This window comes from Pteronotus mesoamericanus, unplaced genomic scaffold (assembly GCF_021234165.1).
Source record: "Pteronotus mesoamericanus isolate MK-2021 breed Mesoamerican mustached bat unplaced genomic scaffold, CSHL_Meso_final scaffold_476, whole genome shotgun sequence".
NCBI lineage: Eukaryota > Metazoa > Chordata > Mammalia > Chiroptera > Mormoopidae > Pteronotus > Pteronotus mesoamericanus.
The window spans coordinates 2,429,351-2,543,479 of NW_026555318.1; the positions used below are offsets into that span (position 1 = coordinate 2,429,351).

General features: G+C 56.5%; 8 protein-coding genes across 13 annotated transcripts; 3 read left to right on the plus strand and 5 right to left on the minus strand.

The window, feature by feature from the left end:
• Positions 1-3,500: 3,500 nt before the first annotated feature.
• Positions 3,501-4,855, plus strand: MIEN1 (migration and invasion enhancer 1). Its single transcript, XM_054593864.1, has 4 exons — positions 3,501-3,653; positions 3,759-3,856; positions 4,262-4,338; positions 4,421-4,855. The coding sequence occupies exons 1-4, from the start codon at positions 3,565-3,567 to the stop codon at positions 4,502-4,504; spliced, it is 348 nt and encodes a 115-aa protein (XP_054449839.1). The 5' UTR covers positions 3,501-3,564; the 3' UTR covers positions 4,505-4,855.
• Positions 4,856-5,461: 606 nt separating this feature from the next.
• On the minus strand, positions 5,462-28,237 carry ERBB2 (erb-b2 receptor tyrosine kinase 2). Its single transcript, XM_054593819.1, has 27 exons — positions 27,939-28,237; positions 21,590-21,741; positions 20,514-20,727; positions 19,574-19,708; positions 19,246-19,308; positions 18,952-19,067; positions 18,688-18,829; positions 17,950-18,069; positions 17,509-17,635; positions 15,618-15,691; positions 15,442-15,532; positions 15,025-15,224; positions 14,506-14,638; positions 14,332-14,422; positions 13,481-13,641; positions 11,895-11,942; positions 10,440-10,578; positions 10,228-10,350; positions 9,838-9,936; positions 9,379-9,564; positions 9,091-9,246; positions 8,901-8,976; positions 8,462-8,608; positions 8,006-8,103; positions 7,630-7,818; positions 7,094-7,346; positions 5,462-6,956 (listed from the first exon to the last, which is right to left on the minus strand). Exons 1-27 carry the CDS (start codon positions 28,009-28,011, stop codon positions 6,601-6,603), a joined length of 3,762 nt encoding a protein of 1,253 aa, XP_054449794.1. The 5' UTR covers positions 28,012-28,237; the 3' UTR covers positions 5,462-6,600.
• Positions 28,238-37,225: 8,988 nt separating this feature from the next.
• PGAP3 (post-GPI attachment to proteins phospholipase 3) lies at positions 37,226-49,380 on the plus strand. Its single transcript, XM_054593853.1, has 8 exons — positions 37,226-37,451; positions 38,679-38,776; positions 39,569-39,721; positions 46,241-46,303; positions 47,367-47,428; positions 47,718-47,854; positions 48,141-48,345; positions 48,523-49,380. Exons 1-8 carry the CDS (start codon positions 37,271-37,273, stop codon positions 48,584-48,586), a joined length of 963 nt encoding a protein of 320 aa, XP_054449828.1. The 5' UTR covers positions 37,226-37,270; the 3' UTR covers positions 48,587-49,380.
• Positions 49,381-50,786: 1,406 nt separating this feature from the next.
• PNMT (phenylethanolamine N-methyltransferase) lies at positions 50,787-54,149 on the minus strand. 2 transcript variants are annotated; one of them, XM_054593856.1, is made up of 3 exons: positions 53,863-54,149; positions 51,432-51,639; positions 50,787-51,305 (listed from the first exon to the last, which is right to left on the minus strand). In XM_054593856.1, the coding sequence occupies exons 1-3, from the start codon at positions 53,915-53,917 to the stop codon at positions 50,864-50,866; spliced, it is 705 nt and encodes a 234-aa protein (XP_054449831.1). In that variant the 5' UTR covers positions 53,918-54,149; the 3' UTR covers positions 50,787-50,863. The 2 variants fall into 2 exon arrangements, with proteins under 2 accessions (XP_054449831.1, XP_054449832.1); XM_054593857.1 differs by lacking the exon at positions 53,863-54,149 and adding an exon at positions 52,203-52,544.
• A 475-nt stretch (positions 54,150-54,624) lies between these two features.
• Positions 54,625-55,820, minus strand: TCAP (titin-cap). The gene is made up of 2 exons (XM_054593862.1): positions 55,667-55,820; positions 54,625-55,467 (listed from the first exon to the last, which is right to left on the minus strand). Exons 1-2 carry the CDS (start codon positions 55,774-55,776, stop codon positions 55,074-55,076), a joined length of 504 nt encoding a protein of 167 aa, XP_054449837.1. The 5' UTR covers positions 55,777-55,820; the 3' UTR covers positions 54,625-55,073.
• A 1,759-nt stretch (positions 55,821-57,579) lies between these two features.
• Positions 57,580-79,265, minus strand: STARD3 (StAR related lipid transfer domain containing 3). Of its 5 annotated transcripts, XM_054593844.1 has the most exons (16): positions 79,189-79,265; positions 75,752-75,853; positions 66,641-66,909; positions 63,749-63,826; positions 63,313-63,390; positions 63,137-63,190; positions 62,635-62,752; positions 62,348-62,446; positions 62,054-62,109; positions 61,626-61,718; positions 60,881-60,943; positions 60,637-60,732; positions 60,262-60,341; positions 60,064-60,168; positions 58,846-58,939; positions 57,581-58,405 (listed from the first exon to the last, which is right to left on the minus strand). In XM_054593844.1, exons 3-16 carry the CDS (start codon positions 66,857-66,859, stop codon positions 58,301-58,303), a joined length of 1,338 nt encoding a protein of 445 aa, XP_054449819.1. In that variant the 5' UTR covers positions 66,860-66,909; positions 75,752-75,853; positions 79,189-79,265; the 3' UTR covers positions 57,581-58,300. The 5 variants fall into 5 exon arrangements, with proteins under 5 accessions (XP_054449821.1, XP_054449819.1, XP_054449820.1 ...); XM_054593845.1 differs by lacking the exon at positions 75,752-75,853 and having other exon boundaries at positions 66,641-66,772; XM_054593842.1 differs by lacking the exon at positions 75,752-75,853.
• A 626-nt stretch (positions 79,266-79,891) lies between these two features.
• PPP1R1B (protein phosphatase 1 regulatory inhibitor subunit 1B) lies at positions 79,892-88,591 on the minus strand. Its single transcript, XM_054593860.1, has 7 exons — positions 88,052-88,591; positions 86,326-86,386; positions 85,993-86,015; positions 85,493-85,568; positions 82,166-82,366; positions 80,730-80,849; positions 79,892-80,652 (listed from the first exon to the last, which is right to left on the minus strand). Exons 1-7 carry the CDS (start codon positions 88,130-88,132, stop codon positions 80,603-80,605), a joined length of 612 nt encoding a protein of 203 aa, XP_054449835.1. The 5' UTR covers positions 88,133-88,591; the 3' UTR covers positions 79,892-80,602.
• A 17,311-nt stretch (positions 88,592-105,902) lies between these two features.
• NEUROD2 (neuronal differentiation 2) lies at positions 105,903-109,986 on the plus strand. The gene is made up of 2 exons (XM_054593878.1): positions 105,903-106,064; positions 107,222-109,986. The coding sequence occupies exon 2, from the start codon at positions 107,227-107,229 to the stop codon at positions 108,373-108,375; it is 1,149 nt and encodes a 382-aa protein (XP_054449853.1). The 5' UTR covers positions 105,903-106,064; positions 107,222-107,226; the 3' UTR covers positions 108,376-109,986.
• The last annotated feature ends 4,143 nt before the right edge of the window (positions 109,987-114,129 follow it).

Genomic DNA, 114,129 nt, shown 5'->3' on the forward strand with positions numbered 1-114,129 from the left:
CATTCCTTCATTCATTCAACTAATATTTGTTAAGTACCTACCATATGCCAATCCCATGTTTGGTACTGGGAACCCAGTAGTGAGCAACAAAAACAAACCACTCCCTTGTCCTCATGCAGCCCAGTCAGGGAGACTGATATTAATGAACGAATCATACAAATAATAAGAAATGACAGGTGACAACTATGCTGGGAGAATGACTCACCTAGGGGGTTAGGGAAGACTTCATGCAAGTTGCAACTGAGCAGCTGAAGAGAGGGGACGCTGTCTGGGGCAAGGAAAATGGGTGTGGAAGGTGTGAGGAAAGGCAAGTGCTTTGGGCTCAGCTGTGTTTCTCCAAGGGTGGCCTGTGATCACCTGCCTCCATGTCTCCGTAGGCTTGTATTAAAAAGCAGACCCCAGTGTTCCTCCCCATCTACTGAATCTGTCTCTGGGGGCAAGACCCAGGAATGTGTGGTATTGACAAGCCCTCAGGTGCTTGTTCTGTAAACCAGGTTTAAGAGCCATCCGTCCTGTCTGTCCAGACCAGCAGGAACTATGGGCAGAGGCCAGACCCTGCAGGGTCTATCTGGGCTTAAGTAGGACCACAGAGGAGCAGGCAGATTAACATTTTGGAATGATCACCCTGGATGTTGAAGGATAAGTTGGAGAGGGAATTCAGTCTCACAGGACTGAGCGCTGTAGGATTCCATTCATACGGATTTCTGGAGAGGGTGGAACCATAAGGACAGAAAGCAGGTCTGGGGTTGGGGAGGAGAGAGAGAGGGGTTGACAATAGGGGCACAGGAACTTGTGGGAGGCAATGGACCGTTGTGTATCTTGGTCACACTGATGGATGCACAACCGTGTGTGTCAGGACTCACAGAAAGGTATACACAAGAGGATGAATTTTACTGTATATAAATTGTATCTGAGGTTTTTAAGGAATTTTATTTATTTATTTTTAGAGGGAGGGGAAGCAAGGGAGAGAGGGAGAGAAACATCAATGTGTGGTTGCCTCTCGCGCCCCCTGCTGGGGACCTGGCCTGCAACCCAGGCACGTGCCCTCACCAAGAATCAAACCAGCGACCCCTTGGTTCGCAGGCCGGTGCTCAATCCACTGAGCCACACCAGCCAGGGCTGTATCTGAATATTTTAATAAAAAGAAACAACAAAAAATAGATTTATAGCTCGATGAAACAGAAACAAGATTCCAAATATAAACCCTTACATTTTTGGCCTATTGATTTTTGACAAAGTGCCAAGACCATTCAATGTGGGAAAGGATGGCCCTTTCAATAAATGGTTCTGGGACAACTGTCTGCACACAAAAAGACAAATTTAGATCCTTACCTCACACAATGTACAAAAATTAATTCAAAATAGATCATCAACCTAAAGGTAAGAGCTAAAACTAAAAAACTTCTAGAAGAAACCATGGGAGAAAAACCTTTATGACCTTGTATCTCAGCTACAACAGCAAAAGCACAAGTGACAAGTGAAAAAATTGGTAATTAGACTTCATCAAAATTAAAATATTTTCCCTTCAAGATCCCACTAAGCCCTGGCTGGTATGGCTCAGTGGACTGAGTGCTGGCCTGTGAACCAAAGGGCTGATGGTTCAATTCCCAGTCAGAGCACATGCCTGGGTTGCGAGCCAGGTCCCCAGTTAGGGGCATCGAGAGTTGACCACACATTGATGTTTCTCTCCCTTTCTTTCTCCTTCCATTCCCCTCTCTCTAAAAATAAATAAATAAAATAGAAAAAATAGAAAAAAACCACAATGATATACCACCTCACACCCACCAGAATGGCTATAATCAAAGGGACACACAAGTGTTGACAAAGATATGGGGAAACAAATCCTTATATATTGCTGGTGGGAATGTAAAATGGTACAGCCACTTTGAAACACAGTTTGGCAGTTTCTTAAAAAGTTAAATGTACCATATGACCCAGAAATTCTACTCCTAAGAATCTACCCAAGAGAAATGAAAACGCACATACATGCAAAGACAATTACATGAACATTCATAGCAGCGTTATCCAAAATAGCCAAAAACTGGCCCTGGATGGGGGCTTGGTTGGTTGAGCTGAGCACTGATGTACATCAAAAGGTTTCGGGTTGATCCGCAGCAAGGGCACATACTTAGGTTGCCATTCAGTCCCTTGTCGGGGGTACGTACGTATGAGAGGCAACCAACCAGTCGACGTTTGTTTCTCACATGTCTCTCTCTCTGTCTCTCTCTCTGTCTCTCTCTCTCTCTCCTCCTTCCTCTCTCTCTAAAATCAAGGAGCATGTCCTTGAGTGAGGATGTAAAAAAAGCAGCAGCAGCAGCAGCAGCCAAAAACTGGAAACTCAAATGTCCATCAATTGACATATAATAGATAAACAAAAGGTGGCATATCCATACAATGAGATGCTAAGCTATAAAAAGGAAAAGCTACTGGTACATGCTACAGCATGGATGAACCTCAAAACTTTATACTGCATAAAAGGAGCCAAAAGCAAAAGACTGCATATTTTATCATTTAATTTACATGAAATGTCCAGAAAAGGCAAATTTATAGACAGAAAGCAGATCAATGGTTGCCTAGGACTGGAGCTCAGAGCTGGATTGACGGCCAACAGGCAATAAGGACATTTTGAGGTTGATGGAAATGTTCTATAACTGGATTGTAGTGACGGTTGCACAAATCTATACATCATTGTTTTAAAATGAATGGTTTAAAGAGATGCTAGCATGGGTCACCTGTTAACTACACTGTGGTGGGACTCCAAAGGGGGAAGAAGCAGCGAGACAACCTCCATTTCTAGAGTTGCAAAATGAGAATAATGATGCCACCCTGTAGTGAGGCTCGGATGACCGGGGAGGTGCAGAATGGGGTGCGTGTGACGGGAGCATAGAGCCTAAGGACTGGGTGCCCCAAAGCCTCTTATTCCCAAGTGCAGGGGGAGAGGCGGCTGTATCAACAGTTTAGAGTTTAAGAGTCAGAAATACTTGCCTTGACCTGCTGGTTCAGTCGGTTGGAGCATTGTCCTGTACACCAAAGTATGCAGGTTCCATCCCCTGTCGGGGCACATACCCAGGTGCGGGGAGCTACAGGAGGCAACTGATGGGTGTTTCTCTCTCACATCGATGTTTCTCTCTCTCTTCTTTCCTCTCTAAAATTAATTAACATATTCTCAGGTGAGGAGAAAAAAGTCACAAATACTTGGTTTAAAATGCCATCCACATGTTAGCAAGAAATGGAAACTATTCCATAGCATCAGCCTACCCCAGGCCTTGAGACCCCTTGTTCCACCACATTCTCTTGCTGGAAAGCGCTTTGCAGTTTCAGATATTTCATTAGATTAAATAAGGCCGAGAAAGTCCAGGGGACACCAGGTACAGGACAAGCCTGGGACCTCGGAATGCGGTCTAGACTGGTCCACCCAGCCGGGAGCCTTCTGGCCAAGGATCGGGTCAAAACACTGAAGCGGCCTGCAGGGGGCGCCCGGACGTAGCGCGCGGCCCCGCCCCTTCACATGTCCGCGGCGTCGCGTCACACCCGGAAGCAGCGGCTGGAGCGGAGCCAGCCGCAATGAGCGGGGACCTGGGGTCGACCTCCGCGGCGCCGGATCCCGGGGAGGTCCAACCGGGCAGCGGGGTCCGCCTGGTGGTGGAGTTCTGGTGAGCGGCTCCGGCCGGTGGGGTTCCGGCCCGGACGGGGGTGGGCGGGCCCACGGGAGATCCCTACCCCGGAACCCAAGCGGACCCCAGTTATCTCCACCCTAGTGAACCCTGCGGCTTTGAGGCGGCCTACCTGGAGCTGGAGAGTGCCGTGAAGGAGCAGTATCCTGGCATCGAGATCGAGTCGCGTACGGGAGGCCCAGGTGAGGCCCGCGGAACACCTGCTGAGTCAGTGTTCTAAATCCCAGCTCTACGCTTTCTGTCTCTGGCGTTGTCTGTTTTAGTGTCCAGCAGTATCTGGCATATAGGAAAATGTCCAGACAACTTGACTCCCCTTCCAAAGGTGGGCGGGGGTCACAGATGATTCCTGTAGGGAAGAATCGGAGAGACTGCGGAAATACAGATTTGGAAAGGAGGGATCCCTTCATTGAGTCAAAGAAAGGACATGCCTGTGACGTCTCTTGTAGGTTCCTTTGGCTTGACCCTGGGTTGGGAAATGGCTTAAAGTACCACACGTCTGGAGCCTGTGGAAGTCCTGAGTGTGGAGGGCTTCCTGGCTTTTACCTTCTCTCAGCATGCAGTTCACTCATTGGTTTATTTCATACCAGGGGCCTTTGAGATCCACATCAATGGACAGCTGGTGTTCTCCAAGCTGGAGAATGGGGGCTTCCCTTATGAGAAAGATGTGAGTATTCGCAATGGTGGGAGTACCCCTGGTTCACCATGCCTCTAAAGCAGTACATCACCCCGTTGTCTCTGCTCTTTAGCTCATTGAGGCCATCCGAAGAGCCATTAACGGAGAACCCCTAGAAAAGATCACCAACAGCCGGCCTCCCTGCGTCATCCTGTGACTACATGGGATTTCCAGTTCCTGCTCTGTTCTGGAATCCAGGCCTTGGTCCCATTTGGTCCTGCTGCGGGTTCCCCACTGCCTCTTACCCTTCATTTAGCTCTGGTAGCTCAGAGGCCCTGGTCTCCACTTTGCCCCTTTGGGTACCAGGAAAGAATAGAAACTTCTGTTGATCTGGAGGGTGGAAGAGGCATTCCATTGGCATCACCACAGCCACCTTATACCCCTTCCTGGGATTAGTGTCCCCTCTCCAGCTTAGCAACACCTAGCAGAGGCCACTGGAGTTCTAATTTATTTTCTACTAGCCCCTGGCAATGTCAACTATTGGCAATAAAGTAACACTACAAACACCCATGCTAACTAGTGTGCAGTATGTCCAGTCTGGGAGTGTGGGGATTGGGGAGCACAGAAGACAGCCCAGGCTTTCACGCCACTGGGTGGCTGTGCTTTTTTCTGGAGAGCTACTTCTAGTTCAGTGATCTCCTCTCAGTGCCAAGGCAAGGACAGTGAGTCAGTCGACATTGCCTCTTCCTTTCTCCCCCTCCCCTCCCCCCCCCTTTATCCAGAGAAGAAATTACCCATTATTGTGGGTAGATGGCCTTAAGAATTTGCTTTTTTCTAAGGAAGAATGATTTGGTTGGCAAAGGACTCTCAGATCAGAATCCCAACTCCCAGATCTCACCCACCCCGAAACCCAAAAGCCAGGAAGTTGGAAGACAGCCGTGTCATTCAAGCTTCCTAAAGATTCCTAGTCACTCCCTGGAGGAAAAGATGACTTGACTGTACGTTAGGAGGTAGGCAGTAAGGGATGGCACAGGGCTACCCCCAGACATCAGCTGGTGCCCAGCTGTTTTCCAAAATATATTTGTAGATGGAGAAAGTCAATGTGGAGAAGAGACATCCCTCTCCCAACCGCAGGGACCAGCCCCCTTCTGTAATACCCATTCTCCCCGAGTCCTTATTTCATTTTTTTTTTAACTTTTATTATTTATTTTATGCTGAAATTTACTCCCAGGCCATAACGTTGTTTCTTCTGGGATGTCTTCTGTGCAACTTCTGGTGTAGGAACAGTGTGCTCTTTTTCAGTAGGGATCATCTCAGCGGCAGAGAGAGCTCCTGTGCGGGTTAATCCACTCCTGAGCTCGGGAAGCTCTGCACCGCATCCGGGGAGCTTTGTTCACCTGGATGTGCTCGATGACTAGAGAACCTACATCTAAACCCCTATCGTTCAGCATTACTCCCTGCGTTTTTAAGCATGTGGAGCAAAAACTCAGCACTCTTTTTGGACCACCGGCCCGGTGTCCTGCCCCCGTTTGGCCTGAGCACACCTACCAACTCCCCCATTGTATCAATGGAATGGGACACATTGCTTCTTTAAAGTGACATCTTTCAGATACTTGGAGGATTTTCGAATATGCATATCCTTGATGGCCTGGGCAGTTTCATGAGTGTTCTTAAAGTGAACACGAAGATTTGAACCTCTTGATTTGCATGATTTTGTGGGGTTTTCTGGGTCAAGTGCATAGTGAACCATTTTCAAAGGTCACCTCTGGTCACTTTAGGGACGAGGAGCTTATTTCATTTAAAAAAAAAAAAAAGTAGAAACAAAAAAAGCACTCTGTACAAGGACTGGACCTAGACACTCCTACTGCTCCCTTCCTCCTGGGGGCAGAGCTAGGTCTCAGAGACAGTTTCTGAATGGGTTGTCTTTGTCCTAGATGCTCCCTCAGGCCTCTTCCCCTCCCAGGCCCAGCCTCCCTAAGTCCTTCAGTGCCAGGGATCTGGAAGGAGAGAGCCAGGCGGGCCGCTCCCTCAGGTGAGGACACTGTGGCTGTGGCATCCATTGGACCCTAGAGTCTGCTGGGGCAGGGCTCCAAACCAGTGAAGACTGCGTACCGCTGCTGCCTCTGCTTCCAGCCGGGGGGCCCTTCTTAGCCACCTGGGGACTGGAATAGGAAGGAAGGTCCCTGGCATGGCGGGCTCCACCGGATGTGGTCCAAGGGCCCTCGCCCTGCGTTGTCCCGACACAGGCCAGAAGTGAGGCCTTCCCCATTCCCCGAGGGCTCGGCAAGGCCTAAGCAGACTTGGCCTTTTGGCTCACACTGGCACGTTCAGGCCCAGGTACTCTGGGTTCTCTGCTGTAGGGGTCCCTTCAAACGTGCTGGGTGGAGAGCCCCGCTCTGGTGGGTCCTGGTCCCAGTAATAGAGGTTGTCAAAGGCTGGGCTGAAGGCTGGAGGGGGGTGGGGCTGAGGGGCAGCCCTGCTGCGTGGCGCCAGGTACTCAGGGTTCTCCACAGCACCCCCAAAGGCAAAAATGTCTTTGACAACCCCGTTCTTCCCAGGGGGGAGAGTCTTGGGCCTTTCCAGAGTGGCTCCTCCAGGTCGAGGAGGCGGCAGCGGGCCCTCCAGGGGCGAGGGGGGCTTCGGGCGAACCTCTGTCTGGTTCACATATTCTGAAAGGGCAAAAGAAGGGGACTTGTTAGGGAAAGAAACCCATGTGTCCCAGCTACTACTACTTATCACAGCCCCCGCAGTGGGCCCCCAACTCCCCCCACCTCCCACTCTCTCGGCTCAGGCCCAGCTTCCATACCTGGCTGGGGGCTGCAGGTCAGGGGGGCCACATAGCCATCCGTCTCAGGGGGCAGGGGTACTGTGGGGTCCTCGCTATACCTCTGTAGAGGGCTGGGGTCAAGCGGGGGGAGGTTCTGCAGCCCCTTGGCCGCCCCCATTCCCAAGTCGCCGTCAAACACATCAGAGCCCGCCCCTTCTGAGGGTGCCAGTGGAGACTTGGGGGGCTCCTCCTCGGCGGGCTCAAGCCCCAGGGTCAGCTCACCACCGCCACTCTGGAGATAATAGAGAAGGTCATGATGGGGTCATTCATGGATTTGAGATGGAGACTGTGAGGTGACAGGGTCACAGGAGATAAACAGAGGCCACCTTTGGGGTGTGGAACAATCACTGGGGAAAATGGGGTCATGGGTTGGAAGGCAGTAGGAATCCTTGAGGACAAAGGGACTTGCATGAGAGGTGGTGGTTGTGGGTGGGGGGCATGAGAGAAAGGAACCCCGGTCCGTTGGGCTCAGAAGAGGTAACCACACCCACCACGGCGTGAGCAAGGGCACTGACCCTGGTGGAGGAGCTGCGATGCCTGCGGTGGGCCGTGCTCCCAGCGCCCGGGGCAGGGTCTGGGCAGAAGAAGCCTTGCTGGGGTACCAGGTACTCCTCAGCATCCACCAGGTCCCCCATGTCGTCGTCCTCCAGCAGCGATCGGTAGAAGGTGCTGTCCAAGGGGCTGGCGGGGCCCAAGTCCTCATTCTGGGGAGGAGGGAGACAAAAGAGCGTGGCACCCTCCCCTCGGCCCCGGGCTCAGGGAGGTTTAAGAGGTACGACGAATCAGGGAAGGGCTGGGCTTGGGGGCCCGGGACCGGGAGTCAGCCCCCTTTCCACCCTCTGCAGCAGAGGGCTTAGTCACAGGCACGGGCGTCGGGGGAGGGTCCAGTACCTGGATGACCACAAAGCGCTGGGGGTCCCTGGCCATGCGGGAGAATTCGGCCACCAACTCCCGGAACCGAGGCCGACATTCAGAATCGATCATCCAACCTGGGGGCGGGAGAAAGCTCAGTATCTCGGGTCCAGTGGCAGCCTGTGCGCTGCCCTGCCTAGTGCCTAGAGCTCAAAGCCTTTAGGTGTTAGGGATGAGGTAACCAGGAACTTTTGAGAATCTCTAAGTTAGCCCTTTTTATTTTGCATATTAAGTCTCTTTCTAGCTGGTCCTCTGGAGTGTCCCTGGACGGCTCCTGTGAAAGGGAAGCACGACTCTTTTGAGTTTCCTTTAATAATACCAGGACCCCTGGGTCCACACACATTCTGCTCGGCCCCCTCCCATGCCCCCTGTGGACCCCTCTACCCAGGGCCTCCCACCCCTCCTCCAAACAGCCCGCACAGCACCACCACGCACATTTGACCATGATCATGTAGACATCGATGGTGCAGATCGGGGGCTGGGGTAACCGCTCCCCCTTCTCCAGCAGGTCAGGAATCTCCCGGGCTGGGATCCCATCGTAAGGTTTGGCCCCGAAAGTCATCAGCTCCCATACAGTCACACCTGGGGCAGAGGGGCAACAGAGGGAGCTTTAGCGTGCCGCCCGAGACTCTGCAGCAGCCTGGTGCCAAGCAGGCAGGAGGCGGGGGAGTGCTGCTCACAGGCAGCAGCTCCCTTCGGTCTTTCCCGGATCCCTGGGGCAGGTCCAGAGAGACCCTGGCAGAGGGAGGCCCTAGCAGCCCCTCCCCTCGGTCCCACAGTTTTGCTGAGGTGTCTCCATTGATTCTCATCGTTTCACTAACATCCCTGCCCACGGACAGGGCCGCGCTCCTTGTCCACCCTCCCCACCACGCACCATAGCTCCACACATCACTCTGGTGGGTGAACCGTCGGCGGAGAATGGACTCCAATGCCATCCACTTGATGGGCACCTGGGAGAGCAGAGGAAGTCTTTGAACTAGGTGTGCTGGGCGGGGGGCCTTCTCAGAGCTCTCCCACGGCCCAGACCCCGCTCCGCCTTGCCTCGCTCTGCTCCCTCCTCTAACCTTGCCCCCATCTGCGTGGTACTCCGTCTCATCGATGTCCAGCAGCCGAGCCAGCCCAAAGTCTGTGATCTTGACATGGTTAGGACTCTTGACCAGCACGTTCCGGGCAGCCAGGTCCCTGTGCACGAGCCGCACCTCCTCCAGGTAGCTCATTCCCTGGGATCGGGGGCATCCTGGTTAGTCACGCTCTGGCCGCACTTCCCTAGGAAACGGCCCCATCCTCACCCTGCATGGGGACAGGCTTTCTCCCGAGGACACCCACAGAGCCCAGGCCCCCTCGGTGCATACCTTGGCAATCTGCACACACCAGTTCAGCAGGTCCTGGGAGCCCAAGCGCCCGCGGTGTTCTCGGACATGGTCCAGGAGGCAGCCATAGGGCATAAGCTGTGTCACCAGCTGCACCGTGGAGGTCAAGCAGATGCCCAGGAGGCGTGACACGTAAGGGGAGCCCACACCAGCCATCACATACGCTTCCTGGAGACAAAGGTACACACCGAGAGGGCATGTATGAGACACTGCAAACCCCAACCACCACACACCCCTCCCGAGGGCCCCTCCCGAGGGTGTGACTGAGGACCCTTCACTGGATCTGACCCCGTCCAACGCAAACCAGAACCCCAGCCCACCGGCTGGGGAGGTTAAGAGTCGAGGCTTGGGGATGACCCAAAGTGTCTCCTCAAATCCCGGTGAAAAGGGAGCCCAGGGATCCCTCCTGTACCCCTGGCTGGACAGGGTGGAAGGGCTTACATCCAAGATTTCTTTGTTGGCTTTAGGAGACGTGTTTTCCCGCAACACTTTGATGGCCACTGGGATTTTCACATTCTCCCCATCGGGGATCCAGATGCCCTGGGCAGGGAGAGGAGGATGTGAGTAGGAGACGGGCTGGCTGAATCCAACCCATAGCCTTCCAGAAAGGCATCGCCTATGCTCCCCACCCTTGGGCCGACTGCACAGGTTAGTAACAGCCTCGCTATTTAGCTCGACCCTCCGCTCCCTTTCCCCTTGTTGCAGCCTCTGTAACTGGCCAGACAAACATCACTGCCCTCAGCGCTGGGCTGCCTTCCCCACCAGAGCCCTGGGTCACACCCAAGGTACCCTCTGGGACCACCCACCCTGGACTTTGGCCTCGCCCCTGACCTTGTAGACTGTGCCAAAAGCTCCGGAGCCAAGCACCTTCACCTTCCTCAGCTCTGTCTCTTTGAGGATCCGCATCTGAGCCTGGTTGGGCATCGCTCCGCTAGGTGTCAGCGGCTCCACCAGCTGGGGTGAGGGGGTGACCCTGCGTCAGTGTCTGGCAGGGGCTGGGCCGCAGACCCCAGGCAGGTAGGGAGGCCCTCAGGCCACCTCACCTCCGTTTCCTGCAGCAGCCTCCGCATCGTGTACTTCCGGATCTTCTGCCTCCTTCTCCTGATTAGGATGCCGGTGACTGTCCCCATGACCATGAACAGCAGAATGCCGACCACTGCGGCAATGATGGACGTCACAGGGCTGCAGACAGGAGCCAAGGTCAGGGACGGGGGACCAGTGTTGGGTAGAAGTGATGAGGGAGCCCCAGGGAGGGGCATGAAGGTCACTGGTGTTTGAAAAGGGAACTTAGAAGGGTGACTCACTGGCTTCTATCCTCCATTTGATATTTTAAAAACTTCGCTTGCCCCCCCCCCCCCGCCCCCGCGACCGCCCCTAGGATAAAGTCTCCTTGCCGGGTATTCGAAGCTCTCTGCCCACGTTTCCAAATTTTCTATGCCCTTACCCATGGCTCTAGCCCAGGATTCTCCAACTTCCTGACAAAAATCACCAGGGAGCTTGCTAAAATGAGCCGCACCCACAGAAATTCTGATTGTGGTAATGGGGTGGGGCCCAGGAATGTGCACCCATTGATCCCAATCTTCTAGCCAAATTTTTCACCCATAGGTCATGATTTCCCACGCCTCCCAACCTTTGCATATGCTGCTACTTCTGACTGGACCACCCTTTCTCCACAGGATCACCTTTCAAGACTCATCCTGGACTAGATGGCTCTCCTGGGTGTTGACCCTGTACTGTTGTCCTCCTTGCCCCCTCCCTTGCTTTGCCAAGGGCTGGCACACTTCAGGCCTCTAACGAACGCTTGTTTCATGGACAAATAAGTGATTGCCTAGGACATACTCCAGTCTTTTTCTCCCCAGCCCTGCCCAGAGCTGCCCAGTGCCCAGACACCAAGTCTGGCCCTGAGGTCTGGAGGCGAGGGAGGGCCTATGCCCTCCAGGTCCAGCCCGAATCTGATTCAAACCTCACCCTTTCCTCCCTTCCCTGTGCTTATGTCACGGTGCACCACACCAGAACCTTCAAGGAAAAATATCCTAGATTTTTCCAGCTCTTCCCCCATGAAGCCACTTGATTGCTTTCCCCCTGATGCAAGTGATATACCTGCCCCTCTTTCAAGGCCTGGCTGAAATGCCAGCTCCTCCTTGAACCTTCCCCCACCATTCACTATTCCCTCCTGCCGCGCTGCAGCTGTGCTCTCTTCTCAACCTATCCTGGGTCCCAGGGAGCTGAACGCTGCCTGTGTCCCTAGAGAGCGACCCAAGGGTGGGAAGGTACTAGGTGTCTTTGCCATCTTTCCCTGCTCCCCACCCTGCAAGCACCCTGAGCAGGTCCTCCAGCCACTTGCTGAAATGAATTGGAAGGAGAAGAAACGGTGGAAGAGTGGGCAGGGAAGGGACATGTGTCATGTCAGGAAACGCCCCCTCCTTCAGCAGTGTCCACCCAGGGGCCAGTGGGGGGCTGGGAGGCAATGTGGGGCATGTCCCGGGGACCAAGCTGACCTGGCTCTCTGCTCGGCGGGGCAGCCCTTGTCATCCAGGTCCACACAGCTGCAGGAGAGAGCGCTGTCAGCAAGGCTGGGGGCCAGCCCCAGGCTCGCTCCACCTCACGGCAGCCCCGGGGGCAGGTATGGCTGCCTTATGATCCTCATTGGGCAAAAGCAGAAACTGGGCTCCAAGTCACCAGAGCTCTTTCTACCACCCTGCAAGGGGATCCCTTCCAGCCTGTGACCCCGCTCCCCCCCACCTCCCAGGGGTGTGCCCAGTGGGGGCACCCAAAGGAGCACCAAGTCCAAAAGCTTGGCCATTCCCTCCGTGAATGAAGGCCAGGGTAGTAAACTGGCACAGCTTCAGCAGAGGACAGTAGGCAGCACCTATTCAATAATGTCTGCGACCCAGCAGTTCCACCTCTTGGGTGTACCCTAAAAATGCCAGCACTAAGGGTCACGTACAAGATGCTCACTTGTACATGGAGCTCATGTGCCATAAACTGCAAAGAAAAAAAGAAAGAAAGAAAGAAAAGAAAAGAAAAGAAACAAGAAACAAGCTCACTCATTATCACTCATACAGGGCCATGGCTGAACAGTACTACATCCACGCAGCAGCTAGAGCAGTTCAGAAAACTAGGCGGTAGGTCTGTGCGCACTCACAGGAAAGGACTTCCACGGCCCACAAAGCATGGGGGCGGGGACAGAGTGCAGACCACTATCCCAAGTGCGATCCCATTTACAATAAAATGCACACACACAAAAAAACAAAACGGATTATATGTAAGTTGAACTATATGAAATCGCTGTTTCTTGACCATTTTTGACCTACAAAAACAGCGATCTTACGTGGCCCAACCTAATAGAAATGTAGTATGTTTATGTGACTGTGTAGAGAAAAACCTAGAAGGGTGAGAAGGATGCACACACAAGAGTGAATCTGCTGTTTCTCCCAAAGGAGGGGGAGGGAGGTGGGGTAAAAGGGCACATTTGCTTTGCAATGTTTACACTTTTATATTGCTGAAAATGTTTATCACAGGGATGTATTCACATATTTCATGTATAATTAAGGGCAACTGTGTGGAAAAAGAAAAGAATAGTGTAGATCACCATATTAAGACATAAAGAAACATTGTAAGATTCTGTTAAGTGGAAAAAAAAAAAAAAAACACTTGCAAACAGTATATATGGTCTATGATTCCATTTTGGAAAAAAAAAAAGTTAGAATACAGACAGGTAGAAACAATTGGAAAATAATATATATTAACATATATATTACATGTTAGAATATAGAATGCATAGATAAAAACTCTAGAGTATAACATGTTATAATAATACATACATATATGCACAAGCGTGTACATAGATAAAAACTAGAGGAAAAATATAAATTATTAACAGTGGGGATAGAACTGCTGGCGACATTAATTTATAATTTATGTTTTAATAAAAAGAAATGTTAATGTGTTGCTTTGTGATCAGAAGAAAAAGATAACAAATTAAGGCTCAGGGCAAGCGAAGGAAGGGCTGCCCCGCTATAATGCTGCAGAGAGGCTCCTGGAACGAAGCCCTCCTTTCAGCAGAAAAGGCCCTCAGACTCACGAGTGGGTGCAGTTGATGGGGCACGGCTGGCACGTGCCCTCCTCGTCTGGGAACTTCCAGATGGGCATGAAGGAGAGGTCAGGCTTCACACCGCTGGGGCATCGGGCCACACAGAAGGCATTGTCTTTGTAGTGAGCGCAAGCCACACACTGGTCGGCCTCCTGGGGAGGAAGGGAGGGCTTGCGAGGGGCCGGCAGTGGGATCAGGCTCCTGGGTCCCCTCCGAGCTTCCCACGGCCACTCAGCAGCACGTTTCACGCTGCTCCTGGGACAGCCTAGACCTGCTGCGTCTACTGTCCCTGTTCTTCACCCAGGTCCATCCTCCCGCCAACCCTTCTGCAAAGGGTGATCCCTGAGCTGGGGCTTCCCGTGAAGAACTGGAAGCCTAGGGAAGGAGCTCATTACTTAAGGTATAACAGCAAGAAATAATGGTAACGAACAGGTAGAAAGCCTTCCTGTGCTCAGACACTGGGCCCAACCCTATTTTACGGTAATCATTACTATAAGCTAATGAGGCAGGTATGATATTCACGTCACACGTGAGATTGGGAGTAGGACCTGAATTTGAATCCAAGTGGTCTGATGCCTAAGCCCACAAGTCTAAACACCTCAGCACAGGCCCAGCCAAGAACACAGGCCTCGCTGAGAACTCTCACCGCCTTAAGGGTCTCCGGTTCCACCACACAACTCACAGGCCCTAGCGGCAGAGCCCCGTTCCGCCCTCCTGCTGTTCAGGCCTGAGCGCAGGGCTCTCCCCAGGCGTTTCACCAGGCCTGGCCAGGTCCCTGGCAGTCCACCCAGCGCATCGTTGCTGCCTCCCTCCACCCAGCTCTGAGCCCACTGGCACCTCACCGATCCTGAACAGGTCACCGAGCCATTCTGGGGCTGACACTCGGAGTGGCATGGCAGACAGTACCTGTCCTTCACGTACTCGCGGGGGAGCCTGAGAGGGGATGGCTGGTGAGGGGGGCTGGGAGGAGGTCCCGTGCACCCCCGCCCAGCCGCCCCCTGCTCCGCCCCGCATACCCCTGCAGCACTCGGCACTCCTCCACACACTCCTGGCCCCGAAGGAACTGGCTGCAGTTGACGCACTGGGTGGGCCCCGGACCCCAGCAGTGCCCATGGGCGCAGAGCCGGTAGCAGGCCAGACCATCACGCGCTGAAGTGAGGGGGAAGGAATCAGAGGGGTCTCTTAAGGGAAGCTCAGGTCCAAGTGAACCAGAAGAAGAGGCCGTGGGGGTGGCTCTGGGCTGGAGGGGTGAGAACAGAGCCTGGGCAATGTGGCGGGTGGCGGGGAGGGGGGGGGGCGGAGAAAAAAAGCTCTGAGTTTCCAGGAACAGAGAGGAAAGGGGAGGGGCGGCGAGGCAGTGAGGCGGGACCCAGCTAGAAGCCATGCCGAGAGGCTGGGCCAGCCAGAGCTGTGTCGACAACAGTGCACCAGGGACGGGCAGCCTGCGCAAGTCCCAGACTGCTGCCAGTAGGGGACATGGGCACTCCTGTGTGCGGGCAGACAGGGAGCGGGCAGCACTGGGCCCCCTGTCTTACCACACTCGTCCTCTGGCCGGTTAGCACTGTGGAGCAGGGCCTGGTGAGGGTTCCGAAAGAGCTGGTCCCAGGGCACCGTGTGTACAAAGCAGAGGTGGGCGTTGTGGTGGATGAGGGCCAGCCCACTGCCCAGTTCCCGCAGCGAGCGCAGCCCCAGCGATCTGATGCCCAGCCCTTGCAGGGTCAGCGAGTAGGCACCGCTGTGGGAGAGGAGTGCTCAGCTGCAGGGGGGCGGCACGTCGCTGACCCTTCCCCAGTCAGCCAAGGGCTGCCTCCACCTTCCCCACCCCTAGCACACCAACTCCCGTAGGAAGGCTGTGGCTGGAGCCTCTGGGGAACAGGAGGACCCACCACGCTCCAAGCTTCTCCCAGCCCCCCCTCCGCCACCCCATCAGGCACCCTACTCCAGGAGCTCACTCATGCAGGACTCGGCCCCGGATCACTCGCAGGTTCTGGAAGACACTGAGGTTATGCATGTTGTCTGGCCACGCTGAGATATACAGGTAACCTGCAGGCACAGGGTGACGCTATGGTGTGGGGACAGGGTGAGGACTCCCAGCCCCCTCAGAGCAGGATGCAGCGGCGCAGCCCACCTGTGATCTCCTCCAAGGTCTCAAACACTCTGAGCTGCTCAGGCTGGAGAGGGGCAGTGTTGGAGGCTGGGTCCCTGGGAGAGAGAGAGGAAAGGGGTCGGCAGGGCCAGGAAGGGGCGAGTGTGACCCCCGGGCTGGTCCTGCCACCCTCCCCGCCCTCCCCCATTAATAACTTCACTCACAGCCTTTGCTCCAGCCCGGCTGCTCCCATTCTGAGCTATCAAAGCCCAGGCCCTTTTTGGCAGGGTCTATCAAAACAGTATTTATATATCCTCTGATCTAGAAATTCTACTTCTAGGAATGTGGCCTAGAGAGACACTGGTCCCTGAGGCATGTACAAGGCAGAACCATTTGTAAGAGTGAAAATTGGAAACGACCTAAACGTGTGTCAATAAACAGGGAGCTGTTAGATGTCATCTTGACCTCTGCGGACTATGGGCAAAAAACTGACATCTAGGAGCGCTGAGTACATGCCAGGCACTGTTCTAAGAGGTTATGCACAGGAACTCATTCAACTTTCACAGCCACTTTATGAGGTTGGGACTACTCTTGCCCCCATTTTAAAGATGAGGAAACTAAGGCACAGTAAGGTCACGTGACCAGTGAGTGGTAGAGCCAGGTTTCAAACCCAGGCCGTCTGGCTCCCAGGCCTGGGTCCTTAGGTGGTGCTCTTTGCTGCTGCCACCTTCTCCACAGCTGCTAAAAGAACAAGGCAGAACCATCCTGACCAGCCTCCCAAAGCGAGGGGCAAAAGACACTCACAATAGGCTCCCACTTCCGTAAACCAACCTCCCTGGCAGAATTGCTATGCTTCTCTGTGGATGTCTGCATGCGTATAAACGGTCTGAAGACACACAACCTGTTAACAGCTGTCTCCTTCAGAAAGGGCAGTGAATGTGGAAGAAGCACTGAAAGGAATTTTCTCCTTTTCACTGAAATATAATTTACACGCAGCCCTGGCTGGTATGGCTCAGTGGATTGAGCGGGAGCCTGTGAACCAAAAGGTCACCAGTTCAATTCTCAGTCAGGGCACATGCCTGGGTTGTGGGCCAGGTCAACAGTGGGGGGGGGCGGTGCACAAAAGTCCACCACACATTGATGTTTCTCTCCCTTTTGTTCTCCCTCCTTTTCCCTCTCTCTAAAAATAAATAAAATCTTTAAAAAAATAAAAATAAAAAATACATCATTCACATACAATACATTGCACTGACGCACTGATTTTTACTATACAGTTTGATGAGTTTTGACAAATGCACTTGCTCACACGTGGTTCTACCACCCCAGGGATATCCAGATCATTCCCATCATCCCGGAAATGTCCTTTGCGCCACTTTCCAGTCCTCCCACCCGAGGGCAACCCCGGTTCCGAATGCTATCACCAGGGTGGTTCTGCTGGTCTAGAGCTTCACATACAGGGGACCGTACAGCGTGGGCTCTTGTCCCGCTTGTTTTGCTTAACACGTTCTTGGGACTCATGTTGTATGTATCAGTTTGCTTCTTTTTGTTAGATGTCACCATATGGATAGACCAACTGAGGTCACCATATGGATAGACCATCATCTATCTATTCATTGACCTATCGATATACATCTGCGTTATTGCGAATTTGGGACTATTATGAATAAAGCTACTACGAACTCAAGGAGAATGCAACTTTATCTCAATGGCTTAACCTCCATACAAGTGCATGTTCACAGATAACATGTCATTGATGCAAATAACATCCCTCCCCGAAGTCCCTGCTCCCTCTGGTCTCCCTCTGAATTCCTGGCCTCCCACCGCTGCCTCCTGCCTTCCCTACCCGGCTGCTGCCGCTTGTGGGAGCTTAGGAATCAGCGCCCGCCCTGACATTGCCTCAGACCGTTGTGTCCTTAACTCTGAGCATCCTTACCCCTCAAAGCTCTCTGGCAGAAACGCCAGGCTCCCAAAGATCTTCTTGCAGCTGGCAAACTCCTGGATATTGGCGCTGGTGACCGCCCGCACCTCTCGCAGGTGTTCCACACCCAGACCATAGCACACTGTGGGGAGGCGGTGGGTGGTGATGGGGCCGTCTCAGCCCCACACCAGGACTGGTCGGTCCCTCCATGGGGCACTAGGACCTCAAACTCCTGGGTCCTGTTCACAGTCTCTTCCTAGGGCCCCATCCCCCCTCCCCACACTGGCAAGATACTGGGGAGCTTGTGGGACTGAGCTGGGGAGGGGCAGAGACAGTGGGAGACAAGGGCTGGGTCCCAGGAGGCTCTGAGGAAGGGTGGGACCGTGGGCAAGGCCAGGCTGGCTGTACAGAGGGACAAGAACGGCAGCCAGGTCAGGGGGTGGTGGCAGCGGGTACCTCGAGCACAAGGCTTGCTGCACTTCTCACACCGCTGTGTTCCGTCCTCAGCTGTCACCTCTTGGTTGTTCACGGGACATAGCAGGGTGCAGGATCCCACGTCCGTTGACAGGTAATTGTCTGAGGAGACCAGGGTTGTGTGTCCACATGCCCCAGCCCTTCACGTCCCACCGTGAGCAGTGTCACCGTGCCCGGGGCAGTACAATAAGAATGACAATAACCAGCACTGAAATGCTCCTACAATAGGCCTGAGCATTTAACTCCTCACAACGAACCTATGTGATAGACACAGTGCGATTCCCATTTTGCCAAATGAGAAACCAAAGCACAATTTTATTGTGCTAGTCAAGGCCGAGGTCAATGAGTCAAGTGAATGGAGGAGCCAGGATTTGAACTCATTCGAACTTTATAACCACCTTATGAGGTGGGAACTATTATTGTACCCTTTTCAGAGGTGAGGGAACCGAGAGCGAGCAGGATCACGTGACCAGCAAGCAGCAGAGCCAGGCTTCAAACCCAGGTGGTCTGGCTCCCGAGCCTGAGCTTCAGCGCCCACTCTGCTGCTGCCACCTGCTCCACAGCTGTTGAAAGAACACAGCAGCTTGACAGGGACTGTCATGACCAGCTCTCCAAAGCAAAGGACAGACAACACTCACCATGGGGTCCCATTTACATAAACCAACCCCCCCCCGCCCCCGCAGCAAAGTTACAACAACTATGCTTCTCTCTGGCACTCACAGGGACAGGTGGTCACACAGCTGGCCCCGAAGGTGTAACGGCCCTCAGGGTTGGGCATGGACTCAAAGGTATCCGTGTTGTAGGTGACCAGGGCTGGGCAGTGCAGCTCACAGATGCCACTATGGTTGAAGTGGAGGCAGGCCTGGGGGGACGGGCGGCTGGTGGTTACCGGGTGCTTCTTCCTGATGTGCCGGGGCTACGGAAGCACGGGGTGGGGCTTCCCTTCCTTGGCCCCCCGAAGGGCGGGGCCCAGTGAGCACGTACCAGGCAGTCCGAGTGTTTGGGGCCCGTGCAGCCGGCGGCACACTGCTCGTGGCAGCAGTCGGTGGCCCGCGGGCCCTTGCAGCGGGCGCAGCCACTGGCACACACGGTCCGAGTCACTGTCAGGCAAAGGGCCGGATGCAGGCTGGATGGCCGCCCGGGCACTGGACCTTCCCCCGCATCCCTTTCTGGGGGAGATCCCCTGGGGAACACGCTTGAGGCCTGGTAACCGGCCCTCCCACGTCACTTAGACTCCGCCCAGCCCTGCCCCAGATCCTGTGCCTCCCGAAGACTCACAGCTCTGACAGTCCTTGGGGCTTTCTCCCCAGCAGTATTTACAAGCTGTAGAGCAGGTCGGGCCTGGGGAGAGAACAGAGAGACAGTGAGAGAGACGGAGACCAGGAGGCTGAATGCACAGTGAGGGCGAGACGGGGGCAAGCAAAGGGAACTGCAGAATCAGAGACAAGACAGGGCCACAGAGGCACAGAGACTCAGGGACAGCAGGAGGGACCAAGAAAAAGGGGGCGGCAGTGCTGGTGCAGGGGCTGGGGGATGTAACCAGTGGTTGGGGTTGGGGGGCTGCCTGAGGGAGAAGAGGCTGCAGACAGGGAGGAGCTCAGCTTACAGGCCCGGGAGCGGTTGGTGTCTATCACCGTGAGGGCCAGCTGGTTGTTCTTGTGGAAGATGTCCTCCCACAAAATCGTGTCCTGGTGGCAGAGCTGGGGGTTCCGCTGGATCAGGACCCCTCCTTTCAGGATCTCTGTGGGATGGGCAATAAGCAGGGGCTTTCTTCCCTGTCTGTCAACTTCTGCCTCACTCCCCATCATCTTCTTAAAGGAAGCAGCCCTCTTAAACATGTCCCGGGTTCCCCAGGGAACAGGAAAGGCACCTTCAGCATCTTTTAGCTCTACCAAAACCGTTCCCTTCCCCTGTACCGCCGACCCCCCCCCTCCACCTACAGGAACCATAGGAGGTCCCAGGAGGACTGCGTTGTCCATGTCAGGGTCCAACGGCCTGGGTCACTCTCTCCTCTCCTCCCACCTCTGTTCTGTGCACACTGCTTGCTGGTTAAGAGACAGACTCTGGAGGTGAACACCAGCCTCACCACTAACTAGCTGTGCAACCTTCAGCAAGTCACCTATCTTCTGTAAACCTGTTTTCTCATCCGTAAAATGAGAATAACATCCGTGCTTCCCTTGCAAGATTATAGCATGACCAGAACAGAATCACACAGGCCAAGTCCCTGGCACACAGAGTTTCAGACACCATCAGCCCCCGGGCTACCATGTACAGGTGCACAGGTCGTTCACCACATGTGTGTATTCAGCCAAAAAAAGGCAAAACCTATCCAGCATCCTAATTATCAACCTGTGTGGGCTGGAACAAGCTGTGACTCCTTGGGAAGAAGGGAAACGTTTTTTAAGTCTTCACAAGGGCACCTTCTCTGGCTCCACCCGCATCCACCCAGAAGGGGTGTACATTCTGATCCACGCACAGCCTCCCCACGGCCAGGAGTGGCCCTGGCCAGCCCTCAGTAACCTGACTCCAAAGACAGTGATGACCACCTGTGAGGCTTCGCAGCTGCAGCTCCCGGAGCCCTCCTGGGGCAGCCCCGGCTCCGGGGGCGGCGCTGTCCGGCACGTCTCCGTTGTCTAGCACGGCCAGGGCATAGTTGTCCTCAAAGAGCTGGGTGCCTCGTATGATTCGCAGCCTCTGCAGCGGGACCTGCCTCACTTGGTTGTGAGCGATGAGCACGTAGCCCTGCACCTCCTGGATATCCTGGGAGGGCACAAGGCGGGGTGTGGCTGAGGCGGCCGGGGCCCTGGAACGCTGCCACCCTCCGAGGCCCCTCCAGTGCCCGAGGGTCTGGGGCCAGGCCCCATGCACTGGGCAGTCCTGTTCTCTTCATGTATAACATGGAACTCAAGGCCCCTCCTCACCTCCCCCAACCAGATTCCTGTATGATCGAGAAAGATAATGGCGGGGGCAGCACTTAAACTGCGAGCAAAGCCCCACCCTCTCTGCCTTGAAGTTTCTTCACCTGCAAAAGGAAAGGCCAGGATGAGAGGACAGCTGGGAACGGCACACTCGACCCCGCGCCAGGGCGCCAGGGCACCAGGGAACGAGCCCTGCTTGCGGCCTCGGCTCGCTCCTGCTCGCGAGCCTTTTGCACGTTTCTCTTTCTACCTTCAAAACGCACCTCCCGGGAGCCACAGCACTCCTGCTGCTCCCGATACGCGAGGGAGGAAACTGAGGCCCCGTGAGGCCGAGACCCTAGACCACGCTCGCACGGTCGGTCAGGGGCAGAACGGGCCCAGGACCCCACGGACCCCACAGGGCCTGCCACTGTTCCAGGTGGGAGAGGGACAGTGGCTGGGCAGCTGGACGGGGAAAGGCGATCGTGCTGGCAAAAGAGCAAAAATTTAGCCGAGGGCCGGATGGCTTCCACCTAGAGGCGGCCACAGCCAGCCGCACCACAGAGAGGGAACCAACTGGTCTTGCACGAGAACAGGCAGGGGTTAGGCATCAGAAAGGACTTCTGGTGGAAGAACCGCGAGAGAGAAAATACAGGCCTCATCTACCACCCGCCTACAAGCGGAGGGCTCGGCCCAGCTGGAGGCAGGGGGCCCACGGCTCTCACCTGTAGGAAGAAGAGGCTGGCACTGGCAGGCAGGTAGGTGAGCTCCAGGTTGCCCTGCACCACCTGACAGCCCTGGTAGAGGTGGCGGAGCATGTGCAGGTGGGTCTCGGGACTGGCCGGGAGGCGCAGCTTCATGTCTGTGCCGGTGCACACTGGCAGAGGGGAGGGCGAGGGTCAGGGGGCTGCTCCCACCTGGCCGCCTCCTCCACACTCGCCCCCCCCCGGAGTCCGGCCCTCTTGGATGGCAAGGACCCCCTCCTCCCACGTCCCGTGCACCTGCAGAAGGTGCGACAGCGAAAGAAAGCTTGCGAGTTTGGGAAGTAATCAGGGGAGAAGCTCCTTCTGACTCGGCCCCTCCTGAGCACCCAGAGGGGGCCCTGCCGTGTCAGCCGCAGGGAGCCTGCCCGCCCAATTCAGGGGGTTGGCGAGCAAAGAAAGCCTCGCTTTGTCCCAAAGCCACGACTCAGGGCCAAGGGGTAAAAAATCCCCCGAGAGAGGTGATGATGAATCATGAACCCTCTGGATATCCCCTTGCCCTCTCCCAAGCAAACAAACTTGGGGTATTCTCCCCACCCCATTCCAATGCCACCCACATGCCAACCTCCTGGCAAGAAACGCCCACCCTCACAATGCCACCCAGGAAGTGGGGGAGGAGGGTCAGCTGGAGTCAGAGCGGAAGCATGGAGACCACCAGGGGCCTCGCCACAGCAGGGACCTTGGAATTCCCCCAGGCAGCAACAAGAGGCCTCAGACCCTGCTGCAGGCACCTGGGCCCGGGCTGCAGATCCTGGCCCAGAGTGATGCCTACCCCAGAGGCTCCTGCTCTGGCACCTCACCCCTGCCACCTCCTCCGGGCAGGACTCCAGAAGCAGCTGGCAGAGTCCGTGCCACGAAACTCCTGCCACACGAGCACTACGTCAACCCTGTGGACCTGCCCAGTGCCAACTCTCAGCCAAGGGACAGCGAGGTGAACTGCCCCCAGCCCACCCGGACCCCAGCCGGGTGTCCCTGAGATCACAAGTACCCATGAAGCCCAGAAATACAGGAAGGGTCAACAGCCCCTGGTCAGGGTGTGCCGGGGGCCGCAGCTGGCACAGCACCGGCCGGCAGGGGGGAGATTAAAGTGTCCAGTTGAACTTGTTTTTCTGCTCTGGTGAGAAGATGAATCACCTGGTGCGTCTTGCCCAGGAGGGTGTGCCGGGGGAGGTGGGCGGAGGGCACCCCCAGGTACACAGGCCCACAGGTGCCTGAGCTGCCCAGAATTCCTGTTGGTCCCCACTCCACCCCCCACGGACTACAGGTAGCTTCAGGGAGACAGGACAGTGGCTGACCTCCCACTCTCCCAGCAGCATGGACTGGAGGTCAAATCCTGAGGGGCTGGGTAGTAAGAACTACCCTCTCTTCCAGAAAGCTGGGGAAAGGCCTGTGGGGCAAGCCCCACCAGAGCTGCTTCCTGGAACTCTTAGTAACACACACAGTGGGTCTCTGTCCCCACCACTCTGGGCAGATAGGGAAGGAAGTGAACGGGGAGGAAGAGGAGGGCCCAGAAATAGAATCAAGGGTCCCTTCCTCCCCTCCCACCCCAGACTCCCAAAAGAAACAGGAGCCGGGGGTGGCAGGCCAGGCCCAAAATAACGTCCGCCCGCTGCCAGGACCTCCCCCTCGCAGCTTCAGCTGCTTTGTAGGCACAGCTGTCTCCAGGCCCAGACCCCACGGCCTGGCCGAGCCCGGGAAGCAGCCCTGCAGAGCCGGGCCAGGGGCTGTCTCCACCCCCTGCAGCCCCACGCACTTCCAAAGGACACCAGCTGCGGCAGCCAGGCAATAGGAAAACAACAACAGTGGAGCACTGGGGCAGCTGAACTGACTGAGGGCCTACTGTGTGCTCAGCGGCACTCTGGGTAGAGCTTCGGAACATCCTGCAGAGGCTGGGACTGAGACCTCTACTGTGCAAAAAAGGAAACTGAGGCTGACAGGGGTTATTCTCCCAAGATGATAAAGCCAGTGAGACGCAGAATTTGAACTCAAGTCTGTCTGACTTTCGAGTACACATTCCTTCCACTAGGCCTAACCGCACACACAGATTCACCCCACACCCCACACAAACGTAAATATACACCAACCCTACCAATGCCGCTGAAAAACATTACAGGCGCTGGGCAGGGCAGAGTAGCTGAGCTGAGCTGAGCTGAGCTGGGCTGGGCTGGGCTGGGCTGGGCTGGGAGGGAGAAGCAGCAAGAGTGGTAGCCCCGCCCCACTAGTGAATTTGTCTGTGGCCCATTTGAGTCTGATTAAGACTTTTTAAGTGTTTGCAACAGGTGGTAAAATTGGTGCCCTGAGACCCGCTCCCAGGGAGCTGGAGGCTTGTGTGCTAATCCCTGACCCAACCTGACATGAAGCCAAGGAGGCCTTCTTGATACCTCCCTTACCTCCACCTCCCTCCCCGTACTGCGAGCCTCCACACCCCCTCCGGCCCTCCCATTCCTCACTCTCTCCAGTCCCTACCTTTGGCCCCCATATGCACCCTCCCCTCACTGATATTCTTGGGTGGCGGGTGGGGAGGAGGTCCTGCTCCATGCAGGAGAGCTAGGTCCTTGTTTCCAGGACACCTGGTCCTTAGGAGCCACAGTTGGGGCAGGGCACACCATGAGCACTAGGTGTTTGCTGGACGGATAGGTAGATGAATGAATGAAGTCCAATCAAGAGTCTCCAACCCTGGATGGTGTGGCTCAGTGGACTAAGAGCTGGCCTGAGAACCAAAAGGTTGCAGTTCGATTCCCAGTCAGGGTTGCCTGACAACACACCTGGGTTGCGAGCCACATTCCCACTGCGGGAACATGTCCCCAGTTGGCAGCGCGTGAGAGGCAACCGATCAATGTTTCTCTCCCTCTTTTTCTCCTTCCCCACCCCTCTGAAAATAAATAAAATATACTTTTTAAAAGCCTCCAAACCAAAAGGAACCAGTTGAGACCACAGTGCCCATCCCACGGCTGAGAGACCGGTCACAATTCCCTCCCACTAGAGGTGCTCTCAAGTAGGTTCTCGCCGCCCCCAGCCTTCGGGCCCTGCTGCTTCTCTTGCTCACCAGCATGGAAGCCAATGTTTCTTTTGGTTACCATGAACACTCCCTGCATCCCCAAAGCTCTCCTCCCCAGACCTACCCACCACATACCTGGTGTATCAGGCAGATGGGGGCCTCTCACTCTGTGACCTTGAGCAGGTCCTGGACCTCCAGGGTAGAGGCCAAATCAGATTCATCTCCACGCAGAGCAGTGCCTGTGACCTAGTAGGCACTCAATGAGTATTTACTGACCTGAGCTTGGTTATAGGAGGGAATAATAAAACAATAACAACTCTTCCTTTCTGCAGAGAAGTTAAATGAAATAATGAATCAAAAAGCAGTCTGTAAACATGACTAGGCTTTGTAAACAGAGCTGGGGCAGCACAAACATTGGCTATAGCTCCCCTACTCTTTGCGAGAGAGCGCGCCCCTCCCGCTACCTCCACTCTTTTCCCAGGGGTAGACAGGAATGGTGGCCTAGCAAAAGATGGAGGTGTCACCCCAGAGGGGCTTCCCACAGGCAAAGGGCGGGGACCTCTTTCCAGATCATTCCAGCACCCAGGGGCAGGCACACCTACCTGAGCACTACATCAGCTCCCCCAGCCGCAGCCCTGCACTGGTCCCTCTTGGTTCTAATCCAGCTGTCTCCCTCCCCACATCCCTGCAGGCCCCAGTGGCCTCCACCCCACGCCTTCCCTCAGTGCCCTGCCGTTCCAGGAGGCCCCACGAAGCTGAACACGAAGTGGGGCAAGGAGAAACAACTCCAAAGCCAAGAGGGGACCTACGAGGGGGCCCATCTCAGCCCCACGTTCTAGAGCCTAGTTAAGGAAGGTCATTCCTTCCCCCTGAATAACGGAGCAGCACCTCTGCCCCCATCTGGCCACCTGGTTGCCCCTGGGGTTTTGCTCAGCCCACTTCTGTTAAGTGGAATAAAGCTGATCAACTCTTAGTAGCTTCTCATTAGAGTCCAAAAATGCCCTGGCTACTACTGGGTGGCTGGGGAGCCTTGGGTAGGTCACTTCATTTCTTTGAACTTCATATGGCATGTCGGAATCTGGCATATTTGAAGCAGGCTGTACATTTTTTTAAAAGTTAAAGCAAGAGAAGTTCATATAGCAGATGTATGGGTAATTCCCAACCAAGAGAAAAGAAAAAGGGCTTTGTTTTTGTAATGCAATGTATTTTCTCTTTTTACATTTGATCCCACCTCTCCAGTGGTTTTCTTGGCAATATTAAAATGAGGTTACTTTCCCCAAGTACAGTAAAAAGAAGGAAAGACTGTTGGGAGAACCGTACAAGAATTAAATATGAGCTCTGCAAGATAAAAAGGACGTGTTTGCGGCACTTTAAACCTAGACCTCTAACAGAGGATCTCAGCAAAACGCTGGGTCTTCTCCCATCTCCCCTTCCCCTCCCATCCCTACCCCGGCCCTCAGTCATGGGATGTAATGGGGGCGGCAGGCGGCAGCTGGGTGGTGAGCTGCCACTGTAACCACTCCCTGCACCACACACCCAGCATCTCTTCCCTGCACCCAGCAGCGCAGGCTGAGGAGTGAGGAAGCCCGCCGACCCCTCAGCCCCAGCACAGCAGCACCCAGCCACTCCCCACCTGCTCAACTCACAGGCCCGAGTGAGACGGGCAGCAGCTCGGCCCAGCCGCCCAGCCTAGCCTCGCCCTGCTCAGCACAAGGTCAGGGGCAAAGATGCCAGCCTGGGAAACAGGGAGGGAAAGGATAAGCTCAAAGGAGGGGAGCCTCCTTCCTCAGATAGAAGGCAGGCGTGGGGCCACCTCCCGCTGTTTACAGCCGAGCTGGCCCAGCACCTTGAGGGAGTTCCTTCAGAGGGCAGAGTTCAGCACAGTCCCCAAGTCAGCAAAGAGAGACTGTTTGGCAACACAAAGCCCATACACACAAACACAGACCACACAACCCAAGAACACCCCAGCAGAGAGGCCCCTCTCCGTGCAGCAACGCTCTGACAGCGGGGCCCTGGGGCAACACAGGCCAGATCACAGGCACCCCTTCTCCAAGCCCTGTGACCTGTGGAGACCACCCCCACCCCCAGAACACCCCCATTGTGTCTTCCCCACGACCTGGGGATGCAGGGAGCAGTGTCTCCCATTGTTAAAGTAGAGTAACAGTGATTTCAAATGTGTAGTTGGAGGTCGCGCTGCCTGGGGTCCAGTCTGTACTGGACCCCTTACTTACTGCTACTTCACTAACCTCTTTAAGCCCAGGGTTTCATCTGGAGAATGGGAATACTAGTGGGACTTCTCTCCTAGGATGGTTCTGAGGGCTAAACGAGGGAACACATGCAAAACGAGGGAACATGTGCAGCGCCTGGCACCGCGCTTACTTCCAGGTGTAGTCAGTATTGAGGACAGGCGGACAGACGGGGCAGCACTCTGTCCTCCCCAGTCCTTCTTCCCCCGACACATGATGAGGGAAAAGGCAGGACAACCCGGCCCTCTACATACCCCCGCCTGGTCCTCTCTCTAACCCTCGCCCCACCCTGCAACTGCCCCGAGTCCCTCGTGTAGAAGCCTCCCACTTTATGCCCCACGCCAGGAACCCACGACGCCGCCCATGCTCTCCAAAAGTCACAGGGCACACACAGCCCCTGAACTGGCCCTAAAGAAACTCGTTCAAAGCAGACGTCTACCCACCCCACACCCGCACCCCAGACTCCAGCGTGAGGCAACTCCGCGGTCCGCCGGGCCACCCTCCCCTCCCGGCTCTGGCTGGACAGGTTGCTTCCCCCACCGGCCCCCTCCGCGCCGATCTTGCCTGAAGCAGGAGTAACTAAACCCAATCGGCCGAGAAGGGGCGGGGAGGGGGAAAGGAGAAGGCCAGAGCCGGAGGGACCCCCAAGGAATCCAGCCCAGGCCAGTCCGGAGGCGGAGGCTGCCAACTGGAAAGGCTTTGAGAAGCTCGAGGGGGCTCGGGAAGGGGGAACCGCACGCGCGCGCACACGCCGCGCAGTGAGCCCCGCGAGGGGAACTTTCTCTGCAGTTTCCAAGAGCTCTTTTGACAAGTGTCCACAGCCGTCGCGGCGTCGGGAGAGCGCCGGTCTCCCGGACGGGACACCGAGCGGCGCCTCGGGGCAACTGCCCACCCCCCGCCCCACCTCCGGCCGCCCCCTCCCCGCCGGCTCCGAGCGCCCGGACTGTCCGAAACTTCGGGTCGGAGAGCCCGCACGGCCCCCTCGGCCCCCGCCCGCAGGGCATTTCGGCGAGGGTCCCCGGCCGCGGGGGCGCGTCGCGGTTCCCTGCCCTCACCGCCCCAGGCTCACCTTGAGTGTCCGCGGCCCCGGGGGGCAGGAGGGCGAGAAGGAGCCCCCAGCGGTACCAGGCCGCCAGCTCCATTGTCCTCACTGCGGCTCCGGCCCCATGGCTCCGGCTGGACCAGGCTGGAGGGGCGGCGGGCGGCGGGGACGGGCGCTCGGCGCCGGAAGGGCTCCGCGCGAAGGGGCGGGCGGTCGCCTCGGGGGCTCTCGCCGGCTCTGGGTGCGACGGAGGGGAATCTCAGCTCCACAACTTCATTCTTGCACTTCCTCGAGGCCGCCCTCCTCCTACACCTCCTCCTCCTCCTGTGATTGGGAGCCAGCGCGCTCCCAGCTCGCCCCCCGCCCCCACCCCCTCCAACCGCATTCCAGCAAGTCCCTGGGAGTGGCAACTCCCGGCTTCACTTTCTCCCTCGCTCGGCGCAGGCCTGGGGTGCGTCCCGCCCGGCGCGCGGACGCCCGGGGTGCCCGCCGCCTTTCCACCCGCGGCCGCGGAGAGCACCAATACGCCGGGGAGGCGATCGCGCCCTCTCCCCCAGGAGTCGGGGGCAAATGCCACCTTCTTTTAAGGCGGAGGTTTTATTGTAAACATTCCTGACGAGTTTGCATCCTACTCCATCAAATGCCAATTCGTTTTAACATCAAATAATGGCTTTCCCACCACATCCTTAAGGAAAATTGATAGGCAAGGAGGGGCTCGTGTTGTGTTTAACTTGGGGCCTCCAGAACTCTCTGGCGTACCTTCTCGAAACTTTTAGGCACCTTTCCAGTCTGAAAAGCATGGTTTTAAGAGGGCCTACAGGTTTGGGGACAGAGGGTCAAATTATAGGGACCACCAGTTTGCAGAACATCCGTCTTGTTTCTGTTGTACTGGGGCACTCAGCACCAACGTATCCCAAGTTTTTTCTCTGTTGCTTGCCTCTCCTCGGCCTGCTCAGTCCCACCTCCTCACCCTGCGTTCTACCTGGAGCCCCTGACCCTGCACTTAAGTCCCAGTGGGTGGCAGAGTGGGGGTGGGGGTGGAAGAAAGGCATGTTTTTGTTGAAAATTCCAACAAAATATTTCACGGGATATACAACTCACACTAACAGATTATTCCTTGTTTATCTGAAATTCAAATTTAACTAGGCATCCTTATTTTTATTTGCTAAAGCTGGCCACTCTGGTTGGAATGCCGCAGCCGGGAGCCTGCCTGTGCCGCACAGGAGGGGGTCAGAGGCGCCTCCTGGGGACTGAAGAAGGGGTGCCAGTTGGTTGGAGCGCGCAGACCGGTGCACCGGAAGGTTGCAGGTTTGATCCTCAGTGAGGGCACATATCCCTGGTCTGGGCACCTGCAGGAGGCAACCGATCAACGGATTGGATTGATGTTTCTCTCTCACATCGTTGTTTCTTCTCTCTCTCAAAAACAAACAAACAAACAAACAAACATACAAGAATGGAAACCAGCATTTAAGCTGCTTCCGTTTGCGCAGGTACTTTCACAGTGGAGGTGGGAAGGAAAGGTTGAGAATAGGGTGCTTTGGGATGAGAAAGCCCTGGTTTGAATCCCTACTCCACCACATATCAGCTGCATGACCCTGGGCAAGTGACTGAGTCTTTCTTGATCTGTTTGCTCACTTGTAAAATAGCATCTGGCATTCTGTGCTCGGGGTTAAAGGAAGTCATACTACTGAAGCACTCAGCACAGTACTTATACCGTACAGTAAGTGGCCTCAGGTTTGGTTTGTACTGTGGCCCAGGCAGGTTTTGTGGGTCCTGAAGCTTACAAACTTTGTAATACTGTTCAGGAAAAGGTATACAAAGTTATTAATACAAAATTTGCCGTATGCCCCAGCTCTAACCAGTGATGTTCAAACTGCAGGTCATCTATTAGAACATCAGTCATGGATCCAACTTAGATAATAGAGACAAAATTTTTTTGTGTTTGTTTAAGAAATAGAGTGGAATAGGAAAGATCCACAAACATCACATGCGGTAAGGGTAAGTGTGGGAAACATTCTGTATGTTCCGGTGAGGAGATTCAATGGAGCTATTCTTGGGATGACAGTCACAACCATTCAAGAGATACTGCTGTGTATGGGGACACAGCCGCCCTTGCCCGCAGATGCCCACAGGATGGACATCAACACCCTATTTTCTCTAGAGAGAGCGTGAGGGTCCAAGGAACAGAGGCTCAAATGAGTTAACCAATTTGCCCAGGACCCTCTCAGGGCTAATGAGGAAAAAGGTGAACAGCCAGCAAAATCACTCCCTCCTCTCCTCCTTCGCCCACCACCCAGCCTAAGACCTCCTCTCAGCCCTTCCTGGTCAGAAGACAGTGGCCTGGCTCCAAGAGTCACTTGCTGGTCACACGCGGGAGGGCTTGCACCTGGACCTGTGTCCATTCAGCCTTCAAAAGACCATCAGGGTGTTCGGGTCAAGGTTAGCGTGTTCCTTCCCCCCCAGGTCCACCCTCCTGGGGACGTTGAGTTAGGAGGGTTGGCCCAGCCAGGAAAGCTGCTGTGGCCCCATCCTTTACTGGGCCTCCTACTCTGTGCCACTCTGTCCCAGAGCCACACTCCTCACCTCACTGAGTCTAGGGTGTCAGAGGAGGCGGTGTTATCTCGCCTCCGGTTTGCAGAAGAGGAGCCCTGAGGTTCCCACGCAATGGGAACTGAGGCATGAGGCTTAGGCTTCATCCCGCCCGCTCCCGCTGCGGAGCCCCAAATCAAGGGTACCATGAGCCCACCTCCACCCCAGGCCCCTGCGGGGGAGCCAGAGGAGCATCCCCCAAGAAATCGGGGTAACTACCCGTCCCACCCACCCCCTTCGGCCTTGCCCAGCCCACCCTCTCAGCATCCAGATCCCAGAAGGAAACCCGCCCGCCCGCGGGAGACAATGGTCAGTCCCAGTGGGCTGCCAAGAGGGGGCGGAGCCCGCGGGCCGGAGTGGGATGGGGGAGGAGCGGAGGTCAGAACTCACGCCCCGGGGAGGAGGCTCGAGAAGGGCCGAGGCTCCCGAGAGAATGAGCCCATTCAGAGCTGGGAAGGAAGGGGGAAAGACCTTGTCTGGTGTTTGACAAGAGGAGAGGAGGGGGGGCAGGAGTGGGTACTGCTGATTCGCTTCTCCCCTCCACTGCCCCTCCAGCAGGGCCTGGCAGGAGAGCCAAGGAAAGAGGATGTCTGAGGGACAAAGGCTGGAGGGGGTGGCTATTGGGGGTAGGAAGGGGGCTGGGGAACCAACGTGGTTGCTGGAGGAACCTGAGAGTTGCTAGCAGGGTCCGGTGACGGGGGAAGGAAACAGCTACAGCCGAGGGGGGCGGCTGCAGGGCAGAAGGGAGCCAACCAAGGGGCAAGGACAGATGCATCAGAGATCTGCAGAGAAGGCCTTCGGGCAACAGGTACCCAGCCTCCGGGCAGTGGAGGTAACCACTGGCACTGGAGAGGCAGGATGGGGCTCTGGCTTAGGGAAGGTGACCTCCAAGGGTCAATAGAGTGGGGTCTGGAATCAGCCGCCTGTGAAATGCCAATCAATCATTGACCAGCTCCGGAGACTGGAGGGGCTCAGGAGGTTGTGTGTATGCGCGCCCGCCGGTGTTGACACCAGAGTCTCCTCCCTCTGCCTCCCTCACCAGCCAGCCTGGTCAGAGGACTGGAAACAAACAGCAGAAGGGAGCCGGTCCACAGTCCGAGGTCCAGGCCACAAACTGGGGCCTACCCCCAGGGCCTCCAGTCTGGGGCTTGGGTTGCGGGGGAAGTGTCCGTATGAATTAGCTCCTTGGAAGGAGTCCTGCTCGAGTCGGCACCAGCTCTCCCAGCGCCACAGGAGAGAAACTGGGAAGATTTCGATAAGAAAATCTGTACTCCCTAAAAGCGGCCTTTTAAGAATACTTGCAATCTAACTGCTGGAAGGCTGCTCCCTGAGCCCAGGGTTAGCCCCAGGCATGCCTTGAACAAAGAAGCCCGCCAGACGAGATGACCCCGGGCGTGCTGACTGCCTCCCGCCGCCCCTGTCGGCCCTCTCTCCCTCCGCTGCTTTGCCAAGGCGAAACCGCTCTGTACTCTCAGCCCCACCTGGCTTTAACGCAGACACACAGAGTACATGCGGCTCCCACCCTCGCCTGCGTCCCTCCGTCCTGTGCTGCCGGCGCGTTTGTGCGGGCCACCCAGCCTGTGCTGCTGTCCTTTCTTAAAAGAGTCACTGGATTGTGTGGTCTTTATTCAAGATTTTATTTATTTATTTATTTTTAGGCAGAGGGGAGGGGAGGGAGAAAGAGAAGGAGAGAAAAACATCACTGTGTGGTTGCCTCTCACGTGCCCCACAGAGACCTGGCCTACAACCCAGGCATGCGCCCTCACTGGGAACCAAACCAGTGACCCCTAGGTTCACAGGCCGGCACTCGATCCACTGAGCCGCACCAGCCAGGGCTGGACTGTGTGGCCTCATGTGAGGCTTTGCTTTGTTGTCTGAAATACAAAAGGGTTGGATTGAATGGTTCCTGGTCACCTTGTTTTATGACTTGGAGTGGGGGGCAGTGACCCCTTCAGAACTCCACGCTTACCCCTTACAAGCCCTGCGAACCATCGTTGCTCTGCCAAATTAAAAATTCCTTGTTTCACAAACATTGCTTCTTCCTGCTCCATTTAGCCCTTCAGGACCCCAAGCTCATTCATTCCCCTTCTGCTGAATACACAGAGCCCTGGGGTTGCGAATGAGGACACACTTGCCTCTCTCGGTTTCGGTCTGAGGAAGAGAGGGTCTGGAGCAAGTTTCCCCAGGGCAGCCCACCCTGACGGGCAGATTGTTTTGAGCCGAAAACAGTTAAAGCCCAACAACCTCAGGAAGAGTTTTGTTGTTGTCGTTTGCTTTGTTTGTTTGTTTTTAACTTCCCCCTTACCTGCCTAAAGAGATTAAGATAGAAAACACTGCTTCAGGAAGGGAACCCTAGCAGAATCACCTTAGCATGTATGAATGAAGTGTGGCAGGCAGGGAGGGTCGGGCAAAAATCTGTTCTCTAGATTACCCTCTGCGTCCATTGTTTCTAGGTGGCCCTGAATTTGTTTACTGAATGTTTGCTCTTTTTTGTTTACCTATGAATTGCTTACCTCCTCTTCCTTAGGCCAAAATGACATGTATACCTCACTTTGCCCGTTTGTCTTTGGACTGTCCACGTTTATGTGAATTCCCTGTGAGCACATATTAAAATGCGGTTTTTCTTCTGTTAATCTGCCCTATGTCTTTTGAGTTGTTTGATCAGCCAGAAGAACTAAAAGGGCAGGGGGAAGTTTCCCGGGCCCCAACACTAGTAAGCTTCCAGAAGCATAAAGCTAGAGCAATCATGAAGGCCGGATCAGGTGGGCAGGGCTGGTTTCAAATGATTTATTCACTGAAACTATGTGGCTGATCCCTCTTTCTCCTTGCCCTTTGCAGCCAATCCTTCTGTAAGATTTATCAATTCCTCTTCCAATACATCCATACTTTTCTCAGGCCACCACCAGCTAATCTCAGCTGTCATCAGTCGTCCTTGGATGGAAGCGGTGTGGCCTTCAGCCTCCCCCCGGGCTGCTCCGGTCCCCTTACAGTCCCTCCCCCAGATCCCGCCTCCCTCCACACAACAGCCAAAGTAAATGTTTTAAATAAAAATGAGATCATTTAATTAGCTTAATTGTGAAAACACCTCTCAATGGCTTCCCTTTGCCTAAACCTTTCACCTTGACCTTCTTTTTGTGTTTTTCAAAGACGTTAAGCTGGTTCCTGCCTTAGGGCCTTTGCACTCCCCGCCCTCCTCCTCCAACAATGGGCCCGGAGGTGTTAGCAGGGCAGGTTCCTTCTGGTCCTGCAGGTTTCAGCTCAAATGTTACTTTCTCAAAAAGACTTTCTCTGACCACCCAAGGTAGCCTCTCCCTCCCTCCCATTCCCTTACTCTCTTTCCCTCGCTATTAACCTTATCCAATTAGATAATTCAATGCTTGTTCTTTTAACACTTTTCTTTAATTGCTGATATATACAGGTGGTACATTTAAAAGGTACATGAGTAAAAAGTATCCCTCACTTCTCCTCAGAGGCAACAACTATTTCCACTTTCTTATGTATCTGTCTAGATATATTCTCTAAAATAACATAATATACAGTTATTTTTCTTCACATTAACATGTATAAACACACGTGCCCTCACATACACTGTTGTGCATCTCACTTTTCATATTTATCAAGAATATGAAGGTTTTTCCATGTCAGTACATTACAAATCTGCCTCTTTCTCATTAATTTCTGTTCGGCATTGCATTGTAATTGTATGGATCTTTCTCAATTAATGTAATTCATTCCCTACCAATGTACATTGAGTTGTTTGTCTTTTTCTGTTGAAAATAACAATGTTGCCAAAATAGTTTTGTGCTTATACCACTTTGCCCTTGTGTAGGTACACCTAGAAGAGAAATTGCTGGTTAGAGGATTTGTGCAAATTGTCAGATTAAGTGGTATGTGTAATTTATAGTCTGTCTGATAGTGCTAAATTATCCTACATTAGTAGTGAAATTATCTTAAGTCTTTTGTTTGATACTTGTTATTGGCTTGTCTACCTTCTCTGATGATGAGGACAGTGCTTGTTCATCTCTGTCTCTAGAGCCTTGCACATGGTAAACTGCAATAAATATTTGATGAATAAAGAATCTTCATTGTAGACTGTCCCCTAATTTTTGTTCTGAGAATATAGTCAGTTTGCCTATGAGCCTTCAGCACACTGAACTGTTTGCTTTGTCTTTTTCCACCCTAGACTGGGAACCATTTCTGATCCATCTTTCCTTTTCCTAGTGCAATGGTTCACACCCAGTAGGGCTTAATAGCCTGAGTTGAAGGAATGAATTGATACCTTTGCAGGCTGTGATTCACAAAGGAGGCTGAATACAAGTTAGGAAGCAGATTAAGCTAAAAAGGTGCTCAGTGGAGAAGAGGTGGTCCTGGGATGAAAAGTTGGGAGAGGAAGAGGTCTGGTGTAATTGTCTAGAGACAATGTGTTGAGAGGGAAAACCCCCAAGAGATGTCCTAGAGAAACAACACTGCATTTCCCACAAGTACAACATGACAGACGTCTCCACTTTCTCCCTCCACTCGACCCTTGGGTTGTTTTTTTCCATCAGACATATAGGCATGAATTTTCAAGAACCTATGAAATGTCTGAGACCTAAACTAATTTTTAATGTTAGCTCCAAAATATAATAAAAATATACTGATATTTTATTAATGTATATAAAATATAGCAATATGTCGAGTTAAAAAAAATCCTCACCCAAGAATATGTTCATTGATTTTAGAGAGGAGGGGGAGAGACAAAGAGAGAGAGACATTGATCGCTTGCCTCCCATATGTTTCCCAGCTGGGAATCAAACCTGTGACCACTTGGTGTATGGGGCACTGCTCCAACCAACTGAGCCATCTGGTCAGGATAACATGTTGACTATTAACAGCAACTCAACTATATATAATTATTTATCAGTTTTACTTGTTTATTTATTTTCAGTCACTGACTTTTAGGCAGAAACATTGACTTGCTGTTCCACTCATTCACGCATCCGTTGGTAGTCTCTTGTATGTGCCCTGACAACCTGCAACCAGCGCCTGTTGGGATCATGTTCCAACCAATTGAGCTACCTGGCCAGACCTTTAAGTTTTATTTAATGTGAGATAGTGCCGCATTGTATTAATGTATTTTATATAGTATAAAATGAGGTCTCCAAAATTGGAAACTCGAAAGTGTTTTAAAAGAGCCTTATAGCTAACTTGGAGTTCTCTCAAAGGGAGAATCCTGCTTCGTGAGGATCTCATTTCCTTTAATCCTATATTTCCTCAAACAAGCATTCATCCCAGAGTTATAATAAAGACTAAATGAAATAATGTATTATAAAAGGACTGATCTAGCAGAGGCTAAGTAGCATTAGCACCTGATTGTTTCTGATCAGCTCCAGGAGGCGCTGCGAAGTTGTTTTGTTTATTTCAGCTTCCCCATCAGTAGCAGTCATTGTTAACTCCAGGAGACACTATTGGTGTTATGCTTAACTGCAAGGGGAACAATTCACAGAAAATACAATATGAATGGTGCCTCCTGGAGTTGTGCCTTGCCTGGAGTGGTGCTAGAGCTAAGGGCTCAGGAAATGTTGCTTAATGTGTAAATGAATGGAATCCAATTTTACTTCCTGCTCATTTCACCTCCCAAGATAAAAAGTTGACCAGGAGTGAAGAGAGTAGGGGAACAGGCAACAGTCATTAATCTACACATACTAATTATGCATCTAACTACAAGGCTTCCATGCTTCAGTGAGATGTATGTGCACGCAAGCGTCCTAGTGGTAGTGTAGCAGGGGGTGCTAAAGCAAGCATCGTATTCCTAAAGGTCCTCCTCTTAATTTTCCTTAAAATATTACACCTCTCCTATTTTCAGCGTGGTCTGAATCATGCTGGTGATTTCACAGCCCTGGGTTTGGCACCCAAAGTTTTACATGTAATTACATTGTTCATTCATTAAAACAAACAAAAAAAATTCTTAGCGTCTACCAGGAACCAAATCATGTACTAGTACTGGAAGTGGAGTGGTAAACAAGACAGCAGGGGTCCCCACCCTGCCTGGGGAAAACAGACCACTGCATGTTCTAGCACTCTCCAGGTGTTACCACCCTCAGAAGCGGTGTTTAAATTGAGAATAGCAGAATAAAAAGGAGTGAGAGTAAAGAGTGGTACAAACGAGACAAAGCCAGGAGGCTAGACGTGTTCCCATGACGCAGGTCGGGGGCAGGGGAGTGACAGAGACCAGTGAGCAGGGCCAAATCGTGCAGAGCTTGCGGAATACTTTATCCTGAGGTATTGGGACCCGGTTAAGAATTTTAAGAAGGAAAGTGACATGGTCAAATTTGAAATTTTGGAAATGGAGCACGTACTGGAGGGAGATAGAAAAGGCGGGGAGACACGTTCAGAGGCTACTGAGGCTGCCTCGGCGACAGATGATGTCTTTAACCAGGGTGGTGGTGCCAGAGGAGATCGAGAGAGGTACGGGTATATATCCAACAGGACGGGTAACAGAAAATTAGCCCTATCTCAAACAGACACCCTGGGGAAGAAACAAAACGTTTTTATAAAAGACCACTTTACTTTGCGACTTAATCCACCTGGAGTCCTCCTTCCCTTAACCCTGTCACCTCTATATATGGGGATGACACTAAAACAAGGGGCGGGGCAGACGCCCAGGAAAATCCGGGTACTTTCAAAACGCAGGAGACGTCAGCGGAGAAAGTAGAGAACCAAGGCACTTCCGTTTACTCCGGATGTGGAGACTCCTAAGCTTCTCCGCCGGCGGAGGGCCAAAGGGAACGATGGCCGGGCGGACAGCGCGGCTGGTGCTCCTAGCCGGGGTCGCCGCGATAGCCCACTGCTCCCAGGGCGACCGCGAGCCGGTCTACCGCGACTGCGTACTCCAGTGCGACAAGCGGAACTGCTCAGGGGACGCACTGAAGCACTTCCGCTCCCGCCAACCAATCTACATGAGCCTAGCAGGTAAACCCGCCCTGTAAGCCACGCCCCTGACCTTGGCCCCGCCTCTCTCGCCCCCAAACACCCGTCTGCGCCTCTCTCGCCCCCAAATACCCATCTGCAACCTCTGAACCTTACTTAGTTTCCTACCCAGGATCCGTTGTGAGAGTGAGTGGAGCCCCAGGGTAATGAGAGGCCATCAGCCAGTTTTATTTTCCCAGGAAATTTCATTTACTTTTATTTTTTTCAGTCAAGCGGATATTTAATACTTCTGGGTAGAGGTTTCTGGTATGACACTGAAATTAGACCAGGGTCCTGCCCTTCGAGGCTCACAGTCCACATGGGGGACGAAATTTCTCAAGTGCAGGGCAGAGGATGATTCGAGCCCTAAAGGATCTGTAGGTTAAGCCATAGGAGGATGTAGGGGAGAAAGGAATCGTTTATAGCTTTGTGGGTTTGGGGACAGCAATCATAGAACATTTTGAGAAGGAAGGGCTTCCAGATAGATAGATTAAATTTGGACTTGTGGCCTAGAGGTCACCTCCTGTGTGACAGGTGTCAAAATAGTCAATTTTAACAACACTTTGAGGTAGATTCTGATTTTATAGGTGGGGAACTCGGCCTACCCAAAATCACAGAGCCAGTAAGTGGTAATGTAGTTTCCAGTTCTGACCTGTATTGACTTACAAGCCTAACAATCCCTTTCCAGTCGAGCCAGAGTGGAGGTCCTGGGCAGTTGTGGGCACATACGAAGGCCTGGTTTACTCAGGGAACAGGGTGCATGAAAAGGAGTATTGGGAAATAAAGTTGGGAAATAAATTTGGGGCCTTAAAACTCAGACTGAAGAATTTGCTCTTTATTTTATTTTTTTATGGGAGAGGGTAAGACAGCAAGTATTCCTCCCTGATAAGTGAGAACAAATCCTGTGTTCAGGAAGGACAAATATAAACCCAGGTATCCATAAATGAGTCCGTCAGATGCCAAGATCCTCATCTTGGGTGAAAGGAGAAGAAAAGAAACATCTCTATTTGCTCACAGTATACCTCCACCCCCTAGAACACACACAGACCTCTTCCTTGATTGCGTATGTCCCACCATCTCTTATCCGTCCAAGTGGGAAATGAGAATTTTGAGACCTCTGGTTCTCTCAACTTGCAGACCCTCTTGGCCTGCACCGAAGTTTGGGCCACATTCGAGCTCTCTCTGTGCCTCCCTCCTGGGTAGTTGACTAGGCCAATTTATCTGTTTCAGGCTGGACCTGTCAGGATGACTGTAAGTATGAGTGTATGTGGGTCACCGTTGACATCTACCTCCAAGAAGGTCATGAAGTGCCTCAGTTCCATGGCAAGGTGAGTTGGAAGGTCAGGGTAGGTGGCAGTGTGGCAGGAGTAAGATGCCTCCTGGTTGGACCACACAATCTGAAGTATGCAGTAATGAGTATGTATTTGGGGCAGATGCCTGTTCTCAAAACCTGCTTGTTTTCATATGGGAATCACATGGGACCACAGTGTCCTGCTCTGGATTTGGATTAAGATCTAGGGTCTCCTCGGAGAGTAGTGCTGGGCTTCTTAGGGGTGTTGGATGCCCAGCTTGATACAAGGACATATTCCCCAACCCACCGCAGCATCTTCCCTGATGCTCCTTCAGTGGGAATCTGGATTAAGATAGTAATACCCCTCAGGTTGCCTAGCGAGGCACCGTTGGCTGGTGCCTTTTGATCCAATATGATCTTGTTCCAGCCTGTTGCTGGCAAGAACTATTCTCCCCAATGTATCACAGAGAGAGCTGAGGCTCGCTCAGAGCGCTGTGGTCAGTGGTAGGGGAGGGATAGGGCCTCTGTCTTCTGGATGGCAGATCTATGCTGTTCCCACCAGGCCACTCTGAGCCATCTACACTGGCCCACATGGTCTTCCCAGAGACCAGGCTTACAGAGCTGAGTGCAGCCAGGACAGAGGGATGGCCCTCAGCCAGGGCCTGGAGGGGCGCTCGTTGACTCAAAGAGGGACTGAACCCGAGGCTTTGGTCGGGTTCGGAGCTGAGGAACCTGCTGAGGACCTATTGAGGCAGCAAGTCAAGAGAAGACAGGCTGGGCCAGCTGGGGGTGCCGACCCCTCAGGCCCCTCCATCTGTTTCTTTTTCAGTGGCCCTTTTCCCGGTTCCTGTTCTTCCAAGAGCCGGCGTCTGCTGCGGCCTCTTTCCTCAATGGCCTGGCCAGCCTGATGATGCTCTGTCGCTACCGCACCTTTGTCCCAGCCTCCTCTCCTATGTACCCCACCTGCATGGCCTTTGCCTGGGTAGGTAACCTGGCAGGATTCCTGCTCACACCCTCACCTAGGACAGAGGCACTCTTCAGTCGCCACTCTTGCCTTACAGGGCTTCCACGCATTGAACTTCCCCTCTGTTTCCCAGGGCCAAGCTTGCAGTCGCAGGGTGGTCGGGCCTGGGAAGACAAAAGGGAGGGTGATGAATGGGACCTTCCCTCCCTAGCAGAGTCCTAGGCCAGGCTTTTCGGGAGGGAGAAAGCATTGTTCTTGTCCTGAAGGAGGAAGTCGCTAAAAGCCCTAATAGGGGAATTTACAAAGGTAGAAGGGAGATGGGTGATAGGGAGCCTGCTGAAACCACGTGCCTTTCCGAGGGCCCCTCTGGCAAGCTTGAAGCTGCCTCAACCACAGCCCAGGCCTGGGCGCAGTAGCACCCACAGCACACCTAGAGCTCAGCCTGGTCTTAGACCATCTGGGAGGGGAAGCCGAAATATGTCCCATCTGAGTATCCAGAGAGGGCTCTCAGCTTCACAGTGTGACTGGTCGGAAGAGCCAGCACCCAGGGCTGGGCTCTGTGTGAGCAGCATGGACTGGGTACAGATCTGCTCTGTGACAACCGGGTGGGGGGCAGCGTGTGAGAGTGAGACGTCCGGGTTGAGCCCCAGAAGGAGGGCGGGAAGGGGGCTGTTAAGCAGCTGGGAAAGGCTGATCCTCACTAATACTTGGTCCATTCAACCAACAATTAATAATAATTGTTAGGAATTATGGAACAAAAATCATGTGATGAACATTGTCCTGAATACTTTTACCCATGTTTTCTTGTTTAATCCTAATAACGCTATAAGGAAAAACTTGGGCTAAAGTTACCAGCCATTGAGTCAGTGAATAGTAGCGACAGGTTGGCGTCCAGGGTTGCCTGACTCAGGGGCCCCCACACTAAGTCCCTCTCCCAGGCCGTCTCCATGGACTGGGACAAATGTTGGCTGAGCATTTGCCATGGGTAGAGACAGGGGTTGGCACTGTGGGGACTGAAGCCCCGGCCCCAGAAGCCGAGCCCAGGGGCAGATGGGGGCAGAGCCGCGGCGAGGCGAGGGTGGAGAGCCTGGGAGTCACGCCTGGGGAGACCACGTGGAGAAGCCTGTCAGGGAAGCCGTGGAGGAAGATAGGCCTGCAGGCCTGGTCAGCCCCGGACAGGTCCACATGCGGGAGGGGAGGCTGGGTCCCAGCTTTCCCGGCTGGGGGCACAGCAGGAAAACAGATAGGTCCCTGAAGGGTTCAGGACCTCGACGGGCAGCCTGGGGAGGCCGACCTGGCCACTGTGCGGCTGTGTGATTGGGGGCAGAGGGAGCGAAGATGGGGCAGAGAGGGGCCCGAGTGCCAGCTGAGGGTCAGGGACGGTGGTGGAGGCAGGGGCCTGGCATCAGCATGCACTGTCCCAGGCCTGGGTGGGCCAGAGCCGCCACTTCCTGTTGAGGCCTCTCACAGAAAAGGGGTTACGGTCCTGGCGAAGAGAGCAGGAAGGACAGGGATGTTGAAGGGGGTACAATGGTCCCCTTTCCCTTGGGGTTCTTCCAGGGATACTGCTTGTCCAGGCCCAATGCCTGCACCGCCCCCGGCCCTTGCCCTTAACCGAGAGCATAGGACAGCCCAGCCTGAACTCTCTGAACACAGCTCGGAGCCTCCTTGGATGGACCCGGGGGTCAGAGGGGGCCTCAGAGGGCCCCGGCCTTCATCTTCCTGCCACGTGCCAGAAGCCAGTGAGCATTTCACAACCCTTGTCTTCATCACCCTGATTCCTGGATCTTTCATCTCACTGTCCTCTGCCACTCAGCTTCCTTCTTGGTGGGTGTCACACTTCCCAGAGGTATCCGAGGACCCTCAGGGACAGAACAGGAGCTGTTAGGCTGGAGAGGCAGACACCTAGGGCTGTGTCTCAGGGCGCCCTACAGGGTGTGTTCTGGGACATGGAACCCTCTCATGCCACCACTAGGCCCTTGAGGGACAGAGTATCCGTGTCCACGCTCCCTTTGGTGATCCAGTTTGGATTTTACACTTGCTTTCTCGTCCTGTGTGTGTTTGCAGGAGGGAGGGATCCTGCCTGTACAGAGGGTGTGGCAGTGGACTTTGTCCTGGGCTGCGTCTCCTGAAACAGAGGGGCTCCTGGTTTCTGTTGGGGCGGGGTAGGGAGGCCTCTCACCTGCTCCCCTGTAGGTCTGGGGTTGGGGGAGGGGTTTGTCTCAGTCTTTTCCTTTGGGAAATGGAGAGACCCTACCCCCAGCAGGACTAAGGCAGCTTTGACCTTTAGGCCTGAGGTTGAGCCGGGCAGCGGCCAGGCTTTGGGGGACCCTGCCAAAGCTCTGTACACCATGGACCTTTGACTTTGTGGAACTGGGGAGCCCTGCTCTCTGCCAAAGCCAGGAGGCCAAGCCAGCTCCTGGCCCCCCCTTCCAGCAAGGAGAGGCCTCGGGTGCAGGCGAGAGCACAAGGGCGCCAGGAGAGCCCCAGTGGCATGATTGTGGGGGTGGGGACCGACTGTGCTCTGCCTCTGCTGAGGAGACTTCAAGAAGAGATCATTAGAGGCTGCAGCAGGATGATGGTTAGACTTTAGGAAGGACTTCCCAGTAGTCAGACAAGAGCTGGTGAAACAGTCAATAGCAGGAAACCCATGAGTCCCTTTGAATGGTGCAAAAAGCCCACCTCCTCTCCCTCGTCTCTCTCAGGAGCGCACCGGGCAGGCTTGTGTGTGAGGCAGCGGGCGAGACACCGTGGCCTCTGGGGGGGCCCAGGATGGCAGCAGGCATCATATTTAACATTCTGCCTCCCCCACTTCTGAGACACTGAGCTATTTAAAGACCCACTTGTCCCCACCGCCACGGTGTCAGTGACAGCCCCGAGCACTAGGGCTTAGCACAGGGGTCGAATTCCTGACAGATCTGGCTCACTTGGCATCCAGCTAGTTTCACGGCTGTGATATTTTTGTCTCAATTTTCTTATTTTCCAACACACTGAAGCAGCCTCCCACTCCCCTCCACCCAGCCTTCCCGGTCCCCCTTCATTTCTACCCGCACTGGCACCCCGCCCGTGGCCTCCCCCTTTCTTCAGTGTTTACAAGGAGTTCTGGGCGCCAGCTGGGCAAGCCCATGGTCCTCTTGGTCCGTCTGATTGGCCAGTTACCCCGTCTGCCTCCCATTCTACTCAGGGCCCAGGCGCATCTTAGGGACTTTCCCTTCCCTCCACGTCCCTCTGCCCGCTTCGCGGGAGCCTTGGTTACAAACCGAGTGAAGGGAACCATTATCTCCTCAGCGCATCCTGGTGGGACAGCAGCTCAGGAGAGAGGGGGAGGGGCTCTTCCTGTCGCTGAGGAGCCCGTGTTCTAGGCTCAAGGGACTCATGGTTGGCCTGGTACATTGTGACCCTTGAGGAAGAGGAAAGTGGGATCAGGTAAAGGGACCCGGTGTGGGGCTGGCCTGTTGGACATGATGGAGGAAACTGACATGTATGTGGCACCTACTGCTTACCAGGCAGCAGTAGCAGCAAGCATTTGCTGAGTGGCTTCTTTGTGCCAAGCATTTCGCAGGTATCCTCCTAACCCTCTTAGACAGGGACTACTATTATTTTTTTTCCCTCGGTGCTAGTTAGGTTTTACTTAACAGGGCGTTTCCTCTTCATTTGTTTTTCAAAATATCAGTTATAACACTTAGAGGTGCAAACAAGCACAAAATATACAGTACATAGAAACAATTCTCTCAGTGAGCCTATTGCCTACCGAAAGTAAACATGCGAGAACTGAGTGACTAGCAGTCCTGGTCTCCTCTGCGGGGGGGGGGGGGGGACAAACCCCCACCCCCCTCAGCAAGAAGGAAGCTGAGTGGCAGATCACAGTGAGACGAAAGATCCAAGAATCACCATTTTGGATGAAGGATCCTGTGGCAGTTGAAGCTTTTCCTTGCACGGCGGGGCCAGCCCGGCGGAAGGCTCTCTGGTCCTGGGCCTGATTCCCTTGCTGGGGTGTCAGCAGAGGACAGCGGGCACTCTTACTAAGCCTGTGTTGTAGGTGAGGCGACTGAGGCGCAGGAAAGCCGTTACTTACGATCCAACAGCTATTAAGGGGCTAAGTCAGAACCTGAACCAAGGGTCCATCTCTTCGTAAAGGCTCCAGATAGTCTATCCCCAGTCTGAAACTGTGGGCTGGGCCTGGGCAGCTGGGGGGAGACCGCCTCTTCTCCTCCTTGCAGGCTTCCTTGGCCTGCAGGCAGCGTGGGAGGCAGACTTGGCCTCTGGTCGGCGGAGAGATGGGAGGGCCCCATGGGCGTGAACAAGGTGGGAAAAAACAGTGCCTGCTGATTTACCACACGACCCGCACAGGGGCCAGGGTGGGAGGGGTGCACTGTGCCCCCCCCCCCCGCAGTCCTCCTCAAACCCTTGGGGACATGAGGATTATTCGCATTTTACAGATGAGGAAACTGAGGCACAGCAAGGCTAAATAGCCTGCCCAAGGACACATAGAAAATGCAGAGCTGGGATTTGAACCCTGGAGGTCTGGCCCTAGGGTCTCCATTGTTTTTAAAGGTTTTATTTATTTATTTAGAGAGAGGGAAAGGGAGAGAGAGAGAGGAAGAGGATCACCAATGTGTGAGAGATACATTGATCAGTTGCCTCTCTCGTGCCCTCAACTGGGGGCCTGGCCCGCAGCCCAGGCACGTGCCCTGGCTGGGAATCAAACTGCTGACCCTTTGGCCTGCAGGCCGATGCCCAGTCCACTGAGACACACCAACCAGGGCTGTATTTTTAATGATACCATCTCCTGGGACGAGGAGAAGGTCAGAAGAGGAGCCCCCCATAATGGGATACAACCCAGTGGGGAGGGGACTTTTCAGGGCTGCAGAGGCAGTTGAACAGGGGACCAAGCACCGCTGCCCCTGTGCCCTAGAGCCAGGCCCAGGCCCTGTACAACCACCCCTGCTTTCAGTGCTCCAACCGCCACTTAGCTCCCGTCTTTTTGTCGCCTTCCCCTTCCTGCCAGATGACAAGGAGGCCTGGCTGGCATCTAGCCCCTTCTGCCTTCCCCATCCCACACTGGCTCCCAGGCCATTCCCTGCACGGATGGCCCCGGCCCCGGCCCACCCAGGAGGCCTGGCCCACAGGACCACCTGGGTCTCCAGTGCGCTCCCCAGGCTGGCTCTGGGGGCATCGTCCAAGACGCCACCCTGTTCCGTCCCCTTTGCTAGCCTCCGGATCACGCCTCCGTTACTGCCTCTGGAGAAAGGGCAACACGAGGGATAGGACAGGATGGCCGTCCTCAGAGAGGGAAAGCACTGACCTAGAATAATCACCTGTCATTGGGGCTGGGAAGGGATGAAGGAGCGCTTCGGCCAGCCCCTGATTTGTCCTGTGGGAAGCTCGGAAGCCACGGGCCTCAGCCCAGGGCCCAGGCCACACAGGCTGACTGGCTTTGCAAGGAGCCCCCTTCCCATGGCCCTTCCCGTTCTCTCAGGAGCTGCCTGGGCCTGCGTGAGGGGATGCATCCCAGCGGCTGAGCTTCCTGCTGCAGTCCCTGATGGAGCCTGGCTCCTGACCCTGCTCCCCCGGCCCCCTGCCTGGCCAGAGTTCCTGGTGTTCTGGACCCGAGTGAGCCGCTCCTGGCCTTTCTCCATCTTTGGCAGGGCAGTCCCACCCTAGTGCATCCCTCCCTACCTCCAGGGCGTTGGGGCTGACTGTTTCTTCCTTTAAATGGTTGTCACTGGCTTCCCAGCCCTTCCTCCCAGCCCACGTTTGTATCTCCGCCCAGCCCACCCTTCTTTCAGTAATTTGGGCCTCTGTGTGGATTGGCAGTCCCTAAAAAAAGTGCCAGCACCAACTCCCACAAAGGTCTAGGGCTCATTTGCAAGACAGTCTGTACTCTCTCCTTGCAGTGAGTTTCCCGGGAGAAGGCAGCAGCTGCTCCCCTGGGTCCTTGCCCTCCAAGCCCTGCTCCTCTGCTGCTCCCCGCGCTCCACTGGTCCGGCGGGTTGGGCCTGCCCAGCGAGGAGGAAGCTGGGCTCCGCTGGCAGGCCTCCTCCGCCTCTGAGACGTGGCCCCAGTGGGATCTGCTTGATCTCCCTTGCTTGCTCCAGACACACCCCAAGCTGGCTCGAGCCCCTCCACCCCACCCACCTCATTCCCGCCCCCAGAGGCTGAGGTCACTGGCTCCCTGGCCCGGGTGGAGCTGTCCTCACCTGCCAGTTGGGGAAGGAGGCGAGGCCCCCCCAGGGGCTGTTGTCTTAGGATTGAGTAACCTGGGAGAGCTTGGCTTTGCCAGGACTGGTTCCCAGGCCAGGCCAGAAACCTGTAGAAGCTCCAAGACCCCCGCCCCCTTGGGGGTGGCGGGGTGGGAAGCCGAGCCTGAGGGAGCTGGGCCAGCTGCGGGCAGAGGGGCACAGGTTTACTTAGTGGGCTCCAGGAGCAAGGGGAGGTGCGTTTCTCTGTCCCTTCCCAAAAGTGAGGCAGGCGTGAGGCCTCTGGGGGTCTTTCCCACCTTGGGATGCCACACTCACCAGACACCTTCCTCCTCAGGTCTCCCTCAACGCTTGGTTCTGGTCCACGGTCTTCCACACCAGGGACACGGACCTCACAGAGGTGAGCACCCCTCCTGCTCCCAAGGGATGGGCAGGGCCTGCTCTTGGGTCTCAGGCCGACCCCGCCCCTTCCAGAGCGCTTGCTCTGTGCTGGGCACTGTAAACCTGGTCGTGCGCTTGACCCTCACTCACCCCTTGTGAGGTAGGTGTGACTATTATTGGCTCTTCTTTTTTCTTTATCCTCATCCCAGGACATTTTTCGTTGCTTTTAAAGAGAGAAGAGGGGTGGTGTCAGGGTTTGGGAGGGGGGACTTGGATGTGAGAGAACCGTTATTTGGTTGCCTTTTCATATGCACCCCAGCAGGGGATAGAGCCCACAACCTGGGTGTGCGCCCTGACTGGGAATCGAACCTGAGACCGTTTGGTTCACAGAATGGCATTCCAACCAACTGAGCCACACCGGCAAGGGCTTTTTTTTTTTTTTTTTAAGACAACTTTTCATTTATTTTTATTGATTTTAGAGAGAGCGAGCGAGGGAGAGAAACATCTATTTGTTGTTCCACTTACACATTCATTGGTTGGTCTTTGTGTGTGCCCTGAGCGGGAATCAAACCTGCAACCTTGGTGTATTGTAACCAAGTAAGCTACCTGGCCAGGGCTATCGGCCCTTCTTAACTGATGAGGCAGGAGAGCCTCAGAAGGTGTCTGCCTGGGATCACCCAGCCAGTACAGGGGTGCAGCCAGGATTGGAGCCCATGGCTGTGGACTCCAGCCTGTGCTCTGAATTCTGAGGCAGGTTTTGATGTTCAGGAGGCTTGGCAGGCATCCTTCCCCATTACCCCTAAAGCTTCGCCCCTTGATCAGTTTTTAAAAAATTGTGTTATGTGAATAGAAGGTTCAGCCTGTTAAATTCAGAAGTGAAACAGCAATAGGCAGAAGAGGCAGGAGACACCGACCCCACTGGCCACAGGCCTCGGACTCCGGCTGTGCCTCTGCCACCCCTCCTTGTCCCCATCCCTCGTGGGTCTTCACCCCGGGTCCTCTCTGGGTCCTGTCCTCCATGAAGCCTTACCCGCCTCCTACTCCCTCTCCCTGGCCCCTCATCCAACTCTCCCTGTCTTCAGAAAATGGACTACTTCTGCGCCTCCACGGTCATCCTACACTCGATCTACCTGTGCTGTGTCAGGTGAGCCTGCCCTGCTGCTGCAGGGGCAAGATCAGCGCTGGGGGCAGAAAAGAGTTACCTGGCCACCTGGGGTAGGACTTGGGTCCCTGGCTCTTTCCAAGGAGCTGTAGCACTTGGTCCTAGGTCTGGCGCGGAGGGGGTCGGATTGGAGGCCTGTCCCGCTGGCCTGTTCCGGTTGGGGAGAGGGGCAGTGGCTTCCAAATACTGGTGTTTGGGTGAGGGGATGCCTCAGGGAATGCTGCTGGGCACGGGCCACCCCGCCTCTGAGCGGCTCTGCATGGCGGGGCAGGACCGTGGGGCTGCAGCGCCCAGCTGTGGCCAGTGCCTTCCGGGTTCTCCTGCTGCTGTTGCTGACTGCGCACGTCTCCTACCTGAGCCTCGTCCGCTTTGACTACGGCTACAACCTGGCTGCCAATGTGGCAATTGGTGAGGCAGGACCGGGGTCCCGGAGGGCTGGAACAGCTCAAGAACTGCTGGCTTGGGGTGGAGGTGGGGGCGCTGCTGGTGCTGTTCCTGGAGAAGGAGGTTCTGGAGAGATCCTTGGGTGGGGAAGGGAAATGATTGGGGTAAGAGGTGGGGGAGGCCGGAGAGAAAGCCTGAGGTTATCTTGGGGTCAGAGAGCGTGGGGATAGAGGAGGCTCCGGCCGGGCAGGGCAGGGCTGGGGAGAAGGAGGTCCGGGGGTGAGCTCTCCGCACCCTGCACCACCCCCAGGCCTGGTGAACTTGGTGTGGTGGCTCGCCTGGTGCTTGTGGAACCAGCAGCGGCTGCCTCACGTGCGCAAGTGCGTGGCGGTGGTCCTGCTGCTGCAGGCGCTGTCCCTGCTCGAACTGCTGGACTTCCCACCTCTCTTCTGGATCCTGGACGCCCATGCCATCTGGCACATCAGCACCATCCCCGTCCACGTCCTCTTTTTCAGGTGGGTGCTACTCCCCCCCCCAGGGCTCCCCTTCCTTGTGCCCTCCCTCACCCCATCCATAGGGGAGGCTGAGCTCTCCGCCGTTCTGCCCTCTGCCCTTGCCTGCACTCATCCCACCCCGCCCCCGGGGGGCGCTGTCAGAGCCAGGCTTCAGCGGGCTGCTTTTTTTGTTCACAGCTTCCTGGAAGAGGACAGCTTGTACCTGCTGAAGCAGTCAAAGGCCATATTCAAGCTGGACTGAAGGCCCTGGGAGCGGGTCTGCCCCGCTGGGGATTCTGCTCCCTCCCTGCTGGCTCCTCTTCTCCCCTGTCCTTGAGATGATTTATTTTTTGAACTTAGACAAAAAAAAGGTATGGGCCCAGAATCATGTGACTTGCCCACCACCTTGCCCCCACATGGCCCTCACAGGCCTTGCATCTGTTCGGGCCTGGCCTCTGAGGATCTGGAGGATGGACAGCCAGTCTGGTTCCTAAACTGAACTGGGGCGGAACTGTGTTCTTAGCTCCACCGAGGGGAGCACTGCCTCGCCTTCTCTGTCCGTCACCTCCTCACATCCCCTCACTGCCTGGGGGTTGCCAGAGCCCTCTCTCCAGCTGGGAGACCAAGTACCAGGCCTTCCTGGATCCCCTTCTGTTACCCCTTGTGCCCGCCTCCAGGGACCACTAGGTGGCACTAGACTCTTGCTCTTTGGCTGCCCAAGTGTTACGGCAGGTCTCCTGCCTCCCATGGGATCTTAAGGGCCCAAGCTGTTGGGATTGGGCAGCAGTCTCACCCTGACTGTTGCCCCGACCAGACCCCCAGGAAGCCCCCCACACTCCCCCTTTGGGACCAGGACCGCAGGGAGCCCAGGACAGGATTCTCCCCAGCTCGTGTTGCTGTGCTAGTTGGGTGCCTGCACGCAAGCGTGTGAGGGAGTGTGGACCTGACCTAGTGTGCAGGTGATGTGTGTGGTGGTGGGCACAGGCCAGGGACATGTGGGATGCGGGGTGGGCGGCGTGTGAGCCCTGGCCTGGTGCAGCATGGACAGTGGGGAAGAGGGTGTGAGTGGCTTTGAAGTGTGCGTGCGGTGGGGGCAGGCGGGCCGTGTGGGTGAGGGGATGGACGCAGTGTGCGAGCTGTGTGTGAGCGGCGCGGAGTGCGCCACACCACGAGGGGAGGCTGGGGCAGGGTGAGGCGGTCAAGTCGCCATCAACAACCGTTTGTTGAGTACCAGCTCTGCGCAAAGCCCCAGGCCTGGCAGAAAGCCAGGGTAGCCCCAAGATCTGGCTGGGGACATGGTGTCTGGGCTGCATGTGTGTGTATGTGTTAGTCTGTTGTCCCCCCCCCTTTTTTAAAACCACGTAGGGCCCCCACACAACTCAGGATCACCCTCCAGAACCAGCCCTTTTGGAGGCAGGGGGAGGAGGGACATGGGGATCCTCTGGGCTCCTCTAGCCCCCTGTCTCCTCCCGACCCCAGTGCCCAGCCTGCCAAGCCCCACTGTCACAGCCTGGACCCTGGGGAGGGGGAGGGGGAATCTAAGAGAGGAGGGGAAAAGGCTGCAGCTGGCAGGGGCTACGCTGTGCCAGCGCCCTGGTAAAGGTGACCCTGCTAGTTGCTGGCAGTCCCTGTCCATTCCTGCAACGCAAGGATAGAATGTGGAGCTCTGGAAACTTCCCATCCAAAGGCAGTCTCCGATGGGAGCAGGGAGTCTGGATTCTTGCTCTTTCCCTGCTGCCTTGTCCCTCCCTGGGAGTAGGGACACTATGCTAGGACTCCAACTGCAGGGACCTTCGTGGCCCATGTTAATTTGTTTTGATCCTGAGAACTATTTTAAGGTTGGAGGGTAGCAAAGGACATTTTTAATAAACCAATTTTCAGCATTACCTACCCTTGTTCATTGCACTTGTGTGAGGTGGGCCGGAGGGGAGGGGGAAGTGCTGGCCGGAGAGGGCAGCGGGGCGGGGGGGTCTCTGCCTGGGTGTGCAGGGGTGGGGGTGGCGAGGACCAGACACAGAGCAACAGCAGAGCTGGGCAGGGCTCCAGTCCAGCTTGTGAGGGAGTTGGTGCTTGTTCTTCCTCTCACTTCCCTGGACTTGGTTGGAGCCTGGATGGTAACCCTGCCTCTTGCAAGGTCCACTTCAGCCTCCCTCGTATCCCTTGCCCCCGCTGGTCTGTACCTTTCTGAGCTTCCCCTGCAAACAGGATAACAGGACCTGCTACTCAGTGCGAGGACCAGTGGACCTGGTAGGTGCCTGGCACACAGCAAGTGCAGACTGAGGTCTCTCCAATCTAGGTTTCCTTAGTTTGGGAAAAATGACTAATATAGAAACTTACCTTCATGGAAGCTTCTGGGGGAAAAAAGGGGCCAGGGTTGGTGCCTACCATGCCCCTATAACACAAGAGAGCCCTACTTGCTTCCCAGGAGAGGCACAGACAGCACAGACACTCCGCAGCAGAGACATTTCTTTATTAGGTGCTACCTCGGATAACAGAGCCTAGTTGGCTGAGGGCTGCCGGCACTGTGTGCCCTTGAGCCTCACACCCCAGCCTTCTTCTGGGCCCAGGCAAAGAAGATGCCCTTGACGTCATCTACACCTGTTTGGAGGTGGGCAGGCATGGCGTAGGTGCGTAGGTCCCGCACCTTGTAGCCGCTGCACACCAGGGCCTCCCTCACCTCCTCCTCACGCACGGGCACCACCATCAGCCTGGCCTCTCCAGCCAGGTACCACGACTCCTCCAGTGCCCCGATGAGCAGGAGGTGCCCCCCAGGCCTTAGCAGTGTAGTGATGTGGTCCAGAGCCCGCTGGAAGCTGGCAAAGTCAGGGCTCACCGCCTCCAGGCAGAAGGTAGAGACCAGGGCATCGGCAGGCAGGGGGGCCAGGCCCCCGGCACCCAGCGGCTGGGGCTGGTGCACGTCAATTGGGAGGACCCGCTTCACCTTAGCTCGCAGCTGGCGCTCCTTCTCCTGCCAGGACTCCCTGAGCGGGGACGGGAGGCGGCGTCAGAGCCAGGGCTCAAGACTGCCCCAGGCTCAGTCCTCTGTTGTCCCCCATGAGCCACACCGTGGGAGGCCCCCTGCTGGATTCTCATGCCCTAGCCCTTACCCCTTGCCCTCAATGAGGCAGACATGCTGGCTGTACACGCTCCAGTCGAAGGACCCAGGCTCTCCCCGCAGCCAGAGCCCCAGCTCCTGGCGGTTCACCTCCAGAAAATCTGTCATGGTGATGTCTTCGAAGTGGGCACAGGCACTGAGCAGCTGGTATATGGTGGGGCCTGAACCAATGTCGATGAGGGTGTGTCCGGACACCTCGCCTGGACGGGGCAGAGAAGGAGGGTCCTGGCGCCAGCCCTGTCCAAGGGCCTCTGCCTCAGTTGCTCCTCCCTGGCCTGCTTTTCTCCCTCCACACCCCCACCCCCTTCCTTCTCCCTCTGTGTGTCCCTATACGGAAAAGCACCCATTCTGGAGCAGGACCAACTGGAGTCTGAGTCCTGGTTTCAACCTTGAAACCTTGAGAAAGGAAGCCCCCCTGAGGCTCAGCTCCCCCATCTGTGAAATTACCCTCCAGCGGTGATTAAGTGGAGGAAATCCTGAGGTGCCTGGCAATTTCTTCCAGTCGTCTCATTCCTCTCCCCAGTCTCCGTCTCCGTTTCTTTCTCGGTGGCAGTCCCTTTCCTGTGTCGCCCACCTCACCCCGGTTCTGAGCATCCTCTCTTCCCAACGTCCCTTCACGGGCCCCTCTCCTTCATGGCTCCTCTTCGTCCTCTAGTTCTACCTCTTAACTACCTGCTCCTTGGTCCCCATCTGGCTTTCTCATGCACCCCTTTAGCTCCCTGATGACTTCTTGTCTTCTGTGCCTCAGTTTCCCCGCACTCACCAGTCGCGAAGGTCTGCGCCAGGCAGCGCAGCTTCCAAGGCCCCACGCCGTCTGGGTTGCTCAGGTCGCCCCGCGGGGGCGCGTAGTTGTTGCGGAGGTAGGCGCGGGGCTCGAATCGTTGGTAGGCCGCGGCGACCGCCGCCTGGCCTGGGTGCGAGTCCTCGGTGGCCGCCGCGTGACCCGGGCCGGCCGCGCTCATGATGCTGCCGCTGCCCACCTGGGGCCCCGCTGGCCTCTCAGCCCCTTTATCTGCGGCTGGGTCCCCGCCCCGACTCCTCTGCTGCGGGGGCGGCGATTAGCACCAGGCGCAGAGCCGCCCGGGGCCACGCTGCCGCCTTCCCCTGCCCCATCCGTCTCCTTCCGTGTCCCCGCCGACGCACGGGGCTGCGGGCGGCGGCGCCGCCGCTGGAACATCTGTTCCCGCCCCTGACCCGCGGCCTCCCCGGCCTGTCCCGGGTCCCGCACCTCAGCCTCCACCCGCATACCTCTCCGATCCCCGACCACCAGCCCCCAGCTCCTCGCGTGCGTCTCGTCCAGCGCCCCCCGCCGGGCACCCCTTTAGCCGACCCCTCTCTTTTGCCAGGGTTCGAACTGGCCCTGTCCCCGGCCCCCACCTCCCAGCGCCCTCCCGCCAAGGGCCCAGCCGCCCCGCCAGGCGCCCCTTCTCCGGGACACCCTGTCCAACACCCGCCCCTCCCCTTAGTAAGGTCACCCAACGCCCATTCTCCGCCCCTCCTCCAAGCCTCTTTTTTTCATACTTTCTACTCCACTTCCGTCCCCAGCGCCCCTCACCCATGCCCACTGCAGAAAGGACAGTCCGTTCTGGTCTCGGCCACGGTCTCCCCGAGGCCCCGGAGCGGAGCTCGCCACGCCCGTCCGATGGCCGCGGCGATAGGGAAAGCGAGCGGGGCTAATGCACTTAGGAGGTGGAACAGCGGGGCCTTACCTGCCGGCCCTGCGGGCTTTGAGCCGCTTATCTGGGGCCTGCCGAGGGCGGAAGGCTCGGGGCTTCCTGGGCATCTCGGGGGGTGGCAGCGGGGGCGGGGCGGGGGGAGCAGGACTCAGGTGAGGAAGGGAGGGCTCAGGGCCATTCTCCAGGCTGCCGGGGCCACGAGGGGGCGCCGTCTCAGTCTTCGGGCGCCAAGAGACTTGGGGTCCGACGGGTCTTGGGTTTCTACCTACACTGCAGCACCCCCTGGGGCCGCGGGCCTGGCCAGGCCTGAAGTTCTCACTTGGCTTCTAGATACTAGACTGTTAAGATGCCGAGACTCCTCTTATCCTCCCAATAGGAAGTAGATGCTGCAGGGCCATCTCTTGGGGTTTCCTGGAGTGGGACCCCTCTGGGTCAGCCCAGTGCCCCTCCGCCCTGGGCGGGTTACTGTGGGGTCAATACATGGCTCTCCCTCCACCAGTGATAAAGGTTGGCCCCCTTGGCCAGAAGGAATGTGAGTTGTTTTGGGAATGGACTGTAACTCCTTCCTTATCTCCTTTTGGGAGCCGCTGCTGGTCCTGTGACCTTTTCCTTCTGCACCGAGCACACTGCTGTAATGTAGCTCCGGGCCACACGTAGGTTTGTGCAACCTGGACCCGCGCTGCCTTTGTCTGGGACCCCTGAGAACAAGCCTCAGAGTGGAGGAGGTGCGGTCTCTCTCGCACTGACCTGCCACCGTGGGTGTGCTCCCCTGTAACGTGAGCAATGAACGGCATGTCCACATCTGCTAGCTCTCCGGGTGGTTTTCCTCACAATACCACGAACACTTAAGCAGCTCCCTGGTTGAGGACCTTGGTGCTTCAGCTTCGCGGCCAAGATGGGCCCCGCGCCTGCCTGTGGCCCTCCGCCCCGCCACCCGCCACCTTGTTCTAAGGGGAGAGTGTCTCCTTGTCGAGCTGGGCAGCCAGGTTGGAACATGAGTCACCACAACAGCTGCAGGGGTCACGGACAGGAACCTGACCCCCACCCCGCCCTCGACAACCCACCCTGGACTCCCAGGAGAGGGAAGGGTGTAGCACCTGCCCCGCGCCAAGACTGCTTTCGTCTGGATTTAGAAGGGACAGGCAGGCCAGCCTTGGGGTCGCTGACCCCATCACACACCGAGGCACAGCCAAGGACGGTCTGAGTGCCAGCTCTCTCCATGTTCTCCAAGGAATCATTTAAACAAGCCGCGGGTGCCAGCTGGCCTCCTGGGCACTGCCCCGTGCCAGGGAACCGGGCTGGGAGGGTGGGACCGCACGGCCGAGTCAGGGTGCCGAAGGGGCACTGGACACACGGCCCTGTTTTATAGTCCTGTCCCCCCAGACGTGGGGTGCACCCACTTGCTTTGCCACATTTGGTCCAGGGGCAGGGCCTGTCCCCAGAAGTGGGCATGGGGAGGGAATGACACCAGCGGGCTGGCCCCCACAACCACAAGGAAAGACACGGAACTGGACACCACTGAGCATTTATTGCAGCGCTAACAGCGGGTGCTGGGGGCTCCACCCTGCCTCGGCCCTCTCTGCACTCCCCTCCCTCCAGTCTTCTCGCAGCCTCCTTCCCGGAGCGTCCTGACCTCCTCACACTTTCCCGTGCCCGTCTGTAAAGCTGGGTCACCCTCGCAAGCACCTCTCCCTCACCAGCCAACTGTGACCTTTCTCCTGGGCTGGGGGTTTCAGCTGTGCTGGCCCCTAGCTCTCCACACTCGGTGCCCACTGTCTTTGCTCCCCTCCCTTTGGGAACTCAGGGGACCCAGGCCTCCTGGCCTCTGGCTCCCTCCTCCCCTAGCCCCCAACCCTGGGCAAACTACAAAGCATCCACGGCCAGCAGCTCCCCTCCGTGGTCCTAGCCAGGAAGGGGCCAGCCCAGGGCGGGCACAGTGGAGCCTGAGTCAGTCTCTCTCAGCCTCTCTGTGCTTCCTGGGACATGGAGCGGGACAGAGAGCGACGAAGGGTGCCAGGTTTGCTGACAGACACCACCGGGGGCAACTGCTTGGTGATCTCTGCCACATCCTGGCGCTCCATACACTGGCCACCCAGGGCCGTCTCCAGCGCCAGCAGCTCCCGCAGCTGGGTGGGGGTGTCCTCGCGCTCTTCCTTGGCGGCGCCCATCTTGGTGGGGGTGAAGATGGGCAGCGGCAGCACCCGCTGGTACGGCAGCAGGTATTCCTGCAGCCCCTGGCCAAGGATGCCCATACGCATCACCAGCCAGGGGGAACGCTGCACCAGCACCTGGCACTGCCCCTGCCGGTGGTAGGTCTCATGCCGCTGGGCATCCTCCTCGTGCAGGGAGCAGCTGGGGAGGAGAGGGGAGGGCGCTGAGCGCCTGAGAGCTGCTGCCTCCAGTCACAGGCTGGGCAGGGGACCCCCTGGGCGCAGGAGGGGTGGCCCCACCTCACCCCCACCCCCCGAAACTTTGTGCTCTGGCCTCCTGAGGCTCAGGGAAGGTGCTGTAAGCAACGAGAGGAGCGACCCCGCAGCTGGCGAGCACTCACCCCTCCTCAGGCCTTGTGGACAGTGTCAGGTCCTTCCATTCGGCCCAGAAGGCCTCCCGGCGCTCGGAGTTCTCCTCAGACACCCGGCAGCTCAGCTCTGAAGTGGCCATGATCAGCCTCACTCTCTAAGCTCTGCTTCTCCCAGGCCCTTTAAATAGCCCCCTCCTCCCCCTCCTCCAGGGGCTATTTTCAGCCCCTCTGGTGTCAGATGCTGTAAGCAGAGCCAAGGCTCTGATGGGAGACTTTGGGCGCAGGGTGGGGGTTGGGGTACCTGGGCTCCTGCTGGCCCCAAGTTGGTGGTCAGCTTCCGAAGAGATCAAGGTACTCTGGTGGGGCCAGGGGTCTTCAGAGCAACAGCCCCAGGTGTCTGATACTCCTTGGACACTGTCTGAGGCCAGGCACATGCCCAGCCTCGTGCCACCTTGGCACCTGCTCTCTGCCCCTCCCCTTCCCCCTCATCCAGGAAGGACAGCCACTTGTCTGTAAACAGAGCGGGAAAGTGCAGGACCAGAGGCCCCTCTGGGCTCCGCACCAGGCGGTCAGGTCCTTCCCGCCCACTGCTCTCCTCTGCCTGGGTTCAAGGGCACATGCCCGGACGGTGCCCCTCCGCAGGAAGGGACGGTGCAAGCACACCCTCGGGCGTCTGCACAGGCAGGCCCGGTTCTCCCCTGCCACCGCCGCAGCAGCAGGAATCCCCGCAGTTCACTCTGCGCCTGGGGGCCTGGGTGTGGACCCTTGTCGGGCGCCTTCTTCCCCACGGCCAGCGGTCAGAGAGGCGGCCTCCTCAGTCGAGCCAGGGAGGGGAGAGTGGCCTCCAGCTCTACTCCCGACACCCCAAGTGGGGTGAGATGGGGTGAGGTGGCAACCAAGGGACTCTGATGAGTGACAATCAGCAGATCTGGCTCTAACCCAAACCCACCATAAATGTGACCAGGGGGCAATCCCTGTCCCTTTCTGGGTTTCATTTTCCTCACTTTCTGGTCATAACAGTCTGACCAGAGCTCTGGGGCCTGCCAGCTCCAACGTGCCCCCTGGGCGGGGCCTGGTGCTCACGCCTGGGGAGTGGGATGGCTGCTGGGACAGCCCAGCGCCCAGGAGCAGCAATGTACGGTGCTGGCAGCCCACACAGCGAGGTGGGCGCAGGGGGAGAAGGAATGTGGGAATCGCTGAGCCGACAGAGCAAAGGGCACCAGAAGAGGCAGTGATAGGACCTGAGGACCTTGTGGGGACAGCAGGCTGCCCACCTGGGGCAGACCGCGTACTCTTGAGCACTGAGGCACTATCTCTGATTCCTGGTTATCCTCTAATCTCATGACAGCCCTATGACCTAGTGAGCCTCATTTTTACAAATTAAGAAATGGAGGCTGAGACAGATTTGCCCAGGGTCACACACCAGCCAGGACCAGGCGCCTCCCAACCTGCCCCCCTGCCCCCCCGCCCCCCCCCCCCCCCCGCAGGCTCACTGGCTCCTCTGGGAACCTGAGGGCAGGGAGGGAGGAGGGAAGGGCCTTGGCCTTGCCTGGGATCCTCCTAGGTGCTGCCCCTAGTGAGTGTGGCAGGACAGGGGCTCGGTCAGCTGCGCAGATTCCAGATGCCTCAGTGACCCGGACACTGAGACCCTATCTTCAGCCCCAGCCGGACCTGGGACCCCAGGAACAACCAGGGCCTGCTGTGGGCACTGCTGGGTTGCTCCCACCTCCTCCCAAACCCTGGACTGGAGACCTCGACCTGATCTTCCCTCACAGGATGCCTGGCAGAGGGGGTGGAGCATTTTTCTCTAACTAGTCATCTGCCCCGTGGAGCCATTCAGGAAAAGGTGCGTGTGTGTGTTGGGAGGACGGGTGGCGGGGGCAGGATCTGAGCCCCCACTGGCTGCAGGGTGTGAGAGGATGTGTCACGTATCTGGCCACCTTTGGCCCCTGTGTGGCTTACTCCCTCCCCACCTGCACGGTGCCCCCTCCCCTTCCCTGAAGAGGCCAGGCTGGAGGGGTTGCTTTTTTTCTTTTGAGTTCTTGTTATTAATCGGCTCAAATTACAAAAGTGCCCAAGGAGGCCCTGAGGGGAGGGGGAGAAGCTGGGAGAGGCAGAGGCTCACTGCCAGCGTCCACCATCCCCACCTGCCACCCGCTCCCCGACAAGTACATGTGAAAAATGGTCCCAGACCCTTTACGTAATCCCCGAAGACCGTGCTGAGAGAGCGGGCAGACGAAGGGGCTCCTGCACCCTAACCCTGATGACCAGGCTGCTCCGGCCTCCGTCCTGGCCAGGGCCTGGCCCTGGCCCTCGCCCACCAAGTCTGAGGCTCCCACTCCAGACCCTGCCCCTGGCCAGGCAGGGGACCGCAGGTCTCGTCGTCCGAGAGGCAGGGGCACCACATAAACACCAGCAGCAGGGGCCCCACTCGCCTCAGTAGCAGAGAGCCCCAGCGTCCATGGGCCTGCCACCTGCTCACGGCCGCTGCTCCCAGGCACAGCGAAGCTTGGCAGCTTGAGGCCAAGGGGCTGCCATGGGAGAAAGCTTCTTCCTCACGCTGCTTGAGGCCAGGTCCTCTGTGGGCAGCCCCCTGAGCCCCGTCTCTGGCTCTGGTGGCTGTGGTGACAGAACCCTGGCCCGCAGGGTGGCGCGGGGGCAGGATTATGCTCGGGCTCCCAGTTCTCCGATGCGCTGCCGCAGGTGGAAGGCAAACTCAAACATGGTGGCTGCAAGGCTCTGGTGGATGAGGTACCGGGGCAGGCGGCCCTGGGAAGGCGGGAGTCAGCTCCAGGACGGCCTGCCCTCGGCACGGGCTCCTCCCTCAACAACTGGCACCTGCAGGGCGTGCTCTGGGCCAGGATGCAGGTGCAGCTCTGGAAGGCAGCCCAGGCCACCCTCTCCCCCTCACCTTTCGCAGGAAGAACATACTGTGCCCAGGCCTTGGCATCAGCCACACAAACAGACCCGGGAGGGGCTAGGCTGGCAGCCAGCGCCCCTCCTTGGGGCCTCTGGAGTCAGAAGTATGAAACGAGGGGCACAGGCCCTCCAGTAACGGGGCAGTAAGACCGTGCAGATTCTGCCCCAAATTTGAGAGTAAGAAAGGGTGGAGAGTAGGGGAGGCTCTGAGCCGGGCAGGGAGCCCCCAGCAGGGAACCCGGCAGAGCTCCCCCACCTCTGAGCCTGTCCTGCAGCCTCAGCACCCTCACCTTGAGATCTGTATTAAGGATCCAGACAAAGGTGCAGACGCGGGGGTTACTGGCCGACTTGAGCACGACGAAGCCCCCTGGACCATTCTCTCCCCTGAGGAGAGAGGCGCCACTGGGGTGACCTCAGAGCCTGACTCGCCCCCCTCCATTCTTGGCCCCTCTTGGATATGGGTAGAAGAGAGAAGGGGGCTGCTGGTCTAGCAACTGCTACCCTGCCTGAGCTGGCCCAGAAGAGGTGTGCCAGAGGCTACAGCTCTCCATCCCCACCCACACCTTGCGATGCTCAGACACTCCCTAGGGAGTCCACGCCTGCTAGTGCGCACTGTGCACGCCCCCCACAGGGAGCTCCCGCCCTCCCAGCCCTCAACTACTCTGTCCAGAAATTCTAGGTCAACTCTAGCTGTGAGGGGTGGCCTGGGCAGGCACTTTTCACCCCTGCCCAGCTCAGGGGACAGTGCAGTGCTGGTGGCCTCCAGCAGGGGGTGCCCTCTTAGGGAGCACCCCCCCCCCCCACTGCTGGGGAGCGGGTCTCAGGAAGCTGTGTGGTTGACATCCTGACCCATTTAACTTGCCCGCCATTTCACTGAGCATTCCTAGGCCCACTCCGTAGATAAGGAAGTTGGCGCTTGGAGAGGAAGCCAGCTTGCCCGTCACCCAGCAAGTCCGGTGGGGCCGAGACCAGAGCCCCAGGCTGTTACCCAAAGAACAGTGCTCTCTGCAAACCCTAGCAAGGAAGGGAAAGGGGTGGTGTCTGGGAGGACGCCGCCTGCGGTACTGGCATCTAGGATTAGACAGAAGGAGCACTGCGGGGTGCCTGGAAAAGGCAGCAGGAAAAGTGTAACTCCTCTTCCTCTGGCAGGACTTCAAGGGCTCCAGGAGAAGGCAAGGTAGCCGGCCAGGGAGAAGAGCGGGGGAGGGGACTCGAAGTGTCCTGATCGGGTCACCCGGCGCTGGCCCTACCCTATCCCCGGTCTACCCTTGGAGCTGCCCTACAGAGTGGGTGGCATGGGTCGGGACATCATTCCGCCCGTCTCCACTGCACAGAGCAGCCCATTAGCAGGATGAGGGGCCGGGAAGGGCAAAGCCCAGTGGGACAGGGGACAGGAAGGTGGCCTGAGCAGGAGAAAGTCCCCAGCTGTGCCTATTGTAACCTGCCCTGTCCTGAGAGCCACCTCTGGAGGGGCTGGTTGGGATGAACGTGGGCAAGGCAAGGCTCACCTGACATATTTGTGTGTTGGGGGCTTGGCACTGTGGGTTGTGGCAATGCCTGATGACAGGTATTTGTCTTTACGTCGCTCGATGCGCCGGACATTCACAAAGTCCCTGGAAGGGGGAAGGGTTAGGTCCGGCGGGTGCCAGGCCCAAGATACAGGGGCAGAAGGCCCACCTGAGAGAAAGGGTGTGGCGGCTACTCACCTTGGGGAGACCACGCCGCCCGCAGCCCCTGCGGACACGTCATAGGAAATGAGAGTGTTGTCTTCCACTCGGTGCAGGATCTGCGGGCCGCAGGGGAGACGTGAGGTGCGGCCTATCCCGGGAGAACCGAGCACCTCAGGCAACCCCCAGCCCAGCCTGCTCCACACTGTCCCTGTACTAACAGCCATCCCACTAATGGAGCCTGGGCCAGGCGCCCTGTCCATTCCCCCCGCCCTCTCTGGGAAACACTGGTGCCAACGTCCCATTTTACAGATGGGGAACCTGAGGCACAGAAGAGTTCAATGACATGACCCAGGTCCCCTGGGCCCTGTCCTGAGAGATGGCCAGGCCAGGCCTCCTGGCTACAAGGCTCACCTGGCAGGCGGTCACTGTCTTGTTCCACAGCACCATCCTCTCAGGCTGCAGGATCACTTCTTGGTACACCAGCTCCGCCGGGCAGGGCAGGAAGGTCTGGGGCAGGGCAGGCGGAGGGCAGGCTGCTGCCAGCGGCGCTCAGCCCGCCGCCCTCCCCCAGAGTGCGCCCCCCAGCCCCCACCCCAAGTCCCTGACGGGGCAGGAGGCTCCGGGGCACTCCTGAACACCCGCTCCCCTCACTCACCTTCAGGATGAACGTCTTGCCATGAAAGGGAACCTCAATGGTGTACACAGTGTCTCCATATTCCTGTGGGAGGGAGAGAAGGATGGCAGGGAGGTGGGCAGAGGGGGGAGGGCACGGGGGTGGGCTGGTGGCTCAGGAATGCGTGACAGGTACTTTAGGTTTTTAAACAGCTCAGAGCAGAAAACTCCAGGAGTCTGGGGATATTGGAGCAGCTGTTAAAAAAACAGTGGTTCCGACAAATGTCCGGCAACAAGGAGAGAAAGGCTTTTACTGTCAAGTTTAAAAGACAGAGGCACGGCCGGGGCCGCAGCCACGAGGAACGGGTGTCCCTGCCCACAAGGGCTGCCAGACGCACTGGCCGGAGGGAGGGACGGGAATGCTCCCCCTCCTTTCCCAGCTCTCTGCCATCTTTTTAGATAATATTGTTTTGATCATGAAACAAAACACCAAACACAGAGTAGGTGCCTGGCTTCCCCTTCAAAGCTAAGCCTAGGAAGCAGAGCCGCAGGGAGATGAGGGCAGGAGGGTTAGTGGGGGGGCGGGGGGCAAGGAGGAGGGGCAGTGGAAACATCCAATCCATCCTGACCTCCTGCCAAGAAGCCAACCCCTGGGCCCAGCCCCCTCTCCTGGGACACGGATACGGTTCCAACCCGTGTAATCCTTGGGCTTATTTCTCAGGCCTCAGAAAAGGGAGCAAAAACGCCCAACACACGTGGGCGGGTCAGGTGGAACAGAGGTTTCTTACATTATTCTTCTCAAATTTCCAGTTCTCCTCCTGGGCCAAGATCTGGTCCACCACAGCCGTAGCCTCCTTCCCCTGACGGATGTACTCCCGCTCCTGGCCGGGGACGGGAGGCAGGAGGGGGTGAGCCCAGGGCCTGCACCCCACTTCGTTCGCAGCTGGTTCTTTCCCTAGATATTCTACTCGCCTCTCATGGGAGCCTGTCCCAGTCAGGCCCTGAGGGGCTCTGGGGCCAGAAGCTGTGAAGGCCTGAGGCAGACCAGTGGGCCGGGCCGACAGTGGGGTCGACACTCAAAAAGGCACCGAGTGGCCTTCAAGCTGCTGAGGTTTACCCTCTGCTGGGAAGCCCCTGCCCAGCCTGGCTGGCCCAGCACTGGCCCTTCTCTGGGGTGCCCACTCCAAAGGTAGGGTGGGGGTGGGCGGCCGAATACCTGGGCAGAGCAGCTTTTCTTCCCAACGAGTTCTTCATCTGATTCATTGTCAGACCCTGCAGAGAACAAACACAGATGACAATGGGAAGAGGTGGGGAGAGAGTGTGGGGAGAGAGTGTGGGGAGGTCGTGGGGTTCTGATACAAATGCAGGATGTGGGGGAGGGAAGTGTGTGTGGGAGAGGGCTGCAGCTTTCCCCAGGGAGACCATAGAAGGAACAGAAAGAACAGACCCAGCCTACCCCATTCCTCAGAGCCCCTCCCTGAAGGTAGCTCCCCTGAACACCAGCCCTCACCTGCAAAGGATTCTGGGGGTGAATAGAACTGGCCCTCAGATAGAGCTCCAGAGAAGAGTAGGGGTCCATGGGCGACAGCGGCCTGGGCAGCAAGATACCCTGGGAGGGCAGACATGGGCAGCCATTGTCCCAGACCAAGGACAGTCGAGCAGCCTGGGGTCCTCCTGCCCTGGGCTCACTCTTAGGCTCAGCTTGGCAAGATGGCTCAGAACTGGCTCTCATGCCTGAAATTCTCCCCTCTTCGGGCTGGGACGACCCTCACGGCTCCCCTTACCCCTAGCACTCACATCGCTCCTCCTCAGCTTCCTGGGGCAGGACTTTGAAGTCAAGGAACCAGGTCTCCAACCAGGCAAGGACGAAGGAGACGATGGGGAGCAGGTAGCCAAATGCCCCTTTGTTGAGCAGCTATGGAGAGAGGGGGCCGAGCTCCACAGCAGGGGGTCACCCCAAACCCAGAGCAGAGCCCCCTCCTGGGACTACAGACTCTGGCATACACCCCACTCCTGGCACTAGCAGCCTGGGGACCCTCTGGCACACGGCTCTGAGATGAGTGAATGAATTCTGCAGCAGGATGAACTGAGGTGAGGCTGGAGGAAGAACCTTCTATTCTTGGGGTCATAGAGGGGCAGGTTGGAGAAGTCAGCGAAGCGATTCCTTGGAATATCAAAGGAGAGGATACCCCCTCCCGCCAACCCAGCCACCCAAAATCGGAGAAACGGTCCCTTCTGAGGGGAAGCCCAGCCCTCAGGCCAGATGCCCTCCAGATCACCCAGACCCTGAGCTACTGACCTCAGAGAGGATGACCTTGACAATGAGGAAGGCACTGGACACTAGCGTGGTGATCTGCCCAGGGGAAAAGAGGAAGGAGAGAGGATAAACGGGAGCTGGGGCGTGAGTCCTCCTCCATCCGATCCCTCGTACCAGCCCCGCCAGGGATCCAGAGCGGCGGGCAGGTGGCATCTTACCGCAATCACCCACCAGTGCCGGAGCCGCAGCACCGCATAGCCCAGGAGCAGTCCTGAGAAGCGGAAGAAGGCCAGGACCTGGGGGTGACAGGCAAGCCAGTGTCCCCCACCCCGCTGAAGGCCCACCTCCCGCTCTAGTCCTGCTCCCCCAGGTTTCCTCCACGTGGGTATGCACACCTTGGAGAGAACAGCTGAGTCAGCATTTCTTGGGGACGCTTCGGATGTGACCATCTTGGGCCCAGGTTTTGTCTTCCCCCTCCCACTGGGGGCTCTCTGAAGGCGGGACCTCATTTAGGAACCTTTTTAAAGACTGAGGGCTCCCTGAGGCCGGGAGCCAAGTCTCCCCAATCAGGTTAGAGTGTGTGTTGCAGAAAGAAGAGAGTCTAGCCAGTCGTGTCCCTGTGCCCTCTGCTCCCAGGACCCTACGGTCACTCACAAAGATGTCAAAAAAGGAAGTTTTGAAGTTGTAGTGGATGATTTCCTGCTCCAAGTTCTTCCGAATGCCCGTGTTGGTCTGGAAGAGGAAGACACAAACAGCTCTACAGGCAGAACCCAGCCCCTGGGCTGTCCCTCGCCTCCCGGGACAGGGAGGAGGCAGGGGCAGGGTGGCACCTGGAGGAGGGGCTGTAGGTGCTATGCCACCACCAAGGCGGGTCTCGGAGCACCAAGGGAGTTCAGCCAGAGGCCTGGGACATCCCTCTAAGGATATAAGCGGCCCAGGCAAGCAGGGCTCAAGCACTGATGACCGCGGGCAGGGTCGCACTCAGAGGCCTCAGGGCTGTGAGGGGGAGGGGCTGGGCGCTGTGCCGGCAGGTCGGGTGGGCAGACAGGGTGCTGGGAGCCTGCCGCACAGGACGGCATCTCCCTCCCACTTCAGTGCTCCATCTTGCCAGTCAACCATCCATCTGGGGTGATGGGGGCTGGGGGTGGGCAGTGGTGTCAGACGGAGCCCCAGGTGGCAAATCAATTGATTAGGTTTGTGCTTAATGGGCAAAATCCATCACGCTGCTGGAGAGGACAGCATGGAGGGCGGGCAGGCTTTTCATCGCCCCTGTCCCTGGCCTGGCCGCCTGCGCACTTTCAATGGGGCCCCAGAGACCCTGGCTGGGGAGAGAGGGAGGCTGGATGGATGCCGAGAGCCAGGCCGCAGCCTGAGGGGGAAGGCCCTTCCTGACCACCTGGACCGGGCTTCTGATCTCTGGCAGATCATCTGAGTTTGGGGAGGGGGGCTGGTTAAAGGTAAAGATGTTCAGACCACTGAGTCTGAATCTTAGGGTGAGCTGAACATCTGGAATCTTTACAAAACTTCCCGGTGATTCTGATGCTCAGGCAAGGAGCCAGGAGTCCGGACAGCCCCCGACTGATGCTAGAGCCCCCGGCACATGCCAGCCACATGCCTGAACCTTAAGACCATCCTGAGCCCTGCTAAGTTGAACGCCCCCATGCGCTGGCCTGACAGCCCACCCCAGCCAGGCCCACCTCTTCCTCCAAAGACCACTTCCTCTTGGGCTCCCCAGCTCCTCCCACCCCCAACAGCCCCTGTCCCCCACAGCTTTGCTCCCCCTTTTCCCTTTACAGAGAACTCGCCCTCTGCCCGGTGCCGGCCTGCAGGGGCTGCATCAGGACTCAGGAGAGCCACATGCCAGCCCCGGCTTTGCTGGTCTCGGGCGGCAAGACCTCATAGCCCTGCTGGGGTCTTTGTAGCCACTGGGAGACACAGTCTGTGGGAGAACTAAAAATATGTCTGCTCCAAACTACGAAAATAAAACTACAAAACTGAAATTAATAAAACTTTGTCTACCAAGTGAAACATTAAATTACCTCTGCTAATTGCTAAATCCAACATTCTAAAATTTCTTATTACATTTAAAAACAATTCAGCCCTGGCTGGTAAGGCTCAGTGGATTGAGTGCCAGCCTGCAAACCAAAGGGTCGCTGGTTCGATTCCCAGTCAGGGCACATGCCTGGGTTGTAGGCCAGGTCCCCAGTGAGGGGGTACGTGAGAGGCAACCACACATTGGTGTTTTTCTCCCTCTCTTTCTCCCTCCCTTCCTCTCTGTCTAAAAATACTAAATAATAAATAACAAACAAACAAATAAATAAATAAAAACAATTTGGAGGTTAGGGTTCCTCACTTTGCAAGAATTCCCAAGCACGCACAATGACTGCTGAGCTACCACAGCCAACACAGCCAGATAATTTCAAAAGTAAAATCATCGAAATATTTTCAACTTTTCTGGCAAGAAAATATGCATGGAATGAACGATGCGGGTTAAGTCAGTGCTTGCTTTGATGTTGACTAGGACCACAAAAGGAAGTATGCTGAGACCTAGGAAGCTCTTTGAACTGCCCCACCCTTGCTGGGGCTCAGCTTTTTCTTTGGTAAGATGGTCCCTAAAGTCCCCTGTGGCCATGGATCTACCTAGCGGAAGGTGCCAGCTCGTCTCTGTGCCCGTAAGACACTCACCCTCAGAACCCTAGTTGCCCTCCTGCTCAACACGTCCAGAATCAAACTGACCCCTTCGCCCCTAAGCCCGCCCCTTCTCTAACCTCCTCACTTCTATCAACAAAGTCATCGTTTTCCTGTCACCCGAGCTTGAGATCTGGGGGAAGGGTATCTGCCATCTAGGACGCCGACACACTTTACAGAAGGAAAATGAAGGGGGCTCAGAAAGGCTGGGTCCCTTGCTGAGGTCACAGTTAATACAAAGGAGGAGCCGGGATGGACCGAGTGTGGGGTGCCCTGCCGCCACGGCTCCTGCCGCTGTGGTCAGGTCTAGCTCTGCCCTGTCAGCGCCTAGAGGTCAGGCCTTGCCACCAGCTGGCCAAGCACTGCACAGGAGAGGGGGTGCCGACCCTACACTGAGGCCAAACTGGGGGGGCACTGGAGGAGCATCCAAAATGGAAAGGGAGAGCTGGGAGCCACTGAGAACTGGGAGTTCTCACTGGTTCGCTCCCCACTGTACCCTCCGCTTTTAGCATGGCACCTGGGACGCAGTAGCAGCTCAAAAAATGTTTGCTGAGTGAATGAATTAAAGAAGGAATGAATGAAGCCAGAGAGCCTTGTACGGAAGAAAGAAGACAAAGATTTCAACAGTTCAACCGGGGCTGGTTGGGGTCTCTTCCTCCACGGAAACCAAGAGTGTAAACTCTGGAGCAAGAAGCGGGTTCAAACCCTGCCCCCAAGCTGACAAATGACTCAACCCCTCTGAGCTGTTCTTCTCCGTCTTCCTTTTACCCTCCCACATGGCAGATGGAGTAACTGAGGCTCAGGCGCCCCCCCCAACACAGCCGGTGGCCCCCCCCCCCCCGCCTTGAGCCCACTCACATTCAGCTCGATGATCCAGAGCAGGGAGATAAAGAGCAGGTCGAAGGTGACAAAGAGACAGAAGGTGCGGCGGACATCAGAGATGGCCTGGCGCTTCTCGGGAGGCGGCAGGAGGAAGTGCGACGAGAGGCTCTGCTTGTGGGACAGAGATGAGCTGAAGGAGGCCACGGCTGGCAGGCTGCGTTCCAAGTCACAGGCCAAATCCTCGGACACTTTCATCCTGGTGACCCCCGCCGCACGGCAGGGAGGGTGGGGCCTCAGTGGCACAGCTGGGGGAAGAGGCGGGGTGGCTGGGTCACCTCAAGCACCTCAGGGTCCTGAAAGCCAGTTAGCCTCCTTCATTGCTGCACACACAGCTCCCAGGGACCCCATTCCCTCCCAAACGCATCTGCCACACACGCCTGCCCCCAGTCCCCCGCGCGCCCCCCGCGCCCAAGTTCCCTCCAGTGACCTGACTTCCAGGCTGGGGGGCTTGAGCATCCCTCTCACTCTGTCATCCTTCCTCACCACCCCCTGCAAAGCCCCGAGGGCCCACAGTTCACCCTGGGCAGGCCCTGGGGTCCTCCCCGGTGGCTGGGGACACAGCCTGCTCCTGCCAAGCCCAGCCCCGTGGTTCAGCCTCTGGTCCAGTCAACAGCCTCCTGCTGGCCCCCACCCCCAGGAGAAGAGGGCCCCAAGCTCTGTTCTTTGTTTTCTAAGCACAAAGCCACATTCCCTCCCAGTAGCCGGCCCTACCCTCCCACCCTCTAATCCATGGCAACTGGGAGGGACTTCCTAGAGCAGTGTCTCTCGGTGCTCTGTGCTGGGACAGCCGGGACCGTGGGTGTAGAGGAAGGACATCGTGGTCCCTTCTCTCTAGCTCCCTTTCCCACCGCCCCTCCTGAGGCCTAACTACCACCTCCCTCAGCTGGACACAAGTCCCTCAGCTGGACACAACTTGCTCCTCACGGGTGTCTGCAGGCCGACCCCCTCACCCCACAACCAGCACCTCCCCACCCAACAGCCAGAGGAAGCCTTTCAGAACATCCACTAGATCCAGCACTCCCTGCTCACAGCACCCGCCCCAAGGCTCCCGCCCATCCCACCTGAGGATAACAGAGCCCACCTCAAGGCCTGGGGGTGTGGCTCTGCGGTACACATTTCAGGAGGCCTCCCCCACCCCCAATCTCGCTGCCACTGCCACCCTGGCCTTCTTTCAGGTCACTTAATGTGGCAGCCTGGTCCTACCTTGGGGACTTTGGCCCTAGTTCTTCCCCACTGCTGCTGCTGCTCTGGAGTGTTCTTCCCCACTGTTTCAAATAACAACTGAAAAGGCCTCCCGCCCTGGCTGGGTAGCTCGGGTGGTTAGAGCTTCATTCCATCCGTACACCAAGGTTGCAGGTTCCATTCCCAGTCAGGGCACATAGAAGAAGCAACCAATGAACGCATTAAAAAGTGGAAAAACAAATCAATGTTTCTCTCTCTCTCCACTCCCTCCCCCCCCGCCCCCGCACCTTCCTTCTTCTAAAATGTAAAAAAAAAAAAAAAAAAAAGCCCTCTCCTCAGAGCCCCCCACCCTCCTGTCCCCAGTCACAGTGTCATGCATATACATTCTTCAGTGGACTCATCACTACCTGAAATGATCTTATTTATTGTTCTGCAAACTCCATGTGCCTTTCCCTGACTGGGGCACTGCTGTGTCCTAGGGTCTAGCACAATGCCTAGCACCTGGTAAGTGCTTAATAATTGATTATTGAATAAATGGATGATCCAGAGGGTCTCTTGGCCCTCAGCAACGTGCTGCGCAGCAGAGAGGACCAGGACAAACCCTGAAGGGAAGAGGACCCAGCCACCGCCCAAGGCTGGCCCAGAGCTCCACTGCCCAGAGAACGCTGTGGCCATGGCCTGCTTCACGGCCACACAGGGCAGGATGGTCCTTCCTGTTCTACAGATATGACAGCCAGGGCTCAGAGAAGCGAATGGGCTTACCTATCCCTTAACTGCCTGTGCAACCGTGAGGCTAACATTCCTCCGAACCCCACAGACAACAGGGCCCCGGGGCACTCCCTCTCTGGGGCACAGCCCTCGCAGCCCCCAGGCCTAAAATCTCTGCTCCACCAACCTGCTACAAGGTGCCCTAAGAGGCCCTGCCCCCCGGGCGGGAGAAGGAAAGGTCCGGTCCAGAGCCTGAGAGACACGGACCCAGTGCAGTGGGGCCTGAGCTTCCAGGACACGATTAAGAGTCTCCCTGAGTCTTCTCACCAGCCAGCACCAGGGGGCAGGCTTGGGGGCCAGTGGAAGGGAGCCCTCCATGTTCACCCCTGATCCTGGGAAGGCCAGATCCAGCCAGTCTCCCTTATGGTTTGTTGTTTCCTCTAAACCTTTGCTAGACCAACTACCCGCCACAGCCCCTTCAACCTACTAGGTTCCAAACACGCCCCTGGTCTGCGGCCAGCAGGCAGTTCTGAGCAGCCAGCTCATGCAGGCCTCTGCCTCTGCACAGGCCCCAGTGACCGTTCCCAACAGAGGCACCGGTCCAAGGCCACCCCTCCCCCCAGGCCACACTCCGGGGGTCCCCACAATAAGCTCATCTGGAGAGTATTGAAGGAGGGGTGAGCCCAGCTCTGGAGCAGACAGCCAGGGATGGGACAGGCCGCTGGCAACGGGACCCCCCAACATCTATCAGCTGAACCTGGCGCCAGACGGCACGCTCCGCGCATCGCTCACTGTGACAGGGCCACAGCTCAAGGGCAGGTGACATTTCCTTGTCTCTAATAGCCCTCCTGTCTTCTGCCAGCCCTGTCTCCATCTCTCCCCTTTCCTGTCTGCCTCACAAACCACCTTTCTCTTTTCTTTGTAAGTGTCTTTGTCCCCCTCTCCTTGCCTACATGCTGTCGCCTCCTCTGAGTGTCCCTCCCCATCTTTCATCTGTAAGTCTTTTTCTCCACCACCATCAGACCGGTCTCTCTTCCCCCTTCTCCAGTTTCCCCGGTGTTTCTCTCCTTGTCTTCTCTATCTGCCTTCACCCTGTCTCTCTCTCCTGCTTCCCTGTTCCACTGCAGGGCTCGATGGCTTCCCTACTCCCATTCTGCTCCATGCGTCTGTCTTTCCCACTGGCTCTCTCCCTCTCTCCCTGGGGACAGGACTTGGGTGGCAGCAGCTCAGGTGTGAGACACACTCTGAGTGGCAACAGCTCTGACACTCACACACCCAGACGTCCCTGATGAAGCGAGAGACACAGATCGGGGCCGGGAGCAGAGGTGCTAGGAAGCCCAGGATCCGCAGGCTCAAGGGCGTGTGGGAGCCAAACGCAGGGCCGGGGGTACCTGGCCAGCATCGGGCTGAGGGGGGCAGTTTCTACAGCTCCCTCCCCCATGAGAGCAGCTCAGAGTCCAGATAAGCAAAAGCTTGTGGTAGGATGAGTGCCGATCAGGAGTTAAGACCGGAGCCCCAGTCTTGGGGCAGTCGCTAATCTTGGGTAACTTTAAGCAAGTCCTCCTCACCAAGGAAAAAAATCCATGCTTTTTTAAAACCCTCTTTTTTTTAAGAAAGAGAAACTGTAAAAATAAATAAATAAATAAAACAAAACCTTACCTGTAACCTCTACATATAAAACAGATAAAAAAAGGATTGTTATGGGTCCTGCCCCAGAAGGTGGTCACAGAGAGCCCCGCTGGTCAGACTTTCTGTAAACTCTGGGGTCACCCCTGAGGCACCTCCTTGGGACGCTCACTCAGATGACTTCCAAAGGCCTTTGGGCTCCCTCAGACCACCTGTTGGTCTAAGAGGTGAAAACCCTCTTGGCCTGGAACTGCCCTTAGCAGTTCCCAAAGCATTTGTTCTGCGGCCCTGGCCTTTGAGGGCAGAAGGTGGCAGTGCAGCAAACAGCTAGGCCTGGCCCCAAGCCACCACGCCCATCCCCCTGATGAGGGGAAGGCAAGCTTGGGTGCTGTGAGGCTGGAGACAGCAGGGCATCAGCTGTCTCCAGCCTCCTGCTGGCCTGCCCCGGGGAACAGAGCCTCCTGCTGGCCCCAGTCTGCAGCCACAGCCCCTCCCAAGTGCCTTCAGAGGCGCTGGGAGGGGAACAGCACATGTGGTGTGAAGGGGTCCGCCTGGGTTGGCTGCAGACTGGTTTGCAGAAGCTAAGCTGCTAAAGCTTAGGGATTGGAGGAAGGAGGAAGGGAGGAAGCTGGAGGTTTTGTCATCATAGGCTGGGAGGGAAAGAGGAGCGGGAGGAAGAGGCAAGCCTGGTCTCTGGGCACGGGGGAAAGCTCAGCAAAGGGCCTACACCCTCTCCCGGCGCCCCCGGGAGCCTCGACTCTGACCAGGTGCAGCAGGGGCTTTGGGTGGGCTCAGGGATTCCCAGCAAACATCAGGCAGCTCATATCCTGGAAAGAGAACTGGACTCTGAAACCAGGGCTCAAATCTCAGCCAACCCTTAACTAGCTGTGTGATCTGGGGCAAGTATCACCACTCTGAGATTTGGTTTCTTCAGTTGCATTAAATAAAGGCAACAATAAAATACAGTAAGTTCCCACTTAACGTCCTTGACAGGTTCTGTGACTTTAAGCAAAACTGTGCATAATGAAACTAATTTTACCACAGGCTAATTGACATAAACAAGAGTTAAGTTCCTAGAGCAACATTATAATGAAACGATATTGAACCAAACAATGTTTGAGGACCCGCTGTATTTAATGCCATGGAACTGCACATCTAAAAATGGTTAAAATGGTCAATGTATATGTTACCCTGATAAAAAAGGTAGCACCAATTGCGCCGTACTACAGCTGACATCGGTATGGCAGGTGCTTTGAGAACATGCAGCTGGCAGGGCCTCTTAGGTTAGAGGGAAATTGTGTGTTTGTGTGTTGCGGGGGTGGGGGACTTATTAGACTACAGTGACATGGAATAAAATCCCCCCAAAAGGCCTTCGTTAAAACCTAAGCTCTATGATTCATCAGCCGGGTGGCCCAGAGCAAGCTCTCTGAGCCTTCAGTCCAGGTTCCCTCATCTCTATGTAAAAGGGCCAGGGTATTCCAGCTCCAGGCAAAGGCGAATTCCCATGCAGCAGGTGGGGGCAGGAGGGGGGTGTCCTGGCTCCCTGCACAGGCCCCCAGGGAGGGTGCCAGGACTGACCTGTGATCGCTGGGGCCTGGCCCTGCTAAAGGTCCAAGCTCCCGCCCCCCCTAACCCCCCACTTGCTCCCCGGTTCCGACTGCCACAGTTCCTCAGTGGCAGGGGTACAGAAGGGGTCCTTGCCAGACCTCAGTCATACCCTAGGCCAGAGGCTCCAGCCATCTCTCTGTAGCTCAACACCCCAGTTGCCTGCAGAATACTGGTCAGTATTCTGGCCAAGGCAAGTCAGCAATTTGAACAATGCCTCTACTCACTGTGCGAGCCTCAGAGGCTACGTCAGGGAGCTGGGGAGACCTGTCTCAATTCTGGGCTGCCTAGGGCATCAGAGGAGATGGCAACGCCCGGGAAGTGCACAGAACAGTGCCTGGCACTAGAGTAAGCAGTCAATAGACACCGCTGCCACCTCTGAGCCCCCTCGCCCTTTGCACCTCCCAGCTTCCTCCAAAGGCTTGGGCCAAAATGTGCAGATTCCCGCTCCAATGTTACAGAGCTGTGTTCTGTGACCCTGGGGTAGGGGAACAAGTCTCATTTATATCCAGAAATAATCCACATGCTGGGCAGTATGGTTTCTTCAAACCTTCTGCTGGACACAGGCCCTCAACACCTCCCTGCTCTGCATCTCCAAGCTGCCTCAGGAGCTTCTCAGTCGAGGCCCTAACTCAGCACAAACCAGGAGGATCAGCAATGCCAAGGAAAAACTAGACTCCAAGCCTGAACGTTCAAACCCTGGATTCCCATCTTACTAGTTACTGACTTTCCTGTGCCCCGGTTTTCTCCCCCGTAAACTGGGGATGACAACAGCACTTACTCCTTATAGGTATTGCAAGGACTGATGACTTAAACGCAGTGGCCTAGAACAGCCCCTGAGCCAGAATGATCGCTGAGTAAGGGGTAGCTAGCATGACACCTTGCCTCTTCTCTAGGGGAAGACATAGTCTTGAGCTCTGACTGTCTCTGTGAGATTGCTCAGGCCAGGCTGGAGCTGTTCTGGGTCAAGCTGCCCCGTGAGTGTCCAGGTTAATGGTGAATCCACAGACGGGCAGCAGCTCTGAGTGTGGGAGAGGTTGGCCTTGGCCCTGCCCTGCCGCGGGCCAGCCGGAGAGGGCGCTGGTTCAGGGAGGGAGCAGAAGCAACCAGACGGGCCTGCGGACCATCCAGATAGGCCAGCACAGAAGACACAAACCCAGCTGGCGGTGGCCTGCGTGGCGCCCTGCAGACACCCACTCCTTTACTCGCCGTATCCCGCCATGGGAGCTGTGGCGATGAGCAGGGGACGGATGAGACTGGCCCCGCTCCCAGCCAGGATGAGGCAGAGCTGACCCCAGAGGTACGCGGGCTTCTCTCTGTGCTGGACAGGGACGCCCAAACCCAGATGTGGCTGCTGCCGCCAGAGCCTCTGCCGGCCAGGGAGCGGGTGTTAAAAGACCCCAAAGAGGTTAACAGCAACCCAGCCAGGGCCGGTGAAGAGCCCAGGGTCCTATCTTCTACACCCCAACCATCAGCAAATCCTATTGGCTCTTCTTTCAAAATCTGGCCAGCATCTTCCCACCGCTCACCACCGCCACCTCCCCCCACCCGCCTGGGGCCTCATCTCTCACCTGCTCCAGCTTCCTACCTCCTGCCCTTGTCCTACCTCTATTCTCAACACGGCAACCAGAGAAATCTGGGAAAGGTCAGACCACAGCTCCCCCATGCCCCAGACCTCCAATGGCTTACAGCTCACCCAGAGTAATGGCCAAAGTGTGCCCCCTGGCCTCCAAGCCTCCTCTGCCCTTTGAACCTTCTGCTGCAGCCACATGAGTTCCTCCCGGTTCCTTGGACACGTCAAGCAGGCCCCCACCCCAGGGGCCTTGTATCTACTGTCCTCTGTCTAGAGCTTCTCCCCCAGGACTCTGCAATGTTCCCTCCCCCCATTCTGGTCTCTACATAAATGTCCCCTTGGAGAGGCCTTCCCTGAACTCCCTGTTTAGCCCCACCCTTCACCCACTCACCCTGCTTATTCTCTCTCCACAGCACTTACCACCCCAGGCATACGTGTTTAGCGGCCTATGCTTACTGCCTCCTTCCTCCCCCTGGAATGCAAACTTCATGAAAGCAGGAAGTCCCAGGGCTCTGCCCGCTGCTGCGTGCCCAGGTCCCAGAACGGTACCGGGCTCACTGTGACATTCAGGAAATGAGCTGAAGGGCTACTTACACCCTTTCCTGCTGGCACACGTGCACGCTCACTCCCTGCCAGGTCCAGACCACTTCCCCTGGAGCTGGAGCCTGAGCTCTGGTGGTGTCGCCCAGCCTAGCGTCCAGACACCCCCTCCACCAGCTGGCGAGGGGAGCTGGTTTCCTGAGTGCCCTCAGGCAGGGTGGCTGCTCCTCTCCCCTTCCCTGAGCCTGGACTTGCAAGGAGAGGAGTGGAGGTGAATTCAACTCCTTGGAAAACAAAGGTCGAGGAGGAAAAATTCAGCAGACTCCAGCACTCCTTTCTTGCTATGGGCGGTAATACCCCTCCCCCAATACTTTCCTGACCACTAACTGCTCCCAGGACACCACAGAGCTGGTCTTACTTCTGCGCCTATACTCCCCCTGGGGGTTAATTCTGACTGAAGAGGGCAGTTCAAAGGTCACCTTCAGGGCAAAATTCTCCCTCGTCCTCCCAGCTTCCCCAACCCAAGCTCTTAGGGCTCTGACTCAGCATCTCTCTTACACACAGGCTTGAGCCTCAGAGCCATCTCTTCTCAAGCCCTTGAGGCTGCCCCAGGTCACAATGTCTGGCCATGGTACAAGTCCAGTAAGATTACTGATCTATGGATCCATAATACCCACCTTGGAATGGGGGAAAGGATGTGGGTCAAAAACCCAAGGCCATTCCTTAGCAAGCTGTGTGCCCTTGGCCAAACCACTCTCTGAACCTCAGTCTCCTCATCTATAAAGTGGGGTAGTACAGCGCCCACTTCCCAGAGCTATTAAAAGGACTAGAAATAACACACAAAGCGCCTATGCCTAATTAACAGTAGCCATTGCTACTATTAGGGGCCACGGGTACCGTGTTAGAAGCAGGGCCCTACGCTAAGCACGTCCAGTACGCAGCCCTTTGCCCACACTGAGGGGGCCATCCGTGCTGCAGGACGGAAGGACGGGCTCTGGCCTCAGGGAGCTGACCTAGGGAGGCACATGTTAGGCTCTCCTGTAATTCCAGGCCCAGTGGCCCGTGCCATCAGCTGGCTGGCTGGCCCTACCCTGCCCCACTCGCAGAGGGTTTGGGAAGTTTCCTGGACAAGTCAGAGTTCAAAGAGAAGACACGGCAGCAGTCACAAATGAGACTGCAGAGCCGAAGCCAGGCTCCATTTCTCCCTTCCTTCTGGGGAAATAGGAAGAGAAGAGTCAAGCCAAAACAGAAACTATATTCATCACGGTACCCTCCCCCCGCCAGCCCGGGAGGCTCTGACAGTGCAGTTACTGGAAAACCCTAACAAACTGAGACACGCTCAGCCCTCTTCCCCTCTCCACATGCCAGGCTCCGTTAAATGTCACGATGCCCCCAGCTCTGTGATTTTATGACCCCGGCCCTCCTCAGGGGCTGGTGAGTCAGGGCCACACCTCAGTGCTGCTGAGTAAAACCTGGGGCCAATGAAATCAAATTCTCAAGGTCAGTCTGGAAAGGGCCAGTCTGGAAAGGGCCAGTCATCTTCCTGGAAAGACCTCAGTCCTATCAGCCCACTCAAGGGAAGGTCCCCTGCGGAGTTAAAGGGGATTCAGCTCAGAGTCCTCCCAGCACCAGCCCTGATGCGACAAAAGCCAGGATCAGCCACTTCCCAGCCAGAAAAAGTTCGCAACTGGAATACACAATCGGTCAGATGCAATGGTCTCCTTGACCCTTATCCCACTGATGTAGCGCCTGTCCCTTTCGAGGCTAGGACTCTGAGGCAGTTTCAGGACACAGTGATAGACCTGCAGTCAGGAGACAGTTCTTAGGTGGGTGCTAAGTGACTCTGACCTTACCTGCCAAATCTCAGCTTCTTCATTGGTAAAATGGAGCCAACAATCTCGGCCACTCAGTGGAACAAGTATAAGCTGTCAGATGTACAGGATTTTTGGTCTCACCTGCACAAGTCAAGGTGTGCGAGAGCTCAACTTATTTCTATTTTTTAAATTTATTTTGTATTTTTTCCATTACCATTCATCGCCCTTACAAGGGGGTCCCCCAAAAAACAGTATTAAAAAATTGTGTATTTATTCTTACATGTTTAAATTTCAATCACCTTCAAAGTGCTCTCCATTTGATACAAAACACTTATTGAGACACTTTTCCCACTGCTCAAAACGGTTTTTGAACTCGTTGATTTTGATGCCTTTTTAATGCTTCTGCAGTTTGGTTTTGTTTTTTGGGGTTTGTTTTGTTTTTTTTTTTTTGGTTTCACCTCTTCCACATTGGCAAAACATTTCCCTTTAAGGACTTTTTTTCATCCAGGGAAACAAAATAAAATGTTGCTCGGGGTGAGATCGGGTGAATGGGGAGGGTGAGGCACCAGGGTCATGCCGTTTTCGGTAAAAAACTGAACACTCAGCGCAGTGTGAGCAGGTGCACTCGTAAATCACCCATCATGAAACGCACAAATGTGTTGAAAAAGTCTTCAAGATAATTCACTAAAGCTGAACGCAGCCTCTCACAACAACATCCGCTGGTACACAGATACAGATGGGTTTCTGGAACACTCACCTAGCAGAGGAAGCCTGTATTGCAAGGGGCCTGCCCTCTGGTAGATAATTCCTGTTTTCCTTTGGGTCCCCTCTCATATTAACTCCCTCCCCTAGAAGAGAGCTCAATTCAATGCAGCACACATGACAGAGCCTACAACGTACCAAACACTGTGCTAGTCCCTGGGGACACTCAGCAGCTCCCGGTCTGGTAAGGGAGGCTGACAGATAAATAATAAACGGTGCTACGTTGTGATCACCGCTTTCAGGGAGGAATGAACAAAAAGGACTGTGGGTTCCCAGAGAAGAAGCATCTAACCCAGGATGGAGTACACAAGGTTAGGAAAGCCATGTGGAGGAGGAGCCGGTCTGACTTAGGCCTTGAAGATTCTGTGCATCTACCCCTGGAGGCAAGCAGGATGAGCATTCCAGGCAGGCAAACAGCGTGAGCAAATGCCCAGCCTCTGCACACACTCAGCCCACAGGCTGGACCTACCCAAGGGGACTTGTCCCCAAACACCTGATACCAGGCCTCTCGACCACTGCAGGACATGGTCCCTGCAGGCTCTTAACCCAACGGGCACTTCCTCATGGCCAAGTGAGGAAAGGAATCCCCAGTCTCAGCAGAGGAGGCCGCCTCTGCCCTCCTGCCCACCTCAGCACGCCTCCCCACCGCCCGCCCCCGACAAAAGCTCAGTCCAGGGAAGCCAACTCTCCATTCTCTAAGTCCACCTCCCTCTGGTAAACTCATCTTCTTGTGCTAAGGCTCCCTCGTTAATTGTCAGTAGTTCTGGGAAGCCACCCTTGGCCTTTCTCCCCCTCGGGTTCTGTACACATTTCTCTAGAATTAATGTTTGTCATGTAACATTTCCCCATTTCCAAATTCATTTACTGAGCAGACGTCAGGTCTGGGTCTTTTTCACTCTTAAATCCTCACTCAGTAAATCCAGATCCTGCCCCCAGTGCCCTCCACCACAGCATTTTACTTACTGACAAAAAGCCAGGCTTTAAGACTCTGGGACAGAATAAGGAAACCACATCAACTGTCCTTAAGCACCTCATGAAATTAAAAGTTATAACCACTGCTCTATATTGTTCTTATATAAACAAGAATAGATAACATTTATTTATTGAGCACTCATATGCTCACTGTTTTAAGCCCTATATATACATTATTTCACTTCATCTTCACAATAAGTCTGTAAGGTAGGCACATGACTATCTTTGTTTTACAAATTAGGAAACTGAGGCACTGACTTCATCAAGGTCACAAAAGAGTATGAGAACCCAGAGAGCTTGATTCAGGAGCCTACATTTTCAACCACTATGCTATTATGGATGAGGAGCCGCAGGGACAGAGAAGAGCAGTATTTAGCCTTGGGGGTTGGGGGAAAGGTGATCCTGAGTCCCTGCTATCTGAGTAGAGCAGGCTGAAGGACAAGCAGAAGGTAGCCTGGCAGATAAGAGGAGAAGGGCCTTTCTAGGTAGAGAGGCCAGTGTGTGCAAAGGTATAGAAACAAAATAGCAAAGTGCCCCTGCAGTAGTACTGCGCCTGAGGATGCACACAGGAGACTCAGATCAGAGAGATTCAGATCACATAAATTGTGCTAGGAATTCAGTCTTTGCCACAGGTGGCGATGGAAAGCCATCAAAGGGTTTTAAGCAAGACAGTGACACTATGAGACCTTTTTAAAAGGATCACAAGAGTTACAGTTCGGAGTCTGAGTGCAAGCAGCCAGGGTCAGAAGTTGCAGGAAGCATCTGCAATCATCTGGTGAGAAACACGTCAACAAAGGTGGTAAGAGAAAAGAAGGAAGTTAGATCTCCTCTTAGATGTGGGAATTGAGGGAGAAGAGAAACTGAAAGACAATGCCCGGTTTTTTCTCTAGGATGGGGTGTGGCAGGGATAGAGAGTCTGTGGGGGAAAAGACCTGTTCAAGTTCAAACACGGTCAGCTCCGTCTGAAGTGGAGCTGTCCAATTGGAGGGCAGCTGGATGGCCAAATCTGGGGCTCCAGGGAGGGGCTGGGCTTAAGTTGTAGAGCTGGGAGCGTTTAGGGTATTTCAGTGATGTAAAGCTGAAACCCAGGGAATAGATGAGACCATCCAGATTCAGTGTACGGAGTGAGGGGCTGGAGCAGAGGAGAATGTGAAACACTTACACTGTTAGAGCAGTAAAAAGAAAATAAGAAGATGCTGACGCGGAGGAACACCCCCCCCCCCCAAAAAAATGGGAGAAGGGCAGGTGTCAATTATGTCAGGAATGAGTGTCACTGGTGTTATGCACTTCTAAGAACTTCTTTAAAGGGCCATTTTTATGTCGATTACAAAGTCATTCCAAAGGAAGTTGAGGGAGACCGGATGTCAAAGAGACGCAGATCTACCGAAACGCGTAGATTTACCCCCATCAATAGGAAACCATGACCCCCTCCCCATGTCCAACTCCTGCCCGTAATACTCAGAAACCTTCCCCCCTCGCCTGTCCCCTCACAGTGAACAGATAGGCTCAGGAGGGCGACTCGGCGCCCTCTCGGATGGGCGGGCCGCGGAGGGTCAGAGACCCCCTATTTGGCGCGTGACAGAGCGAGGCGGAGCAGAGGAAGGGGGCGGAACCTGGGACGCAGTGGGTGTGGGAAGGGTCGGACGGAACCAAGAACGGACACCAGGTGAGAAGGCGGGATCCGATAGCAAGACACAACCCTCGTAGCACCACCCGGTCCCGGCGACCTCTGTTGGACCCACCTGCTGCATGTCAGCCACAGGCCAGAATCTTCTGCCCCAGCCGCAGTCTGCGCCGCTGCCCCGGCAGCGCCTCCGAGCGGAAGGGGATCTTGCGGCGGAGCCACTTCCGCCGCTGAGTCCGCCCCGGAGAGCGATGAGGGACGTGCGTAGGGCTGAAGCCCCGCCCTTCTCCGCCTCCGCTTCTGCCTCCAAGGCCTCCAGCCCACTTTCAGGGGTCCCACTTTCAGGGGTCGGGAATGGGCGCTGGCGCTTAGGTTAGGTATCTAGTCTTCCTAAGAGTTGGGGAATGGTAAAGAATCTCCAAAGCATCATCTTGATTGGGCCACATAGGTCTGGCAGAATAGAATTGCCTGAGAGGAGGCCTGTGGTGCCGGGGCGAGGGGTATGGGGGGGACAGGATTTGGAGGAATCCCTAATTACTCTTGAAGCACTTGTGTTCTCGGTCCTCCCAGCGGCTTTCAGCCCTCCTCAGCAGGATCTAGAACTTTTGTGGTCCTTCCTAAGGGTACCCTGAGCTTGCTATCTGCAGGAAAGACTCCTAGGCTAGAGAACTGGACACTAGAGCCAAGGCTTTGACCCTTGAATGACCACCAACCAGGTCTCCCACATGGGTGGGGAGGAAGAACCTGTTACTTCCTCCTCCCTTTCATTTTCCCTGAAAAAAAGGAGTCTCGCCACAGTTATTTACAAAGATTTATTACAGCACAGGAGCGGTTCAGGTCTGGAGTCAGGGAAGAGGGGAAGGGGGCAGAGCAGCTGGAGGACAAGAACCTGGCTCCCCTCAACATGTACCCCCTCTAAGGATGTATGCTAGGTGGCATTCCTGGCATCAAAGCACAAACAAAATGCAACAAAGCATCCTCTGCCAGTCCATCTTCCAGGCACCCAGGCTGGGGAGCAGGGGTGACTGGGGAAGATTTCCAAAATGCAGAAGCTGTGGAGAAGGATGCCCGAATCCTTGGCCCTGGTAGAAGCCAGTAAGAGGAGTAGTGGCTGGGAATCCCCCCTAGGAGGAGAGGGGATGGAGAAGGATCTAGGGCACCTACAGGTTCTCTGTATCCCCTTTCCTCCTATCTTAGGGTCCTGCCCTGTGGTTTTCCTGTGCCCAAGAGAGAGGGTCTAGGAATGGAATTGTGAAGGTTGAACATTTGTCCTTCAATTACTACATTTTCCAAACAAGCTTTCATATCCTGCCTCCCACTGGGTGAATAGGGGAATGACTGGCAGAGGTAGGTATCAGGCAGCAAGTGCCCAGGACTCTGGGCATCAGCCAAAGGTGGGCAAACAAGCAAAGACCAGTTTTAGTCTTCTGGAAGTCAGAAGCCGCAGCCCTAGCAAGTGAGGGGAAGGGTAGAAAATAGGGTGGGGACTGAGCAGGTTTCTGGGAAACAGTGATGCCCCCTCCACTGAGTGCCTATGTGCCAGGCACAGGGTGGGCAGGGCGCTGTGGGTCCTCTCCAGGTTCTGCAAGACAAAAAGAGGGATTCAGGGCCTGAGCATCCCTACCAAGATCCCGGCTCCATCTCCCTGCCAAGCCTCACCGCTTAGTGCGGGGTCTTCCACTTGGTCCTCAGAGCTTCCATCTCTCTGGGGCTCATCCAGAGGGGGTGGACGCTCCCAGGGCCCCTCCAGACCCTGGCCGTAAGTTGTCTTCTGCCCAACTGGGGACAGGGAGAAAAAGATGAAACCACAGACTCTGAGTGTCCCTCTGACTATCCTGGATCATGAGCTGAGTGTCTGATGGCCGAGGTCAAGCTTTGTGAGGCCATGATGGTATAGTGGAGAGAGCACTGGACTAGGACAGCTCTGCCAATGACTAGCCATATGACTTAGATTATTCAGTTTATTACCTCTCTGAAGGGGACAGTAAGAAATTGTGTAGATTACCTTAAATAATAGTTAATACACTGCCTACCCCCATGCTGGCACCCAGGAGCTCCTCTGGGAGTAGTGGCAACTGATATAGCCACTTAGTAGTCTTGTCATTTGATCCACTGCCCTGTTGCTTTTCCCAAGGGAACAGTCTCCTCTCACCTCCTCTCTACCTGTTCTTGGGGGGCGTCTTAGTGGGAATTGACAACTCTTCCAGCTAGAGCTTTTGCTCCCATGGCTGATGTCCTGATGGCCAGAGATGCAGCAAAGAGGCCCAAGCCATTTTGGGGGGACATAAAGGCTGGACACATCAGGTAGGTTAGTCAATTGTTTTCAATTCCACAAATAATGGGATCATAAAGTTTCATGTGCACTAGGAGGAATAGGTGTGGTGAAATCTTCCATGGCTAAGCATGGGACCAGCAGCCATGGAGGTCTGAGACCTTCCCGCCTAGAAATCCTCTAGGCCTTGGGACCCTCCACGGAGATTGTTAGATCTGCCTCACGCTCTGAGGCCCTCTGTGTAAGTCTAAGGCCCCTCCCTCCCCATCTCTTCCCAGGTAGGTGGCGTTAGAGGTGCAGAGGACCAGATTGGTTCTTGAATCCTAGATTCTCCATCTTGACACTAGAGGGCACCCTCTCATCTCAGCCTAGGAAATAAAAGAGAAAGTCCCAAGGGTCCTGAAGACTTATCAGCCGGCATCCTCTGCCTCCCAACAGAGGCCGTACCCTAGGTTCAGAAGTGCAAGCGATGAGGACATTGGACACTCTTCGTCCTCTACGCCTGCATCTTCTTGCACCCTCTCACCGCCATGAATGGGAGTCCTTCCTTGGGTCCAGCTGCAAAATTCTTATGGAAGGCAGGAATTATTAGGAAAAACCTGACTGGGAGAGGGCCTGAGTCAAGGACGGGAGCAGCCTCGGTGTTACGTAAAGCTGTGAGGCATCCTGTGGGGTGAGAGGATGGGGAGAGGCCCTTGTAGTATGATTGCAGTGCACGCGTGTGAGAAACTGTGAACTGGGAGGGGATGTCCCAGGACACTTGAGGGGGACTCCACCTGACCCATGGGGGTAGGACCCAGGCTTCACGGCCCCTTCAGCTTACCACACCCCCTGCTGCTCTTCAGGACTTCAGCCTGGCTGTCCTCCTCCTCCTCCTCCTCCTCTTCATCATCATCCTCCTCTTCTTCCTCTCTTGGGTAGCCCAGCTCCCGCAGCTCCCCAAGCTCATCCTCCTCCTCTGAGGCCTGGTTCTCACTCAGGTTGCCGATGGACTGCAGGTGAGACTCGGCAATGCGCTGCACGGCTGCCACAGGGCCACCCAAGAAGACAGGGTCAGCCAGGCGCAAGAAACACCCCTGCAGCTGGAGAGGCATGTGGCCCAGCCCCCAGCCTCCTTCGGTGGGCCGAAGGCAGAGTTTATCCCCTCAGGGAGCTGGTTCAAGAGCTGAAGGCTACAGGCCAGAGCGGGGCTGAAGCAGCAGGGGGTTGACTCCTGATCGTATCTGGCTCTTAAGCTGTCCAAAGATGCTGGCCCCCCAGAGGCTGGCACCAGGCCATAGGGTACCAAGCTGGACAAGACCAGGCGAGCACAACAGCAGCTTAACATTCCCTGGCTGGGAAGCTTGCTTTTCCAAGGACCTAGCACTGGACACAGTGTCCACCAGCTACCGCCCCGGGCAGAAGGCACAGGGCCCCTAGGCCAGGGCCCAGGGGATCTGTCCCCGTCAATTTCTGGGGGAGTGCCCAGCCGGCTTAGGGCTCACTGCTCACCCCAATCCTGCCCACCCCTATTGCTGGGCTTGGTAGACACCTGGCACTGCCCCATCATTGGTGCCGCTCCATGCACCTCTGCCCCAGTCTCTAAGAGGTAGGAACGATTCTGAGACCGAGGACATAATAGTCTGCAGCCAATGAAGTCTGTGTCTGGGGATGTGGTGTGCTCAACACGGCCCCCACAATCTTGACCCACATCCCCAAGCTTCCAGCTCCCTCTGTGGTGACCTAGAAAGCAGCAACCACCACCCACCCCCCCAACACCACCAAGGCCTGCTGGGATAGGGCCTAGGAAGGGAACTGTGTGGGCAGCTGGAGAGAAATTTCCAAAAGATGGAAAGGACCAGGCGGTTCGGAGAAAGGGGCCAGGGCTGGGGGATTCTGGGAGAACAGCAGGAGCTGAGGAGACACTGTGAGGAGTGGCTGGGGCAGAGGCAGCAGGGGGGCTAGGAGCTGGTGGGGCTTTAGAGCATTTGGGTCACTAAACTCACAGCCCACAGACAAGATGCTGATGAGTTCAGGGCTGGGGTCGCTGCAGCTCCATCTTGGTCTGCAGGAGCCCCTCCCCTGAGAAAGCCCAGAGAGGTAGATCCAGGCTGGAAACCTCCGGTGCAGAGAGCAGGGCGCCGCACTCCTGCCAACTCAGGGACAGGCACAGAGGGTGCATTGTTTGTGCCCGCTGCCCCGCCCTGCCCCGAGCTCCCAGCCCAGTGCCTCCCGCTGGCTCTGGGCAAGCTACCCAAGCAATAAAAGCACAATAAATCGCCCCGCCCTGGCCTTGGGGACTCGGCAAAGCTTCACCGTGAGCCAGGCAGGAGAGCTCTGCCCGGGAGAGACCCCCTGAAGCCAAGACTCAATGCTGTCCATCGCCCCCAGGGGCCCTTGGTCTCTTCCCCTACAAACCGTGACCCTGCCAAGTGCCTTCACTTGCCCAGAAAGGGATTGAGGCCTACAAAATTGTGCCCTTCAGGTACAGAAGTGTCTTCTGAGGGTTGGAGGGAGGGGAGAAGGGAGGAGAGGAGGTGGCAGCTCCAGCAGCCGCCCTCTCCCCCAGCTGGAGGAGGAGAGCTCAGTTCGTGAGCTGCGGTGACAACAATAGGTGTGTGCAGGGCCTGTGCCGGCGCCATGAGCCTCCCTCGTGCGCAGGGCCTCGCGCCTCCCAGGGCTCTCTGGGGTCTCCCCCTTTCCCTCCCAGCTGTCTCCTCTCTCTCTGCCTCCATCTGAACTACCCTCCCACCGCGGTCTCCCTTGTTAAGCTCAATGGTCCCCGGCACAGCCCCAGCCCCCCACCTGCCCACCCCTGTCCCGGCCCCCCCACTACCCTGCTTCTGCTCAGGCTCTCCTCCTGCGCAGCCCAAAGGGGCAGTGGGGCTGGGACACGTTTCTGGTCATTGCAGGTGCCCAGAAGGCCTCGGCCCTACCCTCTTCACGTCCCCTCTGCCCCATGCTCACAGTCCAGAGCCCAGGAGATGGTTTTTCCTCACATCCACTCACCACCCCCACAGCCCAGGGTAAGGAGAGCTTTCTTACTTTCTCTTTTGAGAAGATGCCATTCCCGCCCCGCCCCCATGACTGCTTCAGGCGTGGGCCTTCCCCACATCCCTACAGGTGGGAAATCCTTCCAGGCGCTGACCACACTGCCTGTTTGCTGTGCCTTCATCTTCCCCTCCCGGGGGAAGAGAAAGGGCCCCCGCGCATCTCTCCTCTTGCTCCCAGCCCTGGAAAACAGGCTGACAGGTGCACCTGTTGACCTTGGCTGGTGCTGGGAACTCATTAAACCCACCAGGAGGGAGCTCTCAGTGCACGCTTCCGGTCTCCCTCCCTCTCTCTGTGGGAGGAGGGGGCTGGCTAGGCAGGAAGAGCCTCAGGCTGATGTTGAGGTGAGGGTCTAAAGGCATCCTGAGGCTTAGTCAGGAAGAGACCCACCCCCTACTCCTCTTCCAGGCGTGTCTCGCACAGGGCCCCGCTCCCAGCCAAGCCTGCAGGCTGGCCGCGAAGACCCCAGTGCTTCCACCCCGCCTCCACTTTGCACACCTTCTTCCTTCTTCCTGGAATGCTCTTGCAGTCTCGCCTGCCAGTTGAATTCCTATTCACCCTTCAAATCCAGGCTTAAACATCCTCTCTTCTATAACTCTGCCTGACCCTTTGAGGAAAGGGTCCCAAGAGGAGAGGGGCCACATCTCACTCCCTTATTTTTCCCAGTGCCCACCAGTAAGGCCCAGCACACACTACACGTTGCCTTTTAAGGCAGGAAGGAAAAGCAGGGAGAAGCAGCACCCAGTGTGCAGACCTGTGCAAATGCCATGTGAATGGAGAGGAGAGCAAGGGGAGCAGCCTAGAGAAGAAGGTACCTTTCGGGCCGTGGGGAGCGGGAGGTGTTCCAGCTGCACTTGGAAGGGGAAGTGCAGAGCTAAGTCTTGTATGGATGCCTACTTGCTATTTCAGGCCAGCCACTCTTTTCCTTCGAATGCATAGCCACCCCCCCACCAGCCTCTGGGCACCTTCGTCTTCATAAGATAAAATTAGGACCGAATTGGTCTCTAAGTAGGGGTTTAGGGGACACAAGACAATCCCTCCCCACTGACAAAAGCTCAACACTTCACCTCCCTCCCCCAATGTCACAGGGACAGCCAGACTGTCGGGTGAGGGATGGTACCTTTCAGTGAGGGGGGTGTGTAGGCACAGGGGTTGGGTCTCTTCGACTTGAGGTGGTGCCCCTCTCCCGACGCTCTCTGCCAGGGAAAACGCCGGGTTAAATGGGCTCACTACAGGCCCCTACCCCTTCCCCTCCTCCATTGCACCCCAGCAACCTGGCGTACTGGTCAGTATGGTCTAGCGACCTGGGCAGACTGGTCTAGCCTCTGTAACGGGTCTAGGTGTCCCCACCCCTCAGGTCCCGCACCAGATTGAGGCCACCCTATTGCTGTGGCCTGGCTCAGGGCAGGGACCCTAGGTTCTAGAGGCCTCAGCCCAGTCTGAGCAAAGACAAGGGTGAGCAGAGAAGGATCTGTCTGTGACACCCTGACACCAGGCACTCTCACCAGAGGTGCCGACTGATATGCTAATGTGTCCTCCCAGGTGGCAGCCTCTGTTAGCTGGGAAGTAATCCCAGGCAACCCACTGCATCCCTCCTGCCAGCAGCCCCTGGAAACTCACCTGGTGGGGGGAGGCCTCCTCCTCTGAGCGAGGCCATCAGGGAACCCAGAGAGGAACGGAGAAGAAGGAGAAAGAGGAGGAAGAGAGAAAGAGAATCCGAATTACTTTCCCCAGTTGGTCCATCTCCGGGGAAAGGGGAAGCGTGCCCTTTCCTTCCTAGTACTGGGAGGTGCCTCTTAACAAATGAACTTAGAGCGTTGGGCTCCCGGACCTTACCCGCTCCCCGCCCCCCCTTCTGCTCCATCTTCTACTCTTGGGACTTTGGCAAGGGCCCCAAGAAGCCATCAGAGTTAGGGTGGGGCCAGGGCCGGCCAGTTGCCGGGAAGGGCCCACCTGGTGAGGAGTGCTCCGAGAGCCGGAAGAGCATGGCAGGGGTTGGCCTTCTGCGCCGGATCTAAGGAGATGAAGACAGAGGCGGGGAGATGGGGGGACAGGCACCTGCAGCCCCCCCACTGCCACCCCCAGGCAGCAGGGAACAAACAGTGCTTTGGAGTCTCCAGGGAACCTTTGAATCAAAGACTGTCAACTAAAAGGAACTTGATAGCTCTCCCAATCCCCTCATTTTACTCAGGTAAAAACCCAAGGCGCAGAGAGGCTCGGCACAGTGCTCAAGGCCACAGAGCCCCAGGCGCCTGCCCATCCCGCTCCACAGCTCACCCACAACTGGCATCTCCCTTTCTATGGTCCCCTAGCATGGCCCCTCCTCTCCTGTTTTTTGAAGACATCAGACCTGGGAGCTGAAGCTGGCCGTGGAAGGTGCCCATGGGCCATGGCACCCACGTGGCCCTGCCCACCTAAGGTCAGCTCAAGGGCTCCAGAGAAACTGGATCCAGCTGCAGAGGCTGAGCCGGGGCACTGCAGGCACCTCCGACCTCACAGAGAGGCTCAGGTGTGGGCCTGAGCCGCAGGCTCACAAGGGCCGAGGAGGGCATCTCTGGGGGACTGGATCTGGGCCCCTCCAGCAGTCTCTCTCAGGCTGCGGAACTCTTAGCCCAGTCCTTGCGTAAAAAATGTAAAGTTGCCCTCCTTGGTACATGGGCCATGCTGAATTGTAAGGGTGTGGGGTGGAGGGGGCACAGAACGCTCTCAGTAACTGTACACCCCCCCCCCCCAAGCTTGGCAATCAGACCAGCTGTCAGTTAATTAGGTCCCCTCTGAGCTCCAGGGAAATGCACAAAGAGAACCAGGTGATTTAAGCTGAAACTGCCACCTCCCCCTGCCAAGCTCCCAACACTGTGGGTCAGGCCAAAAGCGGCTTAGGCCTTAGACCCAACTCGCCCCCAAGGTCCCCTGTCTCCGGCCCCACCCCCCAGCGCCAGCCTTGGCCCCACTCTCACTGCTCAGCTGGGAGCCCACTGAGCCTCGCAACAAGTGAATCGGTCTAGGTGGTGGGGGGCGGGGCCCTCTTCTCCTCTCCCTCCTTCCACCTCCTCCCCATTTTGGAGGCCTCTCAGCCACCAGGAAGGCTCTCCCAGAGACCTCAGTTGTCCCTGTGAACAGGGCTGCCTTCTGTGATGACTGGTCACCCACACCGCCCCACAATGTTGTGGCTCTGTCTAGGGCCTGACTGCAGGAGGAGGTCACAACAAGGCTCTGGTGACCCCAGCCCCCGCAGACAGGGTGGGACTAGGGGGCCAGGGCCTTGGAGGAGAGAGGAGTTGGGGGCCGGGCTCCGCATAGTGGGTCAAGGGATGAGGTTTCTCACATCCGACCAGCGCTGCCTGGGTCCGGGACACAGCGTCCCGGTGGTGGCCTAGGGAAGGAGGACACTGTGCAGGGTCCAGAGGACAGTTCCCCCTCCCAGTGTGGCCTGGAATGGTCTGCCCGGACGCTCAGAGCTCACCGCCCGGGTTTCACCGGCGCGGGGATCAGGACGGAGGCCCTGGGAAAAAGTTGCACGAGTCTCCAGCGAACTTCAGGCGCTGCCTGGTGCCTCTGCCGGGTCGAAACTCTGCGTCGCCCCCCATCCCTCAGGCCAGCGCGGACCCGGCAGCGCCCAGAGCGCCTGGGAGCCCCGGGTGCATGGGGAGCTGCCGGGGGTGGGACACGGCCCCCTTACCATCTCCACCTGGCGGGGGTCCAGCTGGCTGGGGGGCGCGGGCACGGAGAACTGGATCTTCTTGCGGTCCTTGGGGTCCATGGCGGGCGGGGTGGGCGGTGGGGCTGGGCTGCGCGTGTCGGGGTCCCGGGCTGCGCTCCCAGCTCAGCTCGCCCGCGCTGCTCCTGGCGCCGCGGGTGAGAGTGGCGAGGAGCAGGAGGGCTGTGCGCGCACCGATAAAAATACCGCGTGCGGGGAGGGGAACGCGCGGGAGGACGGGGTCGCCACCGCCTGGCCTGACCCGCCAGTCCCCGGGCTCGCCCGCCGCGCTCAGTCCGCGCCTCGGTCCCCTAGCGTTTCCCCCCGCGGGCTGCCCGGCTCGCTGGTCGCTGTTTCTGCCGCTCCCCCTCTTCGCTCGCTCTCTCGGAGCGTCTGTCTCTCCGCGCTTCCTCTACCTCCCTCTCCTCTGCGTTCCCTTAATCTCGGGCTATCTCCCTCTCTCCCGAACTCACCCCTCTGGCCCCGGCCTCGAGGTCCCCAGCCCGTCCCCTCACCTGGGACTGGCGCCCAGAGGCTTGATGGGAGGGCTCAGGGAGAAAGTGGCCAATGAGCACCGAGAAGCGTGCTCTCCCTGGAGGCGGGGGGAGACAGGGGGATGGGTGGGAGAGTGAGCCAGGGCCCGGGCAGCAGGCTGGGGGCCCCCTACTGTCACCCCAGAACTTGAAGCTGCATTATTGATGGAGTCCAGCAGGGAGGATAACGTTGGGAGGCTGAGGGGGCGGGGAAGAGGGGCAGAGGGGACTCTGGCTTTAACCCCTTCATGACCGGGGTACGTGGAATTTCATGGGGAGACCTATGAGGTCGTGAAGAGAGTGCCACCAGCATGTCACGCTGTGAATGGGGGTGTCCTGGAAAGCGAATGAACGCTCCAGAGCGGGCTGTGCGTGGGAGGACACGTGTCAGTCATGGAGGCAGGGAGTGCGTGTGTGTGAGTGCATGCCAGCAGCCCTGTGGTGCCTATAGCTGGGGAAGTGGGGGGGGCGGTCGGTGTGGTAAAAGTGCATGTGAGTAAGTGTGTCAGAGTGTCAAGGATGCAGTGTGAGTGGCAGGGTGTGGGAGGACTATGTGCGTCTGAGGGAGGGTGTGGGTGTGGGGGAGGCTGTCAGAGGCTGTCAAGGTGATGAGCATGGGTGTGCCAGCTTGCGAGGGTGGGAATCCTGTATCCTCAGCTCTAGCCTGTGCAGTAGAGGGGGATAAGGCCGTGGTCCTGAACGAGGTACACTGGACGATGCATGTTGGACTCACATGTCTCCTGCCCTTCTCCCTGGACCTAGCAGGACAGGGACAGAACGGGTGCAGGAGGACAGGGGGCTGGGGGCTGCCTGTACCAGCTCACGTGCCATCACGTGTGCAAGTTTGGTGCATCCCAGAACAGAGCTGAGGGGAGAGCTGTGAGCCTCCCTCTGCAGAGGTGTTTGCGTGTGTCTCCGGAGGGGAGAAAGGCGAGGCTCTGGCCCTGTGGGTTGGGTTGCCCCTGTTTACCTGCCCAGGCCCTGGGTCTCTGCAGGGGCCGTGTGGCCCGCTGCGGGCCTAGGGGAGAGGGTCTGGATGCCTCTCGTAGCACTGACAGGGTGCGTGTGCAGAGGCGTACCCGTGTGTGTGTCTTCCTGGGGCTCTGTTCGTGTTGGCTGTATTCTCTCCTGGTTACACTCAGGCCTGGATCAGCTAGGAGCTCTCCCCCCAGCTCCTGCAACTTTTCCACTCTAGCCCCAGCATGTCCCATCCTTGGCAGAGCAGTTGCGGGGGCCAGGGGGGAGCAGAAAGCCAGAGTGCTCCTGCAGAAATGGGGTTCAGGGGCGTGGTGCTGTGCCCCAGAGTCAGTGTTCACTCTGGGGCTGAGGAAGAGGGCGGCAGGAAGGCAGAACTGCGCTCATGGCAGCTGAAAGCCCCGGCTTCTCAGCCCCACACCCCCCAACCCCAGTCCTGGCTCAAGTCCGGGAATGTTTGTTGACTTATATGCTTGTCGGGAAATAGCCGGATGCCAGAGTGCTGGCCCTGGGGTGTGGGCAGCTCCTTGCTTGGCCCAGACCCCTCTTTTAGATGGGGTGTGGTAGGGAGTGGCAAAGGCCAGTTTGGCAGTGCCTTAGGAGGGTAAATAAGGAGGTTCTGAAAGTCAAAAGGAGCATGGGAAAGCCCCTGCCCGGCTGTAATCTGAGTGGCCACTGGGGCAAGGTGAGGGTGAGGGACCTGTGGCTTTCAATGCTGGAGAGTGGGAGGGTCCTGGGGTGAAATGGAGGGGACAGAGGACAGCTGGGTAGGTAATGAGAGGTCAGCGACAAGGAGGATTCACCCCCTAGTTGCACGTCAAAGCCCATCAGAGATGAGATGGCCCTGGAACCACAGTGTCTGAGGCTCATTTGGCGGGGGAGGACTTGTTTATAGAGGTTCTGCCAAAAGGATGAGAGCTCTGGGAAGCCCTGAATCGGGGAAAAGCCCCTGGTCCAGGCTGGGGCAGCTGGGAAGGGAGACTTCCCTCACAGCCAGGCCTGGAAGATGGACAGTTCCAGGTGGAGGGTAAGGTTTTTACTCTCTTCCCTCAGCCTTTCTGGCACCCGCAGCACTGGCTTCTGAATCCTGGGGTTAAGAGGGGTGCGCAAAACTGACCAACAGAGGTCCAAGTACCAGGGACAGACAGGAAGGAGGTGGAAGGGAAGGAAAGATGACAGAGACAGGAGGTGAGAGAGAGAAGGGGAGGTAGAAAAAAACAGAAAAGAGACAGAGAAAACACGTGTGAGAGATGGAGAGACAAAGGGAGAGAGAGAGAAGCGTCACGACCGACTGAGAGAGGCAGAAGACGGAGATGGAGAGAGAACAAAAATAGCTCAGCATTAAGATAATTGCAGCTCACAGCTCTGCCCTCCGTTAGGAATTAAATGAGGTTTTATTACTTTGATTTTTCTCTCCTGGATCCTACGCAACTTCTCAAGAACTTAGGGAAAAGTTTTTCAGGTGGGTGGCCAAGTGGCGGGGGCTGCGTGGGTGACAGAGGAGGAAGGGAACAGGACTTCTGGGAGTTGAAGGAGGTGTGGGCAGGGGCAAGGAGTGGGGAGGGGCTGGTGAGGATGGGGGGCAGCCAGGGGAGGCCACCAGGGTCAGACACTTCCCAGAGGGCCTGAGAAGCAAGGGGACAGGGTGACCTCCATTCTCTCAGAATTAATCATATGCAAATGAGATGTAAAAATAATATGCTACTCTTCCGGTATTATTCTTGAGTTAGAAGCACAGTGATTGGGTCCAAGGAACAAATTCAAGACCTTGTTTGACACAACTCCAATTGAGCTATGGGTCTTTCTATCTGGACTAACAAAAAAATATTTATCGCAGGGCGTCTATTAATGTACCATAGGTCTGAGCACACTATTTTGAGCACACAATTTCTCTTCACATCACTGCCTGGTGCTTCCCACAGTCCCTGGCATACAAGAGGGACTACATTCACTGCATCTGGAAGGTGAATTAGGGAGGGTGATGTGAGGCCTTTGCCCTCTTTCTGGGAGGTGGAGAGAGTGGGCAATCGGGAATATTCCATCCTTCCCTCGAAGCGAGATATAGTTTGGTGGACGGAATATAAACTGGGGAGCTGGGATGACCTGAGCAAGAATCTTAGGTCTATAACTTACTGTTTGATCTTGGGCAAATTTCTTAGCCTCTCTAGGCCCCTGTTTCCCTGTGTTTCAAAGCCCCCTTCATTTGTAGCTGTGACAATTCAATAAGAAGTTAATAGGTAGCACCAGGAAAAGAGGAAGACCAAATATGAGATGTACTAACTCCATTAAAAAAACAACAAAAAAAACCACAGGCATGAGTCTACGGGAGCTGAGCAGGGCTATTGAGAACAGGACATTGTGGACGTCACTCATTCACAGGGTCACCAGGAGTCAGAGCCAACTCAGTTGCACAAACACGCACACACAAAAGCCCCAGTGGAGTGCAAGACTCCTGGCAAGCTTCAAGGAGAGTTCTGGCTACCATGGAGCTCTAGGGGTGCAGCCCAAAAAGGGCCAGCAGGTGGCGGAGTCGGCTCGGGTTTGGGCGGCTGCATGGCTGGCCCTGGGAGTCTAGTTAGGTATCACATCCATGACCTTGGCATCGCTGAGTAGAATCGAGCTGGCCGGGTTGGCATGTGGCAGCAGGAAGCCCTGGAAGCAAACTTAGAGAAGCTGGGAACTCTAGATGATCACACTAGGGCATCTTTCCCTGGCCCCGGTGGCGGTGATGGGGAGACAGGGTAGGGGGGAGCATTCCAAATCCCACCTCTAGGGAGAATTGGGCAGGGGCGCTCTCAGCAGGGACAACGGTGGCACCAGGATAGGAGGGCAATCAAATGAGACGTTCATTCACACGCTCATTCATTCATCCATTATGCATCCCTTTGCTCATTCAGTAAATTCCCATTGGGTGTTTTAAAAAAAAAATCAACTTTATTGAATTAGAATTTATATGCAGTAAAATGTACCAGTTGAACATACACATTTCTATGAGTTCATGAAAATGTTATAATATATGCACACTACAATTCAGACATAGACCATTTTTATAACCCAAAAACGTGCTCTTTTGCCTCATGCAAATCAATCTCCCCTCTCCCCTCACTGGGTGTATCCTTAGTCTTACCACACTATTTTTAGACATATCCTTCCTATCATCTGTCTTTGCATCATCACCTGTCTGCCATAGTGTCCCAAATACAGTAGACACTACATGCTTTAGAGGGGATGAATTGAGAAGTGAGTAAATGGATGAATACATAAGTCAAAGAAATTGACTAAGGGTGAAATATATGGAGCATTTACTCTCTGCTGGGCACTGGGCTAGGTCGGTCCTTTATATATGCGAGGTCTGTCCGAAAAAGTCCAGTCATTGTTAATATAACGAGAACAGTTTGTGGGAAGTTGATGCAACCGGGCAGCCAAGGAGAGTGGACTGGAATGTGCATGTCTGAACAAAGACAACTTCACTATACCAGTTAGTGGATGTGGTAGATGCCATAGGGTGAGCATGTGTACTGTGTGGCTGTTGCATTCAAAATGACTGAATGAGCAGAGCAATGAGTCTGCATCAAATTTTGCGATAAGCTTGAACATTACTCCGCAGAAACTATGTGGATGATTCAGAAGGCTTTTGGGGACGACGCAATGAGTGCAGCGCAAATAAAAGTGTGGCACAAATGCTTCAAAGATGGTTGAGAATCCATTGGAAGTGATCCATGTTCTGGAAGGCCTGCAACAATGTTAACCTGAGAATGTTAAATGTGTATGGGCTGCAATCAACAAAGATCAGGGACTGACAGTGAGAACTAGAGGCTGATGATCTGGGGACTCCAAAAACTACTGGGAAATTGTGTGAGGTCCCAAGGTGCCTGCTTTGAAGGGAACTGAGGCGTCATTGTCCTATCCGCATTGTTTCCTGTATCTTGTATCTTCTTCAATAAATGTCTATTTTTCATAGTGTGTGGCTGGATACTTCCTGGACAAAACTTTCCGTCATTTAATCCTCGTTACTATCATCCCATTTTACAGATGAGTTAAGTGAGGCTCAGAACTTTTTGACCAGAGCCTGGGTTCAATCGCAGACAGCCTGACCCCAGAGCTCTCACTCTGCGGTTGCGTTTAATACATTCAGGACCGGCAAGTGGAAGATCGCTTACATATACTGAACCAACCTTCTTTCCCGCTCAGCACTGGACCGAGTTTCTTTCTCACCCAGCTAGTTGGATCAATCTGGAGTTAGCAGACGGGTGCGAGGAGCAGAAATCAATGTGCCGAGGCTGCCCTCTGGTGGCAGACATGAGTACAGCGGCATCTGTGTCCTCTGGCGCCCCCAGGTGGGATGCTGTTGAGAAGAGAGACCAAGCCAGTAGCCCATAGGGGGGCAGCCTCAGCCCTGGGCACCTGGAGACCCCCTGCTCTGGCCACTGCCTGGTGCCCCCTGAGGTGCCAGCTGAGGCTGCCCCCGAAGAATGCCAGCTGCTGGAGCCCGCCGCCTCCCACCCCCTCCACCAGCCTCACACGCGCTCCAATCCCGGTCCAGTCGGCTGCTTCCATTCCCTGAAGAAGAGGCCCTAAAGTTAAAACAGCTGTTAATTTATAAACCAATTTTTCCGTGACTGCTTAATAAATCGCCAGCAGCTGCTCTGCCCCCTCCTCCTGCCCAGGCACCCGGCCCCGAGGGCTGCATGGAGAAGCTCAGAGCCGCCAGCTTCCCTTCCAGCCTCCTTCCCCCAACTCCCCAACTTGCCCCCATTTTCCCAGGAGGTGGGTGGGTGTGGGGGAAACCCTGATGAACCCAGCTTCTTTGGGCTTCAGTGCGGTGGAGAGGTGAGGATGGGTTTTCTTACCCAGTGGGCTGCAGCCTAAAGGCCACCTGTCCCAATGCCCTACAACCCCCACCCAGCCCCCGCCCAGGACTCCCAAGCCCAGAAGGTAGGTGTCCAAGGTTTGCTTAGCTCTGGAGAGATGAAGGTGTCCAGATTCCCTAGAGAAGTTTCCCTGAGCCACTGGGAAGTAGGGGGATCCTGGGCTCATCCCTGAGACCACTGGAATCTCAATTCCCCGATCAGGGTGGTCCCCCTGACAGATGCTAACCAACTCCCTGACCCTGCTGTTCTTTCAAGGTTGGGCTGGGAGGGTGAAAGGAATGCTGGGGCAGATGCCCACACACACCCATCCCCAGGATATTGAAGAGAGGGATTTCAGTCTCCTGAACATTTACTTTGTGCAACTCCCACACATAAAAGTCACCATGAAAACCCACACAGGGTCGTGGCCATGTGTATGGCAGGCCCAGGCATGTTGCTTCTCTTTGCACCTGCAAAGTCCAAAGGCACCCAGCGTGAAAGGCCTGCTGGTACTGTGATCTCTGGCTCCTCTGGGCAAGGGGTCAGTCCAGCCACGCCCCTGTAGCCACAAGGAGCTCTGTAGAAAGGGGGAGAGCCAGAATGACCAGGAGTTCAAATCCCAGTCTCCAATGAACTAGCTATGTGATGCCAGGCAAGTAATTTGATCTCTCCTTCCTCCGTGTCTCCATTTATAAAATAGGGACAATAATTACAGAATTGCTGTGAAAATTAAACAAGTTTATGTATATATAGTGCCTAGCACATAAGAAGTGCTTACAAAGTGACAGAGTATTATCTTCTCATCCCTCTGCTGGAGCTCCTGGGCCCCCGAGGAGCAAATCTTGGGGTGGGGGTACCCAGGAGATTTTCATGGGGTAGGTAGGAGGGTTGGGGACAAAATTAGGGAAAAAACCAACCAGGATTCCTGAGTTACATGGTTCTCACTGGGCTTTCTCCTTCTGGGCCAATCTTCTACCCACCCCTGCCCTCTGCCATCCCTCCACCTCCACCTTCTCCTTACTTCCCCAACATGCTTCTTGGAAAGAAAGGAAAAGCTAACCAGCATTCCAGCTCCTGGAGCCCCCACATTTTAAGAGTTAAGTTCTTCCTACAATCTAACTAAAATTCCTTCCATTTCTTCTCTCGTTCTCTAGTCAACAGGGGCTGCCATGACCCTTTCCTGCCCCACCCCACCGGGATGGGGAGGCGTCACAGAGCCTGCTGTACTCTTCTGTCACACAGGCCAATGTGACCTTGGCCTTGCCACATCCTCCCTGTGTGCCCAGGGCAACTTAGTCAACCTTTTGGGCCTTGGGTTCCCCAGCTCTATAATGGGGAGAATCCCAGGAGCTCCCTCCTGGCTTGTTCTGTGGGTTGAGTGCAACACTGCCTGTGCAGTTCTTAGCACCAGGCCTGGCTCTCAGCAGGTCCTGAGGATGAGGTAGTGAAAAAAGAGGTGGCAGAGTGTGGTGGAAAGATGCCAGAGCTGGACTACCTGGATGCAAAGCCCACTCTGCTACTCCCAGTTGAATGACCTTGGATTTAACCTTTCTGTGTTGTTTCTCCATCTCGAAAATGAGGACTGCACTTGGTGGTTGTGAGACATCTAGAGCTCTCCGAACAGTTCTCCAGCTACATAAATGTTTGCCCATATTCATAATCTTGTTAGTTGCTGTTACTGCTATCTGCCCCCACTAGAGCGCTGCCGCCCTTTAGGCTTTGCTCCACCTAGGGGCTTGTTGACGGTGGAAGGTTGGCAGAGGTGAGCAGTAGCAGCCCAGAGACTGTGGTATTGACGATCTCGGCTCAGGGCAGGTCAGCAGCCTCCACTTCCTCAATGTTCTCACCTCTGGCATCCCCTGAGGTTCTGGTTTGGGCATAATCAGGAGGCACAACCCTCTGCCTTTTTGAGTCAATGGTCCTGCAAAGCAGCCAGCCTCCTCCCTCTGCCCAGGTCCTGACTACCTCCTGGAAATAAAGCGGGGTCCCGGGGGCCCACTCAAGCGCAGTACTGCTCTGCCAGGGTGCCAGCTGGTGCCCACAAGGGCGGAGCAGCAGTTTGATCATGTGGAAAGCGAAAGCTGTAGGCACCCCCAGCCTTGGTGGCCCCCACCAGAGACAAGAAAGGACTGGGGCACCCAGGAAATCCTAGTAACTTCCCCTTAGGACAAGTAGAGGTGAGCGCTAAGCTTGGCCTATCCAGTGCCTCAGTTTACTCAGCCATTCTGGAGATGGCGACTTCATTTGTATCCCTGGGCACCCCCCCTCCCCGCCCCCCAAGGCCTTGGCATTGGCCTTTCACAGGTCCTTGCCTTCTTTCCTTTCTTAAAGACACGGAGCTTAGCCTCCTCCCCCCTACTCCCCGCCCCCCCTGCCGGATTCTCTCCTTAGAAGCAGCACAGAAGGACGCAGACCCAGAGGGGCGGGGAAAAAGCTAACCCGGTGCAGCTAACCCCGTGCTGGAGACCGCCTCTGCAGGGTTTAGGTCCGTATCTCCAAGCGCGCGCAGGGCGCCGCCCCGCCGAGTCTTGCCGCGCTCCACGCCCCTGCCCCTTCCCGCCGCCACTGGCCCTTTAAGAGCCTCTCTGCGCGCTGCCGTCCCGGATCAGCCAGAGAGACCATTAAAATTTTATGCAGAATGAAAATGGGCCAGGTCTCCAGCTTCCTCGCTCCCATCCAATGATTTATTACTCGCAAATACCACAGAACTAATTAGTATAGTAATTAATTAATACGCATTTGCATATTTGCATGTGCAATTAGTGCAGTGGAGTGATTACTGGGAGAATGAGGGGCCCCGGATTGTCAGATGTGAGGGGGAAGTGGCCTGGAAAAGAGTTAGTGGGAATGAACTTTGTAGGGAGCGCGAAGGCGGGGAGGGAGGGGAGGCGAACACGAGCGGAGCCGGGGCTCCGGGGCGCCTGGCCCGGGCGCAGAGCGACCGCGCGGGGAGCGCGAGGCCTGGGCCGGCCGGCGGCAGCGAGACTCCAGTCCAGGGTCGCGACCCCGGCGCCCCCGCCCCACCCGCGGCCCCGCCCCGCCCGTGCCGCGTGGCAAGGCTCCAAGCGTGCGCCTGATTGTTATGCATTGTGTTTCTTGTTGCGAGCGGAGCCGAGCGGAATGGGGCTGGTACAAGCTGTTTCTCTGCCACGCGGCGGTGGCACCTTAAAGGGGCAGCGTCCTCTTCCTGCCTCCGCCGCCGGCCCGCCCTCCCCACCCCCTACCTCTGAGCCGTCAGCTGGACCCCTTTCCAAGAGGCAACCGTCGGCCCCAGTCGGGCTCCGGGCGAGAGGGCACGCACGGAGGCCGGCCAGGAGGTGGCGCGGCCCCGGGGGGCGTGGGGCACGTGCCGAGAGAGCCTGGCGGGCAGGAAGTCAGGCTGCGAGCCGGGCCGGGGCGGCTGGGGCCGCCGGGCTCTGTGCCAGGCGCGCGGCGGGGGTGATGATGAGAGAACAGGGGGAAAGCCAAGAGGAGAAGGACAAGGAGGAGAAGCAGCGAGTGGCAAGGGCTCACTTGGTGCCAGGTGTTTCCTCATAGGACAGCAGGTTCGCTTGTAATCCTCACAAAGATTCTGTGAGGTAGGGCTCCTTATTCCCATTCTACAGACACAACAGAACCATGTGGCAGGTGGCTAGTGATCAAGTGGTAAAGCTGGGGTTCCAGCTGGACCGTCCAGCCCCAAGTGCTCAACATGGTGCCAAGGGCCAGAGGAGAAAGTGACATTTCCTGAGGGGACATCAGGGAGGACTTTCTGGTGGAGGAAGCACCTTACTGAGCCTGCAATGTAGAGGAGGGCGTTCTGAAGACACTGAGGGAAGAGGGAGGGATGCAGAGTGGAGAAAGCCCATGTTTAATGTGACTGTGCCCCCATGTATAGAGGGATCCCTCTCCTACTGATCAGTAGCACTGCAGAGACTAAGGCCAGGGCACTGGCTCTTGTGACTTGGGGACCTGGACAGAGGGCAAACCTTGTACATCAGTACTTCCCAGGGCACCCTCTTTCCTCTCTTTTGCGGACTGTGCTGGTCCCACAGTGTGGAGATCGTGGGGGTTTTGGAGAAAGGAACACAGTTTGTAATAATAAGAGCATAGACTCAGAGGCAGAGCTTGGTTCAAATCAGGCTCTGCCACTTACTAGCTGTGTGACCTTGGCTTTAACCTTAACCTCAACCTCCCTGTGCTTCAACATCCTAGTCTTTAGGTGGAGGAAATAGTAATCCCACCTCCAAGGTCGTGGCGAGAATGAAGTAAGCTGATGCCTGTGAAGCTGTGTCTGGTACAGAATATGCTCACCATTGTCATTATGGATTACATATTACATCATTACAGAGCTCTGCAGCCCCAGGGACAGGAGGACCCCAAAACTGGAGTGGGGGTCCTAATTTCTAGTCCTAGCTCATTCATTGTGTGACACTAGGCTAGTTGCTTCCCCTCTCTGTGCTCTGCTTTCTGTAAAATGGGGCACTGGTCCCTGATGCTCCCACCCTTAGACTGCTCGCTTCCTCACTGGCCGCACTGGCCGCTCAGGGCAGTGCAGCAGAGAAGTAAGCGCTGAGTCTCATTCACACCGTCCTGGGCTCCAGTCTCCCAGGGGCTGAGCCAAGAGGTCTCTGGAGAAATGGTGACCCCTGCCCTGGCCGTTCCCTCCGTGTACACGCCGCCATGGCTCTTTGGGGCTGTCCTCCTATGAGCACCAGCACCACTGCTGCTGTGGGTCACCTGTGCTCACTGCCAGCCCCAGGTGTGCCCTGCGCCCATGCTGGGCTCGAGGGAAACATCAGAGAACTGTGTGGTATCAGGCCCCCAGAAGTCCCCAGCTCAGATCCCTGGCTCTGATTTCCAGCAGAGGAAACCAGGAAAGGCCCAGGATGCAGGGAAGTTCACAGCAGAGCCACCAGGATGTAGAAGAGCCTGGGACACAAACCTGTCCTGTGCTCTTCCCGCTGCCCTGCAGGGCCACCTCAGGTGCCCACCATCCCCCATCCCTCCGGACGGAACCTGGGTGCACTTGATAACTAACTCTCCTTTTGGTCCTCCTGTCAGTGCTGAGGGAGATGAGCAGGAAGGCAGGTGGCACTGTTCCCATTTTACAGATGAGGAAGCAGAGGGTCACATGATCAGACCAAGGTCGAGACCCTGCTAAGTCCAGCGTTCTTTTAGCCACCTTGAACTCCCTCTTGGTCTAACTGCCTTCTGGTGTGGAGCCTTGGAGGAGCAGGACATCACGACTGTTCAATGGGAAAACTGAAAACAAAACAAAACAAAACAGAAAAAAGATGTGGTGAGGAACAGAACTCCAGGAACAAATTTTAAAAATAAAGTTGATCAGGAGCATTAGGTAAAAGCAGCCATATTTGGACAGGGCTGTGGGCTGAAGCAGCATCTTCACACCTGTAAGCTTTTTTAACACTTACTGAAAGTCTTAGCAGGCAGGCCCATTTTACAGAAGGGAAGCCTGACTTCCACATCAGTGCTGGGACTGGGGGGAAGGCTGATGGTAGAGGAGGGGCTTCCTGTGAGTGGGAGTCCCATCCTGGCTGCAGCCTTCAATTTCTGGGGTAGAACTGGAACCTCCCCCAACAATGGCAAAAAAGGCCTTTGGTGTTAAAATCACTTGTTGAAGATGTTCTGTGTGCCAGGCTCTGAGCCCAGTTCCTACCTCCCAGAAATGTGCTGTCAGGTGGGAGAGACCGATGAGTCAAAAGTTACGACTTTTGTCTCTGCAGAGGCGTGAAAAGGAGGGGCATTTAACCCAGAAAGACTCCCTGGAGGAGGTGATACTTAAGCTTGTGAAAATGGAAGCAGTTTAGAGAGGCTGAGGGGCAAAGTCAAGAAAGGGATAAATGTCAAGGGTAGTTTGGACACCCCATATCAGGAGTGTCCCTAAGGGGTAATGGGGAGCTACTGAATGTGCCTGAGTAGGAGAATATCTACTCAGAGATACCTACAGGAGAATACATTCAGATGTGCCTTTTCGATAAGAGGGTAGGATGAGCAGCGTTGATCTTATACAAGAACAGAGAAGCTGGGGCCTGTGGGAAGTCAGGCCTTCCCAGAGGAAGAGGGTGAACCAGGTCCATCAGACAGAGGGATTCTGAGAAACTGGAAGATGGCTTTAGGGAGTAGGATCAGCAAAGAAGAAAAGGCAACCGGAGTGAGACTTAGCCACGTGTCCTTGGACTTCATCTCCCTCCTCTTCAGGGAGTTCATTTACCCCAAGCAGGACAGGAGTGGGATGGGGTAAGAAGGAGAGGGGCTCTAAGCCTGCTGAGAGGTATGGAGCCCAAACAGGGGGTTCTCCAGCTGGGCAGGAACCACCCTGGTGGGGGAGCACTCTGCGCCTCATGTGGCCTCAGAACCAGAGCTTGGCACCCAGGAAATGGGGGTGGAGCACTCCTGGGCTCAGCCTCCATGCCCCAAGACCTCTCTACCGGCCACTTTGTGAGGAATCTGTGACACTGCCCTCCCCTCCATCCAAGTCTACCTCGTCAAACTGAAATCTGTGCAGAAGACAGGAGGAGAGGGGGCTCTGGGCTTGCCCTGGGACCCGGGGCCTTATTGCCTCACAGGATTCTCCAGAGAAGTGCCCCAAACCCTCTAAGCCAGCCAGGCAGTAAAGCAACAAGCATTTACTGAGCACCAACTCAATACAGCTTGTGTGAAGCACTGGACTATTAAGATACATTCACCACCATGGTCAAGGCAGGGAGAAGGTGGCAAGGCTGAAGCTGCCCTGCCCGGGGAGGTCAGGGAAGGCTCCCAGGAGGAGGTGTCCATCCAGGAGCCATTTGACAAAAGGGAGACTCAGGGACCAATTCCCATCGGGGAAGGAGCTTTCATCAGAGAAATGGGGCTCAGAAGCCAGAAGTCAAAGGTTATGGGGCAAAGGTCATTCTGCTTTTGGAGCGAGGGAATAATCCAGAGGGGGCTGGCTTTGCTGAAGGAGTAGCAGGTCTCCTCCATTACCCCCTGTCTGGGGTTCAGGGGAGAAGGTCAAGGGTGCAGCAGGAGTCTGACTGAGGAATCTCAGGGTCACACCTGGCCCCATGGACATGTGCCCACCCGTCTCTGAGCGGGGCCCAGACCCAGAATGAGAACCCAGGGCACAGGCAGAGGAAGCCAGGAGAATCCTGGTAGTGCGCTGGAGGTCAGGACAGGAGGTCGCCAGCAGGGAGGAGGGGGCTCCACCTCACTGTTCCTCCCCCTCCCCCTCCCTTGTGGCACCACAAGGCACGCAGCCGCATATCACCCGTGCCAGCCCTCACCTCCCGGCAACGTCGCCGCATTCTCAGCCACGCCATCTGGCATGCCCGCCGCTCCCCAGAACACTGCGGCGGGTGGGGGGAGGGGGCAGTGGGGCAGGTGCCCACCCCAGCGCCCGGAAGAAGTGGCAGGTCCCCCTCCCCCAAGGTCCTTTAGGACTTGAGGTGGGGCAGGGGGCTGGGGAAGGGGGTGGCAGGTGCTTTTATGCTTCAGGAGGAAGCTTCGAGCATCCCCAACTGATGGAACAGGCACCGTCTGGGTAGTGCCAGCCTGCCCCCTCCCCTCCCTCCCCCCCACAGCACAGCTAATGCCAGGAGCACAGGCCCTCAGAGGATCTCCAAATTCCTGCCCTTCCCCTCAAACCGGCAGTGGGGGTGAGAAGACAGGCCGCCGCTCCCGGTGCTCCCACTCTCCTCCTTCACCTGCCGCCCGCCTCCGCGGAGGCCCCGGGACGTGGCATTATGGCGGCGGCCAGGGACCGGACACCTGGCTCCTCCTCCACCTGCTCCCCAGGCTTGGCACTTTGGTGGGAAGTCAAGTCTCCTTCTCCAGCACAGTTGGCCCCCCAATCTTATTTGGGGCATGGCGGTGGAGGCATGTGGCTAGGTGTCCTCCGGGCGTCAGAATGGCGTGGAGCCTTTACAGATTTATGTGTGTATGTATTTATTTCGGTGGAGCAGGGGGTGTAATGAGAGCGGTTTTATGGGAACATTCATCCTGTCGGAGCAAGATTCCCCTGGACTGCTCAGGAATGCCCCGTCCCCTCGCCCTGCCCCCTCCGCGCCCTCGCCCGCCGCCCGGCCCCTCGGGAGCTCAGGCTGCACAAAATGGCCGCCACCCCTCGGAGCAGCCATCTTAGGTGCCCAGCCTGTGGCCTCCCCTGGGACGGGGTATGTCTCCATGGGAACTCAGCTCCCAGCTCCCTGGAGGGGGGCGGCCGCTGAAATGGGAGACTCCCAGGCCCGGCCGGGGTGCCCACCATGCCCCTTTCCCGCGCAGAGACCCGGGGGGACTAGGCCCCTCACCGGCTCCCTTCCCCCAATGCCAGGGGGAGGAACAGATGGCATCTCTGGGTGTCCTTCTCCTTCTGTCTCCTTCCTTCCATTTCTGGCTCTTTCTGTCTCTCTGCCACTGCGTCTCTGCGTCTCTGGGTGTACAGAGAGGAGCACGTATGTCCCCGCGTGTGCGCGCGCCTGCTCCTGTGCGTGTGGACACGTGTGTGTTGTACCTCTTGCAAGCCCATGTCTGAGGCGGGCCCACCCCACACCTCCCTCTGTTCCAATTTTCCCCTGATTTTTTTTTTTTTTTTTTTTATTGTATCTTCTAAAAAAAGTTGAAATGTGTCGAGTGAGAAACACTTGTTCCATTTTTCTGAAGGAAGAAAAGACAGGGGCAGGAGACAGGCTGACAGGGATGAAGGTCCCCCTACTGCCAGGCACATCCCCAGCTTCTCTGAGGGGCCCCAGGGGGACGTCTAGACCCAGGGAGCCCACGTCATTCCTGACAGGAGGGGGGGGACAGGAGGACCTCCCAAGGGCCCCCATCCTAAGCCAGGTTCTGCCTTCTGTCTCCTGCCCGGAGCTGGTAGGGGCCCGTGAGGCTTGACCAGAGCCTCAGCCTCCAAAGGCCGGCGCGGGGGGTACCTTTCTACCCCAAGGAAGCACTCACTCACCCACCCATCCCTTCGTTCACCCATTAATTCAACAAAAACTCAGTTCCTATACAGACAAAGCATTCTAAATGTGTGTGGGGCATGAAATGTGTGCATGAAATTCATCCTGTAAAGCATGTTACTGTTTACAAGCTGCTTTAATACAAAAGGGAGCTGGCACGTACTGAAGGCTCCCTGTATTGCTGCGGCTCTGTGAGGTACAACGTAATTATCCCCATTTTACAGATGGAGAAACCAAGACTGTAAGATGTTACGTAACTTGCTCAAGGCAGTCAGCATTCTTTAGAGCTGGTAAGTGGGGCTGGTCAGGAATCGGAGCCCAAAGCATGTGCAGGTTTCCAAAATGCCATGTAACTGGGGGGCTCAAGAAGGGCCATCTGTCAAGAGTGAAGACTCCACCTTCAGTAAAGGGACAGTAAAGCTCCTGAGGCTGTCCCCAAACTTGGACAGGGCCCTGGCCAGCATATTTGAGTCTCTGCCTCACCTGAGGCCTATCCTTTGACATCTCTCTCTGCCACAGCCAGAGTGCCCCAGACCATCTGCCGCAGGCGGGATTCTACCTTCCCAGACCAGGATCCATGAATGGAGGGAAACTCACCATCAGCTTCTCCTGCTGGGAGACCACTGAGGCAGCTTGTGGGGCCGTAGAAGGAGCACGGGGCTGGGAGTCAGGTCCCTGGCTTCTGCTCTCCACCTATGTGTTCCTGGGCAAATCAGCTCCCCTCTGTGGGCCTCTGTGAATGGGGGAGGTGGGACCGTTCTTTCTGAGGCTCTTTTTGGTTCCCATCACACGCCCCTGAGAGCCTCAGACAGCACCAGCCCTCCCTTCTCCAAGGTCTTCTTAGCCACTCATTGTAGGTGCCTCTATTTAGGACAAAATTCATTCGACCAAGCGTCAGATCAGTGTCCTACCGGCCCAAGAGCCCCTTTGGAGGCTCCCAGTGGAGAAAGCTGAATCTGTCCAGACTGAGGGCAAAGCCCTCCCACCCCCGTCTTTGCGCCACCACAGCACTTGGCACATGGTTGACATCAGAGAGTTTGCGCTTAGGGGATCATTGAAGCTGTCTGTGCATATGTAACCTGGAGGGTGGGAAAAGGGGCAGGAAATGGGGGTCTGAAACATGCAGAAAACGTGTGGGAAAGGGTCTTTCTACACCTGGCTGTGATTACCTGTTCACGCACACGTGTCTATGTGAGTAGGGGTGTGGATCCATTTTCTGCACCACAGAGTGAGGAACAGGTGTGTGTGTGTGTGTGTGTGTGTGTGTGTGTCTAAAGTTACCTCCCTCAGCCCGTGCCATTTACATCTGTGTCTGGCCCAGTGAGAGGATTGAAAGGTGAGCTGTAAGATAAAGCAGCAATTTCCTACCTTCTTTATCAAGACACTTGTCTCACCCACCTACCCTCGGTCACTGTCAGGACTGCTGGACTTGGCTCCAGTATTTTAAGTTGTTGTTGTTGTTGTTGTTTTTCAGGGGGAGGAGAATGCTTGAGTCTCCTACCAGGAACTTTAGGCGATTCCCTCCCCCCTCCAGTAAGTGAGTCAGGAGGCCAGGAGAGAGGATGCCGGTGGGATGGTCACTTGTCTAGCAGGGGGAGGGAGTGTTGGTGGGTGAGGAGTGAGAGGTTTCTGGGTTAGGAATCCAGACTGAGACCCTCTCCCCCACCCCCAGATGGTGGGCGCAGAGGCTCATCCCAGGGATTCCTTTCTACTCCGCCCCAACATAATATACCCCTAAACACACAAGGAAACCTCTCCCATCGGCTGACTCCACAGATATATACACATGTCCCCACAGACACACACACGCCCATGCAGAGGCACAGACATCCAGGCAAGTCTTTCCTTTTCTCTTTCCCTTGGTTTGAATTTCGTTCAGCCACATATGTTGTGTGTGCGTGAGGGTGGGTGGGGGAGGGGCAGACAAGGATGAGGGATGGCATGGTGCCAACATCTACCTATGGGGCTTGGGCCAGGGACGCCCCCACGCCCACCCTGAGAGGGGGCCCCAGCTGTCCCTTTGTGGTCAAGGGGATTCTCTGGGGGGGGGGGCAAGCATAGAGGCCCCTTATCCAGACCTGAGGGTCTGGTCCCTGACCCACCTTTGGGGGCCTGCAAGGGAAAAAAAATGGACTGAACAGGACCCTGGAGGGAGCATAGAATTTGGGGCCACCACAACCCCCCGCAATTTCCAGTCTTGCCACCCCATTGTCCTCATGGTGGGGGCTCCATATCCAAGGGGGGGCAACTCCTCCCACCTCCCTCTCAATCCTTGCTTTCCCTGCTTTGGGCAGGAGGGGAGGGCGACAGAGATATTTATTTATTTCCTTTATTTATTTAATTTTTTTTTTTTTTTTTGGAGTAGAGAGTGACAGATGGCGGCGGGTCCCGGGGGAGCCGGCTCTCCCCCAATGCAGACGCATGCCAATCACCGTCTCTCATGTGATAGCTGCTGCCCGTGACGTGCCAAGCCCATATGGCCTGGCATAGAGGCTGGTACCCCGCCTGGTAGAGATGCCACACTCGCTCCGCGGTTCGCATGGCGCTCTGAAGACGCCGGTGCCCGCCGCCTTGAGGAGCCGCTGCCCCCGCTCCCTGAAGATGGGGGAACAATGAAATAAGCGAGAAGATTCCTCTTCTCCCCCCTCTCTCTCTTGCCCCCTCCCCCTCCCCTCCCCTCTCCCCTTGACTCCTCTCCGAGGTAAGTTGTCCGAAAGGGAGCTCGGTCTGACCCGCCGGTTGGAGGGGGGGCGGCTGCTCCGGCCGACAGGAGGGTCCCGAAAGCCCCCCTTCCTGGGAGGTGCCCCTCGCGGGGTGAGCGTCGGAGGCGCCCCAGGTTCCCTCTCCCCTGGGGCTGCAGCTCAGGGGGCGGCGGGGGGAGGCGTCTCTGCCTGCGAGGGGCTGGGGGAGCGGGACCAAGGAGGGGCCGCGGGGAGGCCGGGCTGGGACCCCCCCACGGCTGTCCCGGAGGAGCCTGCGACCTTTCCCCACCACCAGAAAAATCATACTAATAACAAAAAGGAAAAGGAAAAAGAAAAAGAGGGAGAGAGAGACAGAAGCAAACAAATTTGGATTTTTTCCCATCAATCCCGAAATACAACGAGATCTGAAGAGCTTTGTGGGAAGGAGGCAGTTTGAAAAGGGGAAGGGGGTCCCTGGCCGCAGGGGAGACGGACGGGGCTCGCCGCTCGCAGCCGCCGCCCCGCGCCCGAGACCCTCAGCCCTCGCCGCGCGGCCGGCTCCGGGGGCTGGGGACGCGCGGTGCGAGGAGACGGTCCAGCCGCCTCTGGAGCTGAGGCTGCGGGGATGGGCCGAGCTGAGGGCGGCGCGCGGCCAAGTTGCAAATTGGATTAGGGAGCGTGGGGGTGAGCGCCGCGGGAGGGGTGGGGAGCCGCGCGCGGGGCCGGGGCCGTCCGAGCCGCGGAGCCGGGCAGCTGCCCCGGCCGGCGGCCGCCCGCCGGCCTCGCCGCCGGGAGAGGAGAGGCTTTCGGGGAGAGTGCGCCGCCTCCCCCGGCGACGACACCTGCCCCCCGAAGCCCCAGCTCAGTCCCCGCGCCGACCCTGGGAAGACCCCGGCGTGGGGAACGGCCCCTCGTTCGGGCGCGGGGCGGAGCCCGGGGCCCAGCGCGAGGGACAGGGCCCGAGCCGGGATCTCGGGCTGGCGGGCGGGCGGCCGGGCCGGGGCCAGGCCGGACCGGGGCTGGGCGGGGCGGGCGGAGGAGGTGGGCATCCGGTGCCCCCCGGGCGAGAGCCCTCACTGGACTTGGGATGGAGGTGGGTGGGGGAAAGGCGCCACGACCCCAGCCAGCCCCTCACTCTGTGCTGTGTCTCCCCTTCCCGCCCGCGGGGCGCCCTCAGGCACCATGCTGACCCGCCTGTTCAGCGAGCCCGGTCTCCTCTCGGACGTGCCCAAGTTCGCCAGCTGGGGCGACGGCGACGACGACGAGCCGAGGAGTGAAAAGGGCGAAGCGCCGCCTCCGCCCCCGCCGCCGCCCGGGCCCGGGGCTCCGGGGCCCGCCCGGGCCGCCAAGCCCGTCCCTCTCCGAGCAGAAGAGGTGCCAGAGGCCACGCTGGCAGAGGTCAAGGAGGAAGGCGAGCTGGGGGTCGAGGAGGAGGAGGAAGAAGAGGAGGAGGAAGGCTTGGACGAGGCAGAGGGTGAGCGGCCCAAGAAGCGCGGGCCCAAGAAGCGCAAGATGACCAAGGCGCGCCTGGAGCGCTCCAAGCTGCGGCGGCAGAAGGCGAACGCTCGGGAGCGTAACCGAATGCACGACCTGAACGCGGCGCTGGACAACCTGCGGAAGGTGGTGCCCTGCTACTCCAAGACGCAGAAGCTGTCCAAGATCGAGACGTTGCGCCTGGCCAAGAACTACATCTGGGCGCTCTCGGAGATCCTGCGCTCGGGCAAACGGCCGGATCTGGTGTCCTATGTGCAGACGCTGTGCAAGGGTCTGTCGCAGCCCACTACCAACCTGGTGGCCGGCTGCCTGCAGCTCAACTCGCGCAACTTCCTCACGGAGCAGGGCGCTGACGGCACGGGCCGCTTCCACGGCTCTGGAGGCCCTTTCGCCATGCACCCCTACCCGTACCCGTGCTCGCGCTTGGCGGGCGCACAGTGCCAGGCGGCAGGAGGCCTGGGCGGCGGCGCGGCGCACGCCCTGCGGACCCACGGCTACTGTGCCGCCTACGAGACGCTGTACGCGGCGGCGGGCGGCGGTGGCGCGAGCCCGGACTACAACAGCTCCGAGTACGAGGGCCCGCTCAGTCCCCCGCTCTGTCTCAACGGCAACTTCTCGCTCAAGCAGGACTCGTCACCCGACCACGAGAAGAGCTATCATTACTCTATGCACTACTCAGCGCTGCCGGGTTCGCGGCCCACGGGCCACGGGCTGGTCTTCGGCTCGTCCGCGGTGCGCGGGGGCGTCCACTCCGAGAATCTGTTGTCTTACGATATGCACCTTCACCACGACCGGGGCCCCATGTACGAGGAGCTCAACGCGTTTTTCCATAACTGAGACCTCGAGCCTGCCCTTCTTTTTCTTTTGCCTTTGCCCGCACCTCTGTCCCCAGACCCCCGAGCGCAGGGGCACCCTCACCTACTCTGGCGCCGGGTGCGGGGTGCGGGCCGCCGGTCCCGCCGCTCTTCTGGGCAGCGTGGTCCTCTTAACAGTGGGTGGCCCTCCCAGGGGCCTCGCTTCCCCCAGGGGACTCGCCTTCTCTCTCCCCAAGGGGTTTCCTGCACCTCTTTCCCAGGGAGATCTTCTCCAAGGAGCCCTTTTCGGGCACTTCCTGGAGACCCCCCCCATTCCTACACTTAGATTTCCTTCTCCCTTTTCCCCTGCAGGCCCGAGACGTTGGTAAGGGGGCAGCTGAGCTGTGGGATGGTTTCCCCCTCTTATTATTATTACTTTTAAAACAGACACCGAGCTGCCGAGGCAGAAAGGAGCCGGGCGCCCCTCTTTCGTGAAGAGGGCAGAAGTCAGGGTGCCCAAGCCTGGACCTGAAACGCCCTCACCCCAACCCCTAGTCTCAGCGTTTTGTGGTTTTAATTTTGGCGGGAGGGAATGTGAATTGAGAGGAAAGAAAGAAGCCAAGACAATTTGTAACTAGAATCTGTTTTCCCCTTTCCCTTTTTTAAAAACAAACCAACATACAAAAAAAAAAAAAAAAAAAAGTTAAGAGGCGACGGAGGCCGAACGCAGAGTCCGGATCGGAGAAAAAAGCAGTAAGAACTTTTAGAAGCAATAAAAGGCAAAAAATACTACTACCAATAATAAAAAGACACAAATATCTATGCAAGGAGGTTCTGACTGAGCCTAGCGGCCCGGCCCGGCCCCGGGATGCCCCTCCCGGCCCGCGGGCCGCGCCGCCCACGCGCGGATCTGTGCACTTTGGTGAAGTGGGGGCCGGCGCCGCCCCCTCCTCCTCCCCAGGTTCTTACAATCAGTGACTCGGAGATTTGGGGCCCCAATGCCACTGCCCTCCCCCGCCCCGTCCCCGTTGTGCGTCATGCTGTTTTTTAAAAACCTGTTTCCAAATTTGTATGGAATGGCAAACTGTTGGGGGGGGTCGGTTTGGGGAGGGAGGGTTTGCATGAGAGACACACACGCACACCACACCGCAAACATTCACAGGCCGGGCGCGGGCGTCCGGGGCAGGGGGAGGGAGCCCCGCGCTCCGCTCCCCGCAGGCACCTCTGCTCCTTCCCGCGGCGAGGGGGGGAGGCCCAGATCCGGGGGCAGCCCCGCCCCGCCCGACTGTGCCCCGGTGGGCGCCAGAGGCCCAGCGATTTCCGGTGGCTGGAGAAGGGGTTTTTGTCGGAGTTGTCCTCTTGGCTCAGGCTAGAAGGTGGGCAGGCTGAGGGTTGAGGGCTCCTTCTGGAGGCTTCCCCCCCAAAAAAGGGGCAAAAGAAGAACCTCTCCCCACCGGAGGCAGGAAATCAGGCATCCAAACACACGGTGCAAAATGCAAACCCACAGGCGACACACCCACACATTCACCCACACACTCACACGCAATTTTACCTTCCTCTTGTAGCGAAGATTAAACTCCCGTCGGACACCCGAAGTGCATTGCGTGTTTCTGTTCAGTTTAATGACGATTAATAAATATTTATGTAAATGAGATGCAAAGCCGGACCCGGTTTCTCACGGTGGCCTCATTTCATTCCAGGGATTGAGCTGGGGCTCTGGGTGATGGAGACAGAGTCTAGTGACTGTGCAGAGGCCAGGTGGAGGGACCCTTGGACATTCCTGGGTAGGATTTCCACTCTCCAAACCCCCACACCCACCCACTGGGCACGGAAATAGTCACACGCTGCCCCTCCCAGTCCTTACACAGCCGCCTGGCCCCCAGCACAAAGCACCGCACTGACCTCCTTACACGCCTTCATTTCCCAAACATGCACAAGCACCTCCACTGAAAACAAAATCTTCATCACTGAAAAAGGACAGAGCTGGGAGCAGCCAGTCACTTTACAACCCTCTGCCCACTGTTGCAAAAAAACAAGTGTGTGGGGATAGACAACCCTTTCAGCCAGGCAAGGATATTTTTAAATAAAAAAAAAATTATAAGGCCATGAGGATGAAATATTAATGGAGGAGTTCTTTTCCATCTTAAATTTGTATTTCAGCGGCCTCAGGGGAATGGGCCATTTTTAGCCTCAGGAACGTTGGAATTTGTAGGGGTGTTGAGGAGGTTGGCGGAACACCCCAGAACCCTAGGAGGCTGCCTGAGCCCAGGCGCCCAACAGGCAGAGTGGAGCTTGATGCAGCAGTGAACTTCCTCTGACAGGGCAGTGGGAGCCCCCCAGGTCCACAGCCTCCCCCCTGCCTGGTGAAGCTCCTCACAGAGGGAAATCCTTAATGCAGGAAGGCAAAGGAAGGGCACCAACGGAGGAGCCTGTCCTGCCCAAGCGGCTTCTGCTTCCCCATCCCAGAAAAGGTGGCCTCATCGTCCTCTTTCTGTAAGCCTTCAGGGGCAGAGGCATTCCTGAATTGACTTCCCTAAAAGGACGCCCCCACCCCAGACACCAGTGCCCGCTGGGCCACTGGAATATTTGGGAAGGGAGCCAAGTCCTAAAGAACCTCATCCTAAACCCTGAAAATACATAGGACTACTGGAACTCTGCTTTTTCTAATGCTGCTTACTGAAATTATTTTTAAAAACATTTTTCCTTGTTTGAGGGCTGCAGTGGAGGTGGGGGGGGGCTGCAGTGTTGGGTTTGGGGCTTGAGGTCAGGCGTGTTAGGCTTTTGAAGGTTGGCTACAAGATCCAAAAATGACAACGCCCTGACAAAAGTGGGAAAAGGAAAAGTAGTGGAAAAAAGGAAGCCCCAAATACAAAAGTGTGGATTGGATTGCACTAACCTTCAGCTCAGCGGCTCCCTTAAATGACCACCCCTAAACCCTCTCAGTCTCCTCAGTAGAGTCGATGTTCTCCCTCCTCCATCCCTCACGGGTTGCGGACGGAGTAGGGCTGGACCCGGGAGCTGTCCGATCCCGGGTGCTGACTCTTGTGCAACCTTGTTCTTTCCCTCCGCAGATGGAGGGCGCGCGAGCCTGAACCCCCAGAAGCGCCCAACAGCGCGAGGCCCTTCCCAACGCGCTGCCAGAATTCTGGGCAGAATTCTCCCCATTTTCCGGAGGACTTCACTGTGATTCTTTTAAAAATTCACCGCCCTTTCTGGAATTCTCATAAGATGCCTCTCTAGAGTGAAATTAAGAACTGGGCCCTCATCCCCAGAATTCGCCGGTGCCGGTAGTCTAAGTGGGTCTCATCGACCTCCGAATCACCCCTATCCTTGGGAGAAAGCAGTTGACCCATCTTCCTTCTTCCCCACGCTTTGCATGGGATATGGAGCAAGATGCACATCTTAGACCCAAATCTAAAGGAGTCTGGTCTGCTCGTGGCACTGGGTGTGGGGCAAGGCCTGGCAAGGGCAACTGGGGAAAAAAGCAGCTCAGCACCCATCCTGAGGCCTGAGTCTTAACCTGCCCTACGAGCAAGGTTAATTGAGCTTCTTTCCTGCTCAGCCGATTTCCCATAATCCTCCCTGAAGTCCGGGGCTAGGCAGCATCAGCATTCAGGTGGCTTGAGACCGGAAGTAAAAGACCCCTCCGTGTGGCTCCCCTGGTCAGACCACAGACTTCTAAGCTTCATACTTCAGGCTACTCCATGCCGCTGAGCTCTGTTTTCAAAGCCTGATTCCATCCCATGTTGAAGGATGTTGACAACTCTTGAGCAATGTGTCTCTGGTCACTTCGGGGAGGTGGGGGTGGCTGGGCCCCCTTTTGGTGCCTCAGCTTTCTGTCAATCCCTGTCCACAGTAGACACCTCTTCCCCAACCCCTGACCCTTCCCCCGCGCTGCCTGCACTCTGGCTGCACTCTACCCTCTCGCTGCCCTCCTCCCCAGCACTCAACCTCCCTGGCAAGACGGCGAGATGAGCAGGAGAAGAAGATGTGCGCAGACACGAGGCCCCAGACTCCCCCTCGCAGGTCTATCTCTCTTGCTAGCTCTCCTGCTCGGCCTCACGCACTCGCAGAGAAAAGCTCCGGGAACAGAAGGAGGTGGAGGGGGGAGGGAGATGGCAAAAGGGGGCCAGAATGGAGGATGGGAGGGGTGCTAGGGAAGAAGCCGCAGAGAGGACGCCCTTCCTGCCTCAGCCTGAGCAGCAGGGACCTCCCAGCGTACACCAACTGGCTCAGCTCCAAGCCCAGGGCTGCCCCATGTGATGGCTGGAGCCATCAGGGGGGTGTTTTCTCCTTGATTGTCCCACTCCCATCCAAAGTTCAGTGTTTGGCAATGACAGGGAAACAGAGATGTCTCTGAGTCGAGGCCATTTGCCTATCACAGAAGAAGGGAGGAAAAACCATTGCTGCTTCTCCCTTTCCGTTTAACACCAGTCCAGCCATGAAGTCCACGGAAAGCCCCTGACTCCCAGAGAACCCCAGCTCTGACTTCGTCACCCAGGGGGGCAACCCAGTAAATAAACCAATAAGTGTGATCCCGGTGAACCGGGCCCCATTGGAGCCCGTGGCACAGAATCCCTGATGGTGTCTGGACCCTACTGGGTGGCGTGTTTGCTTCTCTCTTTTTTCCTTTTATGGGAACGTCCACAAGCCTGTGGGTGCACGGATCTCCCATAAAGGTCAGGCATTCCGTTCCTTCTTGGGCGACCTTTGTTTTCTCCTCTTCCCCAGAATCTGTAACCTAAAAGTGCCTGCTCCTCAGAGGGGACCATGACTTGAGGGAACATTGAAACTGAAGGATAGTTCTAGGTTCCACAGTCTAGCTTTCAAGGAAAATGAGAAGGGACAGTGCAGGCTAGGCCTGACCAGCCTTGGCCTCGACCCCCACTCCCAGGTTCCCCATGTGACACAGGGGTCAGCCCAGAACTCCTCACCTGAACAGCTCCCGCGTGCTCAGAAGAGAGAGCATCTTTTTACAGGCGTGGGAAGGGGCAGAAAGGCCTCGACTGCTGGAAGAGGCTTCCCCCCTCACTGTCTCTTTGTTTCCCATCAGGGCTGGTGTGCCCAGGCACCGGTCACAGGCCCAGGGGAGAGGCGACCACCTGGACTGTGAGCGACAGTAAAACCCTGCTCGTCTTCCAAATCCTAAGGCAGCTTCGGTCCCTCATCTTTAAAAATTCTGGACAGGTTTCCTGGGTGAGAATTGGTAAGAAAGGGCACAGGCACCATGGGAGGTCTGGTTTGCTCTCTTAAACTTTCTCCACCCTAAAGCGCTGGGATAAATAGAAGCCCCCTGCCCACCTGGGAGTCCCAGCAGGAAAAGACCCAGACGAGAAGGAGAGCAACCTGTTTCTGGGGGGAAAGGCCAGGGGCTGGGGGCCTCAGTCCCCCCGCCCCCCGTGTCGGGTGGGGAGATGGGGTGTTTGTGGGAGAAGGTGAGGAAACCCCTAGACGCTGGCTGTGCCAAGGGAGCTGGGGCATTGCTTTGGGTGGAGAAGGTGCCCAGATGTACGCTCCGGTGTGGCTCTGGCGCTGCCAACTCGCCTGCCCGCTCCAGCTCCAGCGCCGAAAAGCAACTTGGTCTCCCTGGACAGACTGGGGCTGCAGGTTCCATAGCCGGAGTGTGTGCCTGGCAATCGGATATTCGAACCTTTCTCTCAGCCTCTCTCCACCTCTGTCGGCTGTCTCATTCTTCTCTTTGGAGTTAATTGAGTTAGGAACGAGTCTTTCCCGCGCGCTTCCGCCTCCCGCCCGAGGCTCCCTACGCTGGCCAGGAGGCCAAGGCTGCGAGGTCAGG

Coding starts and splice junctions, on each gene's coding strand:
- MIEN1 (XM_054593864.1), top strand. CDS start 3,565: ATGAGCGGGGACCTGGGGTCGACCTCCGCGGCGCCGGATCCCGGGGAG. Junction 3,654..3,758: donor CGCCTGGTGGTGGAGTTCTG/GTGAGCGGCTCC, acceptor TCTCCACCCTAG/TGAACCCTGCGGCTTTGAGG. Junction 3,857..4,261: donor GTCGCGTACGGGAGGCCCAG/GTGAGGCCCGCG, acceptor ATTTCATACCAG/GGGCCTTTGAGATCCACATC.
- ERBB2 (XM_054593819.1), bottom strand. CDS start 28,011: ATGGAGCTGGCGGCCTGGTACCGCTGGGGGCTCCTTCTCGCCCTCCTG. Junction 14,423..14,505: donor GAGTGCCGAGTGCTGCAGGG/GTATGCGGGGCG, acceptor ATCCCCTCTCAG/GCTCCCCCGCGAGTACGTGA. Junction 8,609..8,900: donor GAGTGATGTGTGGAGCTATG/GTGCGTGGTGGG, acceptor CCTCTGCCCCAG/GTGTGACTGTATGGGAGCTG.
- PGAP3 (XM_054593853.1), top strand. CDS start 37,271: ATGGCCGGGCGGACAGCGCGGCTGGTGCTCCTAGCCGGGGTCGCCGCG. Junction 37,452..38,678: donor AATCTACATGAGCCTAGCAG/GTAAACCCGCCC, acceptor TATCTGTTTCAG/GCTGGACCTGTCAGGATGAC. Junction 38,777..39,568: donor TGCCTCAGTTCCATGGCAAG/GTGAGTTGGAAG, acceptor TTTCTTTTTCAG/TGGCCCTTTTCCCGGTTCCT.
- PNMT (XM_054593857.1), bottom strand. CDS start 52,401: ATGAGCGCGGCCGGCCCGGGTCACGCGGCGGCCACCGAGGACTCGCAC. Junction 51,640..52,202: donor GGCGCAGACCTTCGCGACTG/GTGAGTGCGGGG, acceptor TGCCCCGTCCAG/GCGAGGTGTCCGGACACACC. Junction 51,306..51,431: donor TGCCTCATTGAGGGCAAGGG/GTAAGGGCTAGG, acceptor GTCCCCGCTCAG/GGAGTCCTGGCAGGAGAAGG.
- TCAP (XM_054593862.1), bottom strand. CDS start 55,776: ATGGCCACTTCAGAGCTGAGCTGCCGGGTGTCTGAGGAGAACTCCGAG. Junction 55,468..55,666: donor TCCACAAGGCCTGAGGAGGG/GTGAGTGCTCGC, acceptor TCTCCTCCCCAG/CTGCTCCCTGCACGAGGAGG.
- STARD3 (XM_054593842.1), bottom strand. CDS start 66,859: ATGAAAGTGTCCGAGGATTTGGCCTGTGACTTGGAACGCAGCCTGCCA. Junction 60,733..60,880: donor GCAAGACGTTCATCCTGAAG/GTGAGTGAGGGG, acceptor GCCCTGCCCCAG/ACCTTCCTGCCCTGCCCGGC. Junction 60,169..60,261: donor GGCGGCGTGGTCTCCCCAAG/GTGAGTAGCCGC, acceptor TCCCCCTTCCAG/GGACTTTGTGAATGTCCGGC.
- PPP1R1B (XM_054593860.1), bottom strand. CDS start 88,132: ATGGACCCCAAGGACCGCAAGAAGATCCAGTTCTCCGTGCCCGCGCCC. Junction 86,387..88,051: donor ACCCCCGCCAGGTGGAGATG/GTAAGGGGGCCG, acceptor TCATCTCCTTAG/ATCCGGCGCAGAAGGCCAAC. Junction 80,850..82,165: donor GAAGAGCAGCAGGGGGTGTG/GTAAGCTGAAGG, acceptor CCCTGTCCCCAG/TTGGGCAGAAGACAACTTAC.
- NEUROD2 (XM_054593878.1), top strand. CDS start 107,227: ATGCTGACCCGCCTGTTCAGCGAGCCCGGTCTCCTCTCGGACGTGCCC.